Raw genomic sequence first — 144,179 nt, forward strand, 5'->3', positions numbered from 1 at the left:
AAGAAGAAGAGTGGCGTTGGTGGCACCGGTGAGGTTAGTGGCGCGAGGGTATTGAGTCCCGGCGGCCTGGAGCTGTTGAGAAGGAATCTGGTGGTCGTGGAGGTGACTGAGGAGGTAGACGAAGGTAGGCACGGGGAGCCTTATCGCGGTAGTGGTCGTGGAGGTTTTAGTAATGGTGAAGTTGATGATGATGGGTGTTGATGACGCGAAGGGATCGGAGATGAACGTGGAAGAAGACCCTCCCTGAGAATCGCTGTTTTCGAAAAGAGAAAGGCGGAGACAGTGGCGTCATGACTGGTGGTGGTTCTGGTGGCGCGAGGTGTCGCCAGCGAGGCCAAGGCTTATTCTGGTTGAGGTGACGGTGGCCGGATATGGCAGAGGTGGTGGTGAGTTCGTGGTGCAGAGCTTGGGACCTTGGGTCAGAGAAGACGCGAGCTGGGGAATGGGGAATGAGGATGAACCTCCTTTTTGACCGTTCGCTCAACCTTCTCCCTAACGAGTGTTCGTTCTCCAAGCGAATGAGTGCTCGTTAGCTAAACGAATGAGCGTTCGTTAGCCTTAAGCCTTTTTGACCGTTCGCTCAGCCTTCTATCTAACGAGCATTCGTTCTCCAAACGAATGAGCGCTCGTTAGCTAAACGAATGAGCGTTCGTTAGCCTTAAGCCTTTACGTCCGTTCCCCATTTCAATAACGAACGTTCGTCTTTAAGCTCCCATTTTTTGAACGTTCGTTCGCCATTTCAATAACGAACGTTCGTCATTCAGCCCCAATTTTTGAACGTCCGTTCGTTACTTCAATAACGAACGTTCGTCCTTAGGCTCCCAATTTTTTGAACGTCCGTTCGTCTTTTCAAATAACGAGCGTTCGTCATTAAGCTTCATTTTTGAACGTCCGTTCGTTATTTCAATAACGAACGTTCGTCCTTAAGCTTCAATTTTTCAACGTCCGTTCGTCATCTCTTCAACGAGCGTTCGTCATTCAGCCTTCGCTCTCAACGTCCGTTCGTCATATCTCTTGACGAACGCTCGTCATTCAGCTCACATTTCTAAACGTCCGTCTGTTATATTCCACAACGGACGTTCGTCCTCTCCCCAACGAACGTTCGTTCTCTACCTAACGAACGCTCATTATTCTGAATCTCTTCCCAACGTCCGTTCGGCAGTTCCATTTCTTTTGTTTGTTCATTTTATTGTCTAATTTTATTTTGCTTTATCTATTTATTTTAGACATTTACTTATCCTAAATATATATTTAATAATACAATATTGATAGTTTAAATAAAAAAAAATTTACAAGAAAAGTTTTAAAGGTTTAAGCGCACGTGTGACCGCTCGCGTCGTCCTTGTGCTAAAAAACCTTTTCTTCTTCCTTAAATAAAATTTCAAAAATACGTTTTGAAGGTTAAGCACACGTGTGACCTGCTCGCGTCGTCCTTGTGCTAAAAACCTTTTCTTCTTCTTAAATAAAATTTCAAAAATATGTTTTGAAGGTTTAAGCACACGTGTGACCGCTCGCGTCGTCCTTGTGCTAAAAAACCTCTTCTTCTTCCTTAAATAAATTTACAAAAATATGTTTTAAAGGTTTAAGCACACGTGTGACCGCTCGCGTCGTCCTTGTGCTAAAAACCTTTTTCTTCTTCCTTAAATAAATTTACATAAAAAATACGTTTTGAAGGTTAAGTACACGTGTGACCGCTCGCGTCGTCCTTGTGCTAAAAACCTTTTTTCTTCTTTTCTTAAATAAAATTTCAAAAATACGTTTAAAGGTTGAACACTCGTGTGATCGTTCGCATCGTCCTAGTGTTCAATACTTTTTCTCTCTTATTTACGTAATATTAAACGAGGGTACGAGTGCTCGTGCGATCGTCCGCATCAGCCTAGCACTCAATACTCTCAAGTCTTCCTAAATAAGTAAATAACGGTATGAGTGCTCGTGCGATCGTCCGCATCAGCCTAGCACTCAATACTCTTAGGTCTTCCTAAATAAGTAAATAACGATATGAGTGCTCGTGTGATCGTCCGCATCGTCCTAGTGCTTAATATCGTTATTTCTCTTTTTTAAAAAAAAAAGATGATTAAAAATATTTAAATATCATTTTAAAGGTATGAGTACTCGTGCGACCGTTCGCGTTGGCCTAGTACTCATTACCTTCTTTTTCTCAAAAATATTAAAAAACATAAAATCTCCAAAAATTAAAAACATCTGCTTTTTCAAACAACAAACAATCTCTTAGCTAGAACTACGTAACCCTGATTTCTCATTTTGAATGAGAATACGTAGGAGCAAGGTCAATCCTTGTCGGGCCCAAAAAACTAAAAAAATATGTTTTGTTTATTTAGAATTTTATTTTAGGGGATAATTAAACATTTTGAAAACCACATCATATTCGTGCATTTAGTTAAAGGTACTGCCTTAGGGCAGGCGTTGTGGGGTGCTAACACCTTCCCCACGCGTAACCGACTCCCGAACCCAACCTTTGGTTTTCGTGGACCGTGCATTATCGTTTTGAGGTTTTTCCGTAGTTTTCCATAATAAACTATGGTGGCGACTCCAAATCTCTTCTAAAACCCGTTTCTTTTCGGATCGTCGTCCCGTCGCGATTCCGGTTGCGACACATGTGTTGGAAGTCTCACATCGACTAGAGATAAGACCAAATTATAATATATAAGTAGGTGCAAACATCACCTTACAAGCCGGTTTTGTGTGGTTGAATTATGGTTAAAGCACACTTTCTAATATGGTATCAAAGTCGTCCCACATCGACTAGAGATAAGGTCAAATTATAATATATAAGTCCATTGTGAAAAAAACTTAACTTTTGAAACATTATCAACAATAACAACAGGAATAAGAAAACCATTAACAACAACAACCCTATTTTTCAAAAATAATTTGATAATTGATTATCACCATGTATATTTAAAAAACAATGTTTTTTCCTTTAAGTGTTTGAATGTTGCTACTTCGTGACTCTTAGACTTAGCCTAAAATACTTTAACAACTATAAGAGTATTTTACAAAGGCAGAACATTACAACAAACAAGATACAAGTCTTTCAAATATTCCTTGGCTTCTATTTCATCTGTTCACCATCTTCTTTTATCAACACGATACACTCTTTTTTAAAATGTTTCTTCTTGTATTATAGTACTACCTCAATTTCAAATATACATATCGAATTAGGTTATAAGAAACTTAATTTGATACAATTTGTAATTATTTTTGATAATCCATGTAATAAAACCTAGGAAAAATATTTATATACCGTAAAATAGATATAGATATTAATATGTATTTAAATTATTATTATTATTTATTATTATTATTATGTTAAAATGTTGTGATAGTTTGTTTGATTAGAAGTTTTATGTTTGTAAAAATGGATAAGTTTATCCATAATAAGCCTTTTATAACTTTTCCATAATTTCTCCTTTTTTTTCTAAATGAAATCAAACCCTGTTTTCATTCGAAACACGAAGCATCTCACGAAAAATTAATTCTCTCTCCCACCACTATTTCCTTCTAGCCCAAATTTCCCTTCTACCTAAAATTTAAAGCAGGACAAATTAGATATGGAATGGTGCAAAAAACATTTGATAGTGGTGGAGGGAGCAACACTCTAACATCAAACCTTTGAAAAAGAAAAAACCTTAATCTTGACGTTCAGTGTACGATTACTATATTGGGCTTCTTCGGCAATACTATTTCGGCCATTGCTTCATGCACCTCCATATATTTTTTCATCCCATAACTTTTGAAATGCTAGTTATACACCGAATGCAATGAATAAAATAATGTTTTTTGCTTTTTAACTTAAATAAATTTCATATTTTACAATCTGTAGTTCTTTCAGATTAAAAAATATTATACTTTAATATTTTAGATGTAAAATTAGTATTTTGAATTATATAATACAAAATGTAAAATTTTACATTTTGGATACAAGGGTTGGGTACAAGGGAAGAATGAGAACGAAGGGTAAGGCATAGGGTGGTAGCTGCGACAATGGCTCTTACATAACAATGGAGGAGAAGAAGAAAAAAGAAGAAAATAAAACTGTCATTTCATCATGCTTATAAAGTGCAATAAGAAAATATCCGGTGCTGGTAGCAATGGCCCACTATGTCTCTCACTCAGCCAATTAACAAAAAAAAAAATCCATTTCCTGTCCCACTTTTTTAACAGGGTAGAAGAGTGACGTTCAAAGAAATACGGAAAAGTATAATGTCCAAACACAACAGATGTGCTTAATTTTTTCCTTTGTCTCAGTTTGGCATCTAACATAGTGAAGAATTTACCAGCCAGATTGTAAGATGCTTTCCTCCATACTTTGCTTGCCATTTTATTAGAAAAATAAAATAAATGGAATCAATCAAATACACAGAAATGAGAAAAAAATCAAAAAAGAAAAACAAAATAGTATAGCAAAAATTGGGTAAAATTTGGAAAAAATATGGCTTCTCAACATTGTAAGACGTGGTCTGCATGACCAAAACATTCAAATTGATTAGACGAGTAAAATGTCAAGACACTCAACCAGCATCAAATTGATAAGAAAATGAAGTTCAGAAAGCTCGAAAGTTGATCATTTCATTCATATTATATTAATATTAAATATTATTATATTATTAGACGAGTAAAAAGTTAAGACACTCAACGAGCGTCTTGATCATTTATATTATTATATTAATATTAAATATTATTATATGTTATAATAAATTATTAATTTTAAGAACCATTAAATTTTTTGAATTCTTGTTATTATAAATAAACTCTTCTTATTGGTTATACATATGTTAAAGTTATTTAAGGGCATTAAAACGGTCCATTATAAATACTTCATTTCTTACAATTTTTTTGAATTTTGAATTTAAAATTTAAACTTTGTTGTCTTACTTTTACAGTTTTTTTACATTTCGAATTTTAAAATCAAATTCTCTTATTATATATTTTGAATTTCAAATTTAGCAGTACAAATCTTAATTTTCGAAAAAAAATTGAATTTGAAATCATTAGTTTATTTGTATATTTTTGAAACTTGAAAGAATTTATAATTTTTACTTTTTAATAATACATAAGTCTTCTGTATATTATTGAAATTAGTTTTAAATTATTATTTAAATTTAACATAAGTCTTTTACTGTTATTTTTAATATTTTATTATTTAGTTTATTAATGATGTTATTATTAACTATTTATTTATTATTTTATATCATTTTAATTTTTATTATTATTATTTTTCATTATTTATACATTTTAATAAACTTTTGGAGTTTTCCGTATTCTAGACTTGGTTCCCATCTTAAATATATGAACTCTTAGAAATATCAGAAAGTTATTTAGAGGCATTAAAATTGTCCATTAAAACACTATATTTTTTACAGTTTTTTTGAATGTTGAATTTTAAATTCAAATTTTGTTATTATATTTTTATATTTTTTTTCTAAATTTCAAATTTAAAACTTTGTTACCATATATTTAGAATTTCAAAAGTTTGACAATATTACTACTAATTGTAGAAAAAAGAAATTAAAATTGAAATCGTTAATTAATTAATTTTATATGTTTAAAAGTTTAAAAAATTTAAAATTTTCACATAGCACATTAATAATACAATTAGAAACAAAAGATTTGACACATTAAGTAATATATAGAAAGACCCACTCTGTTCCTGAATATGCCTGTGTGCATTCAAGCTTAAATGCAGATTAAGCCTTGCATTTCTTGCACAATAAATATTGTATTTATTTCACAGATTCTTAAACTTGCATTTAGATATTTTGCTGATAGACCCAACCAAACCACAATCTTGACCTAGAGTTAAAATTCATCGTGGAAGTATCGTAAAACACTTCCCCGTCCTCACATACCCATCATACCCATGGTCAGTGCAGAAAAGAAAAAATGAATGCAGGGCCTACTCGTTCTGCTTGATTGAATGCAGTATGCATATACTGCAAAAAATGGGTATCAAAGATTATGCATGAAACTAAAATGGGAATTCAAGATGCTATATATGCAATGCAAGGAAGTCAAAATCATGGATATAATGCAGATGCAGAACTTATCAAGTGAGAACCCATTGCAAAAATCTAACAATCCCAATTAAAGAGACATACTCAGAACTTAAATTAACAGAAAGAAATTGCAGGAAACAGACAAAGCACGCAAAACCCAAAATTAGACTCTTCAACTATTTGATTAATTGAGTTAAGACCTTGCTCAATAAGACTTCTTGGAAAACAAGACCCACCTTCCTCAATTACATCATTTAAATTTATATTTTCATGAATATTTTACAGAATATATATTTCTTTTAAAATAGTTAAAAGACCTACATGCAAATAATATTTTTAATTAGTTATGAAAATATTTAAATCAATTTTAACATTCTAAAATTAGTGTCTAAAAATAGTTCTAGGCACATAATTTCATACTTCTTACCCTATAAATAAATATTCAAGATTTAGTTTTCAAAAATCTAAATTTTAGATAACATTATGTTTAATATATGTATATTATAAAATTGTATAATAAATATATTACAGTTTTCTTATAACAATGAGAAAATTTTACTTAAAGCAATCAATGAATATTTTAACAACTTCAATATTTTAATTAATATAAAAAAATCAAGTGAATAGTTTTAAAATAAATATAAAAATATTTAAAATTAATTACATATTATAAAAAGTATTTTATGAAAAATAAATAAAAATATCAATTATAAAATATTATTTTCAAATATAATATAAATAAATATATTTAAAGTTGTTAATTTTTTATTAACAACTTTAAATATATGAAAACGATAAAAATCTAGAAAATTATATTTTAGTACGGGTCTAAATTTAGTGAAACTCGATTATTTTAATGTTGAAAGGAGTTAGTATAAATAGTTTTGTTATAAACTTGTTTTATTATTTTAAAACACATTATTCTCTATAAACTATTTTCTAGAGTTTTCTTATTTCTCTCTTCTCTTTCTTACTCTATGCTTGTTTGATTGAAGAACCGAGACCATAGGAATGATTCTTGTGATAAGTTTTTCAATTTGGATCGATCGATTTTTTTTGAATAAGTTGAGTTTCAACCATTTTCTTGGTTTACTTTTGTTTTTGGTTGCATGTGAGACTTCTTCCGCTGGCATGCGTCTTGTAAATCTTTAATATGAGTCTCTACTAATTAGTCCTAATCATCTTTGTGATGTTTTTATGTGTAGAAGAGCATTTTGTGGAGCTAGAGGTGTTTTGGTTGTCTCGAATAAAGGGTCGAACTCTATCGATTTTAACATATAGTTTCGTTCGGCCCAGTCTTCTAGTTGAGCTTTGGTACAAAAACACGTGGAGAACTCACTCATATCGTGCGATGCCTAGTCATAACCCATTATGATCGACACTGTCTCTCCCTGCCCTTCGTCCTCCTCGGCACCACCAATTATTACCCCACCATAAAAGAAAATTGTGGACCACTCTACAAAATTTCCTTATCCTCATTTATGATGGTCGCGCCACCACCTGGACCCTCACCCCGCTCGGTTGACATAGGGAAGGTAGACGAAGACTTTGGCTCTACCGAGGACAAGACGTCGTTGTCATTGCCTCGTCCACCCCTCTCGAAGACTCCTTAGACGAAGGCAAGTTCATGGTAGTCATTATTACCTAAGCCAGAATGAATCGAACAATGTTACAAGAATTTAGATGAAAAAGGTAAAAATGACGTGAAAGACCCACCATATATATAGGCAGAGAATCATGGACGTAGGAGCCACCCTAGCTGTTGGATGAAACAAGATCCAACGGTTCAATTCAGAAAACTCTATAACTTCCTCCTATTAGTTTTGTAATTCAAGCTTTAATGTTTGTCAGTTTTGTTAGTTAAATACCGTTTTACTATTATTGTTGTATGTTACATATATAAACATTCTGTAACTCTTTGTCAAGACAGTTCTTTTCTCTTTATTACATTTCTTTCACAATCATTGTTACATCTTCTCTGCCTATCTCATTTTCTGCTATCAGTTTTCTCTGCATCACCTTTTCTACTATCAATGGTATCTAGAGCTTTGGTCGAGGAAAGGGCCTAAGGTGAATTGTGGGTTAATCCGGGTACAGTGCGATTGCACCACGTGAGTTTGAAAGATCAAAGAAAGAAGCTCTTTGGGCAGGAAAGAAGAAGGATCATGGCTGATTTTTCTATGATAAATCTTCCCATTCTTACAGATAAAAATTGGAGCAGGTGGAGTACACAGATGCGGGTTTTGTTTCGAGTTCAAGATGTCATCAGTGTGGTTGAAGGACAGGATTCTGCGGTTGATTTCCACAGTTCAGAGGATCAGAAGGAGATGCATCGAAAGAAAGATGATAAAGCTTTACTGATAATTCACCAATGTGTGGACGACACACATTTTGAAAAAAATCCAAAATGCGAATACAACAAGGGAAGCGTGGAATATCTTGGTCCGTTGTCATGCTGGAAGGGAGAAGATTAAGAAAGTAAGATTGCAAACACTGAGAAGACAGTATGAATTGCTGCAAATGGAGGACAATGACAAGGTCAGTGAGTATTTCAATAGAATTTTGTGTCTTACCAATCAAATGAAAGGTTGTGGTGAAAAGCTCACTGATTTAATGATAATGGAGAAAATAATGAGATCATTACCTAGACGGTTTGATTTCATTGTTGTTGCAATCGAAGAATCTAAAGATCTTGCAGAGTTAAAGATCGAAGAACTTCAGAGTTCTTTAGAGGCTCATGAGATGAGGCTCTTGGACAGAGATCCTATCAAAGGTAATGAGCAAGCGTTGAAGGTCCAACACATCAGAGGAGAAGGAAAGAAGATGTATAAGAATTGGAAAGGCAAGTCTGCTACACAAAAGAAATGGAAGAATAATGACAATTCAGATGATCATGAAGAAAAAAGTGAGTCATCTGAGAGAAAAAGTGGTTCAAGGAAGAACTATAAGAAGAAAGACAAGAGAAATATAGAATGTTTCTCCTGTCATAAGATGGGACATTTTGCCTGAGTGTTACTCGAATAAGGATAAACAATACAAGAAAGAGTATAATAAAGAGGTTCATCTTGTCAAGGAAGAATCTGACTCAGAACCGTTAATTCTGATGGTTACAACGTTTCCAGAAGATTCACCATCGTTGAATAAATCTTGGTATTTAGATTCAGGATGTTCAAATCACATGACGTGTAATAGAGAGTGGTTGATTAATCTGGATGAATCTAAGAAAAGCAAGGTAAGATTTGCAGATAACAACACATTAAGAGTAGAAGGAATTGGAAATGTTACTATAAAGAAAAAAGATGGATTGCACGGGACTATAGAAAATGTTCTGTTTGTGCCAGAAATGAAGTGCAACTTACTGAGTTTGGGTCAATTGATAGAAAAGGGCTTTACAGTGATTATGGGAAACAACAATCAAGTGGAAGTGTTTGATAAAAACAAAAAGTTGATTTTGAGAAGTAAAATCTCGAAGAACCGCACGTTTCAAGTCTGTATGGATATGGTTGAAAACTTACAGTGTTTGTCTACGGTAAAGGAAGATGAGAACTGGAAATGACATTTGAGGTTTGGGCATCTCAACTTTCAAGATTTACAGAAGCTAAGTAAGAAAAATATGGTTTTTGGACTGCCAGATATTATTCTACCAGAGAAATCGTGTGAATCATGCATTGTTGGGAAGCAAACGAGAAGACCGTTTCAAGCACAATTGGAAATGAGATCCAAAGAACGACTTGAAGTTTTACACTCAGATATATGTGGACCTCTAGAAGTGCCAACGCTGGCTGGAAATAGATATTTTATCACTTTCATTGACGAATATAGTAGAATGATATGGGTTTATCTCATCAAATTGAAAAGTGAAGCTCTTGAGATGTTTAGAAGATTCAAGGTCAGCGTAGAAAGAGAGACAGGAAGACAGATTAAAATTCTGAGAACAGACGGTGGGGGTGAATACACTTCATCTGAGTTTGAGATTTTTTGTCAGGGTTACGGAATAGAACACGAGGTAACCGCACCTTATACGCCTCAACACAATGGTTTGGCAGAAAGAAGAAATAGGACCATAATGAATATGGCCAAGTGTATGTTGAGAGAGAAGGTTGTGCCACGCGAGTTGTGGGGAGAAGCTGTGTCAACGGCTGTCTATGTGCTCAACAGGTGTCCGACGAAAAGGTTGCCAGGCAAGGTTCCACATGCAATTTGGACAGGTATGAGACCTTCTGTAAAACACTTTAAAGTTTTTGGATCTTTGGCATTTTGTCACATTGCAGATCAGAAGAGATTGAAGCTTGGAGACAAAGGAGAGGCTATGGTGTTTGTTGGGTATCATTCAACCGGTGCATACAAGTTCTTTGATCCTGTAAAGAGAAAGATGTCAATTAGCAGGGATGTGATCTTTCTTGAAGACGAAAGCTGGGATTGGAACTCCAATCAGTCGAGCCTAAAGAAAACGAAAACTATGATGCATGTACCAAAGCAGGATAGAGTAGATATTGATACAGCAGGAATTTCTGAAAGCAGCATTGAAGATGAAGATTCTGCAGAAGTCTCAGGAAGACCAAGAAGGCAACCGGCAAGACCTTCCAGATTTTATGAATACGAGATGTACTCAGATGCAGGAGTAGATGAAGAGGGTGATATCATTCACTTGGCTTTGATGGCTGGAAGTGAACCGTTGGATGTAGATGAGGCTCTTGCGCAACCTATTTGGAAGGAAGCCACTGAAGAAATTAAATCAATTGAGAAGAATAATACGTGGAAGTTAGTTAAGTTGCCACTCGGAAAACAATGCATTGGAGTGAAATGGGTTTTCAAGAAAAAGTTAAATCCAGATGGCACAATATCAAAGCATAAAGCCAGACTCGTGGCAAGAGGATTCCTACAAAGACGAGGAGTAGATTTTACAGAAGTATATGCACTTGTGGCAAGGTTAGAAACAATTCGATTGGTTATTAGTATTGCTTGTGCTAGAAAATGGACATTATTCTCACTTGATGTAAAATCTGCTTTTTTACATGGTCCTTTGGAAGAGGAGGTATATGTCCAGCAACCTCCTGGATTCAGCAAAGAGGACAAGAAGCATTTAGTGTATAAACTGCATAAGGCTCTATATGGGTTGAGGCAAGCTCCCAGAGCATGGAACAAACGAATTGATGCATTCTTTATCAGTCAAGGGTTCAATAAGTGTGCTGTTGAACATAGTTTGTATGTGAAAGATAGTGACAGCGGAGGGAAAATGATAGTCTGTCTCTATGTGGATGATCTGTTGGTGACTGGGTCAAGTTTGAAGGAAATTGATGAGTTCAAGCAGATGATGAAAGCTGAGTTTGAGATGACAGATCTCGGGAGGCTTAGCTACTTCTTAGGGATGGAGTTTATGCATACATCCACCGGTTTAATAATGCATCAAAAGAAATATGTGAAGGACTTGTTGGAGAAATTCAACATGAACTGCTGTAATGAAGCCAGAAGTCCACTCGAGGTAAATGTGAGACTAAACATAGATGACGATGAAGAAGGCATAAATGAAACTGATTATAGACAACTTGTTGGATCTCTTCGTTTTTTATGCAACAGCAGGCCAAATTTAATGTTCGGAGTTGGTTTGATTAGTAGGTTCATGTGCAAGCCAAAGAAAAGTCACATGACAGCAGCCAAGCGCATGCTCAGATATATCAAAAAGACTTCAGATTATGGCATACTATTTCCTTATGGTATGAAGCAGGAAGAATTAAGCATAGTTGGATACACTGATTCTGATTTTGGTGGAGATCAGGTTGAAAGAAAAAGTACATCTGGGAATATATTTTTGGCAAAACACCCAATTTTGTCCCCACTTTGGTTCGGAAATCTCAAGTTAGTCCCTTTATAGAAAAGTGAGTTGAATGGATCCTTACTTGTAATTAATTGACTCTAATGAGTCCCTTCCGTTAAATAGAAGGAAACGAAGTTAGTGGACTGATGATGTGGCAGTTGTCTTTGGTGAGGTGTCAATTCGCCGGCGACGTCACTTATGGTGAGATACCAGATAATACTGTTTCAGAGTTCCAGTTTGTTGTGGGTAATCTGGAAACTCCACCAGCGTGCCATGGGTTGGCTGGAAACTCCATGGGGTACCCAGGTTTGGCCAGAAACACAGTTGGGAGCTCTGGATTAGAAAGCCACCAAAGGAGAAGAAACCATCATTTAGCCTTTGAAAGATATGTAAGGGGAATACAGTCAGATAAAATTTGAAGGGCAAAATTGCAAGAGATCCCTTCCTCTATAAGGGTTTCATATTTGTTGTCATAAGGTTGTCGGTTCTCCAAATACAATGGCTAGCTTTTGTTGTATGATTGTTCTCCTGAGGCCAACAAATGGGCAGCATTTTTCCCTAGTGACTGGTTTTCTTGAAATTAAGGCCAAATAAACAGCAATCCATGTAACCAAATCAGCTAAAAGTTAGCTCCTCATTGTATGAACCCTTTGAAATTAAAATACAGATATGTACGGGTAGGCTTCTTACAAGCTGCAACTTCCCCCTTCTTCAAATATACAAGTGGTTTCCCATTTGTCCCAAATTCCAGTTAAGAAAGACAATTGGATCTTCTTTGACCAGACTTGCCACATAAATTAAGATTCATCCAACACAACAAGTTAATCCAGGAGAGAAGCGATAGGGAAAGGAATTAACTCAGGGAATAGTTTGGGCAATGAAAAGGGTTAGCCATAGAGAATGCAGCTTGGGAAAACCAATTGGTTTTGCAGCAACAGTTTCCAACATTCATTTTTACAGAAAGCAAGGAATCCTCATAGCCAAAAGCCATTAAAGTAATCCCCCAAGGCACAGAGATGCCCAGGCCCTCAATTATGCTCGGGCTCTCTAGAAAAATTAATGGATCGTGCATTGCTGTTGAAAAATTGCGGAGGTTGGCCCTACCGAGAAGCAGCGTCGGCGTGGCACAGAGACACGAGAGCGAAGGGGAGAAGCCAGGGCTCGATTCCGACGGTGGAGGCAACTCGCGACGGACTGCGCGGAGGAGGTGGCGACGCGCGTGCAGGGCCAACCCCTCCCTGGGTTACCATTTTCGAAGAAGAACGAGCGCGAGAGAAAAGGACAGCTCACCAAAGACAACTGCCACATCATCAGCCCACTAACTCCGTTTCCTTCTATTTAACGGAAGGGACTCATTAGACTCAATTAATTACAAGTAAGGATCCATTCAACTCACTTTTCTATAAAGGGACTAACTTGAGATTTCCAAACCAAAGTGGGGACAAAATTGGGTGTTTTGCCTATATTTTTTGTGAACAAGGCACCCATATCATGGAGTTCTAAGAAGCAAACTGTCATCGCCCTATCCAGTTGTGAAGCAGAATACATAGTCGGTTGTGCTGCTGCTTGTCAAGGGGTGTGGTTGAATGAGTTGCTGATGGAATTGCAAATTCAGAAAGGAAGATCTGTAGAATTGAAGATGGACAACACTTCAGCTATCAGTTTGGCAAAGAATCCGGTTAGTCATGGGAGAAGTAAACACATTGAAGTTAAATACCACTTCTTACGTGATATGGTTAACAGAGGCAAGATTGAACTGGTGCATTGCAAAACTGATATTCAGTTGGCAGATTTGTTTACAAAAGCTCTAGATTCTGCCAGGTTTGAGTATCTCAGAAAGGAGGTTGGAGTTGTGACACCAAAAGGCTTGAATTAATGAGGTGTATTAGTTTTGTAATTCAAGCTTTAATGTTTGTCAGTTTTGTTAGTTAAATACCGTTTTACTGTTATTGTTGTATGTTACATATATAAACATTCTGTAACTCTTTGTCAAGACAGTTCTTTTCTCTCTATTACATTTCTTTCACAATCATTGTTACATCTTCTCTGCCTATCTCATTTTCTATTATCAGTTTTCTCTGCATCACCTTTTCTGCTATCACCTCCAGCGCGAGAAACGAAAAACCTCATCCAGCAGTTCAAATTAGATGACTTTGTAACTCCCTCCCAGCACGAGAAACGAGAAATTCCTGTCAGCGGTTACGGTTTCAAAAATAAATCATCCTAAGAACTAGACCGCACGTACGAGTAAGCCAGAATTCATAAAGTCCTTCACCGATTCTTCTCGGCTCAGGCGTGGGGGACCTGTGTACCTTATAGACCGGTCAGTATATGTCACTCGGTCGATCAACTACATAGAAAGTCAACTCTAAAAATCCCAAAACAATGTTAATCGAAAGATTTCAAAATTCGATTAACAAAGTAAAAAAACATGTTTAGATGACATTGGATCGTGATTAGGTGAATCTTAATCAAAAGCTTATTTCAAAATTTATAAATACAAAGGTAAAGTTAGGTGATTATATTTATTAAACATTTAAGATTAACTGTAATAATCGATCGATATAATTAAAAATTGATTTGAGCGTTGGAATGTCTTTAGTATATATTCAACCGCTCAGACTTAGACTTTTTTAAAGAAAATTTGACAAGAGATTGAAAAAGAAATAATTTAAAATAAGTAATTGGTTAAAAGTATAAAAATATACTTCTCAACCTTACATACCACCGAAACATATTATAATTTTGTTTATATAAATTATTTGTTTTTTCAATCACTTCTAAATTGTTTCAATTCATTAAAAAAATAAATAATAATTTAGATTAATATATATGTAATTTTTTAATAAATATTTTTTATTTATTTTAATTAAAATATAATATATAAGATTAATAATTTTGTATATATAATTTTTTTTTATTATTAAATATTGAGTTCTATTATAAAATAAAATATGTGCATTGAACGGAATAAATACCAGTGATTCTACATCATATTAAAATAGGTACAGATAGAATGTTTGCCACTTCAAAATGAGTGAAAGAATTATGAGGCTTGTAGCAAATTAGCAATTAATGCAAATGAAGTTGCAGCACATGCAATAAACAATGAGGAATACATTGTGAAACAATTAATTCTCTTACTTGATTAACCTACAAATGTTTATTATTTTAAAATAAAAATATTGTTTTAGAAGTATTAAATAGACGTGGAGCTAAAAACATGGTGTTTATTTATCATCACCCTTCATCTATTACTGATTCTATGGACATAGATCTATCGGAGTCCTATACATTGACGATGTTACAACATTCAGAACCTCACACCTGTAAGTTTTATCTATCTATGCATCTATTCATTTGGCCACACAATCAGACCCTTCGCCTCTACCACAAGAGTCCCTCTCTATGTTCAAAAACATCAGAATCAAAACAAACCCAACCAGTACTAACAATAAAATCCCCGAATAACAAATCCCAAACTGTGGACCCCACCTCCCCTTAGGTAACAAACTAAAACATAACAATCAAACATTAATCAACGTTAAGTAAGATGTTTCTATCCCCTTCAACCCCTCTTTCTCCATATTCTGTAACCATTTGATGTTTTTCTTGTTGCAATGACCGCTTAAGGAATTAGTAGCTACGAATCTTTTGCAGCCGTTTTAACCAAGATTTCCCACAGCCGTTGGATCTCTCCTACGACATCATCGGACGGTAACCGAAACCTGCAGCAAGGACACGTGTTCCTCTTCCCAAGCCACGGTAAGATACACACCCAATGAAACAAGTGCTGACATGGCAACTCGCACACGTCCCTCCCTATTGTCATCTCCTCTCTGCATATCGCACACTCTATCCCACCGGCCCTCACCTCCACCGATGGCAGCGCCACCACCGCCGTAGCCGACGCAGCCACCTCCCCCGATTCCTTTCCTCCGCCGCATTCCAGTGCACCGACGAGTCTCCAGCAGCGCGTCACGGTCTCCACGAAGGGAATCAGCGCCGTCGAGCCCGTGCATGACCCAAAGGGTGCAAAGGAAAGAGTCAACAATGAATCGGAGAAGATGGTGCTGAGGTTGACCCTCCATTGGGAAAAGGGTGCCTCGAGGGCATGTGGATTGTGGTTGTGCGTTTCGCAAAGGAGGAGGAGGAGAAGCGCAGCGTCGAGGTCGCGCTGCCTCGTGGCTGTGGACAGCGACGGGGAGGTGGCAGTGAGGAGGTGGAGAAAGGAGAGGAGGTGGCGGGCGATGAGAAGCGTCTTCTGGGAGAGAGAGAGGTTGTGGAGGTGGTGGAGGGTTAGAGAGAAGAGCGTTGGGGAAGAAAGGAGGAAGGCGAGACGGCGATGGTGGTGGAGCGTAGTGGATAGAATGGAGTGGGTGAGATCTGAGAATTGGGAAGGGGTGAGGGTGGAGAGTGCCGCCATGATGATAGATGTTGATGTTTCTTCCATTGTGGGATCATGTGCTTTTGGACTTTGCTTTTCAGACCATGGAGGAGGAAGAAGAATATGGCTTTTTATGTACGTGGGTGAGTGTGTTGGGGTATTACCGATTATTACTAAAATAAATAGACAACTATGTCTTCCACTCTTGATTGTATTGACCAATGTGTCCTCCGTTTGTTTCCTTTTCTAACTTCTACCGTCATAAGACTATTATCTTCTAGGTCGGTTGTCCGTTATATTTTTAGGAAGATATGATTGGAAACGTCACTGCTTGACATTCTACTTCATCATTCCGTATGTGTAATTCTGACAACCATTCGCAGGAGGTAATAATGATTCTAGTTCTAAATAGTTTAATTGTATTATTGTCAGGTTATATATTAAATTAAAGTAATAAATACACGGATTGGTAGAATGAAACATACACTGAAGAGATCTTCATTAGTAACAATACATACCATCTGATACTCTTTGACTTAGTCATTAATGTTCTGAACATCAATAATCTGTTGCATATAGCAGTCATAATCAAATACGTAGTGAACGGAGAGAAAAATATTAACAATCCTGACCTTTAAATTCTAGATTAATGTAAAATATGCAATTAAACACATTAAAATATGTTCAATAGTTAAAAAAAAAATTCTAAACTTCAAATCAATCAGTCCTGAATGTAGGTAGTAACAGATGGATTTTATTTAGTTATTGAAGGCAGTAGAAAATCCACGACAATTATGTTGAATGTGGAATAAATAAAGATGGTGTGACCTTGTGGTCATGGTGACCTAATGGTGGCAAAGTTTGTCCTCACGTTAAATGTCCAGAGCAAGCACGTTTCTTACTCTAGTGCTTTCCATTTTCTCTCAGATGTTTTCTCCCGACCGAATTTGCTAGGGTCAACAAAACAAGCAGAAGAGGAAGTTCCTTCATGGCCCATGCTCATGGCTAGTTCCTCTTGTCACTAAACCAAATTTACAAAACGAATACAATAATGTAGAAGAATTGGGCATCTTCATTATCTCATCCTTTGTTTACATGCGCACATCTAATTTCTCAAAGCTCCAGTGTCTCTACCTACCATAGTGGAAACCTTGCAAATTGCTTTCGTGGCGCGATGAAGTATTTACTGGGATCGTGTGCATTCTGGAGAAAATATTAAAATATAATGCCTCGTAGCCATTAGCCCATTGCCTATTATTGAGAAAGAGGGCACAATGTTGGCAACTCAGGCTATGATTAAAGGAAAGGATATTTAACAGATCTTGGATGCTTTAATAGCAAGAAAAGAGACACGAATAGGGTAAAGATGTGAAAAGGAACAGGTGGATGCAAGACAAGCCCCACAAAATAAGACTATACAAATTAAACAATTATGTTTCCTGTGTTAAATTCCAACTGGCAGCGTCAAAATCAATGCTGAATGAATTCCCCCAAGTCTGAGCTCACCAATTTGGCGATCTCCCAAAAATCTTCAAGCCATTTTCAACAGAAAGTGTCCCTTTGTTGTAGCTTTACAAAAAATATTAGGTCCCCATCTCCGTGTCTACTTAAATATCATAAATTTTAAAGAGAAAGAAAAAAGTATTCGTCCTGAAATTTGGGATCCCAACTCGCATAACATGACCACACTGTGGATTTCTTTTACAATAAATCAAACTACTGATACAATGGAAACTGGTAAGTTCCCCAAGACCCATTTCAGTAATGTTTCCTTTAGCCCAAACAAAGTATTTAACGGCAAGGAAGCTCCTTTGCCCAAAAAATAATATCTGGGAACTAGGGCAAAAGTTATTGCTGCCAGCCAGACTATAACTTTTCGCTTAATCACAGAATTGTGTCATCAGTCACAACCTACCTGGACAAATCAGAGTAGCTTTATCAAACAAAGCAGTCTTAACTGAACCCACGAAGCAAGCAAGGGTAGAATCTCAGTTCCCAAAAGAAAAATGTTCAAGTACCCCCTGGAGTCATGCGGTTCTAGGCCTAGACTATCTTGGGTGAAAAATTATCAATCAGCAAGCATAAATTTAGTATACACAGTAAGGCTTGATAAAAAGGGGAGTTGATTCCTAACCTAGTGCACCCAGTAAAGCTTGATATTTTGGCTGAGTATTTTGATAAATGTGTTATTTAGTTTCAGCATCTCAGAAGTTGAGTGACCGCTTTTTCTCTGCCTCTACTAGAGATGAATGACCATATTTCAGTACAAGCTACCACATAAAGTTATTAACTGAAAATTCCCGTAGTCTAACTCTTCCTGTAAAACATATCCTTCTCCCCTCGTCAAACCAAACAACCTTCCAGCAACGCCTAAATTTCATCAGATCTACCATTGGACACATCCTTGGCAACGAAATTCAGTAACCCTCCACTCGTTTCAATCCAGCTACTTCCACGGACCTTCTGTAACCCAATTGCTTTCATTCTTTCCCTAACCTCCCTAGCTTGTTCCCATTTCCCAGCATTTGATAATAAATTGGCCATGATCATGTAATTCCCAGTATTTTCAGGCTCGATCTCAAACAAATGATCACAAGCAAACTTTCCCACTTCAACATCACCATAAATCGAAGCCCCGTGCAGCAGAGCACCCCAAACTTTAGCACTTGGTTTAATTGCCATTTCAGAAATGAATAGTGTAGCTTCTGAGAGTTTTCCAGCTCGACTAAGAACACCCACCATGCACGCATAGTGCTCTACCAAGGGTTCAAAGCCACACTGTGAAGGCATCGAATTAAAGATATCCCAAGCTTCATCGACCAATCCGGAATGAGCACAGGCTGTCAATACAGAAGTTAAAGTCACCGGATCAGGTTGAATTCCTTGATTTAGCATCTGACTATACAGACTAAGTGCCAAACCAGCATCACCATGAGCAGCGTAAGCAGATATAATCGATGTCCAAATAACCAAACTCTTATTCGGTGAAAGATCAAAAACCCTTTTTGCCCCATGAATATATCCGAGCTTTGCATAAGCATCAATAATGGAGGTTGCCACATATACATTTTGCTCATAACCTCTCCTTATAGCATAACCATGAACCTCTTTCCCTCCTCGAAGGTTTGAGAAATACGAAAAAGAAGGAAGAACGCTAGCAAGTGTAACAGCATTGGGACACAAACCAGAACCCTGTATATCCCGTAACAAATCAAATAACCCTTCAAACTCTTCATTCTGAACCATACCAGAAATCACAGCATTCGACATATTCAATCCAGGGTTCTCCACCCCTCGAAAAATATTCATGGCTTCTTCCACAAACCCGTAATCCATGTACCCTGAAATAATTGCCCCATAAGTAACCTCATCCTTCTCCCGCATTTCTTCAAACAACTCCCGCGCATACTCCAAATGACCACACTTGGCATACATAGCGACCACAGCATTTGAAAGCGAAATATCCATCTCAATTCCATTCTCCTCCACGAAACGGTGTACCTCAATTCCAAACGTAAGGTCCATGGACTGCCCACATGCCTGCATCATGCTCATCGCGGTAACCACATTGGGTGCGACCCCGGAAGCAGCCAACATCTCCATGTACAACCTCTTACACTCGTCGTAATACATCCTCTGAGAATACCCACCAATCATCGCGTTCCACGTCACGGTGTCTCTGTTGGACATTCCGTCGAACACCTTCCGCGCAAGCCAAACCTCATCGCACCTGCAGTAACACGTTATCAACGCGTTGAGAATAAAAATATCCGAGTCAAACCTGCGACGAAGAACGAAACAGTGAACCTCTTTCGCCAAATTGGGGCTACAAAACGACGACGGAATAGTCTTCAAAATGCAGGATATCGTGAAGTTATCGGGGGAGGCGTTGGCGTTTGAGGAGGAGGTGAACGACACAAATAGATTAAGCGCGTCGCGGAACATTGCGTTGAAGGAGTAGCCAAGGAGCATGGCGTTCCATGTGAAGGTGTTTCTGCGGGGAGTCGCGTCGAACACCTTGCGCGCTTCGTGCGCGTGGTCGGACTTGGAGTATAAGAGGATGAGTTTCGAGGCGAGGAAGTTATCGGGTTTGACGGAGAGAAGGATGAGGCGAGCGTGGAGCTGCCTCCCCTGGCGGAGGAGGCGGTGGTCAGAGCAGTACTGAATGGCGGAGCCATAGGCGGAGAAGTCGACGCCGGGGCGGGAGAGCCGTTGTCTGAGGTTGCCGGTTTGAAATTGAAGGGTCGGAGCCACCAGGCTACGGATCCCCATTCATTGATTCATAGAGGGCACTTGCAAAATTCGAATTTTCACCCGTTGCTCCGTATTCAACAATAATAAATCATGGGCTGGGTCTTAGGCCCAATTCATTTTTAAGGGCCCTTTCAGCTTGCAGCCCCATGAAGTTGTAAAATGATATATTTGTTCTTATCCTCTTTACTTCGTCTTCTACTTCTTCTTCCTCCACTCGAACTCTTCTCTCTCACCCTTATTTTCTTTTTGCAACAGTCTCACTGTCCTCCCCCTATTCATTTAGAAATATACATTCTGAAAAGTTTCCAGATTAATCAATCTGAAGCTAAAACTGAAAATCACATACTAAAGGGTAAAATTGGGATTTAAACGTTTATGGAGGTGTCGGTTGATACTATGGTGGTGTAGGAAGAAGCTGTCGGTGTTTTTGTTGCTCAAAGGTTTTGTCAGCTACATAAACTCTAAGAATAAAAAGATATTTTTGTTTTGTTTTTAAATTTAAATCAATTGGTGCCAACTATTCCATTATTTTTAGATGCACAGCTACTATTCAAATTGAGAAAATTTTACTAGAAGATCTATTATCAAATTACCATAATTAACACACTTTTTTAAATGTATAATAAAAAGTAAGTCCTAATTATTATTAGAAAAATAATAAATAGTACTTGAATTTAATTATCCATTTTAGTAGTTTTTATTAATGATTTAATTAGTGATCGATTTTTTATTTTTTATTTTAGTGACCTTATGACTAAATTTTCAGGATCTTCGTCACTAAAATGATCACTTATTAATTTTGAACTTTTTTTATAAACAAATAATTAAAAAAGTATAATTTAAAAAAATTATTTTAGTTTTATTCCCCTCGTTTCTCGCTCTCTCCCTCTTCTCATTCACGGTTCTTTTTTTAAAATTCCTCATATAGTATTATATTTATTGTTTTTTAACAAGTCGGAATTTGGTTTATAAGAAAACGAATTTTGACTTTCAATTTCGTGAATATAGCTGGATTATATGTCGGAATGAGGTTCTCGAGAACATAGTTTCGAACATCTTTATTTTTTCTTTAAAGGTCAGAATTTGGTTTTTGAGGAGTTGAATTCCTAGCTTAAATTTCGTGAATCTTGATTGGGTTAGTCGGAACTCGGTTGATGGAAAACCAATTTCCGAACTGAGTTTCTATCTTATTTTTGTTCATTACAGATCGAAATTTGGTCCTTGAGTAAATTTCGAAGTCGTGTTCATGAACCTTATTCTAGCTACCAATAAGAAGACGTTTTTCGGAAAACTGAATTTTGAGCTGGTTGTGTGGTTTTTTTTATTTTTATAATGAGAATTCGGTTTCCTAAGAGACAAATTCCAACCTTATTTTTCATTAAGACCAACTGGGCTACTACTCGGAACTCTGACTTTATTTATTTTTATTTTATATTTCATTCAAATGAAGAGTTGGGAATCAAAAAAAGTTATATTTTTGTGATGAAAAAGTATTTAGTTATAGTTTTGAAATATTTTTTTTTTTACTTTCATTTATTAATCCATAGGAGATAGGAATAAAAGAAAAATGTATAAGTATACCAAACAAATATAAATTTCATTACTTTTAATTAAATCATTATAAGACTATTATAAAATAGAAATACGAATTTTATTGCTCAAATTTAAACCATCACAAGGTTGTAATAAAATTCAAATACATAAAGAAATGGAGATTACATTGCCTTATTTACAAAACATCTCAACGATTAACATTAATCACTCCACTATCATCAGTGGATGATGAACTACAAACATCATCAGACATCTCAATCTTCATAAAATTCATATAAAAAGATATTGTCTTCTAATGACTTAAGTGTGACTCTCTTAGTTCCAACAAATGAATTCTAATGATATGACACATTTGATAGTAACCTCATTTGGAAAAGTATAGAAGACAAACCTTTCATCTTCAAAATTTACAATATCATCAAAGGAATTGAAATCATCCATCTCATAAAAAAATCATGTTTACTTCTTCTACCAAACAACACCACAACTTCTAAACATATTAGGAACATCCTTTTATAATACTAAAATATGAACCATGAGAAGCAAAGTAACCCTTATTTGGAAATTTGTCATCAAACAATTCAATTTAGATTAGATTAGATTATGAACTTGATAAAACTTTAGTTGTGAGTTTTATTGGATAAGCATAAAAAGAACTTAATCTTTCAATGAATGTTCACATTGGTAGATGCTTTAACAACCCAATCTGACAATGAATGCTACATGACTACTTTATTGGGTAAGCATGCCAAAAACATTTTTGCTTTCAGTGTAGTTTAATCTTACATTATGTAGAAGATGTTCTAATGATTTAGTCTCTCAATAAATGTTTTCACATGTACTTTGTCACAAAGACAAGACTTAATACCATTATTAGTTAAGTATCTAAGTAGAAAACAATGTGTAGCAAAGGTGTTTGGTGCACTATTTTTAGTAACAAACCAATCATGGGCCAGGTCCATTCTCGCGTTGCACTTTCAAGCCTCTTTAATCCCCCCGTAGTCTTCAGAGCTTGGGGGCTACTATACTAGGGGAACCTAAGAATGTCCAATAACCTAAGATAATGGATTTTTTCTTGCAAAGGCTAGTGTATTATATGTCTAGTACACCTCAACCCCAAGAGGTCAATGATAATGTTGAATTTTACCTATATTTCTTTTATGAATAAGTAAACAAAATCAACTTTGGAATGCAGCTGGAGTACAGCTGAGCGCTCTGTTACTGGAATATTGCCGTTGGGTGCAGTTGAGCGGTGGCGATGCTGATATGGCAAAGTTGGTCTATTTAACTCAGAAACGCAAAGAACTTTGCATCTTTTGACACCCAGACACGTTTTCTCTCATTTGGAGCACCTGGAGGTGAGCTAGGAGCTGTGGAAACAGTCCATCTTCTTCCTTGAGTCTTCTTCCTTCTTCCATTTCCACCATTGTTGTAAGCTCAAGTTCTCCATTCATGGAGAGCTAGTTTCATTGTTGTTGAGGGATTGATGTAGCCATTGAACTCTTATGTAAACCACTGTGTTTTGAATGAATATATGTCTCTTTCATTGATTGTTAGTGTTTAATTCCTTTTCTTAATGTTTGTTGTGAAGTTGTTACTCATGACATGATTGTAGGGTTTGCTTGATATTGGGAAATGTTGGATAAATCTGGACTTGGATTGAACACCTAAAGGAAATAGTATCTAGGGATAGAACTAGGACCTTTGGTTGTCTTAAATCTTAATTCTTAATGCGGAAATAGTTGTTAGGTCTTCCAAGGGATTGAAGCCTAATAAAGAAGTGTAGACTCTCTCTACCAAAGGATTGTGTTTGAGTAATTTAGTAGATTGACATTGGCATATTAATGAAGAGGAAGTGATTTTCTATACATAAGAGTGAAGTAGGTGAAATCATAGTCCCAACAATATCATTCCATATCATTTCAAATCTTTCCATTTCCAAGTGTTTGAGTATCAAAGATCACTTTTATCATTTATGTTGCATGTTTACTTTAATTGCACTAAAACCCAAATTATGAAGCATTCTTTAGTCTAAGTTAGTTGGAAATTATACGATTGTGTGGTGACACGAGTCTCTTGGAAAACGATATCCGGTCTTACTGGTTTTATTACTTGAAACGATTTGGTATACTTGCCAAAGTCTCAACAATCAATGAAACCTTAACAAAACTCCCAACTAGTACATCTTGAATTTAAGGGGCTAGTGTACATATATGCCTAGTAGGCCTTGGCATAGGAGGTCGAAGACACCTCGACAAGACTCTCAACTAACATGTCTCGACTTTTGGGAGGCTACTACACGTATATGTCTAGTACACCTTAACCCAGGAGGTCAAAGATACTTCGACAAAACTCTCGACCAAGTACATCTCGGCCCCCAAGATGGTCGAGGACACCCCGCCATGTGCTACAAAATCAACGACATGTATATCATTATTGTGGTACGAATCTACCTAGGCGAAAGGACAAATTACAAAAGAAATTAATGATAATAGACATACTAAGAAAACTCTAAAAGGAGGTAATCATGTAAGGCTTAAACCTAATAAGTAAGGTCCATTTAAGTATTATAAATAGTCATTGTTCATGAAGTAAAGATAAATAGACATACTAAAAAATCTCTAAAACAAGGTAATCATGTGATACTTATACCTAATAAGTAGGTCCATTTAAGTAATATAAATAGTCATTATTCATAAAACATGTTAGTGATTTTATTTATTGTGATATGACTATTTACGGCTAAACATAAGATTAATATACTTCTAAGTATATCTTTACCTAATAGAACTAGTGATTTTATTTATTGTGATATGACTATTTACGACTAGTAACTAACATGATATCTTAATCTAAATATAAGATTAATATACTTCTAAGTATATCTTCACCTAATAAAATTAATGATTTTATTTATTGTGATATGACTATTTACTACTAGTAACTAACTTGATATCTTAATCTAAAAATAAAATTAATATAATTTTAGGTATATCTTTCCCTAACATAACGAAATTAAGTAACAACATTAAATACTTTTAATTATGCAAATATAAGTATATTTAGAATATATAATTTAAAAATTTAAGACATGGATAACTTAAAAAAACTGTAGAAGATTTATGAAATGTCAGAAAATAAAAATAAAACTTATTTCTTTCTCAATCACAATGATATTTTAATATAAAATTCAGGTAAGTAAATAAGTAGAATAATATTAGAAGTTTTTCTTTTACTAAAGTCACCGAAATCTTGTGCAGAAAAAGTTGTTCCAGTGTATTGGAAATAGGTTTGGGTAAAAGTAAGAATGAAAAAAAATTAGAATAATATACAAAATATAAAAAATTTAAATTAATAAATTATATTTTAATTATTATTTTAATGTTTTTTATTATAGAAAAATCAATAAATATAATTGCTTTGATGTCAAATTTGTCCATTGTTATGGTTAAAATTAATTGGTATTGTGTATTTTAAAAATTAGATCTTCATTATATTAAAAAAGAATACTAATATTATATTAAAATATAATTGTATAATCTATTACATAAATAAATATTTTATTATATTGATGCATCTATTCCAAACTTTTCGTATTTTATTTTTTTGTTTTGAATGAAAAGTGAAAAGTATTTAAAAAAGATTGTTTGACATTAAAAATAAATATTTGACAATTTTAGAAATAAAATTATTAAAAAATAAATAAATTTTTGTATTCATACAAATAAAAGAAAATGAAAAAATAGTGAGAGATAATATAAAATAAATGTAAAACGTTTTTGAGCATCAAATAAAAATGATTTCTTAATGTGTGTTCTTAAGGTTGGTGGTGTCGTTCAACCTTAGCCATGGAGTCTCTCCCTGGAATTCAGCACTATCACCTCTCACTCTCTCACTCGTCACCACTACGGAGTCTTAAGTTATTGCATGCTTCTTCATTTCCAACACCCATCAGAGCTTCGTCTTCACCCTCACCCAAACAAAACGTATCTTACAAACCCCAAACCCCGTTAACCCAACTTCTCAAAACCCTAAACCCTCTTCTCTCCCCTCTCGTCAAACCCACCTGCATCGCCATAGCCACCACCGCATTCTCCTTCATGCGCCTCCATCCTCCTCCCGTTGCATCGGCGCTAACACATGCCCCTCCGCCACCCTCCTCGGCCTCGGAAATTCTTTCCGACGATACTGCCTCATCGGAAATTCTTTCCGACGAGACGGCAGCGTTGGAAACTCTCCCCGACGACACTGCCGCATCGGATATTCTCCCCGACGACACTTCCACGTCGGATATTCTTCCCGACGACAAGGCCGCTTCGGAAACTCTCCCCGACGAGGTTGCCCCGGCGGAAAATCTCTCCGACGAGAGCGTGGCCCAAGAGCAATCGAGCGACGACGTCGTTGAGCTTGAGTCCCTCCTACGTACAAAAATGAGAGCCAGCGAAATCGACGAAGCGCTCCTCGTCCTGGACCGTCTAATTGAACTGGAACCGGAAGAGCTGGAGTATCCGTTCGTGAAGGCGCACCTGCACCTCCTCAACGGCGAGCACGAACTCGCCTCGATGGGGTTTGAGGAATTGCTTCAGAGGGATCCATTCCACTTGGAGACGTATCGATGCCTGTTAATGCTAATTTCGGAGACGAAGGCGCCGACCGTGGAGCTTCTGAAGAAAATCGAAGAGGCCTTGAAAGTTTGCGCGGAACAAGAGAGGGATTCCGATGTGAGAGACTTTAAGTTGTTGATTGCGCAGATAAAGGTTATCGATGGGGATTTATATGATGCGTTGAAGGTGTATGAGGAGCTTGAGAAGGAAGAACCCAAGGATTTTAGACCTTACTTGGGTCAGGGTATTGTGTATACTATGCTGAAAAAGAATGATGAAGCTGAGAAGCAGTTTGAGATGTTTGGCACGCTTGCTCCCGAGAATCATCCATATAAGCAGTATTTTGAGGACACTTCTAGGATTTTGGAGACGGGACTACAAGACACAAACAGCTGACGGTAATTTTCTTTCTCTAGAAAATTAAGGAATAGAAATCCTTTCAATGATCCGTTTTCTTTATGAATGGAACTAGTTTAGGTGTTTAATGGTTTGTCACACTGATTTTTTACACATATTGATAGTGTGGTTTAAGAACTGGGTTATTTGTGCTCCGAAATAGAACTGGCGTGTGCCTCAGTCTATTTCCATTTTCCCCTGTCATATTTTAATATTTTTCCTCCTTGTGGTGTGCCTTTTGAGAGGTGTAGGAGCCTGGATTCCTTACATAAACCACAACACTGATATAGGATACTCGAAATAATGTAATATATGCTGGGACACTCTGGGGTCGAGGAGTGTAGGTTTTGAAAATAGTTTTTCCATTGAAATTAAATTTGTTAATCTGTGTACATTGTTAGCAATCTGGTGGAGAATGACGCGTGAAAGTAAGAAACTGAAACCTCATTGGACGTGACGAGTTTACAATGAAAATTAAATTCAATGCACAATATTATATTTGGTGTTGTTGAAATTTTATTATACTTCCATTTACTATGGTGCTATGATGTTTTTGAATCCAATTACGCTAATTCTTGTTTTGTATTTTTATGGTGGGTTATCTGTCTCAAACTTTGTGTTTCTTGATGTTGTATAAATAAGTGTACCAGCCTGCTGGGTGAATTTTGCTTACGCAGCTCGAATAGTTTCGACCTGTGTCATGTTGTTATTTTAAATGTTATTACAAACAGTATGCTACTGGAAAATCATTAAGTGGTGTTACTTGCAAAATGAATAGTGGAGTGTCCAGTCTGTTTAAATCATTTATCTGCCACTAGAAATTGTTTCTTGGTCAGTAACATGGTATTTGAGGAGATTCTTGATGATAAAAGAGTGTATATGGCTAAATGCAGCTGCAGATCTTTGCATTGTAGAGTGTACTGGTAGTTGGATAACAATAATTTGTAAATGAAAGAGTGGAAGAACTGAGTGGAATCAGGGTTTTTAAATTAGTATATAAACATATGCTTACATTACTGATAATTTGTAAATGAGAGTGTGTAACACTGGTTTGTTTTGAATGCTGGTTTTAATTTATGACAAAACTGGCTATTGGTAACCAACTCAATCTCTTGCGTTTTTTTCCAAATCTGCCTGCAACCAAATATGGCATTTATAAAATATTTGGAGAGTGGATTTTCTCACATGCTGGCCCTTTCCTTTCACTACCTCTCTTGAGTGTGCAAAAGTCATCATCCTCTTAATTATAATTTCTTTTGTCTTGTAGGGAGATGTTTTTGCCCTCTGTGATAATCTAAGAAAGAAAATAAATAAATAAGAAAAATTGTGGAGGAAAGTATAATAGAGTGGAAATATTATTGATGATTAATTATTGAGTATAGATAATTGATTATGGAATTTCACATATAATAACACTGATAATCAATTATTAGTGACTGAAGGCGTGATTAGAGGTCAATCTTCACTGATATAAGAGAGGAAACACATCTTACTTTTATATTTCCCTACCAACTTATCTCCACACTACCAAATTAACTTTATTTTATTCTTATTTCTTCGCTACCAAATGAAACATTAATTTCACAAAAAAGAAAAAAAGAGAAGAAAAGAATTTGAGGTTTTGTTTCTTCATTTCTTGAGTGATATAACATTCCTTTGTCTTGGATGGGCCATTTGGGATGTTGATGTCTTGGGTTTAAATAATCCGTCTCACGGAGTTCGACTTTTGGAACCCAATGTAGAATAAAGATTATATTCTAATTTTTAAAAAATGCATATTTAAGTTCAAGCATATATATGAATACAGGATGCTTGCTATTAAAATTGAAAGGTGGATTGAATCGTGCTCCTAACTTATTATTTATCTGTAACATGTTAATAAAAAAGTTTACTAACAGATAGTTCTAATATATTATAAATTTTAAAGGAAGAACATTTCATGTATTATTTGTATTTTATTATTTAACAAAGTCAATAACATTTGTCGTTCTATAGTTAATGGTTTAGTTTATCATGGTAGTTTTTTTGTTAACCAGACTCACGCATTATTTTGGATCTTGAACCTACTTGATAAATATCAGTTTTTTTAATCACAAATGTAATGTAGTCACAACCAAAATATCAATCTAAAAATATGGTAAAGCAAATGAGTAATTTGTTAGTGTGTGATCTGATTTGTTTGGGGAAACACATGAACGTTAGTCTAAACTGCCTAAATATACTCTATATGCGGTGCAAATGATGTATCCATTTTCTTCCTAAAACAGAACACTGAACTAGTGCAGAATACTATGCTAATCACGGTTTTAACATCCTAAATGCATGTGTAATGAACAAAAATTTGATATGAATGTATGGAATGCATCTGCAAATGATATGGAAGTTGTGATGAATCTTCAAACTACTTAAAATGATACAAAATGCCAATTAATAAACTGTTTGTGGAAAATGCTTAGAAGAAAACCTAATATATAACGTTTGATGAAATTCCTAAAAAAAACTAATGATATGATTTTTACAATGAAAATGACATGAACATATTCTAAATGCTAAAACTAATCAAAATATCAAACTAAAACTGATTAACAACTTTTAACAGAAGTAGTTACCTAGTTCATGTTTTGTTGTTTTTGCTTCACAATGCGACTTTAACTAAAGGACATGCTATACGAATACTAAAGAAACAGTGGACAACACATTTCAGCGGATTTAGAGGAATGAAATCAAAGTAACAAATCAAGAAAACAATGGAACAGTAAAACTACCTGCCAAAGCAGTGTTGAGTTTTGGTTCAATTTCAAATTGAGTTCTACCTATGATTTCTAAGAGTTACTTTGCACTTCTTGAATGTAAGGAAGGTCTCTTTGTACTCACCAAACTAGTGTGGTTACTTTGCACTCATACTAGAAACTATTTGTTCTTCAATCAAAATGCAAAACTGTTTTGGAATAAATTGTGAATAAACATAAATTAGCCCCGAATTATAAAATATTGCATGAAAGAGGAATTCGAATAATGAAATGATTGAGAATAATTTTTTACTTGTAGAAAACCTACAACAATGTGGGATGAATGTTACAATTGGGTAAATATCAAAACTATTTTACTTTAATATCTATCTGACCTATATTTATAATATTATTATTGACATATCCAATAAGCCTAAGATCCAAGTGCAACATCCATACGATATATTAACATTTCTAAAATAAAGAAAAGATAATATCAATAGGATATATGATATTATTTATAATATAAACAGTATATGTTAACAATAACAAAATTCTATAAATACATCCTATCACAAAAAAAAAAAAAACAAAATACAGGAATCTCAGAATTTCTCTTATTCATATTCTCAATCAAAAATTAAAAAGACTCAACCTGAGTATCGAAAGTGCGTATGCAAAATTCAAATCAGGAAGCATGATAATGTCAGTCACATAAGCAAACAGTATCTCAAGCGATAAATAAGAAGAATCTTATTAAAACGTGATAATGATAAGATAAATGATAAACAATTATACCTGTAAGTCCAAATTGGATGATTTCTACTAATAATTATTTAACGCAAGATGTTTCATCAAATCACCAATCCAAAGCATGAAGAATCTAAGGACAACCATCATTTTATATGGCAAAGAATAATGAAAGGTGCTTGAGTCCGACACAAATCAACTACGTTGCTTCATGAAAGAATGCATTCAGAAGCAATTATAAATCTTATACAAGAAGTACAGAAAGAGGCTTGTGGCATAAAAAATACCTATTTTAGGATTTAAAAATATTTTGATTGTGTTTTATCACTTTTACAAATTGAATAAGAAGAAAAAAAAATCAGTGTGAATCTTTTTTCTAGCTGTTAAACAATTTCACACTCAATCATCTTTCTTACATTTGATGAACTTTCACGTAAAAGATGTATTAAATATGTTTTATGCATTGAATTTTTTTTCCCTTTAAGTGGCATTTGAATAAGTAGATTTACTTAAACATATATAATATTTGAACTTGTGAAAAACATAGAATTGTAAAAAACAGATAGAATTTTCAAAATTGACAAAGTATATATGTTACTTAGGAATGTTGAAGCAAGATAGCTTTAGCTCAGATTATAAGAGATTATTAAAGTGATGTAAGCTTTTTCCAAATCTTCTTGGTCAAAGTTAAGAATTGTAACATAAAATAAGAAAAATGATACTAACAAAGTATGATATTAACATAAGGCTATATATGTATAGTCTAAGCATCACAATGTTTATCAAACATAAAACAAGATTATACAATGTTATATCATCTTAGAAACAAAAATATTTGTATCTTTCAATTTATTATTTAAACAAAAAGCTTACATATTTTATATTTTGTTCCTTTCAACATTTAATGAAAATCATAGGAAAATTGGACTTTTAAATAATACCCTAAATTATACAATAATCATTTTTTCTATATGATTGAAATAAGTAATAATAGTCGATTTTTTTATATGATTGAAATAAGTAATAATAGATAAAAAAATTTATAATAAAAAATAATAAAAAATAAGAAATAATAATAATAAATTAAACTAACACCTGAAAATACTAAATCGTTTATTACTTATGAGCTAAAACATATAAAATAAAACTACCTTAACATATTTATCACGCACTGTATTGATCAAACTAATTAATAAGTTAGTTAAATAAATAAATAAATAGTTACTTTATTGAACTTATCAAACACGATCAAACTTATTAAATCCTCTATTATTAAGAAATCTTGAAATATTTTACAATCCATTATTTTTTTAATCAAATAAATAGCATAACATTTGAATGATGTTTGATAAGAGAAAAAGCGATTCTCTAAGTTTGTTTGTATTCATGCATATATTTTGAAAAAAAATAAATTATTCATTATATTTGGAAACGTATTTATTACGTCAAGTCGTAACACATCACATGAGTACTTTACCCTAAAAAAAGTAAAATTATATCCGCTTAATTAATCACAATTAATAATGGGTAAAGTTGCTGATGAAAGAAGTACTCAACCTAACGCACTTAACATAGAAGGAAGAATAAGCAAGTGCAGCTTACTGGAAGATCGTTCCAATTACTCGCATTTATTGTGTCACTTTGACTTTTCCATAGACAAAACGCCATTTCAAAGCATTTTATTAGGCCACTAAAATGAATTTACATAACTCATAGTGATTTATATTCTTTAACCAAATGATACAAAATTCAAATTCTGAAAACATATTTTTAATATAAAATAAATAAATCATGTTGAAGGAAAAATATTTATGTCGTAATAATTTTATTATATAAAATTCATTTTGTTCCTTACATTAGTGTAAAAATTATGTTTAACGTCATGAGTTTAAACGTTATGAGTTTAACGTCTAACAAACAAAAAATCAATTTAAAAAATGATCAGTGACAGTTTTGTAAATAAAACGTCATCGACTACGAAAAGTTCCTACATTTTATAGTAATTAAACGCCAGTTCCCCTTAGGTCCAATGTCAAATGGTTTGCGAAAAGTCATTGTTATGTGGACTTTGAACATCGAGGCCTTTGATGTCTTATTTATATTAGACATTTGATCTCACCACCACGGACGTCAAAAAGATGCAAAAATATCCCATTTTGGGTGCCAAGATTAACCCTTTTTACAAATAAGACGTCAGTTGGGAAAGAGAGCCGACGTCAAATGCCATGTAATTTCACCAACTCCAGAACGCAAACATCAATTACGCATTTTCTCTCTCGCTGCTTCGTCTTCTTCCTCTTGCTTTCCCGTTCACCATTATTGTTCAGGTACATTTTCTTCAACTTTGCACCGTTTAAAATCATTTTGCACGATTACATTACGTTTTGACTCATTAATTATATTTCATTTGCACGGATTAAAATTCGTTTTCACTGGCTTTTGGTGCAGTTTCTTATGCGTGAGTTCTTGGACCTTGACGATGGCGCTTTTCCTCTTCATTGCTTGTGCTCATTCTCCATTGCTTGTGTCCATTTTCTTTTGATGATTTCTATTTTCAACCTTTCAAGAAGGTTACTGTGATTTGCTTGAATGATTTTCTATATTTCAAATATGGTATTGCAAAAACAAAATTATTTAAAAAAAGAAAACAAATTGAACGTCAGTTAGTGTTAAAACTTACGTGAATTAGTGTCTCATATGGAATTTGATGTTTATTACGTTTTTCAATAAAACATTGGAACTGAATGTCTAAAATAACAAACGTTAAACAACTTTTTTAAACTTATGTTAGCACGACAGGTTAGAAATCTTACAGTAATGATTACGTTATAAAATAAAAGAAAAGTAAAAGTCATAACCAAGTTGGTTACGTAAAACTGAACTATATATAATATGAAGTAGGGTTTTTATCATCTTAAAACAAAGGGGAGAATGACAATGTGTTTACCAGAAGTGATTAAGATGGTTGACTAAGCTTTTGTGATTTTCGTAATACTGTGCCTAAGTTTTGACATAGATTCAAGCCATATATACATATTTAAAGTAGTGTAAAATATGTTTCTTTTATTCTTTTAAAATATGTAAAATACGTTTTAATTTTTAAGAAAGTATCTTGTTCCTCTGATTTTAAAATACCCTATTTTCTTAATCTTACAAGTATTATCTAAATTATTTATTTATTTATTTTAAAATATATACTGACATGTTTATTTATAAATAGGGTGTTTGTCGTCATGGGCAATAGCCAAGTGTATTTACCTAAAGTCAAAAAGTTTGTTACCACATTGAAAAGCATAATTATTTGGACCTACATCAAATTTATTATAGGCAAATCGCTTTAAGCTTTTGTTGTTTATTTTCCTTTTGAAACCATTTCTACGAAAAAGATAATATTCCATCTATCATGCATGCATGCATCTTAATCCCTTATGTTCAGTAGCCAATCACGGTTGTCCTTCATATATCTTTCTGTCTAAATTTGCTTCTAAATTACACTATGTCATTTGTGTTCTTCATTCAGCCAACTACTAGCAAAACCACCCATTCATTATTTTACTCATTCTAAATTATAGAATTTCTTTTACCATTTTAATCTCTCGTATGAGAGTTTAATTTTTTTTTTAAAAAATATGATATAAAAAATTAAGTTGTCATAAATAATTCTAACAAATTATTAAAAAAAATATCAATTAAAAATGAAATTACATATATACAACTATTCCTTTATTATCTTGTAAGCATAAATTAGATTAAAACCTAGTTTCGTAATCATGGTTTATATTTTAAAGAATCCATCTCACAAAGTTTTGAGAGGCTCTTAAATCCTTAAAAATATAATTTTGTTTGAATTAAATGTTTGCATTGTAAGAAGGGTGCACATGCGACTATAGACAACATATGATTTATGATTTGATGGTTGGTGGGAGAGGACCAAGGGCTCTTTGCTTTCACACGCTTCCATAGGAAGAGCCATTTGATTAAAGAAGAGGAAGACGTAGAAGGTGAAGAATCATTGTGATTCCACAGAATGCTTTGGGGAACTTTGGTCTGAAGATGTTGGCGACAAAATTAACTTTGTAGTTGTCGTGTCTTTTCCATTGGATCCATGTGAAAGGACACTGAAACCAAAGATGCCCCTCGGAGCTATCCCCAACATACCACCACACTACACAATTAAACATAGGAAGTGTTATCAAAATAGGTAATTCAACTCGATTCATCATAAATTGATCACTTAATAAGTTAATTTAACTCGATTCATTTATTAATGAGTCAAAAAAATTTAAATCTAGTCCAACCCACCACAGATTGATGGATTAAACGGGTTGGCTATTTGATTCACTTAATTTTTTTTCACCCTTTCTTCTAAGATTCTTATAATAGGATTGATCAAATTGAAACAATAATAATTGAACCAATTAATATAAAAAAGGGTTTGACTTAGAATGTTTTTTTTTCATTGAATAATTAATTAATTTTATTTCATTAAAAAAAATTAAAACAATAGGTAGATTGGTGAGCCAACCCGGCTCACCACAGGTTAAATCCAACTGAACTGGATTCTTAGTGAGCTAAATCAAAATTGACTCACATCAAAATTTTACTTTCTTTTCAACCAAACCTAACCTAAATCTATAGTGGACTGAATTAGTTTACAAGTTTCAACCCATTTTAACAACACTAATGATAAGTTATGATTTTCACAAGTCAATCCACAAACCCTAATTTTGGCCCATGATTTCTTAACCACCACGTTTTAACTTGTCCCTGTAATATTAATCCTTGTGCAATGATTCCAACCCCTTTAATAAGTCAAAAACTTGCATTGGAGAAAAGGCCGCGCTATATACTCCTATCATAATGTGCATATATATTATATATTCCTCTTTGTGGCTCCCTTTCTCACTCTCTCTTAAAAGAGAGAAATCAAATTATGAATATAAATGTAAAAGAATGTGCCCAACTTTTTTTAGTTTACCTTTTTGACTTTCATGTGTTCAATTTAAATATTCATCACCATGCCTATGCTCCCTACCTTCTACCTAGTTGCTTTCTCTTCCAACATTTAAACTTACAATATAGTAGTTTGCATAACTTTTATATAAAGCTACAGGCGATATATATGAGGTTTAAACAAAGTAAAATAAAAATAAAAATAAAAATCGATTTATATATAAATCTTTTGTTCTTGATTGGAAATGAAGTAATCTTTTACCAATTGTGAAAGAGATAAAAATTATTATGGGTTAAATATTTACCCATGTATATAGAGTATAGAAAACAAAAAGTAGGTATATGAGACAAGCTAATACCTGTACTGTACCTAACAAGCACCTTTCACTCTTAACTTGGATATATGAGACAAAAACAAATTAAAAATAACGAGCCTGCAGTTCATTTCTGATTCTCAAAACATTTGTTTTTTGAAAAATCTACACACGACAAGATGCCCTGCCTGGTGAGGTTTATATGAATATCAATTTGGACTCAAACAGATAATAGAAGAAGAAAGTAAGATTAAAACAACATAAAATATTTGAATTAATTTATGTACAAATTAAAAACATAATTTTTAAAAAAGTTGAACAAGAAAATTTCTTCCGAATAATTTATACATTAATTTCCTTATAAAAATTGAAAAAATATATTATTGTTTTCTTCTTATATTATATTTAAAATAGTGGCACGCTAGACAGAATCTCAATTGAAATTTTTGTTTGTGACCCTACTAAAATTAGTTTACTTTGCCTTCGTTCTAGTTTGATCATATGATGGCGACTTCTTTTGCATGGAAGACCATAACATTATAATGTTATTGTCGTCCAAACCTTAATCAGACATGCAAGCTTTTACCACTGTATCGCAGGATTTAGCGTAAAAGTTGTTCTTTTTAAATTGCTTATTTTATAATATAGCCTTCAATTTTATGGTTTGTCCTAACGTGAATATTAACAAGAGGAGTTATTTAAAGGTCACTTTAATTGTAGAAAGTTTTGATTGTAAGATGGTATTATATTATATTCTAATCTATTATCGAGTCATTTGCTCTTATAATTGTATAATGATTCAACTGAATTATATATATATATATATATATATATATATATATATATATATATATATATATATATATATATATATATATATATATATATATATATATATATATATATATATATATATATATGAATATGTATATATAGGAATGTTCAACGATCACAAACATTATTCATGGATGCAGCATTTATCTTTATATTTTATATTAGAAAATGAAAGTACTATTAAGGAGATTAATTATGATATAAAGGGGTTAAAAAAACAGAGATCCAAACGATTATTTTTGTTTTTGCTGACTTGTAAAACTTTAGGGAGCCTAATTAGATAACAGTGACTAGGTAGGTTCAGGAGCTTTAGAAAAGGAAATGATGATATATGATATTTCACATCTTTATAACATGCAAATAAAAACTTGTTGATAAAAGAAGCACTCAAGAAAGGTTATGGAAATGAAATCATTCTTGTTTGGACAAAGAACGATTATGGATTCTATTTAGCTTTGATTAAATAATTTTTTGAACAATAAGAATAAGAATAAGTGTGCTTTAGAAAAAAATAAGAAACAGAACATTTTATGATAATTTTTTTTGCTTGCATTGTTTCTTACATAAGAAAAACAAGGCATATTTCCCTTACCAATAATCTGTTATTAATAGGGCAATTGATTTAAAAGAAATTTTTAGAGACAACGTTGTTGGGTGTTAACAATTGTAACCATGAGTGCTTGGTATATAACAAAGAGTAATAGTATCATGACATACTTTTACATTCATTTGTCATAAAATACAAAGATAAAATGGTCATAAAAATATAAAGTTTTATATTTTTTTTAAGAAAGAAGAGAGTAAAAAATAAATAAAGATAATGTCAAATGAATATAAAAACTTTATGTGTTAAAAAATCATTTTTCATAACAGAAAAAATTGTAGTGGTAGTTGAAATCTTTGTCCACCAAGCCTTGAGAATGGTTCTTAATTACTTGAAGAGGTAACTAGGGTTAGCAATTATCATGATTTTAGAAACATACATGTCTATTAGAGATTTGAAAGAGCCGTCCACAACAATTATTTAAGGCAGATTTAAATTTTTGGTTTGTATAGTTACTATAACAGAGCAATTTTAGGTCCCTAAGCATTTAAAGTTTTAGTCTATGGCTTTCACTTTTCTGGTTATGAACAGGCTTCACAACTTTAAAGAACACACGAAATCCTACATTATAAATGCTAACTATATTTATTGCGCCGTTTAATTAAGTCTTTCAAACTGTCATTAAAGTACATTTCGCATATCACTTCTTTTTAAACTATTTATTTTTCTTATTCTCATATTACTATACTTTTGTTACAATTATGGTAATAATGGAAGAGAAAAGAGGGAGTACAAAATAAGGCTAGATGAATATGCAAGCTGATGAAAAGTATACATATGCCTAGTTATGCTACTGTGTAAGTCACATACGTAGAAGGGGAATTTTGTCATGGAATGAGAAAGTGGAAGAAGTGAAGCATTAGTAATTTAATATAAGAGGAGAAAAGAGATGTTTTTTTTAAAAGAGAAATAACTACTCCAATAATTTACTTAATTATAGGCAAAATATTATCAATCACAATAAATTTGCGATGAACTCTAATTTACTAATTTTTATATTTTAATTATCGATAAATATTTTCATTGATACGATATTTGTCTATAAAATTTGTTAAAAAAATTTGTCCATAAATTATAATTATTATTACGGATAAATTTATTCACCAATAACTTATTGATATTTTTGGTGACACTTTAAGTGGTAAATTTTTCACTCAATCTAATGGTATATATATATATATATATATATATATATATATATATAAGAAATGAGTGAGAAGAAGACAATGAGGAGAAGGAGGAGGTGGTTAGGGTGACATGGAGGCTTGTCAATTGCATATCAGTAACACACGCTGATGATCGTCCGCATAAATGGAGGATGTCGGTGGTGTGCAGAGTTAAAGAAGGAAGTGAAGAAGGAAAGGTGGAAGAAGAGACAAAGGAAATAGGAAGGCAAATAGAAGTAGGATGGTATCACAAAAAGGGAAAATGGCCTAAAGGTGGCGGTGGTGGCACAACGACAATTTGCGACAAAAGGATAAAGATGATGAAATAAAAGAAAAAGATCAGGAAAAGAGGAGAAAGCAAGAAATCCCATCGGTACTTATCGATGGATGTTATTAATAAACATTTATCGGTGTTTAGGTTTATGAGGTCGATGTTATGTTTGCTTCTCCAAAGGGTTTCCAATCTTCAGGCTTAGGTCAAGATTCAATCTTCGGTCCTCTTTCACTGTTGTTTGGTTGAACTGGGGTGCTACCTGCAGAAAACACATCGATGCTAAAGTGAGTGTTTGTCTAATAACACTAGTAATAAATGTGCAATCAATGTAACCAACTGCCACAATACCAAACCTATATTTATAGATTTTGTGATTGACTTCTGATTAGTTATGTCGTAATTACGACCCAAATGATGATGATCTAACTTAGAATTAATGTAATTATTCTTGACAGTAATTCTGTTTGTAATTTGACCGATCAGTTCACTGACCGACTCATGTAGGATCATAGGTTGTTGACCGTTCGGTTAGTAGCTGATCAGACTTTCATTTTGTACGCATGCCCTCCAAGCCCGAGCATGTCTTTCATTGGTGAGATGCGTAAGGGTTTGTTTAAGGTGAGTAGATGGTCGTGTGTGTTAAGGGGGAATGGGTTTCGTTGAGCCGCTTGTTCATAACAGTTGCTCGCATGGACAATTACCATGATAGTTGAGAGAAAATGTAACTGATGTAAGTGGAACATATGACTTCTCAAGATTTGTGTGCCCATTTGAAACGAAGGGTCGCCTCATGAAGAGTTGGATTACACTGGTTTCAACGAATAAGATTTGTTAGTCGAAACCTTTTTTTCGATTATAACTAGGAGATGAGGTTGATATCATGTTCACACTTGCTACTCTTCTTATAAAATCATAAACTTTTTAATAAACAAATATCGTTTTCAATTAGTTTACCTTTTATATATATATATATATATATATATATATATATATATATATATATATATATATATATATATATATATATATATATATATATATATATACTTAAATTCTGGCAAGCTTCACACTCTCAAAATTCATCGTTTATTTGACAACATGTGTTAACAAACATTAATTTAAAAAAATAAGCAAATATTGTATGTAAATTAGTTTTAGGATGAGGCTTTGTTCACTTGAGTGAATTTGGAGGAGAATAATTGAGGGGATTTGAGAGGATTTGAGAGGATTTGAAGATAAATTTTGTTGTTGTTTATTTGAGTAAATTTGGAGATAAATGAGAGTGAATTTGAAAGTAAATTTTTTTAATCTGTCACCTCAATTAAATCCTACACTAATTCTTACAAACTTTACTTCCAAATTCATTCTCATTTACTTCCAAATTCACTCAAATAAATAACAAAAAAATTTATCTCCAAATCCTCTCAAATTCCCTCAATTACTCTCTCCCAAATCCAAGTGAACAAGGCCTCAATTATTAGTTTAATTCTTCATTTTTTATTGAAATTTAGTTTAATCTCTTATATTTTAGGAAAAAAAATCAATTTAAACCTTTATTTTTTTAAAATAAGTTAAATTGGTCATTGTATTAATTAAGAATTTACATTTATTGAAAAATTATCAACCAATGAAAACTTTTAACTAATAATTAGAAATTTGAAAAATAAATAAAAGTTAGAAAAAACAAAAAGTGGCAGCTGAAAAAACAAAAATGGATAACTGAAAAAGAAAGAATATGAATGATGAACACAATAACACACAGAAAAATCCATGCAATGATAACAAAACACAAATTCCAAAAAGCAGTGACTACTTAAGCATAGAAACACAAATCATGAAACTCATGCCTCTGATCATTTTTCTTCTCTGCAAAAAACGGGTGCAGAACACAAAGATAAAGCTAACACATGAAGTTCCGAAGGGGAAAGCAACAGTGACAGAGAACTAGCCAATAAAGGGAGAGGAAGAATGACAGAAAATTTGCAAAGGCAGGATCTTTTAATATTTTTATTATTGTGATAAACTGCAGTTATACATATATATAAATGAAAATTATATCAACTAATACTTTTATTAATTACTAACGTAAAAGGTTTTTGCTAATTCTATATATGAACTTTAACTAAGAAAAAAGAATGAAAGCTTCATACATATCCCTGCAATGAAATGTTTTACAGTTAACTCTGCGAAGAAAAACAAACATGTCTGTCCCCAGAAACCAAAACACATGAGCGCGTGAACTCATTAATTAATCATCGCAAAACAAAACATAAGATTTTGGCCACATATGACAATGATGTGTTGTTGTGTTTAAGAAGCTGCATGCAATCAAAATTATAAGATTCTTTTTGGCCACTTAGGTTTTGTATTGTAGCTACCTTCCACGACTCGTTTATTTATTAATAAAAGGTAGCATGCTGCATGCTTCATGCTTAAAACAATAGACAATGGTATTTTGATATCTATTTTTTTTTTCACTTATTTCATATTATCTTTCGTTATTTTTTATTTATAAATACAAAAATTTATTGTGTACAAAAGATTTCCATGCTAGTGTTTCATATAACTTTGTTTAAGAGACTAATTTAAATACACTGATAACGATACTTAAAATTGCAATGTGTGTTTTTCAAGGAATTTGTCCTTCCATTCACAATATGGGATCATGTCATTGAAAGACAATAAATAATAGCTAATTCGTGTAATTATTATATTAACAAAAATTAACAAATTTTCTAATCATTGACAGAATACAAATTTCTAAACAAGCTAAGTTCATGAAAATTAAAACTAATAACAAAAATATAATAATTAGGCAATCTATTAATAATATGTCGCGTATAAACTATTTCAATTTATTTTATATAAATAATTTAATTTTCCTGTAACATAGATAATTAATATGAATGGAGCATATTAGCGTGTATACCATTTTAATTTTAAATATATATATATATATATATATATATATATATATATATATATATATATATATATATATATATATATATATATATATATATATGGAGAGAGTTGTGGTGGTGATAATGGGAGGGAGAGAATTGTCTACAGGAGGACATTTATGATGTATTCAAAACCCTTTGTCGTTATCTATAAAGTATAGTTACAATGACTTCCAAATACAACAATAGAATAGAAATGAATAAAGTATCAAGAATGAGTATATAAAATTAAATTTTTTTGAGCCATGTCATATACATATAAACAGTAAATAAAAATCACAATCTAATAACTAATATATTATCTTTAATTATAAATTAACACATGTAAATATCAAATAAATTTATAATAACAAATATCAATTTTTGTTTTTTTGAAAAATTCATATTAAAATACATATTTAAAGATAAATAGCAGACACATTTTAAGTATTTTAGGTATAGAAATTTCAGTTGAGACAGATAGTAGACACATTTTAAGTTTGATATTTTTTATTTTTTACATGTCTTAATAATTTTGACGTTTATGTGGATAATTTATGTTAGAGAAATTCTTGACATAAATTTATATCGGACTTTATTATGATATCTAATGTAAATTTTGTGTATTTATTAAAATAAAATAATTTGTTTTAGCATAAAAGCATAGCTTGTGTAAAAAGAGATATCAATTACAATTATTATGTTTTTTACATACATAAAATACAAATGATACTAATATGCATACATTTTTTTTATTAAGATTAAAAAAACAATCACAATGATATATCTTGTATTGTATCCAGTGGAGGCCGAACAGTTAACAATCAACACCATTCGGTTCATCCACTTAGGTCAAAGATTGGACCGTAATTGGGTCAGTGCTTAAGCTATTGCTGGGCCAACAGTTCAGCAGATGATAAAATAATCAAAGAATATCTAATTAAAGATATTGATAAGTAGGTTATAAACAACCAACCAGATTTTTAGGTAATCTGTTTATATTTTATTTGGCTTGTATTAGCTCAGGATCCATGAGATAAATTATAAATACAAAACCAAGACCAAAAGCCAGGTACGTTTCACTTACGTTCAATTCACCCTTCATAACACCCAAACATTCAGTAGTGATAATCCTTCACTGAATACTCAATCAAGAGCCGAGGCTCTTCAAATTCACGCCTAACTTGAGCGTCGGAGTATCTTTTACAGGTACCTCCCCCTGGAGCACGAAGGCAACCGATCGGCCCAGACTGAAGTGACTGAACGGCTCAGACGGAAGTCAACCGAACGGCTCCGACAGAAGAAAGGTAAGCAGCTCAGGCGATTCCAGCCTTCGGGAGGAAGGAAGACACGTCAGCAAAGGTTCGTCTCTCAGTCCTGTAAAATCCTATCGAAACATTTTGACACCCACCGTGGGGCCGAGCGGCAAACCCAATGGTGACCACGAGGAGCATGGAGGAACAACAGAACACCAGAGATTTGATAGTGCAGATGCAAGCACAAATACAAGCACAAGCAAGAACCATACAGGCGCAAGCGCAAGTACAACAAGAGATGCAGCGAAAGCACACAGAAGAGACTACATCGCTAAGGGCGGAACAGGTCCATACCGAGCGGTCCGCCTCAAACCACGAGAATGGAAACGAGGGAAGCAGTAATCGACAGCCATCCCAGCACACCAACCCGAACGGTCGAGGAAGGAGAGGACCTCCGCCCATCAAAACCGTTCGGCCAACCAACTTACTCCCTTTTACGACGAACATCATGCAAACTCCAATCCCAGAGAAAAATCCTCCGGTATTAGAGAGGTATGATGGCTCAACGGATCCCGACAATCATCTTAGGATCTTCACCAATGCAATGGCGTTCTACACGGACAGTGACCCGGTCATATGCAGAGCCTTCTCCTTATCGCTTAAGGACGAAGCATTGTAGTGGTATAACCCTCTTCCCCCAAACACAGTGGATTGCTTTGCCACTATAGAAACCCTCTTTAGAAGGCAATACGCCTCCAATCAGAAGCAGGAGATAACACCAGCGGAATTAGTAAATACTAAGCAAGAGAAAGAAGAAACTTTGAAAGCCTTTGTGATAAAAGTCAACTGAACGACTCCGATAGAAGAAAGACAAGCAGCTCAGGTGATTCCAGCGTTCGGAAGGAAGACACGTCACCAAATGTTCGTCTCTTGGTCCCGTAAAATCCTACTGAAACATATCTCAATAATGTACTTTATCCATAAAAATTCTAATACACATTACGAGAAAAAAAAATCATTTAGCTACTAAAATAATAAAGTCTCAAATTATGATTGAAATAGTAATCAATTTATATTAGTTTTAAAGATACAAAATGACTTGTTAGTGATATTAGTTCGTAAAGCTACTTAAATAGTGACAAAAAATATTAATGACAAAAATTTGGTCCCTAAATTGGTGCAATAGGGAAAAAGGGTTTTCCACAACATTAATTAATGACATTTAACAAGCATCATAGTAAAAGAAATTATTCACTGACAAAAGATGAAAAAGGAATTATTTTGGTAACCAATAAAACCTGTCACATCTAGGGTTGTCGATGTAAATGATATTTTTTATGTTTGATAACAAAGGGTTTGAACATATGACTCTTATTTACTAAAATTTCACAACACCTTTTTTAACGTTTGATTCTTTATAGTTAAACGTAAATCATATAATGTAATTGAACCATTTTTCATTAGTGGTTTAAGACATCAATATACAACATATATTACATATGTGTAATAAACTTTCATCTAACTTTTAACCAGATGAAATCTTCATATATAATATTTAGATACTTAATAAAGCTATAATGTTTTTGTTATATATAGGTAGATGCGCTTAATACATACAATAAGCATATTAGGTCAACATACAACTTAATATCATCAATTCAATCAAATACATATATCTCTATACATATATTCATATTATCTCTATACATATATTCATATTATATACTTTTAAATTAGTTACCATTCATACAATTCAATCAAAGAAATTAATTGTATTATAACTCAATTATACTAATTGAATTGAAAAATTGTTGTAATTTCTTTTAGATTTAAATTTGTTGAATGACTTTAAATTTGCTTGACAAATATATCTAATTCGAACATACTTATGATTGACATTGATCTTAAATTTTGAATTAACTTTTACTAAATTAATTTATAATCATTATATAAATTATCAAAATTCATTGCATAATTTCATGTTCAATAAGCAAATCAAATATCAAACTAATTCGAATGATTTTTGTTGAGTGAAAATAAGTTTAATAACCAAATTCCAAAACTCAAATCAAACATTCAAGTCCCAACGAGTTTAAAATGTACATTTACAACTAATTATTACATAACTTACATGTTTCAATAATTTCAAGTTATAAGTTGGAGATCAAAGATTCAATATTTAGTTCAAAACATAATAAGCAATCAATTCCTTCAAACATTTCAAAGAATAATCTTAATAGATCTAATATATAATTTGTAAACTACATATACTTCGTAAACTAAAGTTATATTAATTCAATCAACATAATATTTTAAATGAATAACAACTTAATATCCATCCTTACGTCCAAAAAAAAATTCAAACTTCCAACCCTACTATGAATTATATTTGATTTAAATAAATTTCTTTATCTCAATTCCTGTATAAGGAGATGCTCCAAAAATTTAGAAAAGTTAGAGAGATTTTTATTGTAGTTTAGTAGAGATTCAAATATTTGGCTTAGATACATTAACAAAACTGAAATAGAGAAGAAACATGAGGCTTAAGAGATGAGAAACTATTACTTTTATATTGAAATTTGAATTAGTTAAAATTTATCATTGCTTTTGTCACAGTTCATGGATATTCCTTGATTAAGAAATAGATGAAAATAAACTCTAAAGAGAAGTCAAACAAAATGTTTAAAAATTTCATATTGACAAGTTATAATTAGTTTAGTTATCATTGAGTTCAAGAATGTGCAGTTACGTAGAGTTATACTAACAGTTAAAAGTGAAGTAGACCACAAATTTTAAAAATATAGTAAAATATTTAAATTAAAAAGTTGACTTGTATTAATTATTGTGTTTAATAATCTATTAATTGCAAAATCATTTATTGTAATACATTAATTACATTACTTATTACTTATAATATCTTCTAGGTTTAATAAATATAACATTTTCACTGAATGTATTAGTCTCATTCAAATTCATAAATGTTACAGAATATATTATTAAAATACACAACACAAAAGTAACGCTGGAGAAAGTAGATTAGTTAAGGTTTGAGAATTTGAAAAAAATTATAAAATATACCTATATTAGAAATATAATATATTAATAAATAGATAATTGTAAAGTTTATATATAATTTATGTTTAATAAATGTTTTGATTTATTAGAAACAGTTACTTACATACGTAACAGTTGCATTTGCAGTGTATATGGAGAGGGAAGGGAGGGAGTGGTATCCAATGTCTTTGACACGTGTGAATGAAGGTGCAGTCTACCCTCACACGCTTCTGGACGCCCCCACTTGCCCGCGCAGAAGGTGAGGATCCTGTGTCAGCATTTCTGTATTTGAAAGTTCAAAAACAAACCCCACTCACTACTCATCCCTTTCCCACTCTCACCCTCAGGCACACGCACTCTCTCTCTCTCTCTCCTCCCTCTTCCCTCCTTCAACGCCTGTTGCCTGTAACGTAACGGATCTCCATTAATGCTCTCTTTGTCTTTCTCTCTCTTCAAATACATTTTTCTCTATTTCTATCTCCTCTTTTACGTTTTTCTCTCCATTTCACAGTGCCTTTTCCTTTTCTAATCTTCAACACTGCTAGGAATCCTAGGGTTTTCATTTCTCCACCCTTCACCATCAGCATTCCTTCCTCGTTCATGATTCTTCATGGACAAATTCCGCCGCAGCAACTCCAACCACCAACCTTCTCTTACTCAAGGTCATTCTCTCTTTCACCCAAAAGTTCGGTTAAACTGCTTCTTTCATTCTCAGGATTTCTGATTTTACTGCTTCTGCCTCCTGTTGCTCATCTGATTTCTCTCAGAAAAAAAAAGTTTCTCTTTTTTATTTTATTTTATTAATTTGGATTTCGGATTTTTTAATTTTTTGTTTATTTTTCGTAGGCATTTTTTAATCTATTTTGAATTTTGGCCTTCTTTTTTTCCTAATGAGTATAATTTTTTTTATACTATTTACTATTGAGGATCAGTCCTCTGGGACAATAATTTAACCTATTAGTCCACTAGAGATAAATGTTTAACAGTGTGAAACTAGAGGAATCTCTAAGAAACAACAACTAGTCCTTTTCTCTCACCAGTGGAATCTGCTACATGGTAAAAATAATGATTATAAGGACCCGAGCTAATGCTGCTTTCTGCTGTTTCATTTCTTTTACCTGCCTTCTAACCTTTTCTGCGGTGTAGTCGGCATGATTTCCTTTGTTTTCATAATGATTTTATGCGGTTGCAATGTTTTGTGATCACACATTACTGTGTCTGGCAATTGATGGTATTCAAAAAATGTTCTTTTTGTTTTTTGTTCTGTTTTTGTCTGCTTCATGTTTAACTAGACTCCTTGTGGAGTTATGTTCTTTCACTGCTATTATCTCAGTGGTTTCTTTTGTTCATGATAAGCTGTTCATGTTTGTATAACAAATTTCCTGGTTGCTTCCTTGTCTTGATTCTAGTTATTACAAACATATATTATTTTTATTATCGGCAATATTTTATTATCAGTTTCCTCGTATTTGATCCTAAATCTTCATTTTATGCTAATGTTGTCCTGCAGCTCCGAGGAACAAACAGGTTCATAGACAACGACTACCTCCGAATCTGTCACCTGATTCTAGTTCAGGCGGTGGTGTTGCTGCAGAGAAAGATTCGGTAAGCTGGATTTTCCTATTTATTTGTTTTTTTGTACAATTGACCATGATCTACTTGGAAACATCTACCGATTAATGAAGAAACTTGCCAAATTCGGTGGTGGGGTAGAGCATTTAGTTCTCTGAATGAGGTATTTTGTATTAAAAGAAAAGAAATCCTTGATAGTAAATATGCTGAATTTTGCAGTTTTCTCACAAATTTGGTTGGAGATCTTCGAAAAAACTGCTTGGAACACCGATTAAGAAGTTATTAGACGAAGAGATGTCACCGAAATCTGAATCAAAAAGAAGATCCCCTGGAGTCATCGCCAGATTGATGGGTCTTGATGGACTGCCATTTCAGCAGCCTATTAATAAGCAGCACAAGGGTTTATCTGAAAACCACCAGAAGACTCCACAATTGCAGAAAACACGCGGCAAAGGAGTGCCATATGACTGTGGATCATCTAGGAGAGGCTTAAGGGATCAGCAAGAATTTAAGGATGTATTTGAGGTTTCTGAGATTCCAAAGGTAGAGAGCAGTAGATATCCGTCGCCAGGGTGTGTAGACTTGAAGACCAATGATGCTGAAATGTCATTCATTGAACAGAAGTTCATGGATGCCAAACGCCTTGCAACTCATCAAGATTTACAGTCTTCAAAGGACTTCCGAGACACACTTGAGGTTTTGGATTCTAACAAGGATCTTCTGCTGAAATACTTTAAGCGGCCAGATTCTTTGTTTAAAAAGCATCTAAATGATCTTCAAACTGTTCCGGTTCAATCACATTACAGACATGCAGAAACTATGGATATCGAGAAGTATGAAGATGACTTAAGTTGGAGGTCAGATAGGGAGAAAACACGGTTGAACTACAATAGATCTCATGAAAAGCATCTTGATGGTTATCCTTATCATTTTGACAAAAGACATGTGATGCATAGTTCACCAAAATCATCAAAGCTTCAATTTCAGGGCAGACATGAACAAGACGCAGTCCCCACAAAGATTGTCCTCCTGAAACCCAATCTTGGAAAAGTGCAGGGTACCAGAATTGCATCATCACCTTGTTCTCATAATTTTCTGTCGGGGCGTGAAGGAGACGGTGAACTGTGTCAAGTGACAAATTTGCCTGAAAGTGCAAGTTCTTGGAGGCAAGATTCTTTTGAATCTAGAGAAATTGCTAAGGAAATTACTAGGCAAATGAGAAATAGTCTTAACAATAGCGGCATGATGCTTTCAACTTCTAGAATTGCGGGATATGCTGGGGATGATAGTTCATGTAGTATTTCTGGTAATGAATCTCCTGACATATCTGGGGAAATAACTGCAACTTTGGGAAATTCATTCGACTTAAACAGCCGTAGCAGGCGATCATCCCATTCCGGTGAATCTTCTGTAAGTAGAGAGGCGAAGAAGAGATTGTCAGAGAGGTGGAAAATGACACACAAGTCTCAAGAGGTGGAGGGAATCAGCAGGAGTAGCACGCTGGCAGAAATGCTTTCTATCCCTGACAAAGACTTGAAGGCAGCAAATTTTGTTGGCACGGCTACTGGGGAAGGTTTCCATGATAAGTTTACTCCCAATAGCGAACCTGCTAAGTGGGTTGAACCATTGGGTATCAGCAGCAGGGATGGTTGGAAGGACGGCTGCATTGGTAGTTTGTCAAGGTCACAATCTCTTCCTTCTTCCTCCACTTCCTTTGGAAGTCCTAAAACATTCTTGCGCACTGAAGCACTTTGTTCTGATCGATATATGGTGCCGAAGGAAGGCCATAAACGTGAGAGGAGAAGAGCAGCAAAGAGTCTTGATCATAGACATGGTGTAAATAACAGAAGCCCAAGATCCGGTCACAAGAAGTCTTGGTCTTTGCATTCGTCAAAGCTAGAAGTAGATGAGTTTTGTGCTGACTTACATACAGTTCAGAATAAAATGAATATCATTCTTGAAGATTCGGCCAAGCTTGAAGTTCCAAGTGCAGTTGCTGATGATGACACGGAGGTGACAAATGGAAGCATAGTTGAGTCTTCTGAACCTTTGAATAAGGTGCTTCCTGAATTATCTTCTCATGTTGTGATTGAAGGCCATGGTGGTGCGGTTGGCAACAATTCAATACAGCAGGTTAAGTTTCTGATTTTCAATTGGTATATTGTTAATGCTGTGGTCATTAATTGATTTTACTAGACAATATACCTGTATCCATTTAGATCAACCATTTCGCTCTTGTTGTTCAACTTATATCACATCTAGCAAATTAGCCTATTAATTCACCTGCATGGTATTCCACCGTTTTCATCTCTTTTTTCTGGTTCATCCTTACATGGTTTGCTATATTAGTTCTTTCACCGGATGACATCATAGTTCTTTCCCGGAGATTTTTTATCTATTTTTTTGAACTTGATGTTATTCAAATAAAATATGTACATTTTAGAAAATAGAAGTTGTTAATGCAGAACTGTTTAGATGCAGTAGTAGATGCATTCCAAAAGAGGACAGTTATATTTTCTTATAATCCAATATACTAGCCTGTAATTAATGAATTGCATAAAATTTTCCAAAGTTCATTATGTTTTTTCTTACATGATATGTTGTTATATTTCAGGATCTATCAGCTGCGTCGCCTCATGGAAGTTCAGTCATCCATGAACCACCTGTTCCTGGACTTGAAACTTCTTGCTGTAAAGATGCTGATCAACCCAGCCCTGTCTCCATCCTAGAACCTGCTTTTACAGATGATCTGTCTTCTTGTTCTGAATGTTTTGAAAGTCTGAGTGCTGATCTACAAGGTAACTGAACAAGACATTTATTTTTACTATTGTGCAGTGTCAATATAGTGTTATTGCGCATCCTATGTCTGGATTCACATTTATTTGCTTTAGTTACTCAATCTTTTATTTCCTTCATTTTGAAATTCTCAGTGCCGACCTACTGGGAGCTAGCTAGACGTTTATGTTGATTATTCTGCTCTGCTAATATTGGGTGGCAGTGAATTGCCATAGCAGTGAATGACAGCAATTAACTATGGTTTAGCAATTACCTTCGCTCGTGTGAATTTTTGGAAAAAAAATGCAGTGTGATTTTTTTTTAGTTGAGTTTCAGTGTGATAGCATCCTTTGTTTTCACTAATGGAATTTTCTCTATAATGAGTTGAGGTTAGACTAGATTTACTAATGAGAGGACTGCATCGTGAGCCAATAGCTTCTGTTAAAATAATAGTTCTAACCATGGTAATAAAACTGCATAAATAAGGCCTCATATATAGGTTCTAGTATGCTTAACTGCGAATGTTTTGTGATAATTGGTATTTGAATTGAATAGTTAGACACGATATGCTGCTTAACTGTTGAAATGATATTTCAAGGTCTGATCATCTTTCTCTTAAGCGTGATTTTGAGACTTAGACTCATTCTTTTCTCTAATGAAACTTTAATTGTTGATAGGGCTGCGAATGCAACTCCAGTTGCTGAAGTTGGAATCTGATGACTATGCGGAGGGACCCATGACAGTAAGTGATGAAGAGGGTGAGGAAGTATCTGCGGGAATGTCAGCAGCAGACAAAGGATTATGTAGAACAACTGAAGATAGCTGGGAATGTTCTTACATTATGGATGTCTTGTCCGAATCTGGCATTGATGGAATTCAGCTCGATACAATTTTAGAAGTTTGGCATTCCCTAGAATGCCCTGTGAGTCTTTCGGTGTTTGATGAACTTGAAAAAAGGTATAGTGACGGGACAACTTGTTCAAGGTCTCAAAGGAGATTGCTTTTTGACCATATAAATATAGGAATTCTCAAGATCAGTGAGCAATTCTCTTTCTCTAGATCAGCAATAAAAAATGCCATTGGTTCTAATTTGACCAAAAACGGGTTCCGAGATGGCCTTCTGAGGATGGTAGTGAACGAAGCAACAGTAAGTGATGGTGGCCAGGGGAATGTAGTGGTTGGGGAATCTGAGTGGATGGACCTTAAAGTTTACACTGATGGAATAGCCAGGGAAGTTGAGAGATCATTGTTAGATGATTTGGTGGCAGAGGTAATCAGTACCTAGAAATTTGGTACCAGAGATCATAGTATTAGTCTTTTCTTCTTTCCATAGTTTATTTCCCTGTAATGTAAATCAAATAGGACAATGTTAATTTCATCAAAAGATGAATAAATGGATCATAATCTTTCGGGCAAACTAGGCTAAGGGTTTTTGAGTTTACTTATTTTCGTTATCTTCTTTTTACCTTTTATTACTCTCTTTTAATTTATAAAGTAATATAATACTATACATATTTTATGTTAACATTACATAGATCAAGAAATGTCAAAATATGTCTAGACAAGAAAGGATGTGGGGTATATTTTCTATTTTTTTTTGTACCAATAGTTTCTTCAATAAGACATGACTCTTCTATTTATTTATTTTTGTTTTAAACTTCTCTGTGTTTGGTTTTTATTTCTCTCACTCTCACTACTCCATCTTATGCATTAACTTTTCAAGTTATGGAATTTCTTTTAATCTTTGTTATTCATTTAAAATTCACATCCTTTTCTCTCCTTACAAAGTGATTTTTAAATTTGCAAATTGTGTTGTCATATAAGTTCTGATTAAATTTTACAAGTCATTTATATGATTATTGTATTTCTTTTAACTTTACAAATTATTGCTAATTTTTTCAATGGTATCATCCACTTGATTGAATTAAACTGAAATTTGATTTACATAAGAACTAAATTTGCTGAGTTCTATAAAATCATTCTGTTGATTAAACTCGATATTTTGATACTCAAATCAAATTTGGTGTTACTTATTTTTGTTTGTAAATCAAAATCTTCATTGAATCAAACACAGCTGTCTTACTATAATCTTCAAGAATTTCTTTTTTCAAGTACTCTTATAATCATTGAGAATTTGAGTTACTGTGTCAAACTTACGAAACTTGAATCTAACTAGCTCGATCAAATATTTAAAATCAGTTTAAGTAATTTATGAAAAATGACTTCATATACAAACCAATTGAAAGGAGATATGGATGAAGATCAGAACTACAGATAAATAAATTATTTGAAAGCAAAGTGTCATATAGAATTTTGGATATTATCGTGTACAAATGCCCTTTGGATTTGGACAGTGGTTTGGCATGAATGATGGTGGGAATATTATTATGTTTTTGGCTTATATATGTAGCCATGCTTAGTCAATGAAAGTGATAGATGGCGACTCAACACATGCAAATAGGTTGTGGACAAAAGCCATGAACTTGAACTTGTTACCGTTAGGTTTGGAGTAAAACCCTCCATTTGTGGTCCAAACTCGTGAGCTTCGAACAACTTAAACTCTATCCCTATCCCTGAGAACACAGCTGTCCCCCTTTTGTTTTCGTCATTCTTCTTACCAAAATTTTGCTTACATTGCTTACACTTCCTACACATGATGAATAATTTTAGTGTGACATTAGGAATTTAATTTACATTTGTAAAAATTTGAACAAGAGATCTATCGATGCTGAGAAATAGCTGAAGTCTAAGCGCATTTGAACAGGATAGAACTTTAAAAAAGTCTTTGTGAAAAACCCTTTACAAAAATACTGTATGAGAAAAGAGGTACACAACATACTAAGATAATAAATTGAGTAAAAGTCTTTTATATAAAGAAGAAATGTACTTAAAAATCTTGAATTGATGTTTATCCTTTTATGGAAGCAGTGGAGAAAATGCGTGAAAAAGGAATTAACAAGTGTTGATGAATAGTCTAATTGCATAAAAGTGTAACACAAGAAGTTTTATGTGTACTTATGGAAATAATTACATGGGACTTGTAATCATATATATATATATATGATTTATTAAGAGCAATTAAATTGTATTTGTTATTTGAGATCCACAATAATGCCCAGAATTGAAAAGTGAACTGAAAATTAGACATGATATTCTTTATAACCTATATTTATAGTTTCTTTTGCAAGTTTTGTTTTATTTTGCTAATATCTTGTTATTTATTTTTCACTAATTTTATAATCATTTTAGTTTGCATTTTCAATTCCTTATTATTAATTGCTGTACTATATGGGTTTTCACATTCCAAATTGATTTACTTATTTACTTAACATTTTAATAGTTTTAAAATTAACTCACTTTTCAATTTTTATTGTATTTGTCCATTTATTTATTTATATTCTTCTTATTATATTTATTTATTAAGAAAGCATTTTGAAAATTTCTTAAACATATAATTAATTTATATATACATACGACTCAGTTATTTAAAGATGCTATTTCTCTAAATTAAATAATAAAATTCATTTTTTCATATTTACAATTACAACACGGAAATGAATTTTAGTTAATTTATAAAAAAATTAACAATATTTAAATTGAAAAATCGTCTCTTCATTGATCTATGCTAAAATATTAATCAATATTGAAAAATAATCTAAGTAAACATAGATTAAAACTCACACCAAATAAATATGTTAAAGTTAAAGGTTTCATAAAAAAAATCATAAAAATAAATTATTTTTTAAGTTAAAGAAAACTATAATAATTAATCAATGCTAAATGCAAGCAAGAAAAAAAGTTTAAGAATTCAAGTATGGAGTGAAAGAATAAATAAAATAAAATAAAAGATTTTTGTTTAACTTAGAGATTAAAACATGTAAAGTTTTTTGTGAGTTAATTCGCTCTACCTTGTGCATGGGGTACGAGTTATACGAGATTGACATAAGTAGTTCAACAAGTTAAAATACTTAGTTCTTTCAACACTTTTATTGTGGGCTAATGGGACAATCCATTCAAGTGTGTTAAACGTGTATAAAATGTATTCATGAATCACCAATAGAAGTAGCACTAATTATAAAAACTCAAAATGTCAGCCAAGAATAAGGTAAAGTTAATAATAGGAGCATTCTCAACACATTGTCATCAAATTTTATACTTATAATTGATATATGATCAAAGTGTTATTAAAAATTATTCAAGTGATTCGTAATGAGAGTCCTCTCCTTATATTTTAATTCTAAAACTCTTCAATAACTACAATTTGTTGCTCCTTTATTTAAAAACTATTGATAAAAGAAGAAGATATATATCTTACTTCACGAGAAAAATTTGATAATGATGGTCAAGTTGAAAACGAAAGCTTAAGTGAAGAAAAGAAATTTTGACGAGTTGTAAAATTTTGTATTTTGGCTGTCTTTTTTTAGAATAGTGTCTAGAAATATTCTCTCTTTCCTTTCTTCCTCGAGAAGACAAATTCTCTGACTCCGTCACTTTTTTCATTCTTATCCGCTGCACCAGCATTCTATTCCAAAATTTCTCGGTCTTTAAGAGATACAATATCTCTTTTCAAAATCTATTTGTATTAAGCACATTAAATGGATGAGACATATAAATTGTCCATGACTAACTTTTCTCTTTTCTCTTCTCATTCTCGACTCATTCACTCCTTCAAAAACACTAAATATTCTCTCTCGCTTTCTTGTCCTCTCAAACTCTTGAGTTCTTAAACCCTTTGTTTATCATTATTTTTATCTTTTCAAATCTCTTTATAAATTTATTTCTTTCTATCTTTTGTTACTTTGTTCTTTAATCTTTTCTTTATCTTATCCTTTTTATTATTTTACTAACCCTTTTGTATAGTTTTTATAAAAATTAATTTGTTAAGAATCAATTTCGTGTTCGTTGGGAGACGAATTAGGGTTGAATTTCCCTTTCTATTTTGTTGGCTATTATATTAGCAATACTGAAGTTGTTGTAGTTTAATAGTATTAATTTGATCGCGTCAATGACAACGTTATCATACGTCTATCTTCAATCCTTGCTCATCAGACAAGGCAAAGCGCCTTGTTTTCCTATTAGTTCCATCCTTGGATCACTTCCCACTCGGGGATCAAGGTCCTCTTCCACAATAGACCTGGTGATAACGGTTGATTTTACGTATTTTTGTGTGTATATTTTGTGAATAAATCAACTCTTTCATAGTTTTTACCTTGTTTTATCCTCAAGTTTAATGTGTTTTCTAGTTTTCTTGTGTTTTATTTAGTGTATGCTTGTTTTTACCTCTAATCTCTTTGTTTGAGTGTGTGAAATAAATAAATAGGAAACAATTCTAGTGGAGGAAAACAAGCAAGAACTCAAGATAACATGTTTTGGGACAATAAAAGATTAATTTGAAGCAAATACCCATGTTGGACGCCTTTAGAATTGCACAAGAACATAAATTTTAGAATGCTGTCAAAATTGTCTGGGGCTGAGCGCTGATAATGCTAATTCTTACCATTATGTAAGCATCATTTTAGTAGCAAAATCAACTTCTTTCTAACTTGTAACTTGCTTAATCCTATTCTTTTGTCTTGTTTTCTAAATAAATGTGTTTTAGGCTACATTGATGTATTATCATCACTAATCCCCTTATTTTGTAGCTAATATTATGCTTAGAAGAACCTCCACCAATGTATAGAGCTTAACCAGCCACAAAAGGAAGTAAAACAAAAATAGAGAATTTTGGAATGTTGTGGCTGGGGTGCAGCTGAGCGCCACCTCTCTGGAATGCTGCCGCTGGGGTGCAGCTGGCGTGTAGTTGAGCGCCACCTCTCTGGAATGTTACCGTTGGGCTGTAGCTAGGGTGCAGCTGAGCGGTGACGCTGCTGATGTGTCAAAATGCTATTTATTCAAGTTGTCTCGAAGCATTTGGGGTCTTTGGTTCTTTGGAGGTGCATCTCACTCAGAGGAGAGCTTGGAGGGCTGCTAGGGCTCGTGGGAACATTCCCTTCTTCCTCTTGGGTTCTTCATCTTCTTCCATGGCCATTTTGTAAGCTTAAAGGCTCTCCATGGAAATGGAGAGCCAAACCCATCTTGTTGGGGATAGATGTAGCCTATAAATTCTTGTGTATTTGTTGAATGATTTGATTATATATATGCCTTTTTTATCAATTGCTAGTATTCTTGTTTTTGATCTTAAAGCTTGCATGTAATAGGAATGTTCATGACTTGATTTTTAGGGTTTCATGGATTATGGGGACGTAAGATGAAACCTTGAACTAAACAAGAGTCCTTGTGGTCATTGATTCTAGGGATGGAAGATGATTCACATGTTGTCTTAAGATCCTAGCTCTTTAATGCGGGTTTACTTGTTGGATTTTCCAAGGGACTAGAGTTTAATAGGGAAAACCTAGGCTCTTTTACCTAAGGGATTAGGGCTAGAGTGTTTTTGTGGATTGACTTTAGTAAATTGATGGAGGGAGATGAGATTGTGTATGCACAAGAGTGAAATAGGTGAAACCTAACCTTAGCAATGTCATTGCATACCATTTCTAGTCTATTCCATTTCTAAGTGCCTTCAAACACCAAAGTCCAACCATGTAATTATGTGTAAATTTATTTTTCTTGCACATGCTTGTAAATGAATGTTACGTTCTTGAGTCTAAATGAGTTGTTAATCACACAATTCTCTAGTATTACGAGTCTCTTGGGAAAACGACACCTGGTCTTACCATGGTTTTATTACTTGAACGATTCGGTACGCTTGCCAAAATCGCTTAACAAGCGCCACTTTCCAGCGCTGAGCGCCACACTTACAAAGAGCTCCCAGTGGTTATGGTGCTGAGCGCCACTTTCCATCACTGAGCGCCACATTTCCAGAGAACTGCTACGAAGGCTGGCGCTGAGCGCTAAGGCTCTACTACTGAGCAGTGATGACGTTGATGTGTCAAAATGTGTTATTTAAACATGAGTCTCGCGATTTTTTGGGCATTCTTCTCCTTTTACACTTCATTCTTCACCTAGAGAGATTGAGAGAGGCCCTTGGAGGCTGTTTGGGGTGTTGGGAAGCTCTCTCACTCCTCCTTGGGTCTTCAAGCTTCATCAATGGTGATTTTTCCCCTTTTGGGTTGAGGAAGAAGATGGGTCAAGAATTGGAGATGGAATTGCGAAGAGGAGGCGCACATGGAGCATGGAGCAGCTGCCAAGAACCTTGGGAAAGGTTGTGCATCTTCTCTTTGGTTCCAATTTCTTTCCTATCTCTTCAATTTTGTAGAACCCTAAGTTCTCCACCATGGAGGGCTTTTCCTATTTGTTGAGATTAGTTGTAAAACATGGAATTCTTATGTATTTTGTGATGTTAATGATATATGCTTTTCCAATTCATGTTATTGTTCAATTTTTATGCTTAATGCTTGCTTTGGATTGATCACCTATGCATGAATTGTGGTTCTTGATGTATTGAGAAATATGATTTGAACCTAGAATTAAAATTGAACATCTATTGGATGGAATTGAAATGTTTGTGAATGCATGAGAATGAAATGGATGAATTCTAGTCTTAGCAAATTGTAAATACACTATGTTAAATTCCTTGCACACCAACTGCTTTATAAAATACCAAAAAGAGTTTCTTGTGTTGTTTTGTGCGCTTTGATGTCTAATTGAGTTATAAAAGAAAGAATTGTCATGTGTTGCGCAAGTCCCCTCGGAGAGAACGATATTTATCACTTGCTACGCTGCGACCGGTGCACTTGTCGTTGGTTTTGCAGCCAACACCTGGCCAACTCCATTCACTCAGCGTTATTGATACTGAGTGGAGGGGTCGGTCTGGAAGCACAAGCTTGTGATGTAGCAACCCTGACTATCTTTTGGTCTCCATGCATGGTGATGATGTCGTTGGATGTTGAGTGGAACTTCATTATTGAGTGCGAGGTAATACTATGAGAACTTGGCAAGCCTGGGCTCCCAAGGTTAGGGATCATTCTTCCTTTCTGCCTCTCTATCATTTCCCTTCTTCTCGACAGATTACATAACAACTTGCATGCCAATTTTCCTCACCTTAACGCAGTACTCTTCGACCTTTTTCCGGTGCATATACCTGGTAGCTTTGAGTCTTATCTATTGCATGATCGTTGGGGGCGTCATACATAAATCGTTGACGAATGGTCATGACTTCAAAGTCATGATCATGTAATGGAGTATGAGCTCGAAATTCAGATTCTTTACCTACAATGCCACCTTATTGAACCGATCAATGAATGCATGCATCGATTTGTCATCCTCCCGCCTAATGTTCAAGAGAGTAAACAAAGTGTGGTCATAATGGCAACTGGTAGAGAACTAGGCAGTGAAAGCCTTGGTCAAGATGTTGACATAATCTATGGAATAGGGAGGAAGTCTGGTCCATTACTTTAGGGCCACCTCCTTGAGGGCGGTGGGGAAAGCCTTGAACATGATGACACCATTGGTGAAGTATAGGTTGACCTGCAAGATGTAGACAGAAATGTGCTTGTTTGGGTCCTCACCTGAATGAGACTGAGTTATGGGCTATTAACCTATTGGCCCAATGACCAACTTACCTTTAGGGAACTGCACCCATTTTTTATTAAGTTATCTAACGTGAGAATGCTTCCAACAAGCAAAAGTATGTATCAACAGTAACACCCTACCTAGTAAAAAACGTGCTTATCAAAAGATGGATGTAACCTTTGATTTGGGGAATGCAATTTTCAGTATTCGACACCCACTTGTCAACATTGAACATACTCCTTCGGACATCCAGTCCTTGATATCAGATAGATAGTCCATCAATTACAGAATATTCAATGGTCATCCTGCTAGTTGTTGTAAGATATTTGGTACTGGATATCTGATATACAGTATCCTATTAATATTTTTGGTAGCTATTTCAAAACATAGTTGATAAGACCGAAAGGTCTTTAGTCACGTACAATACAATTACTTTTTAACTCTATTAGTTTGGATGCTTGTAACTTTTAGTATGATATATATTGGACATTTTTGAAATCTAAATATTACATTGTTAGTAGTTTAAAGGGTTAAAGTATTAACTTTATTGTATTTCACTTCTTTTAATTATTTATCCAATTATTTTGTCTACAACATATTTTACAATAGTTATATTGTGGTCTAAAAGTAGTAAGTCACGTTTTAAAGTTATAAAATGCGACATAATGTATAATACAATTTAAGAATATTATAAAAATGGTCTAAATGAATAATCATATTTTAAAAAATACTATAAATGTGATCTAAATATGCAGTTACATCAAGTAATTTTATGGATTTAAGATATATGTCATCATATATATAAAATGCATGACTTATTATAACATTATAAGACAACGAAGCATGAGTTTTACATGTAGTCTAAGGCCATAATATTGATGCATACTAGGTTAGTTTGTTTAATTACTATGAAAATCAACTGATTATTTTTTCCCTTGATTATCTAATTTCTTATATTATTAAACAAGGTACTTTATCCAAATCTTCTATGACATCAAAATATCGCGCTTTATATTTTTAATGACCAGTGAGTTTGTCTACAAGAATTATTCATACATTTTGAATTTTTTTTAAAAAAAATCTTGTTTTTAATTTCTCACACCATGATAAGTTTAAACATATAAATATCGATTAACACTTTATTTGTGAACTTTGTTAAAAAACAATTGACTCAATTCAAGTAAAAATTGAGTATCGAATAACATATATTAAAAAATGTTCCTTCTATTTTTTCAACATTTTATTGATAAGTTAGAAGTCATAACATCTAATTTTCAAATTGAAATTTTTTTCTACCACATCCAATAATTTTTTATTATTTAAAAGTCGAAGCCAAATACAATTTAAATTTTTTTTCTCTTTTTTTTCTTTCACATTCTAAAATATTTTTTAAAGATAAAATTGTGTCAATAAAGTGGATAATACATTGAATAGAAAATGATTGATTCTAACTATATCACTTAGAGATGAAATAAAAATTGACCTTGATTATTATAGATATTATAATTAATTAATTTGTTTTCTTTCATTTTTTTTCTGTTTTGCTGTTATATATATTTATCATTTTTTTATATAATCTATACATATTAATTGAATTAATTATTTTATTTATTTTTTAAAATGTGTAAAATTTTGTTTGATAAAATTTAATATGTTATCGAATTAAATTAAGCTTGGTTCAAATTCAAATATGACATTTTTTGAAAAGGGGATTAAGATAAATATTAAAGCACACGTGATTCCGGTATCTTGTAATAAGTATAAATCGGACTATTTTAAATGGAATGAAATTGATTTTTAATAAAAGTAAATTTTAAATTCTTATATATTATATTGGAGTACATATATATATATATATATATATATATATATATATATATATATATATATATATATATATATATAATTTATTGTAATTATATATTAAATGATTTGTAAATAAGTAGTTTAAAAGTAGGTTAAAAGAAATGAAAAGTCCTTAATTATTTTTAACAGATTTTCTTAACACACTTAATATTAAGAGACCTCTGTTCCAGGTACCTCGAAAAGCATAATTCTCGTTACCCCTCCGTATTAAAAATAAACCTAATTTACAGAAAGAAAAAAAAGGTTTTCTTAAAAGATTCACAAATGTGAAATGGCACCATACTTGTAGATATAATGAATACAAAATATTATTTCAAAGAAAATATTAAAAATAGTATATTTATAGAAGTAGAGTGAGCAGTAAAATGATACTAAAAGGGCATTTAATTATATTAAATAAATTATATTTTAGGATGGGTTTTTCAATTAGATTCCCAGCTACTATAAAACAAAAGGAAAATAAGATGAGATAAAATGTTAAAGAAATACATGGATGTTGTATGACACTAGATTGTGTTTAAATTGAATTCACCTATAGTAGATATAGTGTACAAATTATATATATGTATATATATAATTATCATCTAATTATTAGTTATATAATAGTTAGTTTAAAATCATATTTAGATAATTTTTAATTGATTAATGTATAAATATGTGTACATTGACATCACATAAAAAAATAATTTTTTTTAAAATTAGCATATTCAAGTAACAAATTACACTTAAATGAAAACAATAAAAGTATCCACACTAACCATTCAATAGAAACTATCATTTATTAGATAATTACTTGTTGTCGTCATGATGCAAAACCTTAAAAGATATTCACACATTTAAAATATAATTAAAAAAAAGAGATTGTAGCAGCTAAAGAAATATTAGAAAAAACAATATGAAAATATGCATAAAAAAATAGAAATATTTAACTTGTTAACAATAAAAACATATATACTCACATGTGAACTCCATGAATACTAACATGTGAACTTCACAAGTCGTACTTCAAAATAATAAATGATGGGCTTGAAATATAGATAATGTGAAATTTATTTGTAATTAGAGAAAAGTTCAACTTCATTATTTTTCTCGAAAATTCTAGCTTGGTTTTTCCTAGCATGCTAACATTTGCATTTACAATAATTAAATTGCAGAGTGAAGGATACATGAATATGAATATTCTACTTCCCTCTTTATTACTTAGTTTCAACAGTAGCTGATGCAGTTGCTGGCCATAATTGTGCATTTTTCACCTTCGATATGCTAGCCAAGACACTCAATGGAGTCACATCCCCAACAACTGTCACCTTCTTTGCAGCAAAATCTATGTTGAAGGAAGTAACTCCTGTTCATAGAATCAACATCTTCAAGATCCCCAATTAAGGAAATGGCTTTCAAAGTTAATCTTTAAAAAAAAGTTTCAATTTTCATGCTAGAGATAAGGTTTCTCACCTTGCATTCTGGAGAGATGTTTCCTCACTTTCCCTTCACAGCCTTTGCAATGCAGAGATACTCTCAATACCACAACCTGCAAAACAAAATTACTCGAACCGATTGTTCAAATATTGAAGTTACTTTGCAGAGTTTCCTCCAATGCAAACATTCCTGATAACTATGAAATGGTGTTCCAAATATTTAGTTTCACACTAGCCATACAATAAAGCTGCAAGAAGTGTGGCTCTGAGGCAAATGCAGAGAGAGAAAACTAACCTGGTCCGAGGAACAAGATTTTGGATGGGAAGAGCTAGAAGGTTTAGAAACAGGAATGTTTTCATCTTGAAAAACAGGATCATAATGTGAAGAAGAATCCAATAAGGAGGAGGCAGCGAGCAAAGATCTAGTGGAAGCATGAGGAGTGATTGAAGCAGAAGGTGGCTTAAGCGAAGTCACTGGTTTAGAAGTGTTGGTGAGATGTTGGGTGGTGTTTTTGTTCTTGTGATTTTGATGGGCCTTGGTTGGAGTTTTGGAACAAGAGTTTTTGTTGGGCTTGTGGAGCTCATGGTAAGGCTTGGGGTTGATGGGTGAGTGAGAAGAGGAACATGGGGCAGTGAGAGATTTGGAAGTGCTCCTTCTTGAGTCATTGATAATGGGGTTGTGGCGGTCAATGACTCTGCCTCCAAGCAGAATGGTGTTGGAAGAAGATGAACACGAGGCTTGATCCGTGCTGAGGCATATGGCTGTTGAGGCTTCAGACGCACAGAAGATTTCCATGCGTTTCATCTTTTAGATAATGCTCACAGAAAACTAGTGGTTCGGAGATTCTCCTTCTAAGAAGAGGGAGTTATAGAGAGAGAACTTGAGGTCCCATATAGGGACTCATTTTTTAATATTTGATTACTTTAGTTTCAGAGCTGAAAGGTTTAAAATTTGCCAAAGTGGTATCAGTTTGGAACATTGGTCTTTGTAATATTGTAACACCTAAGCTAATGGCTGGCATGGCATGGGACCTGAACCATAAATATGATGCCAAAAATATGATCTACATATTAAGGGTGTTGATGTAGTTGTCTATGGTTTTAGCATGACAATAGGAAAGGGTGCAGGTGCATTAGAAGCATATGGCATGAAAAATTAATCAATGCAGAATTTGACAAGTTTGTGAGGAAAAAGAAGAATGTCCTCAATGGATGTACCCTTCTTGATGTTTTGGTGTTGATTGAAGCAGTGCCAATTCTATGTTAGATCACCTTTATGAGATGCAACCAACATTTCTATTGCTTTAAAGAATGAAAATGATGTATGTATAATAAGTACACTGAATTAAACTATCACGCTCATTCAAAGGATAATAGATTGAAAAATTAACTATTTAACTTTCATAGTTTTTGACTTGTCAGGCATGATATATATCATCATCTCAAATATTCATTTTTTGAATGTATAGTCACGACTATACTTTATTTTATAAATGTACTCCCTGGTCAAGAAGAGTCAACTCTAATGTGATGTTCTGCAACAAGTTCTGTTGTGTGGAACCTTAAAGTTTGTTTATACAATGTGATTTATAGAAAAACTTGTAAACTAGTGAATAAATAAAACTAAGTGAAAATGTAAAATTTATTTCCAATGTATTAAATATTGGTTGTATATAAAAATCCAAGTAGAGTGGTGTTGTGTACAGAACCAGTTTGGATTGACGTAAAGATTAGTGAAAAAAAATAGTGACACAAAAAACAATATAGCATTGTGAATTGGACAAAGGGGTTTAAATAGTTAGGAAGGTTGGTGAGATGAAAACAGAGCAACGGCTAGAAATTTGCAGCAATTCATGTGCTGAGTTCGTAGAATCAACAATTTCTGGTTTCTGAAGAAATTATTGGCAACAACAACTGCAGTATGCCTGCTGGACGCAGACTACGAGGGTCCATTATGGACCAATGTACCATACACTGCACTCCAAAATATATTAATGAAACTTAATAACAACTCTTATTTACGTTCTTTTATGTAATATATAATAATGAGCTGGTTCTTTTATTTTTTTTATAAATAATTGTTTATTGGATATAATAAATAAATTTCTATTTTTATGTGTTTGTTAATTTTATACAATCAACTAACACTGATGACAAACATAACTTTTTATATTTTTTCTTAAAAAATAAAATCTTAAAATATAGAACTTTAAATTTAATTTATAAATTTTTTAACTTTTGCCACATAATGAATAGAGTAAAAAGATTTATTAAAAGGTTTTAAGAAACAACTCATATGAAAGATTATGATTATACCTCCTATCAAAATGCTCAGGACAATGAATTTGAGTTTTCTTCATTATATTTATTTAACTTTTTCATTTTACTCAAATACAAAACTCAATCCAAATTAACACTTCAAACAAGCCAAATGAAAAAGCACCTTCACCAAATCTTCTCGCAAATCAAGATTGGGGTAGCAAATTTTTTTAGTCATGTTCAATAAGATTGTGACCACACAATACAACAAAACACACATACTTATGGATTTTACTCTCTTTAACAAAGAAAAATCTCTTCACTCTCTTTTCTTCAAAAATAATGTTCTCTGCTTGTTTAATCATATTTATTATGTTTGGATATCTATATCTCAAAGTTAAGCAGCTCTTTTTGTTTGAATTTGAAATACATTTTTTGGAGGGTGTATTTAGGTAATTATTTACATTTTGATAGAACCTTACGTTAGATAATTTGTATATAGGATTGACGTGGTCATTAGACTTAATAATTGCTAAAAAATATTATGTTTTTTTTATTTGAATTTGATTAATGATGGATGCGTTTACTTGTTTTGTAATAGTGAAATGGAATATAAAAAAGTTTCAAATTTTTGAACTCGTGATTTTCTGAAAATGGGGACATTAAAGTTTCTAAACGGGTGAGTCTAGTAAAAATCAGAAGTGTGTGTAAAATTCAGTAACATTTAATTTGGTGAAGTTAAAAGGTAACTAGATGAATTGTTTAGTGGGAAGAGTGAGTTAAGCTCAACAAGACAACATATCATGAGGAGGAATGTGTTGGGTATCCAAGTGTAAGTCTAAGTCTCACATTGAATAGAAATGAGAAAATAGAGCAGTATATAAAGATGAAAGACTCATTAACCCATTGCCTTAAAGTTTTGGGTAAAGAGTGGTGTCGATCCCTTATATAGCTGACTCAGATGTTTGCGAAAAGTTTTTCTATAACACTATATCTCGTTTATGAGTTTGCGAAAACTCATAAAACACTTATGCGTACCTAGGAAGATTTGTTGTCTAACTCTTCAGGGCTATCAGAATTGTTGAAGATGTTAAAAGCGTGAAACACCCTTTTGCTAGATGAGGTTTAGGGTTCAATGGCTATAATACTCATCATATGTCTAAACCCAAAACTAATTGTTTTGTCAAAGCTAAAGAGAAAAACTCAAATTATGCATCAACCTTTGAAAAGAGAAAGATGCCTAAGACTAACAAGATAGAACCTAATGCAAGATGGGTATCTAAAGATAAAAGTGTTTCTCTTGCAGATATGCTTAATGTCCATAAGGAAACGCCTGTAATGCTGGATAGTGGGTGCTCGTGACATATGACAGGAGAAAAGTCTATGTTCCAAAGCCTTAGAAACAAGAAAGGAGGATCAGTGACCTTTAGACGAAATCAACCAGGCAAGATAATAGGTGTTGGAAAGATAGGTATAAACGCTTCCCCTTTTATTGGTAATGTTTTGTTAGTAGAAAAACTAAAACATAATCTGCTTAGCATAAGTCAATTACATGATAATAGATATAATTTTGTTTTTTTAAAAAGGTCATTACAAAGTCCTAGATGACCAAGATCTACTAATAATTTATGCTAATAGACAAGGTAACTTGTAGAAAATAGATCTAGATGAATTGCATGCTCAAAGAGTCTCATGTCTAGTATCTATGAAAGATGAGGCAATCACATGGCATAATGAATGTGGTCAGGCAAGTATGAGATTAATCTCAAAGTTGCAATGCCATGACCTCGTAAGAGGGTTGCCTAAGGTATCATTCAATTATAAAATCTTTTGTAGTGTTTGCACAAAAGACAAACAAGTCAAGGAGTCTTTTAAAAGTAAACATGTTGCTTCTACAGAAAGACCTCCTGAGTTGCTTCATATAGATTTATTTGGACCTACAAGGATCACGTCTATGTGTGGTAAACGCTATGGACTTGTGGTGGTCGAAGACTTCTCTAATGGACATGGTTATATTCTTAGTCCATAGGAATGAAGCAATTGAAGCCTTCTATAAGCTTTATAAGAAGATATAGAATGGAAAATGTTGCAAAATTGTTTCAATCAAAAGTGATCATGGTAGAGAGTTTGAAAATGAATTATTTCAAAAAATTTGTGAAAACTCTAGCATTAAACACAATTTTTCAACTCCAAGGACACCAAAATAAAATGGAGTCGTTGAGAGAAAAAATAGATGTTTACAAGAAATGGCCAGATTTAATGTTAAATGATTTTAACACTTCTAAACACTTTTGGTCTAAAGCAATCAAAACAACTTGTTATATTCATAATAAAGTTTATATAAGACCTATCTTATGCAAAACTCCATATGAATTATGGAAGAACAAGAAACCCAACATTTCATACTTCCATCCTTTTGTTTATCAATGTTTCATACTAAATATCAAAGATAATTTAGGAAAATTTGACTCCAAGAATGATGAAGGAATTATGCTTGGATATTTTGGAACTTCTAAAGCGTTTGGGGTTTATAACTCTTTTTGTCTATGGTAGAAGAAACTATCCATGTTAAGTTCAATGACCATGAGCCTGACCATAAAACGTTAGAGCTAGACAATGAATTTTCTAAATTATAGATAAACGAGAAAACGTCTAAGAACACTTCGTCTAGACTAGAAGCGACTAGTGCTTTTAACGAGTCAAGTGAAACCAAAGCATTTGGATATAAAGATGAGGAACTTAAAGGGAAGAGAGAGTCTAATACATCACGTCATCTAATAGAGAAGAATCATCCTATGGATAGGGTGATAAGTGATATTAAGGAGAACATCAAAACAAGATCTTTCCACAAACATAGGCTAACAACTCTCATCTTCAATGTTGAACCGTCTAACGTCAACGAAGCTCTGGAATATGACTCTTGGGTCAAAGTTATGCAAGAAAAGCTTGACCAGTTCTAGAAGAACGAAGTTGGAGCTTGTGAAGCTACCTCAAGTCAAATACCTTGTTAGAGCTAAATGGGTTTTTTGTAACAAGTTAGGTGAAGATGGTAAAGTAATATGAAACAAGAAAAGACTTAAAACTAAAGGTTATTCTCAATAGGAAGGTATTGACTACACTAAAACTTATGTTTTTGTTGCAAGGTTAAAAGTAATTAGAATATTATTGTCCTTTGCAACGTTTAGTAAAATCAAACTTTATCAAATAGATGTAAAAAGTGCATTTTTAAATGGTGAAATCAAAGAAGAGGTATATGTGGAACAATGACCAGGTTTTGAGTGCTCTACCAATCCGAATCATGTTTTTAAATTAAACAAAGTGTTGTACGGTTTATAACAAGCTCCTAGAGCTTGATATGAATGATTAAGCTCGTTTCTTATCCTAAACAATTTTACTAGAGGAAAGGTAGACACTACATTGTTTCGCAAATATATCAAATAGGATTTCATAATAGTTCAAATTTATGTAGATGATATAATCTTCGCTACTACTAATGAAAATCTTTGCTAAGATTTTTCCAAGACGATGTAGGATGAGTTTGAAATAAGCATCATGGGTGAACTGAAGTTCTTCCTTAGGCTGCAAATAAAGCAAGAGTCGGATGCTATATATATACACTAGATGAAGTATATCAAAGAACTACTTAAGAATTTTAAGTTGGAAGAGGCAAAGGAGATGAAGACTCCAATGCATCCAACAACTAGCTTAGGGCTAGACGAGCTCTATGAAGGTGGACAACACTATCTATTGACAAATGATAGGTTCACTCTTATATTTTACTGTGTTTAGGCCTCATATTATGTTGAGCATTTTTTTATGTGCTATATTTCAACCAGACCCTAGGGAAACTAACATGACTGCTGTTAAACACATTTTTTGCTATCTCATTGGAACCACTAATCTTGGTCTTTGTTTCAAAGGAAGAGAAACGTATAGATTGCATATATTGTAGGGTTATTGCAAATTGAGAGAAAGAGTACAAGTAGAGGTTGCCATTTTATAGGGGGGAATCTTGTCACTGGGATAAGCAAGAAGCAGGGAACAATCACACTATGAACGACTGAAGTAGAATACATATTAGTTGTTAATTGTTGTTCAACACTCCTATGGATCAAGAATCAACTTAAAGACTACAACGTCTACGAGAGTATGATTTCTATCTTTTGTGATAACATAGTAGCTATTAGTTTATCTAAAAATCCCATTGTGCATTCACGTACTAAACACATTAAAATAAAACATCATTTCATTCGTTATTATGTTTGAAAAGAAGTTATTAATTTACAATATGTGAATATTGAAGATCAACTTGTTTCTATCTTCACCAAACCCTTAGTTGAAGAAAAATTTGAAAATTTGAAAAATCTTTTAAGCATGAAACTTATTAAGTGAATATTTTAAATTCAATGGGATTATTGATCGTCATATAACATTTAGAACTAAACATCATAAGACATATCGTCTAAAGATGTCATGTTTAATTATATGGTCTAAAATAGATCGTCAATAGACATTTCATATTGCATGCTTAATAGTATTTAGCGCTGAGCCCAATTATTAATAAGTGAAAGGTGTTTTAACTTTGGAAAATGATACTTGAACAACCATTTTTGACAACATTTAGACACGCGCACACGTGTCAAAATCTGAGTGGTCCAGTTGGAAAAATTAAATGAAAATGGACCACTCAGATTTTGACACGTGTGCGCGTGTCTAAATGTTGTCAAAAATGGTTGTTCAAGTGTCATCTTCCTTTAACTTTTACAACCCTAGCATAATGGTATAACATGTATTTATTGAGACATGATGGTAATTATGACTCGCTCATCATAGTTCCCCAAAAAGCCCTTTTCTTTCTGAAAAAGTTACCGCCTTTTTCCAATCATAAACACCAAGCTTGCACTCCAAGTCTCTCACATTTTCCCCTCAAAGACTTTCCCCTTCTGATACTCTCTCAAACATTCTGCATTTTCCTTCTCCCAAAGTTCATTAAAACCTCGACTCTCACAAATGGCCGATCAACTGAACCTAACTGTTGAAGATTTTTACGCTACAACAAGGAGATTACATTCCCTCGACTCTCATCAAGATAAACCAGTGAAGTTATATTCCGAACACTGGATTGACCTTCAAGAACTTTGCACCTATGGATTCAACGTCCCCACTTGAAAAGTTCTTCGATCGGGACACTCTCATTCTCCTTTAGTTGGTGCGACAATTTTGGCACAATGTTGAACTCTGCTATCGCAGCTTGGTCTCAAAAGTGCTGGGAAAGGAAGTGGTGGTTAATATTGACACCATCGTTGAAGCCATTAGGTGACTCAGGCACACCAACTGTTATTACGATGGTTGAGACAAGATGTACAGCAATAACGACACTGTGGAAAGGGTGATTTATAGGAGCAACTTCAAGCACGAGCTCATCTGTGCATAAATCATTTACAAGGAAATGACGCCTTACTCTAAGGTCTTGTAACATGTATGCTCCAAGACTTTTCTTCACAAGCATAGCTCAAGAGACCACATCACAGAGCTGGGGAGGTAATATATTGACCGCTTGATGACTGCAGTTCCTTTCAACTTTCCTCACATAATCTACATTAACTTGATGTGCACCATCAAGGACTTACATGAGAAACCTTACAATGATCTACTACTAAAATCTTATTAACAGAGTGTCTACATCAACTTGATGCGCACCATCAAGGACTTACATGAGGAACCTTACTATGCCTACTACTCAACTTTTATTTACAAAGTGTTGGTTCACCAAGGAATCGTCGATCTCTGATAATACTGCTAAATTAATAAGGACCAATATTTTGGTTTTTGGAGCATTTAGAGGCATGAGGTTTGGTGTTGTTAACTTGAAGCAATGCACCTTGAGGTGACTAAGCTCGAGAAAATACCTCCCACAGGAGACGAAAAAGAGAAATAATTTGGCTCATACTCACATGATTGAATCCATGAAGGAAATGCTCAACATCAAAGGATTCAATAAAAAGGCATGTTTAATCTCCTGCCGCAGAAGTTGCAGTGCCTACCCTTAAACATTCGATGCTCCACAAGCTAATCATCTAAGGTTGCCACCCATGTATCATCCATTCCACCAACGTCCATCCAACTTACCATCACAAACCAACCAACCCCACCACTAAACACTCCACCCACCTTAATCCCAAAAACTCCCACATTCAGATCTCAAAAACAAAATTATACATCAACTCTGCCAAAACTCATCAATCTTCCCACCCACAACCATCACCAAACCTTATTTACCTTACTACCAACACCAACCATCCCAAACCTTATAAAATTATAAAATTCACCATTTTAGTTAGATGATAAAATTCATCTATAAATATCATTGCAGTTTTACTATTTCTTATCGTAAACACAAGCCTTTTTTAATCCCCTTTTAGCTTCATTGTACTTTGATTAATTATTAACACCTAAACGAGATTAAAAATATTGTATACATAGAAATGATAACTTTCGAGTGTAATTAAAAAGTAAATTTTTCTTTCCTGGGACTAAATTGATAACTTATTCCAACTAGTATTATATAAGAAATATATGTTGTGTTCTAAGCAATCATAAATGTAAGTTGGACAGTCAGTTTTGATAAAATGGAGCGGTATTAATAGCAGTAAAAGAGAAAATATTCACCATTTTCTTTTAAAACGTCATACCAGAATCAAAATATCAAATACTACAACTTTTATCGATACAATAGAGAAGAAAACTAATAAAAAAAAATCTTTCAAATGTAAAAAAATACATGAATTATGTGCTAAGAAAGCATAAATGATTAAATGTAGAAGGTCAGCAGAGATATTTTCTTCCGAAAGTGACGTGCTACCAGAATTTTCTGTTGATGCTGACAACCGCATATGTGAACAAAAAATGAACAGGAGACATGCTCATCTCCATATACATACAGGTTTTGCTATTGTGCTTATTTCATCCCTTTACCTTCGTCTTCGTTCAGAATCCGATTTCGGAAATCATTAACCATGAGAGGCAACCCTTCTCTAAGTGGGACTTTTGGTTCCCAGTTCAGCAGTTCCTTCGCTTTGCTAATATCTGGCTTCCTCATATGTGGATCATCAGCAGTGTTTGGCTTGTATTCTATTGTAGCACTGGAATCAATTGTTTCCTTAACAACCTGCGTGTTTATAAAATCATGACAATGACAGAATATCCATAATAAAGTCATTTCAATCTCACTTCACTCACCAAACGTGTGAACGCCACAACTAATTTGCTATATCTTAGGCTATTCATTAAGGAGTGAATAAAAATAAAATGCAGATGCCCCACACCATATTCTGACAGAAATAGGAAAAGGCATAACAAGGAAGAAATGAAATGAGAGAAGAAAAGAAGACTTAAGATACCTCTGCAAGCTCTAACATGGTAAACTCCCCTGGGTTACCCAGGTTGAAAGGTCCCACGTGTTCACCTTCCATTAAAGCCACCAGCCCATTAACCTGTGGGTTGGAAAAGAAATTTAGTTTACCATTGCATCATGACCATTCCTCACCAATTCATATCTCCTTCATTCTTAAATTCGAACTTGTCCTATTTTAAATCAGGTCGAACAAAGCTAGTTGTATTTTTTATTTTAAACTAAAGAGTTACAATTTGAAAATACAAGCTTCACACACCCCTGCCCCCTATCTCATTCCCCAGATAATAAAAAAAAAAAAACTCAAATATATATCTTATCTCATTATTTAAAATCTGTTTATAATCCAAGGACGAAGGATTCAGTGAAATATATTTTCCAAAATAACTATAAAAGAAGACATGTTAGTTATATACCAAATCAGAGACATATTGGAAACTTCTTGTTTGCTTCCCATCACCATATACAGTCAATGGTTGCTTACGAATAGCCTGCAAAAATAAACGAACGAATAAATAAAAATGAATAGTATAAGAAAACAACGTCTTCAAAATAATTTGAAAATAAAGAAAAGAAAGTCAAACCTGTGCAACAAAATTGCTAACGACACGACCATCGTCCAAACACATCCGGGGTCCATATGTATTGAAAATTCGAGCAATACGAACCTGTAAAACACAAAACCAGACCAGTCTCAATAACATGTAATTTGCAGAATTTACCATAGGTAGTTTAAATTTCTCTTGTATAGGATTAAATAATAATTTTCTCTGAATAAAAAATTTGTTACGCATATAAAGTCATGCATTGCATTAAAAGTCTATCAAAACCTACATATAAACAACACATGATCGATCTCAAAAGATGTCATGGAACACATATTGCCAGCAACCAATAGTTTAGAATTAAAAAGGTTTGTTTTAGTAAGTGCACTTGCATACACACAAAAGAGTTTATCTGAATCTATTTTGTGTTATAGTAATCAGTCCAAAATATAGCAAAGCAACTTATCCAAAAGCACTATAGCAGGACAGCAAATAGTGGGATGGTCATTTTATTATAAATACAAGATAAATAATTTAGAATCTATATACCATACACCAATAAATGTTTAAGCATAGCGAACCATCCAAAATTAAAGATAAATCCATAATGTATAATCAAGACTAATGCTATTATTACATCGAAGTCTGAAACAATATCACGAACAGAAGGGGGAGAGAGGAAGAAAACAGAGAGATGTGCAATATAATGTGTGATGGGGCGGAGGGTGAGATACAAAAAGGAAAAAAATGAGATTATACAAAACGGAAAACAATTATTATAGGAATATTAATCAAATAAAAAGTCACAGCCAAACACACAATTACTACTAGCTAGAGCTATAATTAACAATGAGAGAAATAAGAAGGCAGGAAAGAAGTTCAAAGAAAAAGGAAAAGGATGGAATTTGTAGAAAAAAAATAACTGACAACAAAGTATGGAAAACACAACATATAACTAAAGACATATCGTGTATGCCAAGCTATGTTGCAGGAGCTGAGGCCTGTAATCTCTACTCTGTTTTTAGAGCCACAAAACAAAGGTTGGAGGTAAGCTTGGCCAGAAAAGGGATGGGTTGGGCAAATTAGGAGAGTTTAGCAGAAACAAAAAGGTTTAGGATATTTACATTTTTGGGTAAATAAAAAATTGACTTAACCGACCAAATTTTAAAAATAATTACCAAAACAGGTAAGCTGTATCTAAGACAAGATTTTCTAAATTAGAATTCTAGTTTCAAAAAACAATTTACTGATACTCCTAATTTTTTAGAAACATACTGTTAGGCAATTAAAGGTGTACGTGCGAAAGAATAAGAAGGGAGGAAATAAGCAGCGGGAAAGGTGGTTAGTTGTTAGAAGAGAGAGAGGGAGTATAAATAACAAACAGAATAGGAGAGAGGGAGATCGGATATTTTACATTTGGGAATAGACTGGACATTTTCCAGTGGAGGAAGGGAGGCTTCCTTGGGTCCCCAACCTGTAAATTCTGTCTTTCCATACCTTACAGAATTAATGAAATACATATACATTCATCTCTTTTCTATTGATAGAGTGTTGTGAGAGAGGAGATTCATCTGTTAAGGTTCCCTGCATAAAGGAACCTAACACATACCTATTTCGGTAATTGTTTAACAAGTTTCCCCACAAACATGAACATCCCAGGTTTAGGATAGGACAGGGAATAGTTGTGCCATCCTCCACTATTTGGTTGGCTGTTATTTGGGCAAAATTTGTGCAATGCAAAGATGCTATACTTTCCTCCAGTAGGCAGCTGCTGCTCTACTGGGCTACAGAGAATCATATTGTACCAATTAGCCTGAATAACCATGTTTTGTTCTGGTTTATAGTAGAACGTAAAAATGATGTCATAACTAACAGCATATCTACCTGTCAAACCTAGGCTGACTATCTGGTTTATATCCAAAATTAAAATTTCGTAACTCTAGTTGAAAGAACATTCAGGATATACCACTGCAACAGAAAAATTAACTGCACCTGTTTTCAATGAGTTTTAAAATAAATAGGTAAGAGATGTAGCAACAAAAAATAAAAAAGGTGCTTAAGTTAAGGACGAATGACCAAAAACATGTAGATATTCGGTTGAAAAATGTAGCACCAAATACCTATTTCAGATTCTTAATCAGAATCCAACATTAGCAAAGTGGAATATGTATTAACCAACTCATCCTATAGGAAGAACTTTTTCTCCTTTCTCATGGAAGCTGCTGTCACTTCCAGCAATAGATATCACATTATATATGCCTGATTTTTTATCAATTTATTAATTTATTCTAGGAACTTCACTCATTATTTATCAGCAAAAAGGAGACTCTCCACGGTCTTTATTTCTCTAATAATCGTCCACAAGTTTGGTTAAGGCTTCCTCTATGAATGAAATTAGAACTGGATTTCCTTGCAAACAATCAGACAGTCAGCTGCTCTCTGATAAGAGATGGATACTGAATCTTCAGCATTTAGCTACTGATAAACGTGTGCATGTTACACTTCTGATCAGAAAAGGTTACAGAAAATTATATACATACATTGGCGGAAGTTTAATATGTTCAATAATGTAAGGGCTGAACACTACAGTGTGATACAATTTCCAGTGTGTAAGACTAGCAAACAAACAATCTAAATAATTTAACATGACAAGTAAAATTAATAAAAGAAAAATATGGAAGGGAAATAAACCACATGTAATCCTGTTCTCAAGTTAAAACAACACGTCATACAATACAGATATAATACATCACACTAAACTTATCATCCAACAACATCGAATAACACATCAAAAATAAATAATTCAAACTATTCAATGAATTCAACAAACACATAACCTACCTCAACGCCAGCACCTCGATGATAATCCATGGCCAAAGTCTCCGCAGTCCGCTTCCCTTCATCGTAACAACTCCTCTCACCTAAATTCGCCAAAGGAAACCACAAAGTTGAAAGATTATGTTAAAACATAAAAGCTTGGTGTATTCACTCACTCGCTCACTCACCTATTGGATTGACATTTCCCCAGTAAGTCTCCTTCTGAGGATGCTCCAGCGGATCACCGTAGACCTCACTGGTGCTGGTAAGCAGAAACCTAGCCCCAATTCTCTTCGCAAGGCCCAACATGTTAAGCGTCCCCATCACATTCGTCTTGTAAACCAACAATTAAGGATCACAAAATTCAAATAAAGCAATATTTAAAAGAGAGTTCAAAAAAGGGGGAGTCGGTTAGAAATTAGAAGGATATGATGGTCTTCACAGGGTTGTACTTGTAATGCACCGGCGAAGCGGGACACGCGAGGTGGTAGATCTGATCCACCTCGAGGAGAATCGGTTCAACGACGTCATGGCGAATTAGCTCGAACCTAGGGTTGCCGAAGAGGTGCACCAGGTTCTCCTTTCTCCCGGTGAAGAAATTGTCAATGACGATGACGTCGTCCCCACGCGCGATGAGCTTGTCGACGAGGTGGCTCCCGACGAAGCCCGCGCCACCGGTGACGACGATGCGGGGCCTTCGGCCGGTGATCCCGACGGGGACCCGGCCGGTCTGGGGCCCGGACAATCGAGTGAGGCCAGAGCGGGGGAGGAAGTTATGGGACTCGGGTGGGCCTAAGCGGGAGAGCGTGGGCTGGATGATGAAAAACGTGGAGCCGATGAGAATCCCGACGAGGATGAACAAAAGACGCTGCTCTCTGAGGAGATAGTTGATGGATCTGGGGAGGGATCTGGTGTGCTTGATGGATTTGGGAGAGTAGGGTGAGGCCTCGCTGCTCCCCATCTCTTCCTCCCTTCTGTGATTCAGACTGGGTTGCTTGTGAAGCTGTTTCATCTTGCAGTTAAAAACAAAACGCAACGCTAAGCGTGTTTTTGACCAACGTTGTTTTCTTTAACTGCCAAACAGAATTTTCTTTCTCCCTTTTTTTCTTCACACGATCTTTTTTTTTTTTCTTTTATGATCCACAGTGCGAATGAATGCAACTGTTATAGGGATGGAACACCAACATTCATCAGAAAGCGTGGAATTGAAGGTACTCTGCCCTCGCCATGGATGCCACTTTTTCTATATTACAAACGATGTGTGCCAACTCCTACGTGAATGCCTCTCTCACCATCATTTTCTTTTTTTCTTCCGCATTTAAATTAACCGTATTCTTTCCTCACTTGTAATTTCTTTTAAATTTTATTACAAATTAATGGTTTACATTTTTCTTAACTTTTAAATTTTATTACTAACGAGATCTCCACAGTGCTCAATACCTTTGCTTAAACTTTTTATTTGTTAAATTAACTTTACATGGAATGAAAATGACGTTAAATTGTTTTTAACTTTATTTTTAAACTATTTCGAGACTGTGCATGGGTTGGTTGTTTTTTTCTTATATTTAATATTTTTATTAGAAAATAAATAATATAATTATTATTATATTTGAATAAAATATTTATTTGGATCATGTGTGTATTATAATTGTTTATAATATGTAAACATAATATTGGAATAAAAGGGTTAATAATATAAAAAGAATAATTAATAACTAACGAAGATTATTCAAAAATATGTGAAATATATAATTATAAATACATTTGTGTGTAGTTGATGCATCATTATGTATGTCTAAGAGGTGTATGTACATACGTACGGACAACAGGTTGTTATTTTGTTATTATAAGTTAAATTTTTAAAATATGGATTTATGAGTGGATCATAAATTTTTATAATAATAATTAAATGAATGTGTGTTTGGGAATGAAAAATGTTATTTAGATAAATTAATATATTGTTAAATGTATTTAATCAATATATAAACAGATTTATTTAATATGTATTGTTATATTTGTTTAACTTTGGCATGGCTAGATATGTTTAATTAGCGTATCATACTTATCATATATGTATCAGTGGACATCTTTAATTAGTGTATAAACAAATTCATCTATTGTATATTATTAGACTTGTTTGATTAATGTATAGACAAACTCAACTAATGTGTATTGCAAGACTCATTAAATAAGTGAATGGACAAATGTGTCATCCTTCCTTTAGAGTGTTTTTCTTCCTAGTCAGTGGTTGCATGTCACTCTAAGAATGAAGAGAATTCTCCATAGGTAGAGGTCACATGTCCCCGTCTCGTTAGAGAGGATTTTCGCCACTTGTTCTTCTCCTAATCACTAGTGCAAAAACAACGTATAACGTCACACGTTCAACGTCCAACCACTCAATAGCCAACGTTAAAAATGATCGATGACATTTTTGTAAATAAATGCAATTATTAAACGTCGTTTAAAATTGTAATTCGACGTAAAATGATATAAAACGTCGAATGCCCCAACGTTAGACGTAAAAAGGTTAGTGAATTCAATAAAAATTTGAGCGGGAGATTGAAAATTCATTCACTTTATCTTAGCGCGCGAGACCCTCTTCTTTGCTCAAACTTTTCTCGAACGAAGTTTGACGACCATCACATGTAATCTTTCTTTCATTTGATACAAATGCATGTTAATTTACTACTTTAGGTATGATTTTAGTTTGTTTTGACCGATTATTTTTGTATTCTTGTCCTTCATAGGCACATTCTGCTTTCTCTCTCACTTGTGGCAACGCTTTATTCCGATGAACCATGGTTAGTTTTCGTTTTCATTTTCGTTTTGAAGAACTTATTTGTTGAACTTGTTTGTTGTTATTTTTTGTTAAACTTGTTTGTTGTTGTTGTTTGGTTGAACTTGTTTATTGTTTGATTGAACTTGTTTGTTGTTTGTCATTGTTGTTTGTTGTTGATACTATATTACACGTTCATGGTTCATGCTTTACAAAATACCAAAAATTGAAATTTGTTGTTTTTCTGCTTTTCAAGTCTCGTAGAGTTGTAAAAAAGATCGCAATTAATTAAAAAAAGGGTTAAATATGTTTTTAGTCCCTAAACTATTGGCCGTTTCTGGTTTTCGTCCCTCTTTCAAAATAAGGTACAATTTGGTCCTCATTCTTTTCGAAACTTTGGTTTTAGTCCTCGAAAACTAACGCCGTTAAAAATGTGCTGATGTGTCTAATGGTAGACTGACACAATTTTTTTTCTTGCGTTGAGTCAGTCTTTCTTACCTTTTCTCCCTCTCTCTCTTTCCCTCGTCTCTTCCTTCCATCTTCCACCCAACCTCCCCACCCTCTGCAAAAAGGGATACCCTTTCCCTCTCCTTCGAGTTCTAAGACTGCCGCCACCCACGAAGCTAACCGCTGTTGCCTCTGCCAAACCGGCCTGAAGCGACGCTGGAGGGATGTTAAAGGATTTGGTGAGATGGGTGTCCATGGCCCTCCCTTGTTGGACTGAGAATGTCTGTAGTTGTGCTAAGATTGTGTTGAAAACGATGGTGCACGAGAAAATGGGAATAACCGATAGCAATATCTTCACTTGCTCAACTTGCCCAACACTGCATAATCTCCATGTGCTTTCCTTTGTGTATGTCCCCTCTTGGACTCTGATACAAGCCTTATCCAAGAACCTGATCAAACGTAGTGCGTGTACAAAATTTATTATAAAATTGATCAGCAAAGATGCATGTACTGCAAAAATTTGGATGAAGAGTTTGAATCTTGAGGTTTATAAAGCTATTTTGTGCGAAAAAATTATCCGTATTTCTCTTTGTAAGTGAAAAAAAAATACAAGAAAGTATTTCATTAAACATTCTTAATCTGCAGACATTGCTAACAACGTCTAACTGATTATCCAACTGCACTTTTAAGTTGCATTATCTCTTCTAAATCCTTTGCTTTAGCCTCCCTCTCTGCATACTGTCTCTGACATTTTTCAAATAATTCTGCATCCATTTCTATGAACATTTTCTAAACGTTCACGGTCAGTCCGTGAACAGCCTGGTTCCAATGACTCTGGATATTTTTCTCCAATGCTTCAAATATGATTGGTAATACTACAGTCCTGTTTTGGGCAATTAAGCTGACAATGTGCTCATTATTCCACAAAAAGAGAGTTCGTTCTGCAACCTGCATTGCCAGGTATGCTTAAGTATAGGGTTCAGAAGGATTATATAAAGCTAAAAGCATCAATAGACCAAGAATTACAAAACAAAAAATAAATAGAGATTCAAAGCACTCAGGATTCTCACTTCCGTATTTTGATTATGACTGGAAAGATAAGATTTGTAAGAGATGATTACAGAATCAAATCAAACAAATAATTTAAAAAAAGAAACGTGAAGACATTGTGGATCCTGTAATGATAAAAGACCATAATTATAGCACCTTAATGGAAGAAATCATGGAAAGTAATTAACATTTAGCTTGAACTTTGGAGGCAGACCAAATGTTTCTATTTTAAATATTTGGGATCATTAATACAAATGAGGAGGGTGAACCCTAGCACAATAATAAAGTTGTACCTTGGTGACCAATTGGTCATGGGCTCAATAAAAGAGTTGGGTTTTTAAAGAGATAACCTCAGAGAAAGGTGGGAGGTGATACCTGTGGGGAGGTTGGGTGGAAGATGGAAGGAAGAGAAGAGGGAGAGAGAGGGAGAAAAGGTTCAACGCAAGAAAAAAAATTGTGTTAGTCTACCGTTAGACACATCAGCACATTTTTAATGGCGTTAGTTTTCGAGGACTAAAACCAAAGTTTCGAAAAGAATGAGGACCAAATTGTACCTTATTTTGAAAGAGGGACGAAAACCAAAAACGGACAATAGTTTAGGGACTAAAAACATATTTAACCCTTAAAAAAATAAAAAAATTGATTAACGTCGTTTATTGATAAAATTCGACGTTAAATTTAACGTCGAATTTTTTAAATTCGACGTGAAAGACCCAAAATATTCGACGTTGTACGCTGTTTTTGTACTAGTGAATAGAAAAGATTTTCTCCTTGCTCTCTAAGTTAGCCAATGTGGGTTTTTTAGGTCTAGCTTCTACAAATTTGGAGAGCTCTTAGCCTATAAATAAAGGTGTCTCTCACTCTTGTGTTCACATTTGATTTAGAGTATTGTTATGCGGCCAATTTTGAGTCATACTACTCTTATTAAGTCACCCTAGGTTAAAACAACCCAAGTGGTCTCCTCTAGCCACCTTCCTCCAAGAGTTAGTTTAACATCTCTTAAAGCATCACTAAACACCACCTTCATCACCGTAAAACATCAAAAGGTCGAGTGTTAAACTGATTTTTGTCGCCTAAAATCAGAACAAACTCAGTTTCCCCACTAATGTAGTAGAGGGATAACCAAGGATCAATCCAAGGACTCAACTAATTCAGTTTCAGAATGTAAAGTTAATTCTTGTTACTATTTATTAACTATTAACTACTAATGCAAGGTGGGGAAATTTAAAATGAATGAAACTAAAATAAAAGAATTGAAACTAATCTAAACTAACATCTGTTTAAAAGAATAAAGAATTTGAAATGTAATGAAAGAGAAGAAAATAACAGTATCAAAACAGCAACAAAATCTACTTACTACAACTTCCTACAATCTAAATAGAACTCAATTGCTAAAAATGAATAAGGAAAGAAAATCTTTGAAACATAAATGCATAATAGAAGCAGAACCTAAATCTAAAAGAATGCATTAACAATCAAGATATATTTCTAAACTAAGCATCAAATCTGAATTAGAATGTAAAACATAAAACCTAAAATGAATCATCAAATCCTACTCTAAACAGAAGTAACTAATAACAAACATGCCAATATTATTCTCAAATAAAACTGAAATCAAATGAGCAAACAGCTAAACTAATGAGTAGAAACAGATTGGTTGATTGGAATCATGAATCAGAATAAAAAAATGCCAATTTTAGTGTAGAAAAGCAGTCATTTACCACTCAGGAAGACATCCTGGATAGTCATACCCAGTGTGTCGTATTTAAGTTCCAAATCAGAACCTAGATTGGGTAAATGTCCACTTACTATACCAAATCACAGCAAGTTCAATTCATAATTCATGTTTTTAATCATCACCAGATGCAAAACCTAATCTAAATGCAATTTAAACATGTAAGATACTCTAAACACATGCAAAACTTTAATCAAAATGAAATAACAGAAACAAAATTTAATTACAATGTTTTTCTTTCATTAGACTCATCTCCAAACTCGAGAAGACATCTCGGTATGTCATGCTCACTGTGGAGTCATGTAATTCCCTAAGAAATTTTAACTGTGTGGAGTCACAGAGTCCAAATCAAATTTTTCTCAAATTGAAACAACAAAAGAAAGACTCTCACATCATCAAACAAGAACACAGAATAAATGGAAAAATCAGAATGACAAAATCACCGAACATACAACACATAGAAACATCACAGTAGAAAGAACAAGGAATACACGAAAATGTACCAAACAAAATGCGAGCGAGAACGCAAGAAACTCGAAGCCGAAAGCGCGATAAAACCCTAAGATCTCACGTTCGCTCTATATATTCCTAAGACTAAAGACGTAAACTGAAAAATATATGTCTCCGTGAAAGTCTCTCTATTTACATGGCAAAAGAACCCCCTTTTATAGGGTTGAAGAAAATGGAATGGAGAAAGAAAGAAGAAAAAAATAGAACCTTCATCGTATCTTCTTCTTCATCCAACGACTATCTTAACTTTGCTAACTAGGTGTTAGTAATTAAGATTGTAAATGCACTGATGCAGAGAAAATTGACTCACCTATTATTAATGGTAAATGTAGCTTTAAATAGCCAAATGACAGTTTCTAAACAATTCAAAACCACCCCCGAAAATAAAGCTAATAGTGGTTACAGGAATGAGAAAAATTAGGAAATATCCCTAAAGACTTGGTAAACCAAGATATTATTCAAAACAGAAATAAAAACTGCTGCAAACTCCATCATTTCCTCCCTTAAACTAAATGTTATAAAACAATTAGTTTATATCAGAAATTATATCAGACAGATCACACACTCCCAGCAACCTCCGAAGCTTCTGAAAAACTTCCATCTTCAATGGCTTGGTCATTATATCAGCCAATTGATCTTGACTCTTGCAATGAACTAATTCAATTGCACCTTCCTTAGTAAGATTTCTCAAGAAATGGAACCTTACATCAATGTGCTTGCTGCGGCCGTGCATAACAAGATTCTTTGACAATTTAATGGTTGAGTTGTTATCACACATCATAGTTATACAATTTTCATAAGAATGACCCAATTCCTTTAAGATTCTTCTCATCCAAACTCCTTGACAAGCACAAACAGCAGCAGCTACAAATTCTGCTTCCGTGGTTGATAAAGTTACAATAGGTTGTTTTTTGGAACACCATGAGACAGCACCTGATCCCATTAAAAATACATACCCAGATGTACTCTTCCTATCTTCCATATCCCCTGCATAGTCACTGTCTGTGAAAGCTAATAGCTCACCACTTTCTGCTGTCTTATAAAAAATCCCATAATTTACAGTTCCTTTCAAGTATCGTAAGGCTCTTTTAGCTGCTTGCAGGTGAATATCTAGTGGTTTTGCCATATATCTACTTATGAGACATGTAACAAACATCATATCAGGTCTTGTGGCAGTGAGATACAACAAACTTCCAACCAACTGCTTATAATAAGTTTCATCAACAAAATTCTTGGTTCCATCTTTGCTCATTTTGAAACCTGGGACAATTGGCGTGCCTACATGATTACTTTCCAACATACCAAACCTGCTCAAAACTTCTAATGCATATTTTCTTTGACATATATAAATACCATCAGGTCTTTGTAGCACCTCAATCCCAAGGAAAAATCTCATCTTTCCCAAGTCAGACATATCAAATTCTCTTAACATAGAGCTTTTAAACTCAGACATCATGACTTCATCATTACCAGTAAAAATTAAATCATCAACGTAAATACTTACAATGATAATTTTTCCTTCTTTGTTTCTCTTGGTGAATAATGTTTGTTCGCTGTCACACCGCTGAAATCCTTCACTAATGAAATGAGCTTCAATTCGACTGAACCAAGCCCGCGGGGCTTGTTTTAAGCCATACAAAGCTTTATGCAACTTATAAACCAAATGCTCACTACCCTTTATTTCATACCCTTTTGGTTGCTCCACATAAACATCCTCATTAAGGTCACCATGAAGGAAAGCCGACTTAACATCTAGCTGGAAAATTTGCCAATTTTTATGTGCAGCTAGAGCAATAATCATTCTTACTGTATCCATCCTTGCCACTGGTGCATAAACTTCTGTGTAGTCAATTCCATGTTTTTGAGAATACCCCTTGGCCACTAATCTAGCCTTGTACTTATCAATCTTGCCATGTTCATTGTATTTGATTTTGTAGACCCATTTCACTCCAATTATTTTAGCTCCAATAGGTAGTGTAGTGAGTGTCCATGTTTGATTCCTTTTTATGGATTTGATTTCTTCATCCATAGCCCATCGCCAATTTGGATTTTTCACAGCTTCCTCAAAATATGTGGGGTCATTTGACACCATTAATGCCATATGGGTCTCATCCTCCGATAGACCTTCTCCAGGAACATAATCATCCATCCATGTAGGAGGTTGCCTATTTCTTGATACTCGTACTCGATCTTCAGTATTGTTTTCTGCATTTATTTCTGTAACATCATTTCTTGCATTCTCACCTGCATCTAATTCTGCATCATCTATTTCTGCATCATCATTCCATTCTAAATCTGGTACAGGTTGTGTTCCATCCCAATCCCATTGTTTGTCTTCCTCAAAAATCACATCTTTACTTATGAGAATTCTTTTAGCTATAGGATCAAATAACCTATAGCCTTTAGATTCCTCACTGATTCCCAACAGCACACAAGTGATGCTTCTATTATCGAGTTTCGTTCTTCTTGCCTCTGGAACGTGCATATGGGCTACACATCCAAAAACCCGAAAGTGAGCAACCGAGGGTTTCATTCCACTCCATGATTCTTGCGGTGTAACATCTTTCACAACTAATGTAGGAGATCTATTTAGGACATAAATGGTCCAGTTCACTGCCTCTGGCCAAAAAGACTTGGGAATATTTTTATCAGATAGCATGGAACGAACCATGTTCATCACTGTTCTGTTTTTCCTTTCGGCGACTCCGTTTTGTTGTGGAGTATAAGCAGTGGTCAATTGCCTTTTGATCCCATTTTGTTTGCAGAAATCATGGAACTCTGTTGAATGAAATTCTCCCCCTCTGTCTGTGCGTAAACACTTAATAGACATGTCAATCTCTTTCTCAACCATAATCTTAAAACATTTGAAGGAATGTAACGCTTCTGATTTTTCTGCCAAAAAATATACCCATGCTTTTCTACTATAATCATCAATGAATAGTAGAAGATACCTTTTATTACTATTAGATGTTGGAGAGATGGGACCACATATATCTGCATGGATAAGTTCTAGCTTTTGACTTGCTCTCCAATTACTTTGTTTTGGAATGGAGTCACGATGTTGCTTTCCATTAAGACAGTCACTGCAGATTACTGTTGACATAGAGAGTTGAGGAAGTCCTTGTACCATGTTCTTGCTCAATAATGTCCGTAAGCCACTATAGCTTAAATGCCCATACCTTCGGTGCCAAAGATGAGATAGATTTTGAGTGTGTGTATGAAGGCACTGGTCAGAATTTGTTTGATGGAAAGTACAAGATTGGGGCAGCAAGAAAAACATCCTGTTGGCACTCATGTTGGTCTGAATTATCAAGCCTTTCTCTGGATGAAATATTTTGCACATTCCTCCCTTGATCAAAATGGTCAAGCCTTTCTCTTGTAATTGCCCTATGCTTAAGAGATTATTTCGCAATTCTGGAATATAGTAAACTTCACTGACAACAAAGTTTACTCCATCTACCAGTAACTTGATGCTTCCTTTTCCCATCACTGTCATCTTCGTGTTGTTTCCCAATTTTACCGAGTGTCGAAAGTTTGCATCAAACTCATGGAACATAGCAGAATCACCACACATGTGATTAGAACATCCAAAATCAAGAAACCAAACATCTTTTCCTTTAGTCTCAGGAAACTCCACATAAGACATCAAAAGTAGCTCTTCTTCTTCATCATAAACCTCTGCATAATTTGCTTCTTTATTCCGAGGACATTCATAACGAAAATGTCCAAGTTGATGGCATTGGTAGCACTCTACAGCCGCCTTATTGAAGGTTGTTCTACCTCTTCCTCTTCCCCGTCCTCTTCCTCTTCCTCAGTAGCCACCTCGACTATGACTTCTTTCCTCTTCAAAGGTCACTTTTAAGGCTTGTTCCTCATCTTTGTGTCTACGAAACTTCTGTTCATGTACTATTAGTGAGCTTTGTAACTCATCAACAGAAAGATTATCTATGTCTTTGGACTCCTCAATGGAACATACAATGTAATCAAACTTCTCAGTTAAAGAACGGAGAATTTTTTCAACCACTTTAACGTCTGACATAACTTCACCATAAGTTCGCATTTTGTTGGCCACTGTCATGACCCTAGAGAAATACTCTGTCACTACTTCACCAGATTTCATCTCAAGAACTTCAAATTCTCTACGGAGAGCTTGAAGATGAGATCTTTTTACCCTTGCATTGCCTGCAAACTTTTTCTTCATAGCATCCTGTTAATACCCAATTTCGTCCGGGTAGTTAAAAAATATATATAGAGTTAAGAAGGGGTAATAAAACAAAGTAAACGGGTAAAGATAAATTTAATACGAAGTCTAAAAAAAAAAATGATTTGTGTTCCGTTTTCCTTTTTTTTTATTATTTTTGTTCTTTTATTTCTACTTTGTTTCGTTTTTATTTATTTCCTCTCCTGTTTATATTTTATTTTGTTTTTATTTTTATTTCATTTTTATGGGTTTTATTTTTTATTTTGTTTATTTTATTTTATTTCTTGAATTTACTTTTATTTTATTTTATTCTATTTTTGCTGTATTTCATTTATTGTTCCTTTTAAGTTTACTTTTATTTTTTTATTTTTTTATTTTATTTTATTTATTATTATTATTATTATTACTTTTTTTTTTCCTTATTTCGTTCTTTCTTTTATTTGTTTTATTTTTATTTTTAATTCAAGAAAAGATTACTCTTTATATATAAAAAAAAAAAAAAGAGAGAAATGAAAGAAAAGGAAAAGAAAAGGAAAAGTAAATTTCAGGTCAACTCTGTTACTCTCTCAAGGCCACAGTGAATGCTTAGAATGTGACTATAGGGTGGCAGCGTGATGAAGTCACTGGTTTTTCTTGCTAAAAATTCCTAGCGACAGCGGTAGACATATGGAAAAGGGAAAAATTTTTGAACGAGCTTTGGTCACCTGCAAAATAGAAACATGAAAACATGAAAAGAAAAAGGGAGAAGGGAAATCTGGCGCCAGAGGAGATCTCAGGGTACAATAGAAAGCAGGGGTTTTGGTTTTGAAAAGGGAGATAATCACACTAGGGGGATCACTCATCACGATCAGGGGAGAGAACACTGAGCCTTAGTAGGGGAAGAAAAAAAAAACTTTCATTTTCTCTAAACTCCATCCTCGGATCCTCGTTGCCATCCGGTATCCTTTGTTCACGTTCACTATAGTTTTCTGGCACCTGCAACAACGTTGGGAACGAAGGGGAAATTGAATCCAGTAAAGAAAAGGAAGACTAAAGCAAAAAGGAAAGTTTTATCTTCTCTTGAAGCTGCGAAGGTAAGTCTCCATACATCCAGGCTCTTTGGTAATGATCGTTTATATGTTTTATGTATGTTTGCCTTATGCCTGCTGAAAGATGAATGAAATTATGTTCAGTCAATGATGCGTACAGTTGTGTTTGCTTTTCCTCGGTTAATCAAACCCCCTGGTAATTCAAACTGCACCCAAAATGCAGTTTCAGTGCCTGCAAACTTCATCTATTTTGTTAACGATAACAAATAGGCACATACTCCCCAACATCAAAGCCTCAATACCCTCTAGCACTTAGAAAATATGTGATAAAATGCAAACAGAGATACAACACATTCAAACAAGGATGGCAAAGTGACACTACATCATTAGTTCAACATCCTCAAGTTCATTGACTTTAACACCAAGTGTGAAAAGTTTCTGTCATCCTTACACAGTAACACAACCTGTCTGTTTAACCAACTCCCTCCATCACGCACATCACTGGAAACTTACCATTCCCCAACCTGTATCCTCATTTTCCTAGTATCTCTCCCTTGCAAGCCACAGAGAGAACCGTGTTTATCACAGGGATCACCCCTTCAGATGCACTTGGAAAATTCGAGAGACCCATTGCAGAGAACCAGAATCAGACACTGGTTACAGCACAACATACATACACAAAACAAAACCCAAACACAGAAATAGAAAATAGACAAAGAAGAGAAGGAGACGTCGAGGTGGTGACCGGAGGCAACCCTGGCGACAACCGGTGATGTTAACGGGAGCCTTGGCAGGTGCGGCCTCTGAGCTCGCCCAAGGGGCGATTCACGAAGGAGAGTATCATCTCTCTTGTGCGCGAGGAGTAGAGGAAGAAGCGAAGCTTGATCTGGAGGCGGCGGCGGCCAGTTTCAGTGGGGGTGAGGTTCGGCGGCAACCTTGGCCGTGACGTGCGACGCCGGTGGTGTCTTGGTTCGAAAGGTCTGGGCTCGCTCAGGCGATGGCGCGGCGCGATGAGGCGAGAGTTTCTCTCTCGCGCGCGAAGAAGAGAGGGAGAGAGAGGTCGGAACAGTCGCCGGCGATGGCCTTGATGGCGATCGGCGCCGCCCTGATTCTCGGTTTGCGGTGGTCGGCGTGGTTGATGCGGCAAAGGCTGTGGCATGGGTGTGCGGCGGGCGCCATTCTTCCATGCTCTGGGGAACGGTCTCCCCATTTTGGTTAAGGGCAAATGAAGCTATGGAGGCAGAACCCCTAAAGTGCTGAAGAAACCTTGGGCCAAGTGGATCCATTTCCTTTCCCTTTTAAAATAAAGCGAAATATAAAAGAAAATAAAAAGAACTTTTTGCCTGCACCTCTGGTTTTAGGTTTTGCACCCCGTCCTCGTTTGGCTTAAGCCCATTCTGCCTAAAAAGCTTTTTGCTGTTCTTTGCACACACCCGTCTCCCATGCACCCCCCATCCTGTTTGGGCTCAAGCCCGTTCGTTTCTGCAAACAAAAAAGGATTTGAGAAGCGAAAAGGGTCCTGGGTCTTCTGATCCAGCCTAAAAAAAATAATAATAAATAAATAAAACCTTTTTTTCTCCCTCGCACACCCCTCCGTTTCTCACTCGCACACTCACTATCAATTCCCTTGGTCTGGGCTCAGGCCCATTCTGTTCCTAAAAAGTAAAGAAATGAATTTCTTCCCAGCGCTCCCTTATTCTCATTTTCGCACCCCCGCCTGGGCTTTGGCCCAGTTCGATTTTTTAAGGCACCCCTGTTTCTTACTTAGCACCCCCGTGCCCTTTTTCTTTTTATTTTATTTACTTTTATTTATTTATTTTTATTTTTTTTATCCTTTTACTTTCTACTTTATTTTCATTATTTATTTATTTATTTCTCATTTTATATTATTTTTATTTCTATTTTTATTTTATTTTATTATTTTATTTATTTATTATTATTATTATTATTATTTTTCTTTTTTTTCTTCTCTCTCTTTTGTTCCCATTTTAAATATTTACCTACTTTTAAAATGCCTTTTTATAAAAAAAAAATAATAATAAAAATGTTTTAAAGGTTTAGACACATGTGTGATCGCACGCATCGTCCTTGTGTTAGAACCTTTTCTTCTTCTCTTCTAAAAAATAATAAAAATGTTTTAAAGGTTTAGACACATGTGTGATCGCACGCATCGTCCTTGTGTTAGAACCTTTTCTTCTTCTCTTCTAAAAAATAATAAAAATATATTTTAAAGGTTTAGACACACGTGTGATCGCACGCATCGTACTTGTGTTAGAACCTTTTCTTCTTCCCTTATAAAAAAAATAATAAAAATATATTTTAAAGGTTTAGACACATGTGTGATCGCACGCATCGTCCTTGTGTTAGAACCTTTTCTTCCTCTCTTATAAAAATTAATAATAAAATATTTTAAAGGTTTAGACACATGTGTGATCGCACGCATCGTCCTTGTGTTAGAACCTTTTCTTCTTCTCTTATAAAAAATTAACAATAAAATGTTTTAAAGGTTTAGGCACATGTGTGATCGCACGCATCGTCCTTGTGCTAAAAACCCCTCGTCGTTCACTTCCCAAAAATCCAAAATCATTTTCAAAACAAATTTTCAAACAATTTCCAAACAAATTTCTCAAACAGATTCAAAAAGAACTACGTAACCCTGATTTCTCATTCTGAATGAGAATACGTAGGAGCAAGGTCAATCCTTATCGGGCCCAAAAAACTAAAAAATATATTTTGTTTCTTTAGAGTTTTTATTTTAGGGGATAGTTAAACATTTTGAAAACCACATCATATTCGCATATTTAGTTAAAGGTACTGCCTTAGGGCAGGCGTTGTAGGGTGCTAATACCTTCCCTACACGTAACCGACTCCCGAAACCAGAATCTGGTTCTTGTAGACCATGCCTTATCCTTTTTATGGTTTTTCCGTAGTTTTCCAAAATAAACTATGGTGGCGACTCCAAATCTCTTTTCAAAACCCTTTTTCTTTCTTGGATCGTCGTCCCGTCGCGATTCCGGTTGCGACAGATGGCGACTTCACTGGGGACGTTAGAGAGTCAAGCCATTTAATTAGATGTGCGAATTCGATGTGGTTTTGCTTTATGTTTTTCTTCCTTTCTTTTATCTATGTTTGATATTTGAAGTAATTGCATATGATTTGTTTTGATATTGAACCCTAGGTAGAGAACATGTCTATATCTGCCTGGGATTTTTTCTGGTTGTTTTGCAGGTGAGGGTTTGGGTATGCATTACGCTCTCCCTTCACACACACACACTTTATGCATATCATGAGTGGGGCCCTATACCCGGGTCTGAGTGTAACTTAGAAATAGAGGGGTTGTGTAGCGGTGCCATTTGGGACATACTTCCTGTTTGGCTATCGTGAGAACCCCAGCTAGAGTTTGTTCTCTTCACTTGTGTCTCCGCATCTAGTTGATTACTCGACTGTTGTGGAGATACTCTGAAGGGGGCCTTAGCTCTAGTGACCATCGACCTTTAGGTTCAGGGAGCCATCCTTGTGAGGTTGCATATACTTGACCTTCAATCTGAAGCGCTGAACCTTTATTAGGGCACAAAGGGAAAAATGTGTATTCCTCTAACCCTCACCCTGTTTGTTCTTTTTTGAAAATAATGACATTGCATTTTCATGCTACGCGTGCATTTGTGTTGTTGGTCATGTTTTGCTTCATTATGTTATCATGCATCATGTTCATACATCATTTGGTGACATGTTGGTTTTAGGGGAAATCACAGGTGTTCACTTGACCTCCTACAAGATGGAAGTCGATACAAGATCTGGTGCTACCCAACAGACCGATTCTATCATTTTAAGAAAGAAACCTCGCCTGAGGATTCATGGGGGGAATTTGACAGGGCTGATAAGCTTAGGCAAACGACTAAAGACTATAAAAAGAGAAACTTTCAAGAATAAGTATGGAAACCTGTTGGGCCTAATGGAAGTGGAGGTACAGTTGCCTGCTATCACAGCCCTAGCGCAATATTATGACTCCCCGCTAAGATGCTTCACCTTTCAAGACTTCCAACTAGCACCGACTATAGAAGAGTTTGAGCATATCCTTGGTTTACCGCTGGAGGGTACCATGCCGTATCAGCATTTGGAGCATCATACCTCTATCTCCACTATTGCTGCCATAATGAAATTACAGCCCAAGGAGCTTGAAGATAGGCTGGTAATGAGACATCAAGTGCGTGGGCTGACACAGGGGTATCTCGAACAGTACCTGCAGCATCTGGCTGATAAGGAAGAGTGGGAGACTTTTATGGATGTGCTAGCTCTCACCGTGTACGGCATTGTTTTATTCCCCAAAATAGAAGACTTTGTGGATTATACCGCAATAGATGTCTTCGTGGCGAGAAAGACGAGATCGGAGAATCCTGTGACGGCAGTCCTTGCTGATGTTTATGGCACCATGAGTTTCTGTCACGAAAGGAAGGGGAAGAAAATCCTTTGTTGTGTGCCGGCACTGTATGCTTGGATGACTGCACGCGTGTTTAAAGGCGTAGTCAATGTCAAGTGCCCTTCGGAAGATCTGTCACGTCAGGGGCTTACGGACAAAGGAGGAAATGAGTGGGCCCATTTCTTTGCTAGCTTGAATGGAGGAAAAATAAATTGGCGTCTTCCTTGGCTTGGGATTAAACCGCCTATCCAACATTGTGGCCGCTTTCCCAATGTACCTCTCATAGGGGCCCGATATTGCATCAATTACAACCCTCTTTTGGTTCAAAGACAATTCGGGCATCCCATGAAAGGGGGACCTTCGCCGGACTATCTCACGGCATTTTTCATCTACTATGAGGATGGGCATTGCACTGAAATGTTGAGGAAAGTTAGAAGCGCTTGGGGAAGTATTGTGCGAGCTGAAAAAGATCTAAGGGTAGGGGTGGCAGACGACAAGGTTAATTATCAATCATGGATCCTAAAAAGGGTAAAGGAAATCAAACTGCCTTTCAAGCCAATCAGTGATCAGCCAGCTAATGAAGGGCGATCCCAAGACCTAGAGAGCGAAGAGGTGAAGCAGTTGAAGGTGGAGATGAAAAAACTGAGAGAGAGGAATGCTAGGTTGGAAAAAGAATTACAAATCGCGCGCAATGATTTTGTTGATATGAGGAATGCTAAAGAGGAAGGATCACAGGCCTATGAAGAAATTGTTAGAAGCCAGAAGGCCGAAAGAGATTATACATTCCGAGTGAAGCAAGACCTTGCGGCCGCAAACAAAGAGCTAGCTATGAGAGTGAAGGAGAAGAACGTGGCGTTGGAAGAGGGAAAACAATGGAAACACCTCTACGAAGAGGCCAAAAGAGATAAGCGGGAAGCTTTGAAAAGACTAAGGGAAGCGCAGATTCAGGTGGAAAAAACGGGGCATCAGATGAAAGAAATGGCCACGTCGTTTGAGGCGGATATGAACCAAGAGCGTTGGAAGCTAGCAGAAGCAGAAAAAGGGCATCGAGCCATGATAAAACAAATGGAGGATTATATCGAGGCGCAAGAGGAGCGATGGAGGTCGATGGAGTTTGAAGAGAGACATCAGACCTTGATGAAGCGAATGGAAGACCACATCGCAGAGCAAGAAGTGGCTGTGAGACATTGGAAGGAAAGTTTCTCCCAATTGGCAGCTTTGGCAAATGAAGCAATTGAAAACATCCCCAAGATGGTGTTGGACGCCGAAGCAAGTACTCACTTTTATAGCCCGCCGGAAGAGATAAAACATTTTATTAATCATTGTAAATGGTTGGTGGGCGAGATGAAATCCTTTATCGCTCGATCTCGAGAATGATGTATTTTGAAATCCTTGTATTTTGCTTCTGTAGGCGATGTATTGAACTGAGTACTTTTAATGAAAGATATGGAATGTTTGTTTGGTACCAACTTGTGTTGATTTCCATCGGTAATGTTGTCGCGACCCAGTGATTTCCACCTATTACCAACATGCATCATGTTTTCTTTATTTCGTTCTCATCTAATTTAAAATTAATCAAAATAATAAAACAGTACAAGTGAGGAAAACAACGGCCAATTTTCCACGACATCCCTACAGGACTCGAGCCAATTCAAGAATCATGGAAAGCTGGGAGGAGTCTCAAGAATCCATCAAGGCCGATATCGGCCAGCTGAAAGACCAGATCGGCCAAATCCTTGCTGCTCTAGAATCGCTGAAGATTGCGGGAGAGTCATCGTCAGCGCGGATCGAGGGAAACGCCCCCCCTTACCCCCCAATGTTTAATGCCTTGAGCCCATCGATTCCGTTCCCGATGTATGGCTTGCCCCCGGGGTATACGCCCCCCATGGGAGATTACTCGGAAGCGGAGCATACGTCTTTCTCTTTTCCCACAACCACTAATGTGCCGCCCATCGGTACTCAGGGTCCTGTCTCAGTTTCGGCACCCATGACAGGTGTAGCTATGAATGAGACGACCGCAGTTGAAGGAACGCGGGTGACCGTAGTCGCTAAGGAGGACTCTTCAGCCGGGGCTGCGCCACGCACCACGGTGATTGGGGGGATCGATAGTTTCATCGGAGCTAAGAATAAGCTGGAAATTCTGGAAGAAAGGCTGAGAGCCATAGAAGGAGTCGAAAGCTATGGATTCGGTGACGTCGCGAGATTAAGCTTGGTCCCCGGGATAAAAATACCACACAAATTTAAGGCGCCGGAGTTTGAGAAGTACAAGGGTAATACATGCCCTAAAAGCCATTTGACGATGTACTGCAGAAAGATGGCCGCGTATGCCTATGATGACAAATTGCTTATCCATTTCTTCCAAGATAGTTTGGCTGGGGTAGCATTGAACTGGTATACCCACTTAGAGCCGTCTCGCATACGTTGTTGGATGGACCTAGCTGACGCCTTCGTGAAGCAGTATAAGTACAATATGCATGTCGCACCCGACAGGTTGCAACTGCAAAACATGGCAAAGAAAGATAATGAAACTTTCAAGGAATATGCTCAACGATGGAGAGAGCTAGCGGCGCAGGTTGAGCCGCCTCTGTACGACAAAGAAATGGTGGCAATGTTCGTGAACACGCTCCAACCACCGTTTTATGAACACATGGTCGGGAACGTGTCCTCCAATTTCGCCGATATCGTCATAATAGGCGAAAGAATAGAGATTGGGTTGAAGAATGGGAAGATTGCCGGTGGCCTGTCTGCGGTAGCAAACTCTAAAAAGTCCAGCTTCAATCCAGGAAAGAAGAAAGAAGGAGATGTGCATGCGACATCGGCAATGCCTGCATGGAGAGGTCAAGCTCCTATTCACAATTATAGACCACACCTGGGCCCACCTCCATATGCAGCCAATGCAGCTTTTGCTCATCCAATTAGACCTCAACAACAACAAGGATTTTATCAAGCGCAACCAATCACAAACAACGCCTGGAGGACTGGGACAGGCGCGAATCCAAATCCTAATGCGGGTCAAGGCACTTACCCGAGAAAAACCCAAGAAAGAAACTTTGTTCACTTCACCCCCATCCCTACGACTTACACTGAATTATTACCCCACCTCATCAAAAGGGGTCTGGTTGCTATATGTCCGATGATGCCTATGCAACCTCCGTACCCTAGGGGTTATGATGCCGATGCCAAGTGTAGTTATCATGGGGGAGGAGTGGGTCACTCAACTGAGAGATGTATGGCCTTCAAACATAAAGTACAGGCCCTAATCGATGCTGGGTGGCTGAAATTTCAAGAAGATAAACCTAGCATTGATGATAATCCGTTATCCGGACATGGGAGTGCCTCGACAAATGCCATTGAGGTTAAGAGGCATGAACTGATAAGGGATGCAAGTAAAATCCGAAGTTCCAGAAGGTTTATTTTCAAGGAATTAATGAAGTTGGGATTTTTAAACGGTGATTATGATTTGGGAAGAGCATGTGGACTCCATCCATGCGCTGAACACTCTATCGATGAATGTGTTGAATTCGAAGAGTTTCTGCAATATCTGCTTGATAGGAATTTGATGCAAGTGTGCTACGAGGATAAGGATGAAGAGGTGTTTGCACAAACCGGTGTGGAGTCTGATGTAACCCTGCCAGAGCCGTTGGTAATTCGTTTCACTCGGACCACCCCTGCACCAGTTATTCAAGGAAGATCGTCCGTCGTCATCCATACACCAGTTCCTTTTCCTTACAAGAGCGAGAAAGCTGTTCCTTGGAGGTATGGAACACACGCGGTCAATGAAGGACAATGTGTTGAAAGTCAATTCCTCGGCCAGGATCCAGTTATTGAAAATATATCAGGCATCGGCGGAATGACAAGGAGTGGTCGAATCTTCACGCCACCAAACCTGATGAGAGAAGGAACTAGCAATAATGAAGCACCGGTGGCCGCGAAAGCTAAGGAGCTCTTAAAGGGGAAACGGGTGCAGGCAGAAGAGACCCCCGACAAGGAGGACGAGAAAGAAATATCCGACGAAGAGGCTTGGGAGTTTTTGAAATTCATACAACAAAGTGAATATAAAGTGGTGGAACAATTGAATCGTATGCCAGCCCGGATCTCTCTGTTAGAATTGCTCATGCACTCAACCTCCCATAGAAAACTGCTGATGAAGATACTGAGCGAGGCCCATGTAGAACAAGGTATTTCCCTGAACAAATTCGAGGGCATTGTTAGCAACATCACTGCTAATAATTACCTCACCTTCACCGATGAGGAAATGCCTGCTGAGGGGAGAGGGCATAACAAGGCTCTCCATGTCTCCGTGAAATGCTTGGACCACATCGTAGCACGCGTGTTGGTGGACAACGGATCCTCCCTGAATGTCATGCCCAAAACGACATTAGAGAGGCTACCTTGTGACGGAATGCATATGAAGCCGAGTTCTATGATTGTGAGAGCGTTTGACGGTAGCAAGAGGGAAGTCATGGGCGAAATAGAGTTGCCGGTCCAGGTTGGCCCATGTGTCTTTCAAATAACCTTCCAGGTCATGGATATCCTCCCAGCCTATAGTTGTCTATTGGGTCGCCCATGGATCCATTCTGCGGGAGTTGTACCTTCCACACTGCACCAGAAACTGAAATATGTCATGGGAGATAAGCTGGTGATAGTTTCTGGAGAGGAGGATCTCCTGGTGAGTGGGCCATCCTCCGCCCGCTATATAGAAGCAGCCGAAGAAGCTCTCGAGATAGCTTTTCAATCATTGGAGATCGTGGGAAACACCTATGTGGAACCATTTCCAGTAAACCCATATCTGTCATGCGCCTCTATCATGGCGGCCAAGGTTATGCTGAAAGAAGGCTATAAGTACGGGAACGGTTTAGGCAAGTACGGGCAGGGGCGGACATTCCCATTGGAGGTGGTCGAGAACAAAAACAGGTACGGCCTGGGATACAAGCCCAGCAAGGAGGATAAGAAGAGGTTGATTGAGGAAAAGAGGGAGCGCAGCCTGGCTCGGATGGAGAGACGAGAACCAAGGACGAGGAAGATTCACATTTGTGATATCAAGGAGAGTTTTCGCAGTGCTGGATGGGTGAACACTAGCCATATAGCGGTCGTGGAAGAGGAAGCTGGATCTGAAAGCTCAAACTTCGTGTGGGCTTGCTCCCCAGATGCGCGGCTCAGCAATTGGAAGATTGTGGACTTACCCGTGATGTTTAATTCGAATGAAATGTAATATATTAATTGATCCTATTGCTTTACCCGGAGCTTTAGGATTCATGACTTACGGGTTGACGCTTTTATTCTGCTTTCAGTGTGATATTTGAATCGTGTTTGTTCTCGTTTCTATCATCATTTAGCCTTCTCCATCGTTTTTTTTTTGTTTTGTTTATTTATTCTTTTTTTTTCGAAAACTTAAATAATGCAGATATGACAATGAATGTTTTGAAAATAACAATGTCGATATCCCTAATCTGGAGCACCCTGTCGATGATACGGAAGATGATTATGAAGATGGTTCGGAACCCTCTCCGGAACTAATGAGATTAGTGGAGCAAGAGTCTAAAGAAATAAAACCCTATCAGGAAGATGTCGAAATACTCAACTTGGGTGAGGAAGATGAGATAAAAGAAGTAAAGATCGGCACTACCATGAAAGAGGAAGTGAGAGAAAGGTTGCGAGTCCTATTGAAGGAATTCAAGGACGTGTTCGCTTGGTCGTACAATGATATGCCCGGTTTGGATACCGATATCGTGCAGCATAAACTCCCTCTTAAGCCGGAATGCCTCCCGATCAAACAGAAACTAAGAAGAATGAAGCCGGAGATGTCTTTGAAAATCAAGGAAGAGGTGCAGAAGCAATTTGACGCGGGTTTCTTGGCTGTGGCGAAATACCCGCAATGGGTGGCGAATGTCGTACCAGTACCCAAGAAAGATGGTAAAGTTCGGATGTGTGTTGACTACCGTGATTTGAATCGTGCAAGTCCAAAAGACAATTTCCCACTACCGCACATCGATACTCTAGTCGATAATACAGCCAAGTTTTCTCTATTTTCATTCATGGATGGTTTCTCAGGATATAATCAGATCAAGATGGCGCCAGAAGACATGGAAAAGACAACCTTTATCACGTTGTGGGGAACCTTTTGCTATAAGGTGATGTCCTTTGGGCTCAAGAATGCCGGGGCAACATATCAGAGGGCGATGGTGGCACTTTTTCATGACATGATGCACAAGGAAATCGAAGTTTATGTGGATGACATGATTGCAAAGTCCGAATCGGAAGAAGAACACATTCTCAACTTGAAGAAATTATTTGAGAGATTGAGAAAGTATAAACTCAGGTTAAACCCAGCCAAATGCACGTTTGGAGTGAAATCTGGGAAATTGTTGGGTTTTGTGGTTAGCCAAAAGGGGATAGAAGTGGATCCTGACAAGGCACGGGCGATAATAGAAATGCCTGCGCCTAGAACAGAAAAGGAGGTTCGAGGTTTTCTGGGTAGACTGAACTACATTGCTAGATTCATCGCCCAATTAACCGCTACGTGTGAACCAATGTTCAAGTTGTTACGAAAGAATCAGGCTGTAGTTTGGAATGAGGATTGTCAAGCCGCTTTTGAAAAAGTCAAACGATACCTGCAAGACCCTCCCGTATTACGTCCACCTGAACCAGGAAGACCGCTCATTTTGTATTTAACTGTGTTGGATAAGTCAATGGGTTGTGTGTTGGGTCAGCACGATGAAGCTGGAAAGAGAGAACACGCTATATACTACTTGAGCAAGAAATTCACAGACTGCGAACAAAGATATTCGTCGTTAGAACGAACCTGTTGTGCATTGGCGTGGGCTGCTCATCGCTTAAGGCAATACATGCTGAGTCACTCAACCTGGTTGATATCCAAGGTGGACCCTATCAAGTTCATTTTTGAAAAGCCTGCTCTTACTGGAAGGATAGCTCGGTGGCAAATGCTATTGTCAGAATATGACATCGTGTATGTTACTCAGAAATCCGTCAAGGGGAGTGCGTTAGCAGAATACCTGGCTCATCAACCCATCAGCGATTATCAGCCCATGCAGCCCGAATTTCCCGATGAAGATATCATGGCTCTATTCGAAGAAGGCAGAAAAAACCGAGACGAAGAAACGTGGACATTGTTATTCGATGGAGCCTCGAACGTGATGGGGCATGGCATAGGGGCAGTTCTCATCTCTCCAGAGCATCAGTACATACCTATGACAGCAAGGTTATGTTTTAATTGCACAAATAACATTGCAGAATACGAGGCCTGCGCTATGGGTATTCGGGCGGCAATAGAGTCCAAAGTAAAAATTCTGGATGTGTATGGAGATTCAGCTTTAGTCATCCACCAGTTGAAGGGAGAGTGGGAAACTAGAGATGCGAAATTAATTCCTTACCAAGCTTACATCAGAGGATTAATGGAGTATTTCGATGCCATCACATTTAACCACATACCGCGAGAAGATAATCAATTAGCAGACGCATTGGCTACTTTGTCATCAATGTTTGAAGTTGACCAAGATGCAGAATTACCAATGATTGAAATGAAGAGCCATGCAGAGCCAGCATATTGTCACTTCATCGAGGAGGAGGTGGATGGTAAACCTTGGTATTTTGATATCAAGCACTATCTTAAGACCCGAGAATATCCTGAGAAGGCATCTGAAAACGATAGAAGATCGTTAAGGAGGTTGGCTGGCAGCTTTATTTTAAATGGGGATATCTTATACAAGAGAAATCATGACATGGTTCTCCTCAGATGTGTGGATGCAAAGGAAGCCGAATTGATATTGAAAGAAGTGCACGAAGGTACATTTGGTACACACATGAATGGGCACTCAATGGCCAGGAAGATCTTGAGAGCTGGTTACTTCTGGTTGACCATGGAAAATGATTGTTGTACACACGTGAGGAAGTGCGAGAAATGTCAAATGTATGCAGACAACATCAATGTGCCGCCCACGACCTTGAACGTGTTGTCTGCACCGTGGCCATTCTCGATGTGGGGGATAGATGTTATTGGAGCTATAGAGCCAAAAGCGTCAAATGGACACCGTTTCATACTAGTCGCGATCGATTACTTCACCAAGTGGGTTGAGGCTGCCTCTTATGCCAACGTGACTAGAAAAGTGGTGACCAAATTCATAAAAAAGGAGTTGATCTGCAGATACGGGTTACCTAACAAGATTATCACTGATAATGCCACCAACCTGAACAACCAGATGATGGCGGAGTTATGTGAGGAGTTCAAAATTCATCATCTTAATTCTTCTCCTTACCGTCCAAAGATGAACGGGGCAGTAGAGGCTGCTAATAAGAATATCAAGAAGATCGTACAAAAGATGGTGGTCACCTATAAAGATTGGCACGAAATGCTTCCTTTTGCTTTACATGGATATCGTACATCAGTACGAACGTCAACTGGGGCAACACCTTTCTCGCTTGTGTATGGGATGGAAGCGGTACTTCCATTTGAGGTGGAAATCCCATCTCTACGAGTTTTAATGGAAACCCAATTGGAGGAAGCTGAGTGGGTTCGAACTCGGTTTGACCAGCTCAATCTCATCGAAGAAAAGAGACTGACAGCGGCGTGCCACGGACAATTGTACCAAAGAAGAATGAAGAAGGCTTTCGACAAAAAGGTGCGCCCAAGGGAGTTCCATGAAGGCGAACTGGTGTTAAAGAGGATTTTGCCTATACAGAAGGATCACAGAGGCAAGTGGACCCCAAATTATGAAGGGCCGTTTGTAGTAAAAAAGGCGTTCTCCGGAGGGGCACTAATTCTCACAAGGATGGATGGAGAGGAGTTACCTTTACCGGTTAATTCCGATGCGGTAAAAAAGTTTTACGCATGATGATTCCGTGATAGGGGATGCCACTGAGGGATATTAGCACTGTTTTTGAATTATGTTGTATACTGTGTTACTTCATTCAATAAATACCATACAGTTTTATCCATTATTCAACTTTTACGCTTTTTCTTTCGACACGATTCATGTCACACTGGGTTTTAAAGTAAAGTAAGGAAAAGGAAAGTGATAATAATTAAAGCATCACGGGTATATCCACCGAGCACAAACTCGTTCCTGAAGGATGTCGTGAAGAAAAAATAAATAATAAAAAGGAAGAAAACGGCGAGAAGAAAAAGACACATGTCGAATCCGTTGTCAATAAAGTCGTCAAGGGCATAGTACTTTCAAAAGCCAAAAACAAACAAAGTTTTGAAAAATACTTGTGCAGAGTCTTTTCTTGATTGGTTAACTTGTGTTCTTTTTCTACGAAAGCATCTGCATTCATATTGCTTGAACCCCTAACCCTTTCACTTCCCTCAAAGAAAAAGGATTGGCATGTCGGGGCAGTTTTCATCATGGTGCCTCTGTCTGATGATACATTGATCGGGGAACGTCGCCAAAAAAAAAAAAAAAAAAAAAAAAAAAAAAAAAAAAAAAAAAAAAAAGGAAGCAGAGAGAATGTATGTTAGATTGAAAACCTGAAAGGGCAGTCTAAGCAAAACAAGACAAAAGGAAAAACGGAAGGAGATGAAGTCGGTGTGTCAACCGCTACAGAGTTTTGTTCCAGCGTTAAAGTCGTGGGAAATAAGGCGAGTAAGCTTCAGAATGACGTGTGGCCATTTTTTCTTCACCCAAATGATAAAAGAAATTTATCCAGTTGCACCTCCTTTGAGCCGTAAGTTATAACTGTTTTTCTTCGTCACCCTATACAAGAATCATTGGCATATCGATGTCAGTCCGAAAGGTACATCAAGAGTATCCAAAGTCAATTAGAAAATTTTCTGAAACCAAAAAAAAGCCTAAAAAAGAAGAGAGAAAAAGAGAAAAAGGAAAAGACCACAATAGGGGGCAACGACACGAATTACCAAATGGGAAAAGAAAGTAAGGATAAAAAAAAAAAAAAAAAAAAAAAGGGCAAAAATAATGATAAAAGAATGCCCGGAGTTTCAAACTCCCGGAGGCTCGTCGACTTGACACCTTGTGGATGATTCTTGTTAAAATAATTGAACCTTTAAGCGTTTATTTGGGCCCTCACTATCCATTTCTTTCATAACCCTTTGCCTTTTAGCCACGGTACAAGCCAATAAAAGTCCACACTGACTGAAGAATATTTGTCCTGATCTTTCTCGTGAACTTAACTCTGGAAGGAAATGATGTGGCGAGTGACGCAATCGCTAAAAATAAAAAAAAGAAGAAAAAATCAAAGATGAAGAATGAAAAACATGCTGTGAAGCCTCCTCATCAACCATTTCGTCAAGAAAGGTATCGTCGGATTGGGGCAATCCTCCCTACCCAAACCTTTCCACTTTTCCAAATCATACCTACTATGTGCAACAAAAGTTGGGGAAATCTTTTGAGCCTCGCACACTTAAATATTAAACAACACCTCCCTAAAGGAAGTGAACTCAGATGTTAATGTTGCTCACGGATAATCATTCAGCCATCTACTTGTCATGTCCATGACCCACACTATCTCGGGTTCAAGCTAGTTTGGATTGCAAAAAGCAGTAAAGGGAATTTGAACTCAGGGTTACACTATTTTCCTCTTCATTAAAAGACTCATTGTCTCTGGACCTTATTTTCAATGAATGCGTTTTGAATGTGCATCAAGCTCGACGACGATGTTGATAGCGGATTCCAGACATGGAATTTTCAAAAAAAATGGCAAGAAAAAAAAAAAAAAAAAAAAAAAAAAAAAGAAGAAAAAGCGAGAACAAATGAAAAGAACGAAATAAATGTCTCTGTGTTTGTGCATTCATGCATCCTCATGACATTACATCACGCATCTCAAAGGAAGCAGGGGATTGTTCGAAAACCCTTATGTTTGCTCGGTTTCCACTAACTCTTCAAAGGTGCTGAATCCATGTTTTAACGGCCCTCTGCTTGGCAATGGTCGAATTTAAGTTTTCTTCTGTGATATTGGCCCTCTGCAAGGCAATGGTCAAATCCAGGTTGTTGTTCTGCGATATTGGCCCTCTGCAAGGCAATGGTCAATTCCAGATTTTAGTTTTCCTAACGGCCCTCTGCTTGGCAATGGTCGAATTTAAGTTTTCTTCTGTGATATTGGCCCTCTGCAAGGCAATGGTCAAATCCAGGTTGTTGTTCTGCGATATTGGCCCTCTGCAAGGCAATGGTCAAGTCCAGATTTTAGTTTTTCTAACGGCCCTCTGCTTGGCAATGGTCGAATTTAAGTTTTCTTCTGTGATATTGGCCCTCTGCAAGGCAATGGTCAAATCCAGGTTGTTGTTCTGCGATATTGGCCCTCTGCAAGGCAATGGTCAAGTCCAGATTTTAGTTTTTCTAACGGCCCTCTGCTTGGCAATGGTCGAATTTAAGTTTTCTTCTGTGATATTGGCCCTCTGCAAGGCAATGGTCAAATACAGGTTGTTGTTCTGCGATATTGGCCCTCTGCAAGGCAATGGTCAAGTCTAGATTTTAGTTTTCCAAACGGCCCTCTGCTTGGCAATGGTGAGACCCAAGTTTTTGTTTGGTGAATCGCCTCTCTTTGGGCATTGGCCAAGTTTTTTTTGCCGCGTTGTAATATCCTTTCTGAATTCGGTCATTATATGCTTGATTTGGTTGTTATTTCCCCTCTTTCTTCTCTTTGAAACCCAGACGAAATTAGTATTTCTATCTTTACTTAGCTTTTACTCTAATAATATAAAAACTTTGTTTGTCATATTATCCAGTAAAATCTAAGTAAAGAGGGGCAGCTGTTAATACCCAATTTCGTCCGGGTAGTTAAAAAATATATATAGAGTTAAGAAGGGGTAATAAAACAAAGTAAACGGGTAAAGATAAATTTAATACGAAGTCTAAAAAAAAAAATGATTTGTGTTCCGTTTTCCTTTTTTTTTATTATTTTTGTTCTTTTATTTCTACTTTGTTTCGTTTTTATTTATTTCCTCTCCTGTTTATATTTTATTTTGTTTTTATTTTTATTTCATTTTTATGGGTTTTATTTTTTATTTTGTTTATTTTATTTTATTTCTTGAATTTACTTTTATTTTATTTTATTCTATTTTTGCTGTATTTCATTTATTGTTCCTTTTAAGTTTACTTTTATTTTTTTATTTTTTTATTTTATTTTATTTATTATTATTATTATTATTACTTTTTTTTTTTTCCTTATTTCGTTCTTTCTTTTATTTGTTTTATTTTTATTTTTAATTCAAGAAAAGATTACTCTTTATATATAAAAAAAAAAAAAAAGAGAGAAATGAAAGAAAAGGAAAAGAAAAGGAAAAGTAAATTTCAGGTCAACTCTGTTACTCTCTCAAGGCCACAGTGAATGCTTAGAATGTGACTATAGGGTGGCAGCGTGATGAAGTCACTGGTTTTTCTTGCTAAAAATTCCTAGCGACAGCGGTAGACATATGGAAAAGGGAAAAATTTTTGAACGAGCTTTGGTCACCTGCAAAATAGAAACATGAAAACATGAAAAGAAAAAGGGAGAAGGGAAATCTGGCGCCAGAGGAGATCTCAGGGTACAATAGAAAGCAGGGGTTTTGGTTTTGAAAAGGGAGATAATCACACTAGGGGGATCACTCATCACGATCAGGGGAGAGAACACTGAGCCTTAGTAGGGGAAGAAAAAAAAAACTTTCATTTTCTCTAAACTCCATCCTCGGATCCTCGTTGCCATCCGGTATCCTTTGTTCACGTTCACTATAGTTTTCTGGCACCTGCAACAACGTTGGGAACGAAGGGGAAATTGAATCCAGTAAAGAAAAGGAAGACTAAAGCAAAAAGGAAAGTTTTATCTTCTCTTGAAGCTGCGAAGGTAAGTCTCCATACATCCAGGCTCTTTGGTAATGATCGTTTATATGTTTTATGTATGTTTGCCTTATGCCTGCTGAAAGATGAATGAAATTATGTTCAGTCAATGATGCGTACAGTTGTGTTTGCTTTTCCTCGGTTAATCAAACCCCCTGGTAATTCAAACTGCACCCAAAATGCAGTTTCAGTGCCTGCAAACTTCATCTATTTTGTTAACGATAACAAATAGGCACATACTCCCCAACATCAAAGCCTCAATACCCTCTAGCACTTAGAAAATATGTGATAAAATGCAAACAGAGATACAACACATTCAAACAAGGATGGCAAAGTGACACTACATCATTAGTTCAACATCCTCAAGTTCATTGACTTTAACACCAAGTGTGAAAAGTTTCTGTCATCCTTACACAGTAACACAACCTGTCTGTTTAACCAACTCCCTCCATCACGCACATCACTGGAAACTTACCATTCCCCAACCTGTATCCTCATTTTCCTAGTATCTCTCCCTTGCAAGCCACAGAGAGAACCGTGTTTATCACAGGGATCACCCCTTCAGATGCACTTGGAAAATTCGAGAGACCCATTGCAGAGAACCAGAATCAGACACTGGTTACAGCACAACATACATACACAAAACAAAACCCAAACACAGAAATAGAAAATAGACAAAGAAGAGAAGGAGACGTCGAGGTGGTGACCGGAGGCAACCCTGGCGACAACCGGTGATGTTAACGGGAGCCTTGGCAGGTGCGGCCTCTGAGCTCGCCCAAGGGGCGATTCACGAAGGAGAGTATCATCTCTCTTGTGCGCGAGGAGTAGAGGAAGAAGCGAAGCTTGATCTGGAGGCGGCGGCGGCCAGTTTCAGTGGGGGTGAGGTTCGGCGGCAACCTTGGCCGTGACGTGCGACGCCGGTGGTGTCTTGGTTCGAAAGGTCTGGGCTCGCTCAGGCGATGGCGCGGCGCGATGAGGCGAGAGTTTCTCTCTCGCGCGCGAAGAAGAGAGGGAGAGAGAGGTCGGAACAGTCGCCGGCGATGGCCTTGATGGCGATCGGCGCCGCCCTGATTCTCGGTTTGCGGTGGTCGGCGTGGTTGATGCGGCAAAGGCTGTGGCATGGGTGTGCGGCGGGCGCCATTCTTCCACGCTCTGGGGAACGGTCTCCCCATTTTGGTTAAGGGCAAATGAAGCTATGGAGGCAGAACCCCTAAAGTGCTGAAGAAACCTTGGGCCAAGTGGATCCATTTCCTTTCCCTTTTAAAATAAAGCGAAATATAAAAGAAAATAAAAAGAACTTTTTGCCTGCACCTCTGGTTTTAGGTTTTGCACCCCGTCCTCGTTGGGCTTAAGCCCATTCTGCCTAAAAAGCTTTTTGCTGTTCTTTGCACACACCCGTCTCCCATGCACCCCCCATCCTGTTTGGGCTCAAGCCCGTTCGTTTCTGCAAACAAAAAAGGATTTGAGAAGCGAAAAGGGTCCTGGGTCTTCTGATCCAGCCTAAAAAAAATAATAATAAATAAATAAAACCTTTTTTTCTCCCTCGCACACCCCTCCGTTTCTCACTCGCACACTCACTATCAATTCCCTTGGTCTGGGCTCAGGCCCATTCTGTTCCTAAAAAGTAAAGAAATGAATTTCTTCCCAGCGCTCCCTTATTCTCATTTTCGCACCCCCGCCTGGGCTTTGGCCCAGTTCGATTTTTTAAGGCACCCCTGTTTCTTACTTAGCACCCCCGTGCCCTTTTTCTTTTTATTTTATTTACTTTTATTTATTTATTTTTATTTTTTTTATCCTTTTACTTTCTACTTTATTTTCATTATTTATTTATTTATTTCTCATTTTATATTATTTTTATTTCTATTTTTATTTTATTTTACTATTTTATTTATTTATTATTATTATTATTATTATTTTTCTTTTTTTTCTTCTCTCTCTTTTGTTCCCATTTTAAATATTTACCTACTTTTAAAATGCCTTTTTATAAAAAAAAAATAATAATAAAAATGTTTTAAAGGTTTAGACACATGTGTGATCGCACGCATCGTCCTTGTGTTAGAACCTTTTCTTCTTCTCTTCTAAAAAATAATAAAAATGTTTTAAAGGTTTAGACACATGTGTGATCGCACGCATCGTCCTTGTGTTAGAACCTTTTCTTCTTCTCTTCTAAAAAATAATAAAAATATATTTTAAAGGTTTAGACACACGTGTGATCGCACGCATCGTCCTTGTGTTAGAACCTTTTCTTCTTCCCTTATAAAAAAAATAATAAAAATATATTTTAAAGGTTTAGACACATGTGTGATCGCACGCATCGTCCTTGTGTTAGAACCTTTTCTTCCTCTCTTATAAAAATTAATAATAAAATATTTTAAAGGTTTAGACACATGTGTGATCGCACGCATCGTCCTTGTGTTAGAACCTTTTCTTCTTCTCTTATAAAAAATTAACAATAAAATGTTTTAAAGGTTTAGGCACATGTGTGATCGCACGCATCGTCCTTGTGCTAAAAACCCCTCGTCGTTCACTTCCCAAAAATCCAAAATCATTTTCAAAACAAATTTTCAAACAATTTCCAAACAAATTTCTCAAACAGATTCAAAAAGAACTACGTAACCCTGATTTCTCATTCTGAATGAGAATACGTAGGAGCAAGGTCAATCCTTGTCGGGCCCAAAAAACTAAAAAATATATTTTGTTTCTTTAGAGTTTTTATTTTAGGGGATAGTTAAACATTTTGAAAACCACATCATATTCGCATATTTAGTTAAAGGTACTGCCTTAGGGCAGGCGTTGTAGGGTGCTAATACCTTCCCTACACGTAACCGACTCCCGAAACCAGAATCTGGTTCTTGTAGACCATGCCTTATCCTTTTTATGGTTTTTCCGTAGTTTTCCAAAATAAACTATGGTGGCGACTCCAAATCTCTTTTCAAAACCCTTTTTCTTTCTTGGATCGTCGTCCCGTCGCGATTCCGGTTGCGACACATCCCATATCTCTTTAGAAGTGTCTTTCTTGAGTATGGTGTCGAGAACAGTTCGGTCAATAGCTTGAAAGAGATAGTTTTTGACTTTCAAATCTTTCAGTCGCATCTCATCTTGCTTCTTTTGTTGTGCTTCAGTTTGTACGGTTCCGCTTGCTGGAATTACATAACCAGGTTCGATGAGATCCCAATACTCTTTAGATCGAAGGAAATTTTCCATTAACATGCTCCAATGGTCATAATGACCATCAAAACGTGGGATGGCTGGCTGGACAAAGCTCCCTTCGGTAGTCATTTTTTTGTGCTAGTGCAAAACTTCAAAGACTGCTGCTTTGATGTATCAGGCCCAGTGGGGGCTCTGATACCAGATGTTAGTAATTAAGATTGTAAATGCACTGATGCAGAGAAAATTGACTCACCTATTATTAATGGTAAATGTAGCTTTAAATAGCCAAATGACAATTTCTAAACAATTCAAAACCACCCCCGAAAATAAAGCTAATAGTGGTTACAGGAATGAGAAAAATTAGGAAATATCCCTAAAGACTTGGTAAACCAAGATATTATTCAAAACAGAAATAAAAACTGCTGCAAACTCCATCACTAGGTCACTTCTACACCCTTTGATCACTTCAGTACTCTCGCTAATTCGACATCCAGTCAGCTTCTCCGGACAGGTGCCTAGCTTGAACAATGGGAGCTTTCCTCTCGCCTTTCGCTTTGCTCTTTGCCCTAGTTTGCGGGTTCCTCTTTCTCCATAGTGAATGTGCACGCAAGATTGTGTTTTCTCCAAATGAGTTGCTACTCAAATGACCCCCAAAGGCTGCAGTCAGACATTCTCCAAAACGACGTCGCCACACTAAGACGTAGGCCCAATCCAGCGTCTCAACTCTTCTGATACAATCAGCTCCAAGCAGCGGCCCAATCTCCACATCTCAATCAGAATCAGCCAAATAAATTGTTGAAGCACAACAGATTTCCAGTTGCAGGCAGACCAGCCCAATTAATCAGCCAATGGCCCAATGTACTTCAGCCCAAAAACCTACAAAATAAAATGAATTAAAGAGTTAAAACAAAAATTACTAAAAAATATAACCTATTCTAAAAACTATTTTTACTTTATTTTCTAAAATATATTTTTCTAAAAAAAATCTAATTACTTAAAAACTTATTTTATTTGCCTAAAAAGAGAAAATTAACCAAATTTTTATTTAAAAGCTATTTTTAACATTTTACACTAAACTATTATATTTCTAAAAAATTAAAAGCTAAAGAATCTTAAGAAAAGAGTTTTAACCTAGAAAAATATGCAAATACTGAGAGTTATCATCGAGACACTTAGCCTTTTCCTCCACATCACCATCTTTTCACCCTCTTCGTGACTTTCCTTCTAGTTTTGACCCAACCTAACTAGGAGATTGTCATTAAGTTTGCTTCAACCTAAGTTACGTTCAGTTCTCCCTTAAGACCTCTTATAGGGTTTCACTAATCTTTAACAAAGATTACACGAGTTTCATCACTCCTGGTTTACAATGAGTATCAACCACTAATGGTCTCAACATTAGTCAACTAACTATATCATTTAACTCAATAGAGCTAAACATCAAGTGTTTTAATTCACTTCTAAATTTATAAGACAACTAAAAAGGTTTTTTAAACAAGATACAAATTTGATAACTCTTAAAGAGAGAATAAGTTTTAATATAAAGAAAATTTGAAAGACTTGTAAAGATTTTCTCTTTAAACGAAAGCGTTAGACGATGTAGAGAAAGAGAAACAACGTAACAGCAAGCTTGTTTATATGCATGTATTCTTCTTGTCTTCTCTTCATGCAATCATCTATATATTGTCTTATTCGAGAAAGATCTGTTAGACTGAGAGTTGACTTTCATGTAAAGTTCATAGCCTTTTTATGTAGGTAGTCAGACTCGGGTCTACATTGTAGAGCTATTGTGCTTTATCAAAGCTTTTATAAAAGTAGCTGGTACGATTCTACAAAGCTTGAAGCGTTAAGGAAACATTCCTGAAATGTCTTTCTATCTCTTAACGTCTTTATCGATCTTGTGTAGAAATGATATGCACAAATAAAGAGAACAAAACATACAAGCAAAGATGTATTATTCATACATGCAATAAATGTTTTAAATGTTGGTAATCGTTTAGGCATGTTTGCGTGTTTAAAATATTTTGGCACACATAAACTCGTTGATAGAAATACTGTTTAGGAAGTAAAGTGTTTAATATATGATCTTTAGATGATATAAAACGTTAAAGGCTTATTTTATAAAAATTTTTGTAAGTTTCATTACATCGTTTAATGAACTTTTTCTAGACGTTTCTTTTCTTTAAATTCTTATTTGTTCAACACTGTTTAGACATAAAATTTTAGGCTTCTATGTTTTTTTAAATGTATAATTAGACTTTTCCTTTTGTTAGCGTATAGTTAGACGTTTCTGTTGGGAATCCAAGTGAGTCTAAGTCTCACATTGGATAAAATTAGAAAGTAGAGCAGTATATAAAGGTAAAAGACTCATTAACTCATTGCCTTAAAGTTTTGGGTAGAGAGTGGCGTCAATCCTTTATATGATTTGTTGATGATTCGACAAGTGTATCGAATCGCACAAGTAATATAAAATGGTAAGACCAAGTATCGTATCCCAAAGGACTCTCGGCACTAGACAATCATGTGATAACTCGATTAATAAAGACTTAAAGAAAACGAGATCATTGGTTTCAAATGCAAAGAAAGAAAATTAAATATGAATGCAGTTTGATCAATAGCAGAATAACACAGTGATGAACGGATGTTGTTTTAGTATGAGATGAGTATGTTGTTATTTTGAAAATATAGGAGTGCGCGAAGAAATTGTGAGATCCAGGAATAAAAAGCCTACTTCTTTCTCTACACTTTTCGGCCCACTAGTTCTCCAAATACTAGCAACAAAATATGAGCCCACTTACGAACAGAAAAAAAACACGAAGCTTCATGCTTTTGGCGCTCAAGCGCCCCAAAAGGGGCGCCCGGGCGGTGAGCGACACTCTTCTGCGCTTAAGCCTCCAAAAAGGGCGCCCAAGCTTCGAGCATTCCTCCCTTCTGATGCTTTTCCAGGCCTTTCTAAGCTTCATCTCCTTGGCACTTCATCTCTACTTTCCATATTATCTCATTCCCTGCCAAAACAAGGGAAATTAGTCATAAAACCATCAAATTCAATCTCAACTCTCTTATTCACACAACTTAACAGAAAAACATGATTTCAAGCAAGTTTCTAAGCAGAAAAGGGTGCATTTAGTGTCAAAATTACATCACAAATAATGGTATTTTCAACCGTTATCAGGTTTCTCTAGACGATCTTGTCTTAACATCTTCATATCCTTTAAGTTCTAATCTTCTTGGAGCGTTATAAGTCTCGAGGAGAATTATTCTTCCAAGTGTTTACTTTTTAATTTTTTTTATATGTTCTTTTAATTGTAATAACTCTTCTTCAAGTTTTTTTTCCTATAAGATCAAAGATACTCTCATATGAGAACGGGAAAACCCTATGGGATAAACAAACACTAGACTAAAATAGGATACCTATCCTATCTTACTTAATTATCAAATGAACACTTTTCTTTTCAATTTTAACTTACTAATCTATTTGATTTTTTATTTGAAACTAATAATTGTAATTTACTTTAGACCCTAATTATAAAAATATGAAAAAAAATATTTTTATGTTTTTATTATTTCTCATATATACATTAAAATATTATAAAACACACAAAAATATGATATCCTATGAAATTAATATACAATAAACTTATGTTTTTGTTAATATAATTTTATTCAACTTATTTCCTATTTGAACAAATTCTTTTACCACTAAGTTATAGAATTCAATACAACCATTTCCAAAGATATTTTAGTTAATAAAAATTAAACTAAAATATAATAATATTTTAAATTTACATTAATATATATATATATATATATATATATATATATATATTATTTTTTTAATATATTTAAAGTGATTATAAAATAAATTTTCCAATTAAATGAAATTTCAATTTTTTTTTTTCACGTGAGATCTTCATTTTTTTTATTCTAGAAAATTTATTTTGGAAGGTAATATATTTATTGTGAAAATTTTATTCGAAAAGTCTTGTTGTGAAAATTTTGTTACAGAATTTTATATATTTTGAAAATATTAATCTGAAAATATTATTCTAGAAAATATGTTCAAGAAATCCTACTTTAAAAATATAGTTTGTAAATTGTGAAAAACTTATTTCGAAAGGTAATTAGTTAGTCACTTTTTTTCAGAAGAGTGAAATTGTTATTTTGAAAATATAGGAGTGCGCGAAGAAATTGTGAGATCCAGGAATAAAAAGCCTACTTCTTTCTCAACACTTTTCGGCCCACTAGTTCTCCAAATACTAGCAACAAAATAAGAGCCCAGTTACGAACAGAAAAAAAACACGAAGGAGCTTCTCCTTGTATATAACGAATCATCGTTAATATAGTGCCTCCGACTTTAGGGTTTCGGAAAAGCTGCGCGTCGATCTACGAAATGGGTAAGTCAAAGAAATTCGTTGTAACAAGGATTCAGATTCGTGCCATTTTTTTTCATGTCTGTTCTGAGTTAATTCTTTTCCGCCATTGAAGCGAGGATAAAGGTGTACGAGCTGAGGAACAAGACGAAGGCGGAGCTGCTAAACCAGTTGAAGGATCTGAAGGCGGAGCTCGCTCTGCTTCGAGTGGCTAAGGTCACCGGCGGCGCCCCTAACAAGCTCTCGAAAATGTACTATTCGAACTCGTTCTGAGTGTTTGTTGTGATTGTTTTGTTTGTTGGAATCGCGTTTTGTAAACTGCATTTTGTGTTCGTTTTGTAGCAAGGTAGTGAGGCTTTCGATAGCGCAGGTGTTGACGGTTATTTCTCAAAAGCAGAAGGCAGCGCTCAGAGAGGCTTACAAGACAAAGAAGCTTTTGCCCCTTGACCTCCGTCCCAAGAAGACCCGCGCCATTCGCAGACGCCTTACCAAACACCAGGTTTCACTCGTTTTATTTTTTTCAAGTCTTTATTTAATTTTGTTCGTCGTTTTTCTTCTAGAATTTGAAATTTTAGATTTTATTTCGTCTCGATAAATTAAATTGTGATCTTGGTACAACATGTGCATCATACTCCAACTTGACCTTTACTCTTGAGTTTGAGTTATGGTGCATCTGCATTGAATATACTCAATAATTGGTTCCAGTAGTATTGTGATATCATATCTTTAATTTAAACTGTAATTGCGCTACCAAACATGGATAGACTGTTCATGTTGTTTTCAGTCTCATGTTTTTGGACTCAGACCGTATTTTGTGGTCTCATATAAAGTAGTTAACGGATTTTTGAGGTCTCGTTAAATGATGAATTTTAATAGAAGTTATTTTATAGTTTTTATGTTGTGGATATGCATCCATTTCTAAACGAGGGTTTGGTTTTATCAAATTCTCTTTGTCTTACCACCCTCTTCTCGGTTTGTGCAGGCATCATTGAAGACAGAACGGGAGAAGAAGAAGGAGCTTTACTTTCCACTAAGAAAGTATGCCATCAAAGTTTAAGTTAGAATTGATTACTTGTATTGAAATTTTAAGGTGTTGATGCTTGCCACTGAGGCTGCATTCCAATTTTTAGTACCTGAGTTGTTTTGATGTCTGCCTTCATAGTTTCCAGGGTATTTGTTAAAACTATAGTTGCTTCGAGAAATTATGGTTGTTTTTGGCCTTTTGTTTTATGGAGTATCACTGGATGAATGATCAATGTGAAATCTTCATTTCTCTTACAATTATCATAAGCATTTAATTTAGTCCTTATGTTTAGTGAATGCTTAGTGGCTTTTAGTTCTTGTATCATTCTTAATATGGTTTAGGCTGAAATAGGATTTTAGTCCTTGCGTAGTTTTTTATTTCGATCTCTATTGAATTTTTCATCTGTTTTTGCCCCTTTAAAATTGAAAATTACCAACTTTTGAGCTTTAGTACTGTGACACCAATAAAAAAATTGTGTTGAATAAAATGTTAAATGATAATTCCCACTGATTCATACTAGTGCTGTAGTATAATGTGTGCTTTTGTAATCACAAACATTTAAAGTATGTAAAACAAAAGTCATTCATATATCTTAACATGAATATTGACTACTAAAAGTAGTGAATTAAAATATCAAGGGATAAAAATTAGAGAAAAATAGTGACTTTTGAAGGAATGAAAAACAAAGAAAAATTAAAGTAAATTAAAATCTTAATTAATTAATTTTACGAGAATTAAAACACTACATTTTTTTGGTTTCTGTGAATTTTTTAATTAAATTTGTATCTGTGAAAACTGGCAGTTTGAACCATAATGTCATGTATTGATTAAGCTCCGTTACGCATTTGTATATTTGTATATGCCATTTTAAATTTGAGTCTGAACCTGTGATGTATCCGTATGTTTATTCTTAAACATGTGAATGGAGAATGTGCTATATGCCAGTAGGAATCAAATTAAGAATATAAAGTGTGAACTGATCGAATTAAGAATCTGGAAGTAGATAACTAGGAAGAGATAGAATTGGCATTTTACGGAGAAGGAAACTGAATTATATGTTCTGTATTAGCATTATTACTACCATATATACTCAATGAATGTTCACTACATAGTTCTAATTGAATTTAGGAAAAATGATGGTCGGATTCCGGTAATTCTTTCTTCTTTGGGTAGATAATTATTGTTTTATTATCCGTAATCATACATTTGCATACACGCAATTTCCTATATTCGTCAAAAACTAGTTCTCACCCTTTTTATTGATATTGTTTTCTGCACACTTTGTTTGAAATTATATAATAGCATTTTTTTTTCTCATCAAATCAATTGCTGAGTAAATTATATTTCTCTTCAAGAAAGTATGACTAAACTGCCTGCTAGTCCTGCAAACAAATTGAATTATCTTCCTTCCATGTAGTAAATATATAACTTTTTCTTTTTAATTAAGTCCCTTAACTTTAGAATTCATACGATTTTTCTGGTATACTAACCTGAAAAATGAAATTCTGACTGTTTCTTCCTATACTTTCCTTTTTTTTTTCCTCCCGCATCCCCACAACATCCATAAACTCAAAATTACCTCTGATTACAAGTATAATCTACAATCTGAATTGTTTTCAATTACACAATTTAAATATGTTACACAACTCAAAAACAAATGCTAAATTGGAATTTTGGACAAAATTCAGTTGATAATTTATTAGATATTTTACAAAATAATAAATTTAATTATATCTAAAAATATCAATATAAAATATTTATCAAATATTTTTAAAATTGATTAATTTTTTAATTATTTAAGAGATATTGCAATATTAGATAAAAGATTTTATCAACAGAAAAATCAAAATTTACGTCCAATAAAATTCTATGTAAAGAGATATTGGAGAAGTGGGATGAAACATTAGCTACTCTGGTTTTATGTAGTTATATCTACCATATCTCTTATAGTCTTTCTACCTTACTTTTTCTTTCATGCATTATCTATTTCATTCCATCCAAGGAGGGTTAAGTTTTTAGGGATGGTTTAAGGTTAAATTAAAATAATGTCTTTATTTTTTTTATTATTGTTTTGAGTTTTCATATATATATATATATATATATATATATATATATATATATATGTATATATATATATATATATGTATATATATATATATGTATATATATATATATATGTATATATATATATATATATGTATATATATATATATATATGTATATATATATATATATATATATGTATATATATATATATGTATGTATTTTATCTTTGAATCACGTAAAAAATAATGATTTTTACATCATAGCTAATTAGCAAGGTGTTTTAATCTATATGCATGTTGATCATATGAGTCTAATGATTTTTAATTTTGATTGAGAATATAATTTGATTAAAGTTAGAAATTTTCATAAATGAGTTTTTGCTACCAATTGATAATGTACTTTGATTAGTGATAAAAAATTTAATAATAATTAATCAAGAATACTTTGATTAATTAATTTTTTACTTGGTTAGAAGCTAAAAGAATAAACATGATTAAACATAATAGAATTTAAGTGAAAATATGAAAATAGGGGGTTGACTTCGTTAGTAAGGCATATTTGGAATAATGAAAATATGAACTTTTCTTTCAAGTCAGGTTCTTCTTCAAAACTTCAATCCTTATCTTTAAATTTTACAATTCAAAGTGTCAAATCTTTCTTACTTATCTTAGATCATCCTTCTGAGTGACGTGACTTCATTCGTTCCCAAAATTCATTGAATTGATGTCTTCCATTTTCCCCCTTTCGTTCAATTTAGCTTGTGGGTGTACCTATTTTTGTCCAAGACAAGCCCTAGCACCCCAGATCTTAAATGTCGTCTTTATCAACTATCATCCGACAACCACCATCATTCTCCAAACCACACAAAAACCCTACACTACACATTAGAGAGCCATCATCCCAACTTCATCTAATTTCTCCATTCATCATCATAATGTTCCTTCCACTACCATTCAGAGATTCCATATACACTCCCAAATCTTATTCACTCTTTCATCTTCTTTCCCTCATAAATACACAAACCGAGAGGAGGTAGGGGAATCACCTTTGACCTTCATCCGTCAAAATACAAACATTATTTCTATCATCCCCTCCATCTTTAGAGATTTGGCAAAGGGAGATCCATGGTTGCTCTCAAAATCCTAGTGATTTGGGTAGAAAGTGACTTCATACAATAACTGAAGAGGAAGGAGGTAGTGGTGTCGCTAGAGATGTCTATGACAATAATAACATAACATCGTGACAGTACTAAGCGACAGTGGAGGAGTTCACGCATCTGTTTTTGAGGAGGAAGAAGAGGAAGTTGATGACATCTTAACAACACCGTGACTATAGGCCATCAATGTTGTCATGACGACATGTCGCAATGTCGACGTTGCAACACCCCGATTTAGGATGTCACATGTAAGTAAAAGAACGTGTATTGATTAGGAAAAATACAACTTTGATATCATCACGACCTAGTGAAAATTTTAAAATTATTACGTCAACGTGAAATTTAAATAAAAATGCGAAATTAATAAACAATCTCAATACAACTCTAAATGGAATACTAAAACTCATCAACATAATTTATTTAAACAAAATAATGTTTGAAAACCCCAAAAATAATTCTTCACTCATCTTGCGATCTACACAACATCAACATCATTAGCAATGTCCTCTGTAACATCATTTGCTCTTGTATAAATATGATCATCGTAGGTGGAAACCATCACCATAAATGTAAGAATGAACTAATAACATCAACATCAAAAATACATATAATACTACAATTATTATAATACATTTATCTTTTAAATCATAAGATCATAACATCTTTACACAAACCAAATTCACAACACAATAAAAAATTGTTAAGTCCAAACTCCAATCCAGACAAATCATGCCACCACCACCAATTACTGTCACCATATGTCATCTTCCGTACTCCAACAGACACGACCAATTCACCAAAATCGGGCATATGCACCAACTTAAGGATTCTTGTTTAGCAAAACAAGGCTCATGCACCAACGAAAGTCTTGCCAGTTCACCAAAACAATGTCTAAGCGCCAATGCATGACTTGTATGTTCACCAAAACAGGGTTTATTCACCAAAGCAAGAACTTTCTTTCATCACGACTAATGGGTACATAAGACAACATATAATCCACTATCTCAACACAGTCCACCCATAACATGGCTTATCATATAACAGTAAGGAAAAATAATTCAATAAACACCACATACACTCTAAACAAATTGGCACTCAATCATAACAACTCGGCCATACATGAAATCATCAAATCACATCACATATACATCAATCCAGTCATAAAATCTCATGATAGCAAGGTAGGAAACATGAGAATCAACTACATAAATGCATACACCTCACAAATACATACTGGACAACTCGGCACTATCTTCAATCACATAATAGTTTCACACAACAACACTATTTATGCATATATCAACATGACATTACACATACATGACTCGACAACCCATAGCACAAGTTATACTAACCCTATAACAATCTAGCATAACCCAATACCACCTATACACAACTCAGTCTTGGAAAAATATAATGCAATAAAACCATATAAAACATAAAATCATGTCTCATGTTCATACAACACATCAAAACCCTAAATCCCTAAAACTATATGTAATAAAATATAAATACAAGGACAATTATAACTCAACAAAACACATGCAACACAATAATATTTGGCTTGAGAAAACAACATGTATGACACACCACACCATGATTCACGACATTCACCAAAAAAATATAATGAACAAGAATCTACACATCATTAAACACTCATACACACATTGATTAAAAAAAAATAAAATAACACACATGATACATGTCATCAAACCTTCATGGCATGCACACAAAATATAATGGACATGCACTCACACATAATTACTCAATCATAGACATTTAAGGCTAGCTCCCCTTACCTATACTCCAAGCAAATCTTTATCCTTAGTCAACCTCCAACACTTTCCACTTCTTGACCTTGGCATGACAAACCGAAAATCCTTCTCTCTTTCTCTGAAGGTGACTAGGTTTTTATTATGAGGTTAACCCTCATTAATTTAGTATTTATACAGCTAAACTAGTGCTAAATTTGTCACCCTCATGAGCCTAAAAATTACATGTACTAAATGGTGCTCACTGTTTTAGACCTCTAAAGAAAAACTCAAAACAAAAGAAAAAGAGCTAAAATAAATGTCAGGATTCAAAGGGAGGTTCTCCATGCATGCGCATGCAGTACCAATGCCTCCACCATTGGTCAATGCCTTAAACTAATATATGGCACAAAAACTAATATATAACCCTTTTTTAATTCTTTTAGTAGCTCTCTCACATCATAAAAGTTAGCAATCAGTGATACAGTATTACATGCATTCACCTAACACATTTAAACTATGGTAAATTCATATAAATATTATTCATAAATATTCCTAATATTTTCCCAAGTCTTACAAATGTTATGCTAGAGAAGCTCAACTGCAAGCTCAACCTTTTACATCATCCTCTACGACGTCATGTAAGAAGAGACCCATGCAGAATAAACATAAAAAAACATATTGATGGTAGAAGATTTTTGTGTATCAATGCACTTTGATATGAAGCTCTGAATCTAGGAGTAAGAATCGAAATACCTAATATGGGATATTTCTATATCGAAAGAGGCAATCCAATTAACATTTTTCAAAGGTGTAGTTATCAAACTAGACAATTTGGTGCATATCTCTATATCTGAAAAAAGCCAACTAGATTGATGAATCTGGTTGGCTCTTCCTAGATCTAGAGTTATACACCGAATTGTCCAGTCTACTAACTACACTGTTGAAAAACATTTATCGGATTTCCTATTATGTTATAGAAATCTCTCGAATTAGGTATTTTGATTCTTACTCCCAAATTTAGGGCTTCATACTAAAATGCACAATACGATGCATAAAATCCTTACCCGATTTACGTAATCTAGATCATGTCGCCAAAATTCAAAAAAGACTTTGAGATCAAGTACAAGAATAAGGGTTTAAGTATTAGAGGAGGAAGAAGATGAAGGTTATATTTAATTATTTAATATATAATTTGGAGAAGACAAAATCGAAAACAATGACAAATTTAGAGGTGTGGGAAAAAATAATGAGATGCAAGAAGAAGCCCCTTAGATCGACAACAATGAGAAAGAAAATGAAGTATGACATAATTTCAAATTAATTATCTATTAACTTAATTAATCACAAAATTGATTATTTTTAACAAAAAAAAGTATAGTCAATTCTAACTTTAAACTTTTTAAAGAGAAAAATAAAATAAAGAATTTGATCTCCAATAATAACAAGAAGGGTTTAACCATTTTGGTTGAGTTCATGTTTTGGTTAAATTGTTAATCTTTGATAAATTTATTTTGTAAAGTAGTAAATTTGTCATAGTTCTGTAAGATCCTAATTTTAGCAATTTACAATTGATAAAATAAGACTTATAAAACTGATAACATTAAGAGATTGTCTCAACATAGAAATATATAATATTAATAGAGTTATTAAAACTTAATAGTTTTAATAATAAAGTATATGTAAAACTTCTACAAAAACTATAAGGTGATTATCACAGTTTTCTTTTAGAGATACTTCGACACATATCCCTCAACTACTCACACCATCAAGGTGATCATCACAAAAAAAAATACAAAGACAACACCAAAAGAAAACGGCAAGGTAAGTTAATGTGCGAAAAGGGTTTTCTAAGACAATTAAATTATATCAATATAAGCTAAATATTTACGAAATACAATAACTCATATAAACACACGTAAATAGTTTATACTAGACTCAATTATCCAGATACACGCCTTTGAGATTAGGTTTCACTGTAGGCGTGCATTTGTAGTAGTATTTATACTCCACAAAGTCATAAACAAAAGGGTTATCACCCTACTACTTGCAAGGTTAATCCCCTTCGCACCTAGGACCAAAAATAGTTCAGTGACGAGGACCTCCTGTCATTCTCTCCCCCATCCTATTCCTCTCTAAATGAGTTTAATGATTGGTAGTATATCAGGATACCTCCTTAGTAAACTCCTAATGTCAATGCATACACAATCACATCATCACAAAGAATTTCTCCTTGAAATTCTCACAACACCATCACCATACATATCCACAACCATGTTCTCAAACCTTAATACATATTAAACATACATCATATCCATAATAATCCATTTTAAATAAATCAAAACATTAGAAAATCACAACATATACACTGACCCTTAAAAGTGGTGCTCAACGCAAAGCCTCTTGCAAAAGAGAGCGTTCAACAACAATGTTGACACTCAACGCCAAACCTTTCGCAAAAGGTGGCACTCAACGATAGTCTTGGTGCTAACGTCTCGCTTAGCGACACCATTCTGTCTCTCAAAACCCTATACTAAATTGTTCCAAACCTGTAATGTAGAGTGTTTGTCGCAATGATCAATTATGCGGTCTCGATTCTTTAATCAGGTAAGCAAAAAGCCAAAACACTAAGAGAGAAGTAAGAGAACTCTAAGAAATGGTTTCTAGAGAGATTGTGTTTTAATATTTTAATAAAAAAACTATTTATATTAAAATCTTTTAATATTAAAATAATTGAATCTCACTGCATTATCACCTCTAAAGTGTCATTTTTAGGTCTTTACATTTTTGTTGTTTTATTTGGATATTTTGCACAAACCTCTTCCTAAATACTTATAGGGAAAAAAATAAAATCAATTTTTATGTAATTTAAAATAGTTTTGATAATTTTACAATAGGCTTAATTGTTTACTTGGTCCCAAATTCAGCCATTAGTGTGTAGTTGGTACCTGCTTTTCAAAATGTCTCAATTGCGTCCCCACGTGGTATAATTGCACCAATTAAATCTCTTCCGTTAAATTGGCATAAATGGGGTTAAATGTTTGATGATGTGGCAAAGAAATCTGCAAACATCATCAAACATCTAACTCTGTTTATGTCAATTTAACGGAAGAGACTTGATTGGTGTAATTATACCACATGGACGCAATTGAGACTTTTTTAAAGGCAAGTACAAACTAAATACTAACAATCATTAACAGCTGAATTTGAGGATCAAGTCAAAAATTAACCTCTTACAATATTTCTAAATGTTAACAAATTTTATGCGATATATTTTAACAATTTTGAAGTGGCTTTTAAATATTAAAAAAAATCCATGTTATTATATAATTGCATTATTGATATTTTATATTTCATCGAAACTTTTTTAGAAGTAATTGTGTCATTAAATCATGTCTAAACTATTTATAACCTTTTACCGATTTGTATTTTATTTTTGGATTAAAAATAAAATAAAAAGGAAAGAAATCGAAAAGATAGAAAATAAAAATCTATACATTGTGTCAGACCTCAATAAACGTACCCAAAACCCCTCCTGTCAGAATCATTAAAACGCACCCAAAACCCCTCTGAACGGACGCCAGGTGTCAAGCAACGAGGATCAGAAATCAGATAGTGGGATGCAGGTATCAGCAGGAGAGCGGACGCTCGTTTTGACGTGGGAAGAAAATGATTTTTCTAAAACTTCCGTCCCACTCTCTTCTGCATGCACAATTCTTCCCAAAACTCTGAACTTCTCATCTTCTCCTCCTTCTCACTAAAAGTTCTCCCTTCTCTCTAAGAAACCTTACCTTTTCTCTTCTCCGATCACTATTCAGGCACCGTAGAAGCGTTTTCAGCGTCCTAAGCTTCAGTTTGAACCGATCGGTTTCGAGTCTGAACTGGTAAGTTTTTTCTCCTTTAGTCGTTCGTTCCCTGACACATGCAAACCAACTTCTGGTTACATGAGTCCATAGTTTTATTCTGAAGCAGTTGGTATGTTGTTTGGTTTAGTTTAAAAGATTGTTGAGCGTGAGGGTAGACAAAGTTTAGTCAGGCGAATCCCATTTCTGCCTCTTGGAACGTTCGTTCACGCTCAGAGGTAAGGGAAGCTTATTAATTTAATTTATATGACTGTGTGTTGCATGAACGTTCGTTGACTTGATTTGATATGAAAAATGATTGTGCTATGTTATGATGCATGAAATGTATGAAAATTCTATGATTTGATGGCATGAGATATGAAAAATTGATTATGGTATGAATGTATAAAGGTGTGAAACTATATGTTAAGAACTGAATTTGAATAATATTGATTCTGGTAAGGAATTCCCCTAAGAAAGTGTACGTACGTTACTGAACGGTCCTTGACCGTTCGGTTTTGTAGTGAATTTGGATTTGTAGTGGATTCTTTCATTTGGGAAGAATCCTAGTTGAGGACGAGCGTCTACACTTCGAACTTCTGTGCTTGAACGTTCGACCAAGCATAGTTATGTCTTGATATCCTGCTTTGAAATATTTTTAGTTATTCTTAAATACTACTTCAATAGTATCTTGGAATAATTATCCAGTTTCTTTTATATCCGTTAGTATCACCTGGTCTTATACTAAGTGTTCGTCCTAAGCAAGTGTTTGGTCTCACACCTGGCACTTGTCCTATCTCCTTAAGCTAAATTTCCTTATATGAGCGTTCTTTCAAGCCCTCTAGGGATCGCTCACTATAGTGTCCAGTCTTTGACTGTCACTTGGATTCTTGATACTAAACTCAACTAAACTAAATATTCATACGCGTTCGGTTTCTTCATATGAGACAATTCTAAGTATTATTTTGCGTGCCTTGAAATATTCTTATTCATTGGTTTCACTTCTGAGTCCTTATTCTTGGTCTAGTCTTTTGATGTTCAGATAGAGTTCTCAAGAGTCGGTTCATCTAATTGGCTCAGCATTGAAATCGACGTTCGTTCCATTCGTTTCTTGGAATATATATTATTGTGCTCGCTATCTTTCTTAAAACCCGATGTCAATCCTTGGTCTTAATCTACTCTCAAATTTGAAGATCTCTCGGTCTCGCTATATGTGTTCGGCCCAGTTTTAAGTTCGGGTTTAACGTTCGTTATTTGTAATCCTCATGAATCTTTGTACGAGGTGGTTAAATGAGATATGTATTAGTGAAAGATGAAGAAAATGTGATATGGAAATGTTGTGGTTTATGGACGAGCGTTCCGGGGAGGAACGACTCATGTATGAATATTGGAATTGGTAAAGTATGACTGTGGGTATGCTAAGCTGGCTGTTCATCCTGATGTTCCGTGAGTACTCGTCTTCACGTAGAGGAGGGTAGGTCCGAACATCACCCGAGTGCACGAACGCCTGTAGCTACACAGATTTCGTACAGTCCGGACAGTCAGTCTAGTGATAGGCTTTGTATGATTCGTATGATGAAATTTATCTTGAGTGTTGGATTGTTTGAAATGGATGTGTATGTATGAATTAAATTACATAAGCTTACCCTGTGTTTTTCTTGTGTTGTCTCGTCTTGTACGTTCGTTTTGTCGTTGCAATGATCATCCGTGTGGATGTGAGCAGAAGGGGACGCGCTGTTGGAAGATACACTGGAAGAAGAAAATTTGGTCGAAGTTGAAGTTAAGACCGAACCTCAGGACGTTCGGTCAGTAGAATAGTTCTTTTTGTAATGGGGCGGTCTTTCGCCATTTTTCTAATCTTTGTCTGTATGATCGTTCGGTATTTGGCTTTTCTAAACCGTTCGGTCAAATTCGTACTTATATATTGTTTTAATATAACAGCTCTTTTGTAAGGCCGTTTGGCCATGAGCGTACGTTCTCTTAGTGTAAGACTGAATTGAAATATTATTAATTTTAATCATTCTATCATATAGTATATTGCTGTATTTTTGGGATGTTACACATTGTATAAAGATGTGTTCACATTTTATTCTAAAATTTAACTTTGAAGTATTTTTTTTAATAAAAATAATTATTTTACCAATTTTTGGGACTTTTTCTTTAATTTAAAAAATTAATTATTTATAATAAAAAATATTAAAAAAAACTAAATAGAATAAATTTATTTTAATAATAATAATAATATATTTTTTTATCATAAAAAATAACACGAAATAGAATCACATCGGTCATTATTAACCTAACACGAAATAGTAAAAGGTATCCCAATAAATATTTAAAATTTAAAATTATATTATATAAAAATAACGAAATAATTTTATTAAAATAATGTATTTTATTTTATTAAGTGAATAATTTAGTTTCAATAAATTTTGAAAAAATGAATCAAATTTTCATTCAATTTTCTACTATTATATTTCATCTCTAAAATAATATACGTAAAATTTATGTATATAAAATAGGCATGATAACATTTGTTATCTTCATCCCTTCACATTGGAAAAAAATATTCAACTTAAAAAACGTGATTTTATATTTTCAAATTATTTGAATTGAAATGAAAATTTTTAAATTTAGGTAAATTCGTATAATTTTCTTAACCTTTTATCATGTTGATTTAATTATATATTTTAAAATATTAACTTTATCTTTACAATTTAATTTAGTTTTTATAGTATGGCATCACAGGAAAATGTTATAATAAATACTTTAGATATTTAATTTTAGTAAAAAAAATTAAATACTTTAAATATTTTATCATAAATCTATGAGAAAATTTATTCAACATAAAGAAACACATTAATGAAAGTTTAATACAATTTTTGGTTTTTTTCGTTTGACTTTGTTTAATTGTAAGATTTATTTTTTGGGAGTATTTAATGTGGTATCAATTTTTATAATTTATATTTAATTTAGTCTTTTTCATAACATAGTCTACATTATTCATCGGTCTAAATTGTTAATCGGAGATGAACAGTATATATCACGTGTCAGTTCGTGATTTTTATAATTTTAAAAAATTATTTATTAATTTATTAATTTTTTTTTAATTTTAAAAAAATTATTTACATGTCAAGTTAATATTATGTTAGGTGTTACGTATCAGGTCAATGTGAGTGTTACATATCAAGTCAATGTTATTAATTTAAAATTAGAAAAAAATTCTTCATTATTTTTTAAATTAGAAAATAAATTCTTCATTATTTGTAAATTAGAAGAAAATTCTTCATTATTTTTAAAATCATAAGGAAAATTCTAATTTATTTCTAAAATTAGAAGAAAACTTCTAATTTATTTCTAAAATTAGAAGAAAACTTCTAATTTATTATTAAAATTAGAATGAAAATTCTTTATTATTTTTAAAATTCTAACCCTATATTTTACATGTAGAAAAAAAGAAACATAAATCTAATAATTATATTACAATAGTATAGTTGAAGTTGGTTTAAAAATAATGAAAAAATATTTAATAAAAATGTGAATTTTAATAAAAACTAAATTTAATCTCAATTTAGAAAGGAAAAAATTGTGACTGAATTGAACAAAATTTAAGATTAAATTAAATAAAATTAACGAAAATTAAAATTAAATTGAATATAAAACACTGACGTTTGACATTAACATTGACACATTAGACTGATGCTGACTTGACACATAACACTGGTCTGATATGTAACACTGACATTATCATGTGACACAATATTGATTTGACAAGTAAATAATTTTGTATTAAGAAAAAATCTATATAAAATTTAATGAAAAGTTTTAATTTGTTTTTAAAAAAACTACGAACTAAAAGTCATTTTAATTTAGTTATACTATGTTTTTTTACCTACTAAGGTACTTTTCCTACTCATCAATTGAGTTAAGTATATATTATTATTTCTACGTACTGTTGAGTCACGCCTTCACTGTCGAAATCGTAATGAGAAAATGTGTTGTGGCAATAGTTAAAAAATAAGGAGAAAAAAAATTATATTTTATTTCACCAGTTCAAATGTCTAAACAAAAAGAGTGAAATAATAAATTATATAAAAATTAAATTTAAATTAGTGAAAAATATTATATTGTTGTTTCTTAACATAAAAATAGTTTGGTCGCAGGAAAGCATAAAAATATATTTTCTATTTTTATGTTATAAAATAATATTTAATTTTACAAAACAAAAAGTAATTTCCCTCTATTTCAGGATAATGCGAAAAATATAATTCCAACAAAAATTTCGCTTTGTTTTCACTGTGAAACAAACAATAATATATATATATATATATATATATATATATATATATATATATATATATATATATATATATATTTCCTTCAAGTTTATATCTATCTATAAACGGTTTGACTTCTATTTTTCTTTTTTTTTTAAATTGTAATCTGAATTCCAATTTAAAAACTTTTGCTTAAAAGTTAATGCAGGAAATTGTCATCCTATTATTTAAGTAAAAAGAGAAGAGATTCAACATTAATAAATCATATAAATTTATATAAAAAGAAGTATGATATTACTATTAGTCCAAAATTTAAAGGTAATTGTTTTCGTTGAAATTGTCTGAGTGTTTGTCGTTTTTCTTTGTTTTGCTCTCTTTCGATCGTTCAATCCTCTCCGAGGATGCAATTCACTTCGATGAGTTGTTGATATGCAGAAGACACTTCGACTCTCAAGTCAGATATGTTTCATAAAAAAGTTTCATTTTATTAGGATAGATCAAAGTTATTTTACTTGATATTAATAGTATATTTATAGGGCTTGTGGTAGCAAACACATTGATTAACCATTAACGCATTATATTTTTAGGCAATCAAACTCAATAATCAATCATTAATACCGTATATTTGTAAAATGTAAGACAATCTAACCCATTAATACCTCACAATATACCTGTTAACTGTAATAACCATTAACTTCGATCGGTATATTTCATACGTAATATTTGTAAGTCATTTTGTATATTATTCAAGATAAAAGACTCCATTCAAACTTGCATCTTAACTCATTGAACAATCTAGTGTATATTGTTCTCTCCACATGTTTACTTTAGAATTATAACTAATAAGTAATCTAAAGATATTGTTAGGATATTAAAAATATGTAATAATAATATACTGTTTTATTGTTTATAACACATTCATTATTTTTAATGCTTTAATTAAACACAATAAATTAAGTTATCGTTTTTAGTTGCCACTTGAATTACTTAATTGTGGTCTTTTCACTATTCGTTATTTAATAAATGATAATTAGTTCAACTGTACAACCTTTGTTGAATATCAAATTTTACAAGTTGTCCGTGTAGATGGGGAAGCATCTACTTTTACAAGTTGAGTACGCATTAATTAAAATTAATAGATATAATGAAGGTGGGGAAATTATTAATTGTTGCTTTACCATAATATATTAGGAATTATAAATGTGTTGATAAAATATTATATTAGAATTTGTTTAATATTTTATTTAAATATTGTATAATAAAATGAAATTAAACATATTTAATTAGAAAATCTATTGTATTAAAATCATGTAGTGCATTAAGTGTTTCCATATATTAACATATTTTCATACAAGTCGTTTAATATTTAATTTTAAATAACTAAAACTATGTAGTACATGAAGTGTTTCCATATATAATATTTCTCCCGCATTCATCTAAATCATTAAAAACAATATCTTAAGCTTTTTTATTTTTGTTTGAAAATATGTTATCTTGAATAAGAATATCTTCTATCCAATATATTTATTAGAAATTCCAAATTGCCCAAAAAATTAATGATGTAATTAAACCATGAGGCAAATTCATTTATTCCTCATTGTTATACTCAACCATATTTACAATTCAATCTCAACACATAAATTAAGAAATCTAATATCTCAATCTCATAAAAAAGCTTAACCTAAAAAATATCTCATATCTAGTAAACATTAACATTCACCTGTTAATAATCAAATTATATATATATATATATATATATATATATATATATATATATATATATTTTAATATTTATGTATTATCCCATTTTAATAACTAGTAAAATAAAATATTACATTATAAATATTTAGAAAATAGATAATTCAAGGAATATTGTATATTATATATTAATAGTAATTCAAAACATATATATCCCAAGCTAACATGAACTAATATCATCCCATCCCATCATTCAGACAACTTTGCATCATGTAAGAGGTGTTCCTAGTATCTTTAAACTAATAAGTTGATCGTTATAAAAAAAAAAGAACACAACACATAACAGAACTCACCAACAAGAGGGTAAGTTAATTGAAAAAGAGACAACATATGTATATAATACAATAAATCTTTTTTTACCATATTAGTTATAATTAAAATTAATAGATAAGTGCATTCATACAATTTTACTTTTTCTAGACTCAATTTATCCAAATAAGTACACTTGAGTCAGACTCGTGAAATCATGCACTTGTGATGGTGAAATATTGCTTTACCGAGTTGTCACACACAAGGTTAGTCCTCGTCACAATCATAAGAACCCTAGGATCGTCCTTATGACACAATCTCCTACCACTCTCACGACTTAACTATCCTCCTCTACATGAGTATGAATAATTAATGGACTTCAGGATAACCTCACATGATGGAACAATCCTCACTTCAAGGCACACCCTAATGAATCACACATTCAATGAGATTTCTTCCCTAGAAATTAGTGTTGTAACTAGTGAGCCAACCCGATCCACCACGAGTTTTAGTCAAGTTGGGTTTGAAAAAATGTAATTTTTTTATGCAGGTTAGTTTTCAACCCAGTTCATTTAAAGCCCGACTCACCCAGGTTGAACCTGTGGTGAGCCAGATTGGCTCACTAATCCACCTAATTTAATTTAATTATTTATTAGTTTATGTTTCAATATTGTTAGTAATTTTTTATTATATTGTAGATTGGATAAAAAAAAGATGTTTCAAGACAGAAAAATATTATGGATTTATCTATTCAAGGCTCTAATATTATAAATAAACAAGTGATACAAAAATTATCAATATTAAAAACTTATTTATTCGTCTTTTGTGCTTGTTTTTGGATTACGCTTGGATTGTATGATATATATATATATATATATATATATATATATATATATATATATATATATATATATATATATATATATATATATATTTTGAATTGTCTTTGGAGTTTAACATCATTTTAGAGTGAAATTTATTTAAAAATTTTATTTGGCACCTTCTACTTTTTTCTTGCATTCATACAAATTAAAAATAGTTTCTTAATGATACCAATTAAGCCAATTGTTCAATTTAGAACTCTTTCATTCAATTACTCAATCAAACCACAATTCATAATACACTCATACAATTTGCACCAAAATCATACACAACCACATCAATTTCTATATACCAAACCAGATTCAGCAAAAAATCATATTGTCCCAAATTATCCTAACATCATCGTGAAATAACTCAATTAAACAAAGTTCACAAAATCACAGACCAAGGCTACCTTTCCTTACTTGACAAAACAATTTAAACGATTCTAAGAGTCAAAATCTTCAACCCCACAAAATGTTTTATTTACATGTATAAACATCACAAAAACGGTTAGAACATACCATTAGGATTATTGAGTAGGAGAGACTCATATAAATGATTCTAAAGATGCATGCAAGTCAAGAAAGCCTACATGTAAGGAGAAAAACATATTGGACAAAGAAAAGAGCAGAAAACCAATGTACTCAAATTGAGAAATTGATCAATTGAACTTTAATAACTCTTCGCAATGATCACCCAACAGTCTTAGATCTTCAAACAGATAAATGGAGGGTGAGTAAACTTAGAGAGAAGATGGAGAAATTCTATAAAAGTGATTTTTAGAGAGATGATATATTTTAAAGTAATAAAACTCATTTATAAATTTTTTGTTTATACTTAAATGTTTTAATATTAAAATAATTGAATCTCACCATTTTAAAAACAATGTCAATTCTAAAATATTATTTTTTAAGTTCTCATAAAATAGATCAATAAAATATATTTAAAACTAGTAAAACTTTCTTTTGTTAGTAAATGAAAATTTTAAGTCATAAAATTAAGCAATTTAAAAACGAAATTAGCTACATTATTTAACAAGAGTGAAAACATTTATATTATTGGCGGAGTCTAAGTAAGAGCCATTGCTCTTAATGTTCTTTTACTTCTTTTTATTTGCTTGTTCAAACAAAGTTTATTATTCTACACGAAGCTATTTCCATGAAGGAGGATTGACGATTTTAGTTGAAAGTCAAAGCCTTAGAATTATGAGACCAAGAAGTTTGATTAATTTTAAAACAAGAGATTAATTGATTGATCGCGTTTTATGAATGCGGGATCATAGATAAAAAAGATTATTGGCGTGGATAAGTGCATGCATGGAAGGTGAAATTAGCCACCAATTATCGTCAACGATGTTACAATTAAGAGGGTAATACTTGTGCAATTGAATTGACCTTTATATTCTGCCATCACTTCCAAACTGTTAAGTTAACTATTTGGCGTCTGTATTAAATGAATCTGCTAACACTTTTCTATACTCTTCAAACCTTACACGTTTTCAATTATACTCTTATCAACATAACTTTATCTTTTTTTTATCTAAACTATTTTTTATTTAATACTTTTTTTAATTCCATCCTATTATTTTAAACAGTTCTAATTTGGCGTCACTTTTCTGAAATAATTAATATAGTTCCTTCTATTAAATTAATGATAACAATAATAGCATAACTAATGAACGATGCTTTGTCAATCAAAATATTGATATATTCATAAAAAATAATAGGGGAGACAGACGATGAGCGGCATTATAAATTTGACAGAAATAATTATTTTTACTTTTCTATAAAAAAATAATTTTATAACATTAAAAATATAGGACGAAATTAAAAAAAAATCATATTTCTATGAAATTAATTTATCTTATTTTTTAACCTTTTTGTTTATATACAATAAATATTCCTCCTGGACTTATTCATATTGTTTTGATATAGTTATGGAAATAAAATAATATATAAAATATCGACAAGGAAATTAATAAAAAATGTAGCACGTAAAATGTCTTTTAACTTAATGCTTCGTTCTTTTTACCGTGGAGACAAATTTAAAACTCTGGTTTCTGTCAAACCCATCAAATAATAACTATCTGAAAATTAAAAGTATTTTTTCTATGTCTTTTTTAAGAATAATAAGACGTCAACTAGCCATTATTCAGAGTCAAATTAATCCATAAATGATTATTTATAGATAATTAATAGCGCATAAGTATTCTTTTTCTCATGATAAGTAAATTTTTTTATCAATAATGAAAAATTCTTCTATTTATTTTGTTTTTCCACAACAAGTATAGGAGGTAGTTATGCTCAAAGAACATAGTTATCTATTTTAAACTAAAACTCAAAATCTACTTAATGCAAAACACTTAACGATCACTATAACTACAGTAACAACTAAAAACTCTGGCTAGTATTTGTAGGAATAATTTCACATGGTCGAATCTTATATATGTATGAGTATTTTTTTTATGGGCAAAATGTATGAGACCTTATGAAAGAACATTACCATGAATATCATTTTAAAAATCATTTTAAAGAGACATTGTTGCGTGCAAAAACGAAAGTGTCTATGAGAAAGGTGACACTTTTGACACTCTTCCAATAAAAAAACAGCCATTTGACAGGTAGTGTGATAATATTTTAATAGCTTTTTCATTTATTTTTTTAATTTAAAGTTCAATTATATATTATATATTATTAAAATTAAGATATAATTTTTTATTTATTTAAGGGTGTCAAGATAGCATTTTTCTTAAAACAAGCTTACCTGTTATGATCAAAATTTATTAATAGAACACATAATCTGTAATTTAGTAAAATAATTATTAATATAAATTAAACTAAATAAAATCCCAAGTACATAATTAATAATGAACTCCATATATTGATAAATATAATTCAGTACAAGCCCAAATAGGCTTTGTTGAGCAAACATGATCGCCATATAGTTCTAAAAAAATAATTATTAATATAAATTAAACTAGAAAAAATCCCAATATTAATAAAGTACATAATAATGAACGGCATAATCTATTGATAAATAATTCAGTACATATCCCAAATAGGTTTTTTTGAGCAAATATGATCGCCATATAGTTCTAAAAGAAATTACTTGCATAAAAACAAATTGATAAAAGTCTTTTTGGAGTTTTACGTTGTTATTGGAAACAAATAAAGCATAAAAAAGAAGTTCAGAAAGCTTGTTCTACCAAACCACACCTTCGTCATTCGATATTTATGAATTTTTTTTTAAAATGATGTTAAAATATAATTCAATCTCATCTTCTTGTGTCTTTCCTATTTTTCACACATTAACCATACTTTTACTTTTATTATAGATAATTAATATTCCAATAAAAAAATATAGAAAACATTTGGTTATATAGTTATCAAATTTTGATTCACCTTTTCTATTTATGTTCATCCATTCCTCTAGTTTTTAATTTGTTTAAATATAGGTATTTCTTATTTCTTATTTATTCAGCAGGGTTGACAAATCACTAAAGAATTTCTTAGCTATTTTGTTAGGATTAACAGAAGTTGACAAAATTATTTATTATACATATAATTATAGTGACATGTATGATTTCGACCTTCTTTGAAAAAGTCTTATTATTTCCATGACTAATGGGTTGTGAAGTGTTATATATGATTTTAACCTATCATGAATAAGCAATATTATTGCGTTTGAAGAAGTTTTATCACACAAAGACTGGGGTTACAGTGATATGCATGATTTTGATCCCACCCTAAACCAAGGTTGTGGGGTTGTGTAATAAAAGGTAGAATTTTTATTTACCCCAAATAATTCTTATTATTTAAGACTGATAAGATGTGAATATTAATGAATAAATTCAAGTATATTTGTCTTTTATAATACAAGACAATTTTATCATTATCAAATTAAAATAATATATAATTTAAAATAATATGAAGGACAATCTAATTATAAAGCTAGTTGATTATAAAGCAGACTCAGTAAAATTTACACAAGAACGAATATAGTGAATAGTTTAACAAAAAATCTCATGTCTCTTTCTTAGAATATATTTTATTTAATTTCGAATGTGATTTTTCATATTTTAGTAGCAATAATAATGCATAATTATATATTGTCATATAAGTTAAGAATGTAAACGTGTTTGCATGAATTGAAATTTGTTATATAAGGCATATTAAATTTAAGAATATTCTCAAAACACCTGTAGTTAGAATTTGCGCAAAGGATTAACGGCGGCGATCGAGAAGACTCTCTCTGTTAGATGTGACGACAAAACATAACATTACAGAACTCTTCTAATAAAACCAATCAGACCAGTATTTTATCAATCACAATCAGTTCACATGGCTGAATAGTATCAATTTCCCACTGCAACATAGAAAAAGTAATGTCTCTTAGAAATCCAAATCAACAAATTATATTAATTTATTATATATAAAATATAAATATTTTTTACTTTACAAATTAGTTTAATACAAAAAATTATTTTTAAATTTCTTTTTTAAAAGGATACTAAAAAATATTTTAACTAAATTTAATGATTTTATAATGTCATTTATCATCAATTTACCAGTAAATATATGATTTTATACACACACAAAAATGTATATATATATATATATATATATATATATATATATATATATATATATATATTAAGTATATATTAATGTGAAAAAAAATATATTAAATATTTCACATAATTAAAAATAAAACTAATTTATAATATATAAGTTACAAAAGTTAATTTAAACATTCTAAAAATATACACATCATTCAACTATATGTGTGAACATGCTTAAAGAAAGAGATCAAGAGAAAATAAGAAATATGAGAAAGAAGAAACTAAAGAAATTACGAGATAGATTATTCAGGTTATTCAAGTGTTACGAATGTATGACACATTGTCAACAATTTTTTCGTAATATGCATGCACTTACGTGTATTTGTGCTTCTTCATCACGTTTAAGTCAGGGAACTATACGTAGAATAAATTATAGAAATAATATGTATATTTGTGTGAGAGAGAGAAAAATATCAGTGATAATATTTATTAGAAAAATAAAATGAATAAAAATAACATAATATAATTAGATGTTTGATATTTACAAGTGATATTTCATTGTATTTAAAAGATTATATATGTTGAGTAAGAAAAGTTTAGAATACGTAAATAAATGTAAATTTTATATTATAAATTGATTTTGTAAAATTGAATTAGGTTTAAAGTTTATTTTTTATGAGTAATTTATATTAGAGGAAGAATAAAGAGAAAAAATATAAAGATAATATGTGAAGAGATAAAATTAAAATTAAAACGAAAGAATAATAAATATATTTATAATAACTAGTAATTGATATCGTATTCGATTTATATAAGCGATTATGTATGGCACCATAGAACCTGCGGCGTTTATAAAAATTATAAACTCATTTTCAACATTTTTGAAAATTCAATGTATTTGACTTTAGTTTTTGCAGCTGATTGACGTACCTATTCTCATCATAATGTACTGTTGCTTTTAGTTTCTTTCTAACCAAAATAAATTATCTGCTAACAAACCCTATTCGTAAAAATTCAAATACTCAAATAATCAAACAAATAACAAATTTAATATAACGTTGATATTTTTTTAATATTTTAAAGTTGTTATATACTTTTATAACACGAATAAGAATGTTTTGTAAGGTGTAATAACATGATTCATAGGTAAATCAACGACGAAAAATAATGAATTAATTTGTTGAAAAAAACAAGTAAAATCAACGATGGAAAACAAAAGTTCATTGAATCGCCATCTTCATACGACTAATTAATTGATTCATTCTATCTGCAAAATTAGGTTTAAAAAAAATGTTAAAGAAGTCTAAAATAGTTAAGAATTGGTATTTTATTTTTAAAAAATTTTAAAGTCACTATAAAATAATTAGTAAAGTTTTAGAAAGTGAAGGTCTCGATTATAATTTAAAAATATGTAATTGAAAAATTCGGAGACTTAAACTTTAATTGAAAGTTGAAAGTGACACGAAGGTTTTACGATTTTCTTGGGGCTTAATAATGATATTTGGTCAATGAAAGCACATTTGAATTGTGATATGTGAGCATTATAAAACTTTTTATCTCAAACGGGATCTTGCTTATTCTGTTTGTTTGTCTTATTATTTATTAATATGGCTATCTCCATCTCTTTCAAACATATTTATTATATTAAAATATTTAATAAATAATAATAATAATAATAATAATAATAATAATAATAGTTGTTTTTAAAGTAAATCAAAGTCTTATTTTGAAGGAGTTTATTCAATACTTTCACATCGAATGCTTAAGAGTACACAATAAAAAAATATCAATTAAAAATGTGTAAGTATATCAAATAAAAATAAAGCATGTTTCTTTAAATATTTTAGTTTTGGAAATCATAAAAAAAATTAACTTCATAAAATTTATTATTAATATAAACAATTAAGAAAATTAAAAATGATTTTATTATATAACCAATAAAAGTAACAATCTAATGAAAGAAATTATAAAAAATATAAAACAAATTTAAAATGTTTCATTTTTATTTAAGAAAATAAGCACTCAAGAAAAAAATATAAAATTAAATTAAATATTAGAGATAACTCAGAGGGAAAACTCTATTTCTAGTAGGGGAGTCACCATTTCAAGTTTTCTTTGGGCTCAAGGATATTATCAGGTCAAAGAGCATACTTTTGAACTGTAAAAGGTATACATTTTAAAAAAAAAACATCTTTCACACCAGATCCCGCTTATGGTGTTTCTGCTGTTAATCCTGGTTAACAAAATATTCATCATTCACTGATTTTAAAGTAAATTAAAGCATTCAAAATATCTGTATTTATTAGCCAGTAAAAATATTAATTTAACGAGAAAGTTCATAAAATATATGATCATATAAAAATAATAGGTGCACATTTTGATAAATACTTAAAAAGCATATTAATTTAGTCTGTTTGTTTCTAATCACGGAACAAAGAAGACAATAAAAAGATAAAGATAGTAAGAAAATAAAGTCGTAAAATATATAAAAAAGGGGACAGAACTTTTATTTCTGCCTAGTATATTAAATCATAAATATTTTATTACTTTTTATTTATATAATGGATTACATTAAAAAGACAATTGAATATACCTTCATAAACAGTTTATACTATTATTCTAATGTAGTAAATAATCAAATTAAAAATATTATAATAATAAATAAAATAAAGTGAAATAATTTATATTATAAAAATATTAACAATTAAAAGTAAAATAAAAATATATATTACTATTTTGAAATATAATGTTTTATTTTAATTCTAAATTATGTTTTAAAAATTTATTTTGTATCAAATTATTTTTAAAAATTTATTTTATTTATTCTATTTTAAATATATGCAAAATAATTATATAATTAACATTTTGTAGCAACTTTTAGTTTCTGTTTCTCTGTATCTAAATAAATACTTAACTTTTCATTTTCCCTTTTGGTTTCTAGTCCCTTCCATGACACGGATAACTTGGGTGGAAAACTCCAATTTCATGTTAGTCTGAATTCCCACTTTTTTTGGCTTTTGTTATGGCTCACAAATCATGGTATTTGGTCAATGAAAGTACATTTGGACTGAGTATGCTTTGTCAAAACTTTATTTCACACAAGATCTTGTCATCGTGTACGTGTTAGAAGACTTGCCTACAATATTTCTCTTAAAAAAATTAAAAACAAAATTTCCTGAGGTCAAAAACTCGAGGCCACAAACACGTGTAAACAAATTTCGCACCCAAACACGAAACCAAGTCCATCATGACAAACCAATGCCCATGTGAAGAAAATCAGCGAATGGAAAAGTCAAATCTGACATTCATCATCGAAACACCATTGGCGTCGTTTCTTGGCAATCAACTCTATATATACCCTTCACCTGCCCTTGCAAGCGCACACACATTCACACTGCAAACTCCCTCTCATCAAGAAAACAAACACACTTTCGAACAAGTTGCATAACTACACTGAGAAAACACCTTCTTGTGTTTCGAAAATGAGAACAATTTGCCGGGAGCCAAAAACGCAGTCGTTCACCTTCTCCCGTCACACTTCGGCACCAAGTTCATCTCTATCCACAACACCTTCGACCAGCACCAAAGAAAACATGGTTTCCACTACCATAGAGGAAGCAGAAGCTCTGATACTAAAATGGGACCCTGAAACCTCCGCGTACGGAAGAGTAACCTCTCTCTTCTACAACGACAAAGCTGAGGCCATGCACTACATCCACTGCGTTAACCAGCTTCATAAAACCATGCACGCTTTGCTTGCACAGAACCCGTCTTCACGGAAACTCGTCTTCGCACAAAAACTTATGCAAATGGCCATGAAGAGGCTCCAGAAAGAGTTTTACCAGATATTATCCATGAGCCGGGCCCAACTCGACCCCGAATCCGTTTCCGCCAGATCCTCCACCACCTCTAGAACCTCTTTCTGTTCCGATAGCTACGATGAAGGCACGGCGGAAGACGACGTTCGCGACACAGGAGATTGTATCTCCGAAGTCGAACGCGTTTCCTCTGAAACCGTGGCGGTTCTCAAATCCATTGCCGACTGCATGGTTTCCAACGGTTATGGCAAGGAATGCGTCACCGTTTACACGACTATGAGAAAGTCGATCGTCGACGAAGGCGTGTATCGCTTAAGTGTGGAGGAATTGAGCGCTTCGAAGGTGAATAAGATGGACTGGGAAGTGCTCGAGTTGAAAATCAAGGGTTGGTTAGAGGCGGTTAAGATCGCCGTGAGGACGCTCTTCTCTGGAGAAAGGATCCTCTGCGATCAAGTCTTCGGTGCGTCACAATCCATCGCGGAAGCTTGCTTTGCCGAAATTTCGAGAAGCGGAGCCGCTCTACTGTTCGGATTCCCCGATCTCGTTGTGAGAACGAAAAAATCCCCGCCTGAGAAGATCTTCCGAATAATTGATATGTACGCCACGATCGCTTCACTGTGGCCGGAGATTGAATCGATATTCTCGTACGATTCAACAACCGCGTCTAAATCTCAAGCCTACGCTCTGCTTCTCCGACTCTCTGAGTCCGTACGAACGAGTTTCTTTGAAATTGAGACCGCAATTCAGAAAGACTCTTCCAAAGCTATTTCAAAATTCGCCGGCGTCCATCCCCTGACCGTGCAAGTAATGAATCACTTGTCTACACTCGCTGATTACAGCAGCGTGCTATCTGAAATTTTCTTCGACGTGCCGCCGTCATCGAGGTCGCCGTTACCGGAATCTTACTTGTACAGTCCACAATCTGACAACTCCACGACAACGGCGACGGAATTCTCGGTGCAGATGGCGAGGCTGATTCTAGTCCTTCTTTGCAAGATCGACGGCAAGTCGAGGCATTGCAAGGAGGTTTCGTTATCTTACCTGTTTCTCACAAACAATCTCCGGCACGTGGTAGCCAAGGTCCGAACCTCGAACTTGATTTACGTTGTCGGCGACGACTGGGTTTTGAATCACGAGGCAAAGGTGAAGAAGTTGATGGCAAACTACGAGAGAGTAGCATGGGGGAAAGTGCTTTCGTCTTTGCCGGAAAATACAGCGGCGGAAATGTCGCCGGCGGAAGCGAGGGCTATGTTCGGGAATTTCAATTTAGAATTCGAGAAAGCTTACCGGAAAGAGAACGCGTTTAACATTCCGGAGCAGGAATTTCGTGAAGAGACGAAGGCGTCACTCGCAAGAAAAATAAGCCCTATGTACCGCGAGATGTATGAAACGCTCCGTAATTCAGTGGGATCGGTGAGGGAAATGAGAGACTATGTCATATTTACCCCTGAAGATGTTGAGAATTACATGCTGAACCTTTTTCCCGCGGGAAGATCAAGCTCCACTGAAGAAAACAGTTCATTTTTTGTAAGAAAAAAATTCTGTAAGAAATGCAAATGAAAAAGTGTCTCATTATTACAATGGTGCAATGATTATATTCGGATCCTCTTATCCGATCATTGTTCACGTAATAGGGTTACAACATACAATGGGGAGACGCTGATTTTTTCCGGAAGAAAGAGAAAAAGGTTCCAATGATGGGTATGGAATTTTAAGTTACATTAATCACTCGAGTTTAGTTACATGAGACATTTACACTAAATTTCTGAGTGTAATATGTTGATATTGTGAATTATTCTTTTTGTTTTGTTTAAAACTATATAAGTTAAGTATTACATTTTAATATATTACAAACACTTGTGTGCCACTAATAATGGTGAATTTTGATCTTCGTTATACAGCTATCGAGCATCTTGTAATATATAATGTAATATAATGGATAAAAGAATAACGGTTCATGTATTTTAATGCAAATAGGAAAAGTGTTTCACAAAGGCTAAAATCTTGTAGTAATAATTTGTGCTTACACATCTAAATATAGATCAGCCTTAGTTTGGGATTCTATTAAAAAGATTTATGAATTAATAATACATGTTTGTTGGATAAACAATTTTTAATGTAAGTGTTTGATTTATCCTATGGAGCTAAAATATTCAGAAAACTCTCAAATAAACTAGAAGACAAGAAAAAGTGATACTATAATGACAAAATGATAATAAAATAAAACACTTTTTATACTTGTTCATTATAATCGGTGTAATTTTTATCTATTTTTTTTCATTTGTAGTGTGGGTTGCTGCACTCTACACACACAACTGGGTCATTATTAAATCTTCTTCAACTAGCAACTTTATTTTTCTTGTTCTTTTTCATTAGCCTTGTTCTGGGAAAATGAAAATTTATGTAGAAAAAAGATTTTTCATATGAAAAAAAAGAGATTAATAATTTACCTAATAAAAAATATTTTTCACAATTTAGTAAGATAAAATGGAGGTATATGTTTTTTAAAATATAATCTATCGTTTGAATAAAATCATAAAAAAATGTAATCAAAGTTATAATTATAAAAAAAAAATTCGGATATTTGACTGAATTTGAGAAATATGGAATGAATAAATCAATTTAGAGAAAAAAAATTGTATATAAAAAAAGAAAGATTCGAATAATGAGAATAGGAAAATGATATGTGTGTAAGTAAATACACACCCCTCCCATATTCAATTTAAAACATGTAATATTACTTGTATATTCATGCTTACTTAATGCAAAGATTTCCTTTATGATGATCATAAGATGAAAAAGCATCTACTTTGTTTATCCATAATATAACAATCGTTGTTATTGTTATAATATTTATATTTATAAAATATTTTTATTAATTATTTGAAATATAAGTAATAGTAATTTTTTCATAATAATAATAATAAAGCTTATATAATTATATTTAATAATATTTTAATAATATTAAATGAAAAAAATAAAATAAATTGATGTATAAATATAATAATTTGTTGTGTTAATTTCTATCATCAACTATTAATTTAAAAATGATATATTAAATAAAATGTTATCATTATTATCATTATTATTATTATTAAACTTATCAAAATTATATATACATAGTATTTTTTTGAGATCCTCATAGGTGTAAAACCAATTTAGACAATCTAAATTTTGTAAAGATCCTCAAAGAGGGTTTTTTATTATAACAAAACTAGATAATCTTATATATACATACTCTATTCTTATTTAGACATGTTTGTTTGGAATCAAGATGTATAAACAAAACTGTAATCATAAATAATTTTGAAAAATTAAATATAATGAAGTCTCATATAAAGTTGGAACAAATGTAAATATCTAAATATCTAAATTAAATTTTAAACATAAAAATAAATATCTCTATAAACAAACCGAATTAATTAAAATTCTTTCCATGATTACCTTTGTATGTCATATTAATATTTTTTAAACTCATAGAAAATAATAATTTATTCATATATTAAATGGAAAGTAAACATATTTCATGTCGTTAAAATATACATTTAGTATTTATCAGATGAAACAAAACCAATTAGAAAATAATTTAGAATGTCTTTTTATTATATTTTTGCTAATATAGTCAGCATAATCGTGTATAGGTTTGATTTTCAAACGGATATTTCAATGGTATACGAAAAAAGGTTAACTTTATTTAACATTATTTTGATAACAAGTTGTTTGAACTACGACTTCGTTGAACTGTTGCTTTCGAAGTTAGCAATTTTGGGAACTTATTGTTAATCCATCTGAAAGAAAGTAATGTCATCTAACGTTCAGCATGTCAACTATGGGGTTTTATATAACTCTGGACAAGTTGACAACAAAAGATGCTGTCGTACAGCATTTTCTACCATTAATCTCACCAACAACATTTTCTATAGTATATTTAATCTACCCTTTTCGATTTTCTCCCATTTTTTTTTCAATTAAAAATTATTTTAAATAATTTATACAGTCTCTCTCTCCTAACAACTCTCTACCGTATTTTTATTTTAAGAAAGCTCCATCCATACAAATTATTGACCTTATTAGATAAAACTATTTTTTCATGAGATATGTATAAAAGCTCTTTGAAAATTAGTTCATCATCATTCTCCTCATCTTTTAGGTTTATTGTTCATCCTGAATTTCAAACTAGTAACTAATGGATATAATCATATATTCTTTTATAATGGACTTTGAATGACCCATTAAGCTAATATAAAGTAATGACTTTCGTCCATAAGTTGTATACTTAGATAGGTTAATGTTCTATTTTCTATTAATTTTTTTCTCGAATTTTCACTCCCTTTATTTTTGGATTTTCTTTCGGTTTTCTCCAACTTCTTGTTCAACCATTTCACATTAAGTAAGTGAAGATTTTAATCTTTAGTATATGTATGGCTATCTACAATAGTCCTCAACTGCCACATATGAACTATTTCCATACAAACACAATATGTTATCCACAGGCATTATCCTTTTACACCCACACATTTTGACCTTATTATTCTCTTATCGTTTTTAACAAATTTTATATTTATTCCATTTTCCAATGAATAGGTTTTGATGACATCTAAAATGTCTTGCTTTTGAGCAAAATACGTCCCTACTTCCCATTTAAAATCAACTATACTTTTTCGCATACAAAATGTTATGAACTTCCCATAACCCTCTTCCTCATTATGTTCATCATTACTATCTACTGCACTAAGTGATTCTTCAGGTTGTCAGTCATCATTCGACAAACCTCTCTCATTACCATAACTTATATTATCATCAAAATTGTTGTTTGACATCTCAATCCATGATGGTCCACCAAATTCTTATGAAATACTTTCCACTTCAACATCCACATTACCAAATCAATCTCCATCTCCTAAATCATCTTCTATATCACACTCAACAATTATATCAATAGTTATATCCCACCACAAACATTAACTTCCTCCTTGTGTAGGTTCATAGTCACACACGTCTTGGTCTATGTCAGTCTCACCTTCAACATCACCATCATAATCACCCCTCTCTTGTGTTACAATAACATCTCATTCACAATGAGTCACCTTGAAGTACACAATAAAATTAGAGGAGGTGAATAATGTTTTCAAAATATTTTTGCAAAGACAACATCTAATGGTTTGTAATAATAGTTTGCATAAGTGAACTATGTTTAGACGCTATGTATGTGAGATAAGTAAATTCTTTCATATGATGACATTGGAAACTTAACAATAGTATTTAAAGTAAGAAAGCAATAAGTTAAAGTTTTTATACTGATTCACTCAATTTTTAGCTACATCTAGTTCTTCATTAAGAAATTTTAAGAGGTTCCCAAAACCCTAATTTGAATCACATACCATGAGACACATCCTCTTGAGGCAAACCCTACCTTGAGAACCTGCCAAATCAAACACAACCCGAAGCCTTGTTGTTGAATGTTCCCAATAATATAATGTTTGCTCATTGTTTCAGTGAAGAATATGCTATTATTAGTGAAGATGACGAGAGAGCATCACAGTGAAGCAAAGAGAGGAAAATTGAAAGAATTTTGAATAGTAAAAACACAGGCGAAAAGATAAAAAGGGGCGAAAAGAAAAAAAAAGTGTTTGATGTTTTATGAACTTACAGTCATAGAAGGCAACTAGTGTGTCAAGGGTTCAAAAATATGAACATGAGAATGAGAATGAAACTCTGTGGAACCTTCTAATTTGGAGATGAAAGCTGAAAACGTTAAAAAGGAGAGGGGAGAAGGAAAACTAAAAATGAAATGGGAGTAGGAAAGTAAAAAGTTTAATTTGACAAAAATGTGAAAACTATTATAATTTGTGGATGTGATAAAATAAGAATAAACATAAATCATAGAAAACCTTTTTTTACAAAAGCATTGTCTAATGATATCATAATAGATAACAATTTTTTAAACAAGTGTTTTCTATTGATTTATTTCAAATTATTAATTAAAAAATAATATAAATCAATATATATAGTGTTTTTCTAATTGAGTGTTGTCTAATTGAGTGTTGTCTATTAGTATTCCAATAGATAATACTATTTTAAATAAACATTGTCTATTGATTTGTATATTGAGTTATAACGCTTATTTTTAAAAAAAATGTTGTTTATTGAGTGTTGTTTATTCATAATTATATAATAGTAAGAGAAGAACAAATTCTAAACGAAAAACAATACTTGATCTTGATTCCATGATTTTCTCATTTATAGGTTGAGTTCTTCGTTGTAAAGTAGAAGTGTAACAGAAAGAAGAATATCAAAAGATTAAAAAACAAAAGTAGAGTGAAAAAAAAAGGAAAAAACCGAAAACTAGACCCTTGAAATTTTGAGTACAACTATGCCTTACACAACTTTAAAAACGGAAGCAAATATGAGCCAAATCATAGACTCTAATAAAACTCATGAGCCTAATTACAAAAATTTAAGTTAATACAAATAAATTCATAGGGTTCGTTAACCAAATTTTAACAAAATTCCAAGATAATACTTATTTATAACACTGTTGAATTTATCAACTATGGAATCTTATTTTAATTTTTTTCAACATAATACTGCAATTATTATGAATTGAATATAAAATAACTTCTTTAAGACTTACTTTGAGGACTTGAATCATTACACTGCAAATTTATTATAAAATTGTAGCAAAAGTATAGTCTGCTCGTAAATTATTTGCCTTTTTATTTTTAAATAATATTTTAATACGCGTGTGATGAACAGTCAATGTTGTTTATCCTCTAGTTTTCTTCGATTAACGTTGATTGCTTGAATTTCTATTTGATTATTCTAACTTTTATTTTAGCCATAGTTAATTGATGGAGGTCACGCATGGGAGGCTGAACTTAAGGACCATAGAAGAACTTATGAAATGAACGTCAAACAAATTTTCTTTAATTGACTATATTAAAATAATGGTTTATATATAGAGAAATACAGAGGAATTTCCAGAAATTAAGTGAGGATAATTAATCATACGAAACTCGTTACAGTATCATTTCCGAAATAAGTTATTTGACAATGACTTTTATTGATTTATTCTCTCACCAATTTAACGAGATTGATTGGATGATATATGTAATCAAAATTAAAATAGAACTTTTTGCAAGTTATTTTGTTGATCATTAGTCATATACGCACTGAGAACAATGTTATACATATAGGAAATTGCTTATCTCATTTCCTTAAGTAGAGTTTTTACACTTGTAAGAGAAGAGTTATTCAATTACAGGAAATGTTTCTTTGTAAAGTTATAAATTTGAC

At 33.7% G+C, this 144,179-nt stretch overlaps 7 protein-coding genes and 3 pseudogenes across 8 annotated transcripts; 6 read left to right on the forward strand and 4 right to left on the reverse strand.

Annotated features, from left to right (window-relative positions):
* The first annotated feature begins 8,182 nt into the window (after nt 1-8,182).
* Nucleotides 8,183-9,026, forward strand: LOC148202404 (uncharacterized; annotated as a pseudogene).
* Nucleotides 9,027-15,042: 6,016 nt separating this feature from the next.
* On the reverse strand, nt 15,043-16,619 carry LOC148202405 (E3 ubiquitin-protein ligase SGR9, amyloplastic pseudogene; annotated as a pseudogene).
* Nucleotides 16,620-17,867: 1,248 nt separating this feature from the next.
* On the reverse strand, nt 17,868-20,549 carry LOC124833105 (pentatricopeptide repeat-containing protein At2g37310-like). Its single transcript, XM_047307489.2, has one exon. The coding sequence runs from the start codon at nt 20,489-20,491 to the stop codon at nt 18,590-18,592; it is 1,902 nt and encodes a 633-aa protein (XP_047163445.2). The 5' UTR covers nt 20,492-20,549; the 3' UTR covers nt 17,868-18,589.
* A 5,270-nt stretch (nt 20,550-25,819) lies between these two features.
* On the forward strand, nt 25,820-28,117 carry LOC124833106 (uncharacterized). Of its 2 annotated transcripts, none has more exons than XM_088108591.1 (2): nt 25,820-27,029; nt 27,921-28,117. In XM_088108591.1, exon 1 carries the CDS (start codon nt 25,876-25,878, stop codon nt 27,025-27,027), a length of 1,152 nt encoding a protein of 383 aa, XP_087964717.1. In that variant the 5' UTR covers nt 25,820-25,875; the 3' UTR covers nt 27,028-27,029; nt 27,921-28,117. The 2 variants fall into 2 exon arrangements, with proteins under 2 accessions (XP_087964717.1, XP_087964716.1); XM_088108590.1 differs by lacking the exon at nt 27,921-28,117 and adding an exon at nt 27,429-27,712.
* Nucleotides 28,118-46,239: 18,122 nt separating this feature from the next.
* LOC124823517 (uncharacterized) lies at nt 46,240-51,667 on the forward strand. Its single transcript, XM_047295726.2, has 5 exons — nt 46,240-46,565; nt 47,414-47,508; nt 47,695-49,608; nt 50,090-50,273; nt 50,928-51,667. Exons 1-5 carry the CDS (start codon nt 46,514-46,516, stop codon nt 51,533-51,535), a joined length of 2,853 nt encoding a protein of 950 aa, XP_047151682.2. The 5' UTR covers nt 46,240-46,513; the 3' UTR covers nt 51,536-51,667.
* Nucleotides 51,668-61,594: 9,927 nt separating this feature from the next.
* LOC124823516 (protein SODIUM POTASSIUM ROOT DEFECTIVE 2-like) lies at nt 61,595-63,034 on the reverse strand. The gene is made up of 3 exons (XM_047295724.2): nt 62,338-63,034; nt 62,080-62,155; nt 61,595-61,972 (listed from the first exon to the last, which is right to left on the reverse strand). The coding sequence occupies exons 1-3, from the start codon at nt 62,845-62,847 to the stop codon at nt 61,824-61,826; spliced, it is 735 nt and encodes a 244-aa protein (XP_047151680.2). The 5' UTR covers nt 62,848-63,034; the 3' UTR covers nt 61,595-61,823.
* Nucleotides 63,035-70,945: 7,911 nt separating this feature from the next.
* LOC124823518 (UDP-glucuronic acid decarboxylase 1) lies at nt 70,946-76,375 on the reverse strand. The gene is made up of 7 exons (XM_088110057.1): nt 75,504-76,375; nt 75,263-75,409; nt 75,099-75,178; nt 72,297-72,380; nt 72,129-72,203; nt 71,702-71,794; nt 70,946-71,469 (listed from the first exon to the last, which is right to left on the reverse strand). Exons 1-7 carry the CDS (start codon nt 76,084-76,086, stop codon nt 71,260-71,262), a joined length of 1,272 nt encoding a protein of 423 aa, XP_087966183.1. The 5' UTR covers nt 76,087-76,375; the 3' UTR covers nt 70,946-71,259.
* Nucleotides 76,376-92,898: 16,523 nt separating this feature from the next.
* On the forward strand, nt 92,899-96,450 carry LOC148202406 (uncharacterized). The gene has a single exon (XM_088108767.1). It carries the CDS (start codon nt 92,899-92,901, stop codon nt 96,448-96,450), a length of 3,552 nt encoding a protein of 1,183 aa, XP_087964893.1.
* A 14,965-nt stretch (nt 96,451-111,415) lies between these two features.
* Nucleotides 111,416-112,818, forward strand: LOC148202407 (large ribosomal subunit protein uL29-like). Its single transcript, XM_088108262.1, has 4 exons — nt 111,416-111,561; nt 111,653-111,788; nt 111,880-112,036; nt 112,520-112,818. Exons 1-4 carry the CDS (start codon nt 111,558-111,560, stop codon nt 112,592-112,594), a joined length of 372 nt encoding a protein of 123 aa, XP_087964388.1. The 5' UTR covers nt 111,416-111,557; the 3' UTR covers nt 112,595-112,818.
* A 23,257-nt stretch (nt 112,819-136,075) lies between these two features.
* Nucleotides 136,076-138,796, forward strand: LOC148202408 (exocyst complex component EXO70H1 pseudogene; annotated as a pseudogene).
* The last annotated feature ends 5,383 nt before the right edge of the window (nt 138,797-144,179 follow it).

The sequence above is a fragment of the Vigna umbellata genome, chromosome 3 (genome assembly GCF_029865625.1).
Source record: "Vigna umbellata cultivar VRB3 chromosome 3, Vumbellata_1.0, whole genome shotgun sequence".
NCBI lineage: Eukaryota > Viridiplantae > Streptophyta > Magnoliopsida > Fabales > Fabaceae > Vigna > Vigna umbellata.

What these genes read in the sequence shown, in the direction of transcription:
- LOC124833105 (XM_047307489.2), bottom strand. Translation starts at nt 20,491, where the DNA reads ATGGGGATCCGTAGCCTGGTGGCTCCGACCCTTCAATTTCAAACCGGC.
- LOC124833106 (XM_088108591.1), top strand. Translation starts at nt 25,876, where the DNA reads ATGGAGTCTCTCCCTGGAATTCAGCACTATCACCTCTCACTCTCTCAC.
- LOC124823517 (XM_047295726.2), top strand. Translation starts at nt 46,514, where the DNA reads ATGGACAAATTCCGCCGCAGCAACTCCAACCACCAACCTTCTCTTACT. An exon ending in GCAACAATTCAATACAGCAG is followed by an intron (nt 49,609 to 50,089) that starts GTTAAGTTTCTG and finishes GTTATATTTCAG; the next exon opens with GATCTATCAGCTGCGTCGCC. An exon ending in TCTGAGTGCTGATCTACAAG is followed by an intron (nt 50,274 to 50,927) that starts GTAACTGAACAA and finishes AATTGTTGATAG; the next exon opens with GGCTGCGAATGCAACTCCAG.
- LOC124823516 (XM_047295724.2), bottom strand. Translation starts at nt 62,847, where the DNA reads ATGAAACGCATGGAAATCTTCTGTGCGTCTGAAGCCTCAACAGCCATA. An exon ending in AATCTTGTTCCTCGGACCAG is followed by an intron (nt 62,156 to 62,337) that starts GTTAGTTTTCTC and finishes TTTGTTTTGCAG; the next exon opens with GTTGTGGTATTGAGAGTATC. An exon ending in ACATCTCTCCAGAATGCAAG is followed by an intron (nt 61,973 to 62,079) that starts GTGAGAAACCTT and finishes TTCTATGAACAG; the next exon opens with GAGTTACTTCCTTCAACATA.
- LOC124823518 (XM_088110057.1), bottom strand. Translation starts at nt 76,086, where the DNA reads ATGAAACAGCTTCACAAGCAACCCAGTCTGAATCACAGAAGGGAGGAA. An exon ending in GGGAAATGTCAATCCAATAG is followed by an intron (nt 75,179 to 75,262) that starts GTGAGTGAGCGA and finishes TGGCGAATTTAG; the next exon opens with GTGAGAGGAGTTGTTACGAT. An exon ending in TTAGCAATTTTGTTGCACAG is followed by an intron (nt 72,204 to 72,296) that starts GTTTGACTTTCT and finishes TTATTTTTGCAG; the next exon opens with GCTATTCGTAAGCAACCATT.
- LOC148202406 (XM_088108767.1), top strand. Translation starts at nt 92,899, where the DNA reads ATGGAAAGCTGGGAGGAGTCTCAAGAATCCATCAAGGCCGATATCGGC.
- LOC148202407 (XM_088108262.1), top strand. An exon ending in CCTAACAAGCTCTCGAAAAT is followed by an intron (nt 111,789 to 111,879) that starts GTACTATTCGAA and finishes TTCGTTTTGTAG; the next exon opens with CAAGGTAGTGAGGCTTTCGA. An exon ending in GACGCCTTACCAAACACCAG is followed by an intron (nt 112,037 to 112,519) that starts GTTTCACTCGTT and finishes CGGTTTGTGCAG; the next exon opens with GCATCATTGAAGACAGAACG.